The following is a 112,936-nucleotide window of genomic DNA, read 5'->3' as shown; positions in this document are numbered from 1 at the left end:
AGTTTGTCTAGATCATTACAAATTAAATAATATTAAAAATAGAGATGTATGACTTGAATAATAGCATGGGAACTGGCTATGTCATAATAATTTTCACCTAAAACTAATAGGTATCGGGGTGATTCAAGTTTTAATACAGCCAAATCAATGTTATAACCAAAAAACTTAAAAATTAGACTGGATGATCAATTTAAAGACTGCTTATATTTGGTCAATATTTGATAGATGATTGAGAAATGACCACCTTTTTTTTTGACAGAGATAAAATTTGAACAAAAATGCCACAATATGAAACCTAGCATATAGTGATGGAGTTTAAAATTTTGACAAGTGAAATTCCAACAAAATGCGCTTAACTTCGAAGTCCTGGATTGAATCCTTGAGTTCTGATCTGTAAAACCATGAACTCAAGGAGTCTTTCCTTGACGTTGAACTAAAGGATATTCTTAATTGTAGAACCATGAAGTCAAGGAATATCAGTTTGAGCAATTATTAGTTTAAACTCCACTAAGTTTTCTTAAAGTTTCAAGTATGTAGTTCGATTTTTCATATAGATGAAACTCTAACACAATATACTGAAGTTTGAAACTTTTAAAAGTGAAAAGAGTTAGAATGACCAGTAAATATCTATTGTGCATGAATTAATGCTCTTATTTTCTATAAGACTAACCATGAATCAGGAATCAAAAAGCTGCAGACAAGAAGATATATACACAAACAAGCTTTAATACTGGATTCTTAAGAGAATTACTTTGCAAACCCAATATCTGCGGTATAATGTGCTGCAGCACACTGTATTAAAGCCATTTTGCGCTTTAAGGAAGGATATTTTTATTCACAGTTCTTTTCAGTTTTCATATAAAACAATGATTAAAATTTAAATGTTTATAAACTGACATAACAAATTAATAAGAAGGAGAAATAGTAAGAGAAAGAGAGAGAGTTCAGATTATTCAGTGTATATTTTTTTGCAGATATGATGCCCTTTTATAGGCAAATTACACAGAAAAAACATGGCGTACTACAGTGCAAAACGCGTGTGAATTTACTATTCATCTACGACACTACAGTAAAAATGGGTCCCATGGACATCCACTTTATCTACTTTTTCAATACTCTCCTTGGATGTTCATGTACAAAAGAAAAATTCTAGTGAAAGAACAAATATTTTGAACACCCATAGATGTTGTGTCTCGTTAAAACCTTATTAGGAAAAATCCAGCGGAAAAAAACCTAATGAAGGAAAAAGAATACGCACATCTGATAATACGCCTTGAGTGCTGCCTCATTAAAAACCTTGCTAGAAAAATCCAGCGGGACAAATCCTAGATTAAGGGGAAAAAAGTGCAGCGCGTATCATACTCCCCTAATGAAGACATCATTTAATATCTCGAAGATGACACATTTCAATCTTGTATCTCAATTTCTCAAAGGTTGAAGTTGGCAATGTCTTGGTAAACATATTTGTTAAATTATCACTTGAATGAACTTGTTGAATATCTATTTCACCTTTCTTTTGAAGATCATGGGTAAAGAAGAATTTTGGTGGAATATGTTTTGTTCTGTCTCCTTTGATGTATCCTCCCTTTAATTGAGCTATACATGCAACATTGTCTTCATACAATATTGTTGGAGCGTCTCTTGTCAAAGAAAGACCACATGTTTTTTGAATGTATTGAGTTATTGATCTTAACCAAACGCATTCCCGACTTGCTTCATGAATGACTATTATCTCTGCATGATTTGAAGAAGTAGCAACCATAGTTTGCTTTGTTGAACGCCACGATATAGCTATACCACCACGTGTAAATAAGTAGCATGTCTGCGATCAACCTTTATGGGGATCAGACAACTATCCTTCATCTGCATAACCAATCAATTCTGATTTGGATTCATTTGAGTAAAACAATCTCATATATGTGGTCCCTCGTAGGTATTTAAATATATGCTAAATTCCATTCCAGTGTCTTCGCATTGGGGAAGAACTAAATCTTGCTAGCAAGTTTATTGAGAAAGCTATATCTGGTCTAGAATTGTTGGCAAGATACATTAATGCACCAATTGCACTAATGTATGGTATTTCAGAACCAACAAGCTCTTCATTATTTTCATGAGGTCGAAATGGATCTTTATTAATATCAAGAGATCTCACAACCATTGGGATATTTAGTGGATGTGCTTTATCTATGTAAAATCTCCTTAAAATATTTTTTGTATATATGGATTGATGGACAAATATTCCATTTGCAAAATATTCAATTTGTAGACCAAGACAAAATTTTGTCTTTCCGAGGTCTTTCATTTCAAATTCATTTTTCAGACATTTTACTGCCTTTGAAAGTTCTTCAGGAGTTCCGATAATATTCAAATCATCAACATATACGGCTATTATGATAAATTCATATTCAGACCTTTTCATAAAGACACAAGGGCAAATTTGATCATTTTTATATCCTTCTTTTAATAAATATTCGCTAAGACGATTGTACCACATTCGCCCTGATTATTTCAGTCCGTATAAAGATTTTTGAAATTTTATTGAATAAATTTTCTGGGAATCTTTATATATTTCAGGCATTTTAAATCTTTCAGGAATTTTCATAAAAATATCATTATCCAGAGAATCATATAAATAAGCTCTAACGACATCCATCAGATGCATGCCAAGTTTTTCATGAATTGCCAGATTTATAAGATACCTGAAAGTGATTGCATCCACTACAAGATAATATGTTTCCATATAATCAATGTCAGGTCTTTGCGAAAATCTTTGTGCCACAAGTCGTGCTTTATATCTTACGACTTCATTTTTCTCATTTCGTTTTCGCACAAAGACCCATTTGTACCCCACTGATTTTATACCTTCAGATGTTTGGACTATTGGTCCGAAAACTTCGCATTTTTCAAGCGAAGCTAATTCAACTTGAATTGCATCTTTCCATTTTGGCCAATCATTCCTCTGTCTACATTCATCGACAGATTTTGGTTCAAGATCCCCATTTTGTTGCATTATTTCAATAACAACATTATAAGTAAAACTATTGTCGACAATTACATTATTTCAGTTCCATATTTTTCCTGATGAGACATAATTTATTAAAATTTCTTCATCATTTTCAAGTGCCTTAACCTCTTTCAAGGTTTTATCAATTGTTATGTATCTTCGCTCTTTTTGAGCAGGTTCTTTCATATCATGACCATCTTGATTGTTTGCTTCTTTTCTTTTTCGAGGATTTTTATCTTTGGAACCGATCGGTCTACCACGTTTTAAATGTGGTTTAGACTCATTTGCATTAATTAATTATCCTACTGGGACATCAACTCGAATTGGAGCATTAACAGTTGGAATATGAGATTTAGTAACTCTTGATTGGTCAGTGAACGCATTTGGCAGTTGATTTGCAAGATTTTGCAAATGAATTATTTTTTGAACTTTCAGTTCACATGTATTTGTACGAGGATCTAAATGAGATAATGATAATGCATTCCAATCTATTTTTTCTTTTCCAATTGCTTATTTTCTCCCCCTAATGCTGGGTATACTGATTCATCAAAATGACAATCAACAAATTTTGCAGTAAATAAATCTCCAATTATAGATTCCAAATATTTTATGATAGAAGGAGATTCATACCCAACATATATCAACAATCTTCTTTAGGGTCCAATCTTTGTGCATTGTGGTGGAGTTATTGGAACATATATAGCACATTCAAATATTCTAAAATGGGAAATGTTTGGCTCTTGATCAAAATCCATTGTAATGGGGAGACTTTATGATAACTTATGGGTATGATCTGCACAAGACTTGCTGCATGCAAAATAGCATGACCCCATAATGAAATGGGAAGTTTTGTTCTCATAAGCATTGGTCTAGCAATTAATTGTAGACGTTTAATCAAAGATTCCGCTAGATCATTTTGAGTATGAAAATAAGCAATCGAATTCTCAACTGTTATCCCAATGGATAAACAATAATCATTAAATGCCTGAGATGTGACGAATTATCTTTATTGCATAATCTAAAAATTGTGCTCTTAACTTAATTATTTGAGTAAGTAATCTCGCAAATGCCATATTATGAGTTGATAATAAGCACACATGTGGCCATTTTGTAGATGCATTCATTAAAATCATATAATATTTAAATGGTCCACATGATGGGTGAATTGACCCATATATATCACCTTGTATACGCTCCAAAAATGTTGGGGATTCAATTTCCACTTTGATTATTGATGGTCTAGTAATCAATTTGCCTTGAGAACATGCAGCACAAGAGAATTCTTTAAATTGAAGAATCTTTTGGTTCTTTAAAGAGTGTCCATGTGAACTCTCAATTATTTTGCGTATCATATTAGAACCGGAATGGCCCAATCGATCATGCCAAATAATAAAATTATTTGAGTTAGTAAACCTTTGATTTACTATTGCATGTGTTTCAACCATGCTAATACTTGTGAAGTATAAGCCGGGTGAAAGAGCGGCTAACTTTTCAAGTATAAACTTTTTGTCCGACATCATTGTAGTAATGTAAAGATATTCATTTCTTTCATAATTTGTAGTCTCAATATGATAACTATTTTGATGAATGACTTTGAAACTTAATAAGTTTCTTTGAGACTTACAACAATATAATGCCTCATTAATTGTTAAATTTGTTCCTTCGACACGTACAACTTTATCTTTTCCGGATCCTTCAATTAATCTGTGCTACCAGTTATTGCATTAACATTAGCTTCTTTCATAATCAAACAAGAGAAATATTTCTTATGTATTAAAATAGTGTGTGTTGTGACACTATTAATAAGACACATATCATCATAATTGATTTTGGATCAAATTGATGACTAGAAATTTCTGTATTCTTCATAAACAAAAAGATACATTATAAGAATGCGAAAACTAACAACATGAGAAATTTTAAGAAATTGCACTGTCTTAAAAGAATATTTTTATGAAGGACAACATAATATCAAACATAATAGGAAAACTATTTTTTATAATATTTATCCCCAATAAGATGATTAATTCTTCAGTCAATATTCATAAAGTTTTCAGTTTCCAAATGAGTAATATTTGGTAGATCTTCAAAATCATCAATTTTATAAGCAAGATTTGTCTCAATATCTTCATATTTATTTGAGGGAGTTGCTTCATTACCATCATTTCGAAAATTCAAGTACGCCTCCACATGATTATCTCTTCTTTTGAGAGAGACTTGATAAAGTTTTCACAAAATGATCGGACGTACGACATTCACGTGCCCAATAACCCTTCATACCACACCAGTGACAAATATTGAATTTACCTCTAAAAAGATTATTTTGAGGAACTTTATTGTTCTTGTTGTGGCTACAATTGCACACGCAAGTGTACGTAGTCTCTCAAGTAGTAAAGCGGCTCTTTCAAGCCAGATATCGAACCCATAGGGACCTTGATAAGGCAAACAGTTTCTTTCAAATGCCCACACTAATTATAGTTATGCAATGAGTTTAAGATTGTTTGTTACTGATTTTTGGAAGTATAAAAATTTTCTCGAAGTGAAGACAATGCAATAGTTATGTATATTAATCAGGCTTTAAGAGATTTCAAGGCTATAGCATAACGTGAAATCAAGTTTACTATTATTCAATCTTAGTTTTCGATGGGCTATTTAATTACTGATAAAAAGAGTTAATAATCCAATTATGGTTTTCTGACCTATAATTGCCTATCTTCATTGCCAACCTAACTACATCGTTGAGCGGTGATAGTTATGAAACAATAAAAACGCATTTAACTATCATCCTTTATCATAACCAAATGTGGTAAATAGGTATGTGTCACAAGCATCCTATCTACTAATCACGCTAAAATATATTAGTATAAACACATTTCTTCCATTCTTTGTTCTATCTACCTGTCCTTTTCTGATTTCAAGATAAACAACACATATATCTTAATGCTGGCCAAACATCAAAATCATAACCACAAGAATGGAGGAGTAATTAGAATTAACAACCCATCTTCCACCAAGTTTAAATGCTATTAAACCATGTTTCGTAGCTATAGCTTCAGAATTCGGGTGTTTAGCTACTCATATTTAAATAACAACACCAAGGAATCAATTCCATACACATTAAAATACAATAAAGGAAGAAAGAAATCTAAGATGTTTTTGTGCTTCTCTTCTTCTTTCTTCTTTCTTCTCTTCTTTTTCTGCCTCCCAAAAACGTCTCTACCCGTTGCCCTAGCACAAGAAACTATTTAAAGTGCTTTTTCCTTTCAATTATTGAAGGGCAGAATAATACATAATTGGAAAGTTGATGGCGCTGCAGTGGGGCATCGCGCCACTATCGCTCCCAGAGAATTTCTGAAGAATTTCGCTTGGCGCTGCAGTGGGGCATCGCGCCACTATCGCGCCTAGAGTATTTCTGAAGGATTTCGCTTGGCGCTGCAGTGAGGCATCGCGCCACTATCGCGCCCAAAATATGCCTCAGTAGTTTGCATCCTGGCGTGCCGCGCCACTAGAATCTGTGTAGGGTTTGACGCTGCAGTGGCGCATCGCGCCACTATAGTGCCATGACCATTTTTCCTGCCTTTTGCTTTGCAAAATTCCTGCATACGTTGGAACTCATACTTTATTGCACACTTGCTTGATATTCCATCCAAAATACGTCATTTGACTTCAATAACTTCTCAGAATGCCACACAACAATGGCCAAACATAGTGCATGGGCTTATAAATGCGCCCAAGATCAGTTCTCATGTTTATTTCCATTATGATGACGACAATTGTTTCGTTCTCTACCACGTTCACGACCACAACCACGACTGCGACTGCGACCGCGATAATTATTTTATCTCAATTCAGACTGATTATGTGCTGCTACAACATTCACTTTAGGGAATGGAACAGACCTAGTGGGATGGGCTTCATGATTTTTCATTAGTAAAGTATTATTCTGCTCGGCCACAAGTAGGCAGGTAATTAATTCAGAATATTTTTTAAACCCCTTTTCACGATATTTTGTTGTTGCAACACATTTGAAGCGTGAAAAGTGAAAAAAGTTTTCTCAAATAAGTCATCATCAGTGATAGTATCTCCACATAATTTTAACATGGAACTTACCTTGTGAATAACAAAATTATATTCTGTCATAATTTTTAAATCTTGAAATCGAAGGTGTATTCAGTCATATCGAGCTTTTGGTAACACCATAGATTTTAGTTGGTGATATCGATCCTTCAAATTAGTCCATAATTCAAGAGGGTGTTTCACAGTTAAATATTCAATTTTTAATCCTTAATGAATATGATGACGAAGAAAAATCATGGCTTTTGCTTTATCTTGGCTTGATGCTTTATTTTCTTGTTTAATAGTATCACCAAGATCTTTAGCGTCAAAGTGAATTTCAGCATCAAGGATCCATAACAAATAATTTTTTTCGATAATGTCAAGTGCCACAAACTCAAGTTTTGATAAATTTGAAATGATAAAGACTGAGATAGAAAATAATTTAGAAATAACAAAGACAACTAAAATTAAATTCTTTAGTAGATATACCTGATATGAAAATTAATTTATCTGAAGAAAATTAAAGTTTCGTGCTGATAACGTGTTATGAAATAAATTGACGTAACAAATTTATAAGAAGTAGAAATAGTAAGAGAAAGAGAGAGAGTTGAGAGAATTCAGTGTATATTTTTCTGCAAATCTGATGCCCTTTTATAGGAAAATTACACAGAAAAAATGACGTACTACAGTGCAAAACGCATGATTCTACTGTCAAAATGAGTGACATCTACTTTATCTACTTTTTCAACATGTGTTAGCTTTTAAAATGTGGCTAGTGTTTGATAACAAGTAACTAAAGTGGCTAAATTCCCCCACCAAGAGCAGGCCGCAAATATTTCCAAAAGCCCAAAGACCTTAAAGCCCATCTTCTCCACTAGATTCCTTAGGTCAATAACAGCCAAAACCTTCTGCTACCATCCCTTCTTCACCACTGTTAATCAGTTCTGCCCTAAACCCAAATCCTCGATTTTCAATTTTCAGAGTTGAAGTTCAATAATGGCAGCTTCCTACGAGTACGAAGAGGGAGGGTACCCACAACAAACTGATGCAGCCGCTTACGACCCGAATTTCGTGCCAGATTCCGTAAAATCGTTCGTGGTTCATCTGTATAGGCACATAAGGGAGAAGAATGTTTACGAGATTCACCAGATGTATGAGTCCTCTTTTCAGACATTGAGTGAGCGTATGTTTAAGGAAACACCTTGGCCTTCCGTTGACGCCGTTGCACCTTACGTTGATAATGACCATGTTTTCTGCTTGCTTTACCGTGAAATGTGGTTCCGTCATTTGTATGCTAGGCTTTCTCCTACTCTTAGACAACGGATTGATTCTTGGGATAATTATTGCAGCCTTTTCCAGGTTTTTAAATATGTCGCCTTTTTATCCATTTTTTGATCTGTTATTCAGTGAGCTCATTAAAACTACTAAGCTTCAATTCTCAATATCCAAGTTGTTCAATTTGCTCCTTTTATTCCAATTCTCCATAATTGAGGGTTCTCTAACACTAGATGTTCTCTTAGATTCCTATCAAGTCTATACAATTTTGCCCTAGTATTGTGATGCGATTGCAAATAGTTGATTTATATTTGGAGTTCAAACATAATTTTTGATTGATATTGGTGACTAAATTATTTTTATTGACAATGAATCAATTTTCTAGCATGATATTCTTCAATATAAGTAGTTCTTTTCTAGAATAAGTATAGATATATTGTAAAGCTTGTAGACATGTTATCATTATGCTGAATGCGTGAAGTTCTCTGTGTTTAGAATATTCTTCTTATATATATATATATATATATATATTCTAGAAATTGGTACTGGCACTGCACACATTGTATTTGACCTAAGCTATGTAAATCATACACATTCTCCGTATAGAAAAACAACCTAAATAGAGTGAGACGATGACATAAGTTCCCCCTAAGACTAGACCTGTGATTATAAACCTTACTCTATAAGTCTAAAATAATCATTTTTATCAAAATTGTTGATATTCAGAGTAGATTGTTTGTTACTGTAGTAGCTCTTGGGGTTCTTAATTTGCAGCTTATGAGCAAGTATTATATAAAAAATTTCTTTGCATAGTGATGTCAGAGTGTTTGTACTGTGAGAACTGTTAAGATTGTGAGAACTGTATAAATCAATCTCTCCACTCTCTTCTCTTCTCGTTTCTTCTGATTATATATGTAACCTCTCCTTTTTGCGAAGCCATAGCATCTATTTGTTAAATCAACAAAGTTGGGGCAGTACTATGTGGGTCTTGCAGGATGAGTGTATTTTATTTATTTAACAATGCACTTCAGTTACTGTATAGATTTTGGTAGCTAGTATGCTAAGCTTGACACTGTGGAACAACGGCTGTCATTTATTGGCCTCGTAAAAATAATTCTAGAGTTTCACATGTAGACTGTGCATTGCTGTAGGTGGTGCTGCATGGTGTGGTTAACATGCAATTGCCAAACCAGTGGTTGTGGGACATGGTAGACGAGTTTGTATACCAATTCCAGGCGTTCTGTCAATATCGTGCAAAGATGAAGAGCAAAACTGCGGAGGAGATTGCATTGCTGAAGCAGTACGACCAGGTATAGCTGACAGATTACCATGCATTTTCTTCTTCCCTTTAGTTTAACCTATTAATATTTTCCTAGTTATAACCTATCTGAAATATACTTTTGAAATTTGTTCAGTTATTTCTCTATTTTAATTTTAAAGATCTTTACAACCTTTTTTCTTTCTTTTCATTTTTGTTTGCGTAATGTCTCTTTTAACTTTGGTGATAACTTGGTTTTAGATAAAACTAGGAAAAATGTTTGAATATTACAACATTGACTGTGTGGTGATCTGTGTTCACTTGAATTATTATTGGTTATGACGTACATCTCTTAGCGTATGTGCATATTTTATAATGCAGTAGCTGCATCCTGTAGCTTTATTTTTTTAACCGTACATCCTGCAACATTGTTCTCTGGCATTTTTTATCTGGTATTTGTGTTTGAAAAGCATTGTTCTGTGGCGTCTTTTTTCTGGTTTGCAGTTTATTATCCAGGGCATCGATATGTTACATTTGAGTAATAGTTTCCTTTTAGCTATAACTAAGGTCACGCATTCCGTAGTTCTGTTTGAACTGCTCGTAGCTTGTATCTAAGGTCATACATTGACATATGGTATTCATGCATGAATGGGCAAATGCTATATTGGCTTTAATGATGGGTGAAAGTTATGGTAATGATGGATATTAATCATTACAGTGCAAAGTGGCCATAGGTGAAGAGACTGGATTGGCTGCCAAAGCCTGACTTGGACATCTTAGATGATTGCTTTTACAATATATGTCTTTATTATAATTCATAAATGGCATAAACCATTTATGATCTTCTTGTCTAAAAAATCTTTTTAATAATGATGTTTATTAGGCTTGGAACGTCTACGGCGTCCTCAACTTCTTACAAGCCCTTGTGGAGAAATCCACGATAATCCAAATCTTGGAGAGGGAAAAGGAAGGTCTTGAAGAGTTTACTGCTACTGATGGGTATGATTACAATGGTGGAAGTAATGTCTTGAAGGTTTTGGGCTATTTCAGCATGATAGGCTTGCTCAGAGTTCATTGTCTGTTGGGTGATTATCATACTGGCCTGAAGTGCTTACGTCCAATTGACATAACTCAACAGGGTGTTTACACCAGTGTTATTGGGAGCCACATAGCCACAATATATCATTACGGTTTTGCTAATCTTATGTTGAGGAGGTAAGTTGGTAATTATTTTGTCCCAACTCTTGCATTTGTTTCACACTTTTATTTAGTTAAGAAAATACTAACTGGATATCTTAAAAGTTAAAATATGCATTCCTTTCATTTTTGCACATAAGTGCTGGTATGTAATGTTATAATCAAATTAAAGGAATTAGCTGAATTTTTGAAGAATGACTGTTGTCTTTTGTCATTGGGAGCTGAAGAAAATGTACAGTTGAGGCAAATAACATCAGTAATATAATTTGCAACTTCACTCACTGTCTATTAGAGAGTAGTATGCACTTTTCTTTTAACTCAACGGTTAGGTAATGGTATTTTTCTAGAATTGGAGAACATATATTGGCAATGTTGCTTATTAGTTAACCACTCAATCTTTGTTGAGGTAAGATATTGTTTAATATTGCTGCTTTACAGTCAATTTGTAATAACAGTGGCAGTTGGATGATCTTTTAGTTTTCTTGATCAGATGATTAGATTTCATTCTGTTGGGGGGGGGGGGATCTTCAATCAACAAGGAGCCACCTGACCAATCTCCAAGGGCTCAAAGTTCTAGTTGTATTAGTTTGGCTTTAGCAGAGTAGTTTTGTGTCCTCTAATCTGGAAAATGGATTCACCGTCTTACAGGTATGTAGAAGCTACCCATGAATTTAACAAAATCCTTCTATATATTTATAAGACAAAGCAGTATCACCAGAAGTCACCCCAGTACGAGCAGATACTGAAGAAAAATGAGCAGATGTATGCCCTGTTGGCTATATCTTTGTCACTGTGCCCTCAAGTGAAATTAGTTGAAGAAACTGTGAATTCTCAATTAAGGGAGAAGTATGGTGAGAAGATGGCGAGAATGCAAAGATTTGATGAAGAGGCATTTGCACTCTATGACGAGCTCTTTTCATATGCGTGCCCTAAGTTCATTACTCCCTCAGCTCCAAGTTTTGAGGAGCCTCTTGTAAATTACAACCAGGTACCTATTTTAACTGGACTTAATTTCTGGGCCTTTTTATCCCACTTGCAAGCTTAGTTTAAAGATACAGATTGTTCTCCTCAATCCTTCATGCAAATGTTCATTCATTGTTAGACATGTTTGCTTTGATTACATCCAATTTACTCCAATCCCCAATAAAAAGTATCCTTGTGTATTTCATGTGTACTATTGCTCCATGTTTGTCATTTCTTGACCGCACATTTGAACTACCACAGAATGATGGCTTTGTATGCTCCAACCACGTCAGATATTTTCTTCAGGTTTTACTCAGCTAGGGCATTGCTGTTAAATTAATTGTGTGGTCTTCTTCAGGATGCCTATAGGCTACAGTTGAAGCTATTTCTTTATGAAGTGAAGCAGCAACAATTATTGGCCGGTGTTAGGTCCTTTTTGAAAGGGTATTCAACAATCTCCTTGGGGAAGCTTGCAAATTACATGGAAGTGGATGAACCCATTTTAAGGTCTCAAACATCTTATGCATTTAGTGGTTTGTTGTTGTGCAAATTCTCAGCTTTGATCTGTGATTTTGTGGGCTTATATACTGAATTCAATGTTACACAGGACAATTTTGATGACATACAAGCACAAAACACATGCTGTCGATTCTGATGGCAAGATAATTTCTAATGCCGATGTGGACTTCTACATTGATGAAGTAAGAAACACATTATGTAAAATTCTTGTTATTTTATTCATTTAATCTTTTCTCCATTGGGTAATAGGTGGCCAACAATATTGTTTATTTAACATAATCTAGGTAATGTGGCTGGGGTTTTACGGCCGTTAATCATGTTGAATCATATTCAAAATAATGCCTTGTTCTAGTAGTTCTGGAATTGTCAATACTAATCTGTTTTTCGGCGTCTACCTTTGTTGTCGTTCCCAAGAGATGCAAACACTTATGTGGGCATCTCTGATTGATTGTTTTGCTGGTGTCGATGCCATTTAACTTTTGGAATAGTCTTTCCCGTAGCCTTGGGTGCAAATAATACATGTAGAATCCAATATGGCCTGATATCTCCTGTGCTATTTCTTCTCACCCGAGGGGGTAAATACTGTCATACATTCTGAAAAAAGTGATTGACGATGTTTTTTATTCCAGGACATGATCCGTGTAGTAGAATCTAAGTCGGCCAAGAAGTATGGTGACTACTTTTTGCGTCAGATTGTGAAGGTAATTCTTGTATAAGCATTTTCAGCCATGGTTTTCATTCATTTTATCTTGCCACATAATCATGCAACGTGCATTTCTTTTTCAGCTTGAAGGGATCATGACTGATATTGACAGGATAAAGCTGGAGTAAGCTACCTTGCTATGTTCTCTAGTATTAGTTGCGCTTAATTTATTTTGAGCTTTCATTTTTGTACCAAGGAGGAAAATGCAGAAATTGAAGGAGAGTATGCATTTTGTTTTTTCGGTTTTGAGAACCGGGGTTACCAAGCTTTATTGATTAGTGACAAACAAATTTTTTCTCTCGCTTTGTAATCTATTAATACAAATTTGGCTTTCGTTTAGAAGTTCAAAAATAGAGCTTTGGGTTCAGCCTGTCTCCTAATATTGCGCAACTCTCGGTTTTACCATTTTACTATAACAGTTGCCTAGCAGGCACTTGAGGAGTTCCACCATTTCAAATCACCAAAAGATGATACTTAAAATGAGTCACTGACACAAATATTTTCTTATTTTGTTTGGTGAGTGGTACTTGGATGAAACCAAATTAACTTCTTCTGAGTAATCTATTGCTTATTCTGTACATTCTAATCTTTCATAGTTTATTTTTATTTTATCAGTATTCATAACTATTAGAATTAATCTTTTTTGGCTTAGAGGAATACTGTTGTACATGTCTCACTAACTTTTTTAGCATGCGGTGAAGGGGGTTCCAATAGAAGTTCTTGCAGGCTATAATACAAATCTGCTCTTCTTTAAGAAATACTATACAAGCACAACCATAAATAGTTTGGCTTCAATTTTTTATTAAATAAATATAAACTCTCTGGAGTTCTATTTTATATGACCTTTTCTCTGTATAGTTGCTTCCAAAAAAGAATACCAATATATTTAGTTATAACTATTCAATTTTAAACTCCACATTTTATCCTTAAATGGGATAATTGTTAATCCACCACCAATAACATATTTAGTGTAATTCCACAAAGCGAAGTTTGAGAAGGATATAAAGTGTAGAATGATTGTTTTTGATAAATTGTCGGCTCAATAAAAAACAACCGATAGTAATTAAAGTGCAAGAACTAACACATACGAACAAAGTAAAACAACAATATTACAATAAAAATATTTCTTTTTCTCTTAAGTTCCATAATACTCATATATTTCTTCCTAAATTAAAACAGAGGAAAAATTGTAATAAATTTCGAAATACATCAAGCAAGTTACAATAAAACCCAAATTCAAACTCATAAATATTCGATTTTGATCCTTAATTTTTTTGAATATATATATATCAAAGTTGGCGAAATCCATTGGTGACCCCTAAAGTTGGCACCAATTTTCACTTAGACACCTCAACTAGGCTTTGTTCATTTTAGACATCTCAAGTAAGGCTCCGATGTGTCATTTTGATACTTTTTTGACAATCACCAAAATATATTAAGTGTGTGTAATGCACTCGTCTGACGTGTCAAAAGCAGCGAATTAAATAAAGACACGTGACATATATATATATCAAAATAATTATCAAATAATGACTTAAATAAAAAAATGACCAATCTCTTGATGACACGTGACATTTTTAAATCCAAATAATATTTTTTTAAAAAAATAAAAATTAACAACTATTAACGCCGACCCAATCACCCTATCTTCCAACACCACCCACCCCGCCGTCGTCTTCTCCAACCCCACCCACCCCAACCCCAACCCCTCCCCCATCCCATCAGACAGGACATGACGCATTTACGACTTACCGAGGACATGACCTTAAATAAGAGGGTGTGGAGGACACACATTAGGATAAAAGGCTAGTACATAGTGACATTATTCCCCCTTATCCGTAGGCGTATTAATGCACTATGATTTCTTGTACTCTGATTTATGGTATTTATGTTATTATCTAATAATACCTACTATTTTTTGTACTTTGATTATTTCGTTATCTACTTATCTACTGTTAATATTCTTGTCTGACCTTTTTCTATGCTTCTATTGAGCCGAGGGTCTTTCGGAAACAGCCGTCCTACATTGGTAGGAGTCAGGTCTGCGTACACTTTACCCTTCCCAGACCCCACGATGTGAGATTTCACTGGGTTGTTATTGTTGTTGTATGTTCCTCTACAGTGGCTTGGTCGTAGCAGTTAGTGTTGGTGAAATTACAAGATTACAAATTACAATTGAAAAATAAAATGAAGAAATTAACTTCACTTCTTGGCTGAGGCGCGGATATCTCGCTCTCTTTAAGGAGATTCAATTCCACTGCAGTAAATCGTTTCACTGGTCCACCAGTAGTCCTCTTGACTTGTCCCCTCCAGGATACAACAACCTTATCACAAAATGTAACTCAACAAACTCTGGACAAGAGTTGAGTTTAAAGCTCCACACAAAGAACACTTTCCTTCAACTAATAAGAACTCTCTTTTTAGACAAACTTAATTCTCTCAATTATTTTCTTCTTCTCTTATCTTACATTTCAAAACAAAGAAGACCTCTCTATTTATAGGAGAGAAAATCATACAAAGATGAAAAAATAATGGAATGTCATCATTATCATCATTTAGTACACCATTATGATTTAGTGCACCATTATGATTTAGTGCACCACTTATTAGTGATAATTATGTTAAAAATACATAATGGAATGATTTAGTGCACCACTTATTAGTAATAATTAGATTAAAAATACATAATGAAATGATTTAGTCTTGCACTAACTAAAGATGATAATGAAAGACATTTTTATGCACTAAAGAGAGAATAATAACATATGCCACTTATGCAAATTAATATCACTCAATATTGATATTAAAATGCTTAAACACTTACAATCCCCCACTCATTTTAATATTATATAAGAGAGTTTATCAGCTGAAGGAAGATTACTATACATAATGAAGGTGTGCTCTGCATTGAACCTCCACTTAGTGAAACAATAACTTTTACTCCAGAGTCGTCGTGGTCTCAGAGTTGAACTATGACTGCTTAAGGAACATAAAATATTACTGCTCACACATAGTAATCAAGGTGTTGTCATGAGCTTTATAAGCCAGCACATTACGGCCTTGTGCTATCCCGGTTTTATGAGTGCTTTTGAGAATAAGCCCAATTCTCATAGGAAGCGGCCTACTTCCATACTCACATAGGTGAAATCTGTCGAGAGTGCTCCTGTAAGTTTAACACTCCACCCATACGGGCTACAGATTTTCATTAAGAGTTTTTTAAACTCAACCTCCACAATTCACTACAGGAAATAATGCACTCACATCATAGGGAGGGAATAAAAAATAGTGCATTTTTTCACAACAAGTCATCATATGATTCGTTTTTCCCATTGAACCTGGTTATAGGATCTCTAGTCTCCAAGTTGGGTTTCCTCATATATGACTCATGGATTTATAGGCTTCAATCCATCCCCCTCGATGTGCTCCAGACCTTTTCTCTTGTTAAGACCTTAGTAAGAGGATCTGCAAGATTTTCACAAGATTTGATATAATCAACATTAATGGTACCACTTGTCAAATACGATCTTACATTACTGTGTTTCCTCCTTATAGGTCTGGATTTACCATTGTAATAACGATTTTGAACTCTACCAATTGCTGCAGTGCTATCACAATGAATTAAAATTGGAGGAATTAATTTTTCAAAATAAGGTATTTGAAATAATAAATCTCTTAACCAATTCGCTTCCTCACTAGCTGAAGCTAAAGCAATTAGTTCAGCTTCCATGATAGAGTTAGCAATTATAGTTTATTTTTTTTGATTTCCAACAAACAACACTACCACCCAATGTAAAAATGTAACCAGTGGTAGAACAGGAATCACCTGCTGGAGTGTTCCAATCTGCATCAGAAAAGCCTTCAAGTACAGCAGGATATTTTTTATAGAACAAACCACAAGTTTTTGTTCCAATTAAATATCTCATAACTCTTGTTATAGCATGCCAATGTTCATTACCTGGCTTGCTAGTAAACCTGCTAAGTACTCCTACTGCATATGCAATATCAGGCCTAGTGCAATCAGTCACATATCTCAAACTTCCAATTACGCTAGCATATTCCTTTTGATTTATCACATCAATTTCACTTTGAACAGGAAACAAGTGTACACTTGAATCAAAAGGAGTTAAAACATGCTTGCAATCAAGAAAGTTATATTTTTTTAAAATTTTCTCAACATAATGTGACTGGTCAAGGAAAATTCCATCACATGTTCTAGTAAATTTTATTCCCAGAATAAAATTTGCCTCACCAAGATCTTTCATATCAAAATGGCTTCTAAGAATGTTCTTAGTATTATCAATAACATTCATATTTGAGCCAAAGATCAATAAATCATCAACATATAGGCAAATAACAACATGTGTATTATTCCAAGACTTATGATATATGCACTTATCACACTCATTTATTTTAAAATCATTTTCAATCATGCAAGAATCAAACTTTTCATGCCATTGCTTTGGTGCCTGTTTCAAGCCATATATGAATTTAGTAAGTTTACATACTTTGCTTTCTTGGCCTGCTTCAACAAAACCCTCAGGTTGTTCCATATAGATTTCTTCATTAAGGTCTTCATTTAAAAAAACACTTTTTACATCCATTTGATGAATATGCAAATCAAAAATTGCAGCCATAGCAATTAAAAATCTAATGGATGTAATTCTTGTAACCGGAGAAAAAGTATCAAAAAATTCTAGGCCTTCTAGTTGCTTAAATCCTTTAGCAACTAGTCTTGCCTTATATTTATCGATAGATCCATCCGGGTTTAACTTTTTTTGTAAGACCCATTTGCAACCAATTGTTTTACAACCTGGTGGTAAGTCAACTAACTTCCAAGTTTTATTAGAAATTAGTAATTCCATTTCATCATTTACAGCCTCTTTCCAAAAAATAGAATCATGTAAAGATAAAACTTCTTGTAAAGTGAAAGGGTCATCTCCAACATTAAAAACATAAAAATCAGGATCAAAATCTTTTTCTACTCTAGCTCTTTTACTTTTTTTTAATTCAAAATCATCAATTTCTTTATTTTTTTAAAATGGAAGAAGAACTAGGTAGTGATAAAATATTTTGTTCAATTCTTTGACCCCCACTATTTTTAGAATCAAAAGGAAATTTATTTTCATGAAAAATAGCATCACCTGATTCTATTACAATATTATCTTCAAGATTAAAAAATCTATAGGCTGTACTATTTGAAGCATAACCAAGTAAAGCACAAGTAGCAACTTTCTTACCCAATTTTGTAACTTTGGGATCCATTAGCCTCACAAAGTCGAGACAACCCCAAACTCTTAGATATTCCAAACTTGGCTTGTGACCTTTCCATAACTCAAAAGGTGTTAGTTTAGTCTTTTTATGAGGCACTCGATTTAACACATAACACGCACTCAAAATAGCTCCACCCCAAAAATTCAAAGGTGTATTTGACTCAATAAGCATGGTATTAGTCAATTCAACCAAAGTTCTATTTTTTCTTTCCGCTACACCATTAGATGAAGGAGAATAAGGAGGAGTAGTTTCATGAATTATTCCCACTGATCTAACAAAAGAATTAAACTAATTTGACTCATATTCAAGACCTTTATCACTTCTAATTCTTTTTATTTTCTTTTCAAACTGATTTTCAACCTCATGGAGAAAAAATTTAAATTTTCAAAAGCATCACGTTTATTTTTAAAAATCATCAATGAAAGTGATAAAATATCTATTTCCTCCACGAGTTAAAATTCCTCCAAGTTCACAAATGTCAGTGTGAACTAATTCTAATAAATCAGTTTTTCTTTCAACTTTAATATGAGGCCTTTTAGTGATTTTTGCTTTACTACAAGCTTCACACTTTTCAAAATTCTTTTTAATCACTGGAATTAATCCTAAACTACTCATGATTCCAACATAACGATCATTAATATGACACAAACGAGCATGCCAAAAATTAGTAGAAGAAAGCATGTAAACAGAAGTAGAAATTTTATTCATTTCAACATTCAGTTTAAACATCCCATCACAAACATACCCCTTTCCCACAAAAATACCCTTTTTCACAATTATATATTGATCAAATTCAATAATTTGTTTAAAACCTGCTTTATTAAAAAGAAAACTAGACATCAAGTTTTTTCTCATGGAAGGAGTATAAAGTACATCTTTCAAAGTTAATACCCTTCCAGAGGTAAAAGAAATTCGACATCTCCCATTCCAAGCACTTGAGTAGTATGAGAATCATCGAGCATGATGGTTTTGGGCTCTCCAAAAGGAGTATATTTTTTAAACCAATCTTTGTCATAACAGACATGACGGTTTGCACCAGAATCAGCCTACCATCCATCAATATTTTCAACCATGTTTATGTCTGTAATCATTGCCACAAAATGCTCTTCGATAACGTTTGCCTGAGGTATAGGACCACGTTTCCGGTATCTGCAAAATCGAGCAATATGCCCACTCTTGCCACAGACAAAGCACAGTCCTTTATCATAAACTTGTTGATTTTGTGGTTGGCTATTTTCACCATTATTTTTTTGGGGAAGTCTACCATTATTTTTCTTGAACTTTTTCTTCTTAGGGTTCAAAGAGGTATTTTTGTTGGATTCAGGAGTAGCATATTTTGAAGTAACTAAATTTACCTTCGTTGTGATGTTGCTTTCTTCATTTTGTAAAAGTGCATCTTGGCCCCTTGCCTCCTCTTCCATGCGGATTTTCATGATCAAAATTTCAAGAGAGGTTTCCTTTTGTTTGTGGCGCATAGTTTTTTGAAACTCCTTCCATGAAGGTGGAAGTTTGTCTATTATGCCACAAACAATAGAGTTGTCTCCAATTTTGACTTTCTCGGACCTGAGCTCTCCAACGATCATTATAAAATCTTGAGCTTGGTCTATCACTGATTTTTCATCCACCATTTGAAAACGAAAAAATCGACTAGCAGCATATTTTTTCGCTCCAGCTTCTTCGGTATCATATTTACTCTACAATGCTTTCCATATTTTCTTTGCACTAGAGTAAGTTTCTTCCATCTCTTGAAATGATTACCATTGAATCGAAATGGCTTGTTTAGATCTCCCATCTTGATATCCGCGAATTTTTCAATTGTAGCCATATTGTATCTCCTTAAAATTGTTGGTGAAATTACAAGATTACAAATTACAATTGAAAAATAAAATAAAGAAATTAACTTCACTTCTTGGCTGAGGCGCGGATATCTCGCTCTCTTTAAGGAGATTCAAGCCCACTGCAGTAAATCGTTTCACTGGTCCACCAGTAGTCCTCTTGACTTGTCCCCTCCAGGATACAACAGCCTTATCACAAAATGTAACTCAACAAACTCTGGACAAGAGTTGAGTTTAAAGCTCCACACAAAGAACACCTCCCTTCAACTAATAAGAACTCTCTTTTTAGACAAACTTAATTCTCTCAATTATTTTTTTCTTCTCTTATCTTACATTTCAAAACAAAGAAGAGCTCTCTATTTATAGGAGAGAAAATCATACAAAGATGGAAAAAATAATGGAATGCCATCATTATCATCATTTAGTACACCATTATGATTTAGTGCACCACATATTAGTGATAATTATGTTAAAAATACATAATGGAATGATTTAGTGCACTATTTATTAGTGATAATTAGATTAAAAATACATAATGAAATGATTTAGTCTTGCACTAACTAAAAATGATAATGAAAGATATTTTTATGCACTAAAGAGAAAATAATAACATATGCCACTTATACAAATTAATATCACTCAATATTGATATTAAAATGCTTAAACACTTATGGTTAGAATTCAGCTATATTGTGTGTGACTTTTCCTTTTCTGTTTTCTCACTCTTAGAGCTCTTCTTTTCCTGCGATTAAGGAAGAATTTTTTTCAGAGATGTAGGTTTCCTTTTTCTTCTTTTTTTTCCCCTCATTCACGTGGCTCCAATTAATTAACGACGCAAATAGTAAATAGAGAAAATGAAAGGTTAATTAATAAGTAAAAGGTATGATTGACAAAAATAAAGCTAAATAATCAAAACAAAATCGTGCTAATTGATTTTGCATAAGAAGAACAACAAATGAAGAAGAAGAATGCTAAAAATGAAGAAGAAGAACAACAACAAAAAAAATTTAAAGAAAAAACGTTCTCCACGCGCTTAAAATGGGTGTAGCACACGTAACGTGTCAAGTCAGCACAAAGTATTAAAATCACACATCGAAATCTTACTTGAAATATCTAAAATAAATAAAATCTAATTAAAATATCCAAATAAAAATTGATGTCAATTTTAGAGTGGCACATACGGATTTCGCCATCAAAGTTCAAACACCTTGCTTGAAAGCAAAAAAATAAATGGTTGCGTAATCAACAAAATCTTCATTCTTGAACAACGTGCCACAAAGAAATTAAAAAAAGTCGTCCTTCATCTAGAATGCTTATCACCATCTTATAATGCCAATAAATAGACAGTTATTATGGGCCCTACAACTGCCATGTCATCAGATAGCACAGATTCCATCACCGCTGTCACCCTAGCTTTTCCTCCTTCCCCTTCTACTATATATATAATCGATTTTACAAGATCGAAGTTGAAAAACCTTAACTTAAATAGGAAGGCATACTTTCGCTAGCAAAAGTTCCGTATTACTAAAATGCACACACAAGAATCACCGGCACCCTCCGCCGACCGGAGGTTGAGTGTTCTGGCCAGGCACCTTGAACCGTCGTCCTCCGCCGCCGTCAAAGGTCACAGCAACCACTTCATTGTCTCTGCTCCGACCTCAGGATATGATGGAAAACAGTCTGTTTTCTCTCATATCGTTCGCGCTCCGGAAGATCCTATTCTCGGCGTAACTCTCCCTCTCCCTCTCTAAGTCGCTCTGTATATGTGTGTGTTCGTGTTTACTTTTCTTATTATGAGCTGATTTAGGAGGAACTTTAGTTTTTTTAAATCGTAAGAACATCCATTTTATTGAAAAAAGTTGAATATTCTTTTCTACGAAATGGATGATTTATATTTTGTGAGTTCGATCACTTGAAATTTCTTGTTGGAGCTTGTTCATACGAGTTTTGTCCGATTGATAGAAATGGAAATGATTGAATTTTCCAAATTCTTTTTTTTTAATTGAGGAAGAGATGAAATTCATTGATCAAGTTTTCTGATTCTGTTTTACATATAAAATGAGCGGGCAGACAGAAAATCGGTTTAGTAATATCTTTCAAAAATGTGTTTAATTGAAGAAGTCTACTTTTGTTTAGTTTTCGTCATGATCTTTGCCTATTTTGAGATCTCAAATATAGATTGATTGAAGTCTTGATGGCATATCTTGGTGTTATGTTTTGGTTATTAGGTTACTGTTGCATACAACACAGATACCAGCCCCGTGAAGTTGAACTTGGGAGTTGGTGCATATAGGACAGAGGTGATCATCCATTTACTTGATTTTTTTTTTACATTTTGTCATCAATCCGGTACTATTTTTGGTAGGTAAGCAATCATGGTTTAGATATTTCCTTGATTGAAATCCAAAAACACGAGAAATTACTATTATAGTGGATCTGCTTTTTTAGTTTCTTAAATTATGATTGTCTTGGTGATTGTGGTGTTATTTTGGTTTTCAATAGTTCATCCAACGCTGAAGTGTTTGACTAATGCTTTGCTAAGAAATGATTTTTTAAAATTATGGATTGACATAACTGATAAAATATAATATAGCGTACTTGGCCGTTCTGTGATTACATAACTAGTAATTGATATGGAAAAAACGACCTTTGGATTGTCATAGTTAGTGATAAAACTCAAATTACTTCCATTTCCTGTTATATCATTGCCAAATACACTAAACAGTTCTGAGTTTTTTCTGAGAAGTAGAACAAAAATCAAAGCAGATTAAACAGTTTCTATATATCTACTTTGTCACTTTGTGATTTCTACTTCTCATACCTAGTAGTAATTGAGACTTCTTGGATCAAATGTCTTTGTTCTAAAGATCACAGAGAATATTGCATTTGTGTTTTGTAGGCTAGTTGGATCAGACCCTGTCAAAACCAATTTGTATATTGCATCGTATTATTGTTAAGAAACTAGATTCCATCAACAAATTTTTCATGAAGGTGTTTATTTCTCGGGGTCTGAGTCGCCCCAACCTTTCTTCGAGTGTACTCAAAACAATGGATCTCTCAAGTTGACATGTTGATTTTCCACTCACAGACTAAAATTAGTTCTTTTATTTGCCTGCCCGAGTAAATTGAGATGTTAAAGTTCCTAGTTGGATTTAAGTTTCTTAATATCTTTTCGTTGAAGGAATAATTGTGAAGGAGGTTTATTGACAAAGGACTTGGGGATGCTTAGTACTCCTCCTTCCTCAGATTTCAGAAGAATCTCTTGAGTTTTTCTGGCTGACTATTGAATCCGGGGATCCTTAGTTTGTGCTGCTATATTCCAATATGTCAGCTAAAAATACTAATGTGTTCCTTTTTTTTCCTTTGTGCGGCGGTATCAGGAAGGAAAACCTCTTGTTTTGAATGTTGTTAGACAAGCAGAACAGCTACTAGTAAATGATAGGTACTTGCTTTCCGTTTCAAGAAACTTGAATCCATATTTTTTCTTAAACCTATGTGATTAACCTTCAAGGCTTCTTCAGGTCTCGCATTAAAGAGTACCTTCCAATTACTGGGCTGACAGACTTCAATAAATTGAGTGCTAAGCTGATACTTGGTGCTGACAGGTACAAGTGTTGTTACCATTCTCTGTTTAGTATTGCAGATAAGATATGCAGGCAGATAAATAGTGTATTTAGTTGCATAAGATAATACCTTGAAATATTAAGGCTTCGTTACGAAGTGTTTAGTTGATTGCTCGGTAAATCTTTGTGAAGCATCTATTAATATCTCCCCACATTACATTTTTCAGCCAACCTTCCATCCCGTCCATGTCATTCCATGTGTCAGTCGTTCTTGGAACTGCCACTCACTTCTATATATTTTACTTCCATGTTGTTGGTGCTATCAGATGTACTCCCAACTTTTCTGTGTGGTTTCATTCTGTAATCTAATTTAAGCGATAACTATTTGCAAATGTGGTTTCAAAATTTGGTTAGAGCATTAGCATCTACAACAACTACAACATACCCAGTGAAATCTCACTAAGTGGGGTATGGGGAGGGTAGAGTGTACGCAGACCTTACCACTACCTCGAGGAGGTAGAGATGCTGTTTCCGAAAGACCCTCGGCTCAAGTGCCTCAAACCCAGGTAAAAAAGAATAAGAAACAATAAAAACATCATAGCAATGAATAAGAAAGTCTACAATGAAGAAACAACACTAACAGTCTACAATGAAGAAACAACACTAACAGTAAAATAGTGTGATAATAGAGACACGATACACAACACAATAAGCTGATCCTCCACTAATCCCTCACCCCTACTAACCTTCCATCCTTATATGCATCCTCCACTCCTTTCTATCTAGGGACATTTCCTTGGTAATATGGAGTTGCGCCAAATCCTGTCTAATTATCTCTCCCCGATACTTCTTCGGCCTACCTCTACCCCTTCAATTCCCCCCTACAACCATCCTCTCGCACCTCCTCACTGGGGCGTCAACGCACCTCCTTCACACATGTCCAAACCATCTCAGCCTCGCTTCCCTCATCTTGTCTGCCACATGGGCCACTCCTACCTTCTCCCGAATAACTTCGTTCCTAATCTTGTCGCTCCTAGTATGACTGCATATCCATCTCAACATCCTCATCTCCGCAACATGCATCTTCTGAACATGAGAGTTCTTGACTGACTAGCATTCCACTCCATACAATAGGGACGGTCTAACCACCACTCTGTAAAACTTCCCTTTAAGTTTGGGTGGTACATTCTTATCGCACAGGACTCCAAACGCAAGCCTTCATTTCATCCATGCCACCCCAATGCGATGTGTGAAGTGTAAGATCAATGTCTAGTGCTGTCAGACAGGTTTATCTTATGTCTAGCAAGCTCTTTTAGATGTTCTTAAGTTTAGGATTACAGACTTGCTTCATATAAATCTAGGTTATAAGAGAGTTGTTAATATGCTTCAAATTTTTAATTCATCTTATACCAGTGGCCTTTATTTTATGATCTTTACTTTCTTTGCTTGGAGCAGCCCTGCTATTCAAGAGAACAGAGTAACAACTGTGCAGTGCTTGTCTGGAACAGGCTCATTGAGGGTTGGAGGTGAATTTTTGGCTCGACATTATGATCAAGTAAAACTACTTTGATTTCTTAACTTCCATTTTTGTTTCCTTCAATTGTTTGCTTGAATGAGTACACAATCTTCAAAGTCGAATTAACCTTGATGTAATTCTCTATGCAGCGTACTATTTATATTCCCCAACCAACATGGGGAAACCACCCAAAAGTTTTTACTTTAGCTGGGTTATCAGTTAAGAGTTACCGCTACTATGATCCAGCAACCCGTGGACTCCATTTTCAAGGTACGAAACTTCGGTTCTTTGTTGTTGTTATTGCGTATTTTGACGATTGTACACTGCTTTTCTTATTTAACTGCTATGTTTTTTTCATTTCATCGGTTTTTTCCTTCTTTCACTTGGGTTTGATACACTCGGGCTGAGGGTCTTTCTGAAACAGCCTCTCTACCTCTACAAGGTAGTGGTAAGGTCTGCGTACACTCTACCCTTCCCAGACTCCACTAAGTGGGATTTCACTGGGTATCATGTTGTTGAAACTTCTTCGGTTCTTCCTAGAAGAAAATGATGTAACTGGATATTGTTCCAGTAGATAAATATCTATTGCTATTCAGTTTGTTATTAATCTCTTCTGAAAAGATGGATGTTCTTTTCAGTCCTATTCGGTATGTGATTGCAAATTATCACAAATCTGAATTAAATTGAGGTTGTGTGTTTCACCTATTTGGTTGCATAAATAGTAAAAACACAATTTAAATTGTGTCTAGTAATTGGACAAACTTGTGAAGCCATCATCCTCTGTGGTTTTTCTTTATAACTATTTCTCCGTGAGAAAATAAGGGAAGAGAGATAAATATGTCACTTGATAATAATGGAATGCAACACACATCTAATGATTTGACTTTTGTGCTGAAAACATAGAAAAGTACCCAGTTAGATCAACAAATCATTGGAACTTGTCGAAAAAATGTAGTTGGTGAAATGTTGAACAAAATTTTTGCCGCCGCAATGGTCAGAACATAGGAGGAAGAATAGAAATAATGCTGGTCAAAAGGAGGCGGTGCTGCTGAAAGGCCAGAGGGTAGAGGCCAGGAGACTATCTAAAAGTGTGTGTGTTACCAGAACAATTATTGAAATGAAGCATGGTGTTGCGTAGGAAAGAGGCACAGGTTATTGAAACAGTCAAGGGAAAGAGGCTTGATGTTGTGACTGTAGTCACAGTAAAGAGAAGTGGTGCCATCTAATGGTCACTGGAAAAGGCAATAGTAGAACTGTGAAAATTGACTTTTGGTTGGGAGACTATTTGAAAGAGAGAAACTATTTAGGGTATCTACTTGATCATAGAGGCTCTAATGCTATGTGAGAAAATAAGAGAGTGGAGGAAAATAGATGTATTACTTGATAATGGAATATAAGACACACCTAAACTTAAATATTCTATAATCCATGTTTTTAAACCTGAGGGGCTAACTTTAATATTGTGTGCTTGTGTCCGCTTGATGTTGACTTACTTATGAAGTTTTCCTTCCACACATGACAGGTTTGTTGGAAGACCTTGGATCTGCTCCGTCAGGAGCGATAGTGTTACTTCACGCTTGTGCACATAACCCCACTGGTGTGGATCCAACCATAGATCAGTGGGAGAAAATTAGGACATTGATGAGAGCAAAAGGATTGCTACCCTTCTTTGATAGTGCATATCAGGTAAGAAAAATCATCAACAGACCAAAGCTAGAGCTTTTTGTCTTTTTCTATATGAGCATTTCCATATGAGACATTTTGTTTAATATATGTTGATTAATCTTGATAATCAAACTTTTATATTATAGGGCTTTGCTAGTGGAAGCCTAGATACAGATGCACAGTCTGTTCGCATGTTTGTGGCAGATGGAGGTGAAGTACTTGTTGCTCAAAGTTATGCAAAGAATATGGGGCTTTATGGTGAACGTGTCGGAGCTTTAAGCATAGTACGTCTAAAATGATAACCTGTGCCTCATTCTGAAACATTTGAATGCCCATTTGTTCTTTTGTTGTGTTGTCTTCCTTTTTCTCGAATCATGTTTGATTCTAATGATACTTCTTATTGTTTTGTAAATTGGCCTTTTTTCTGGTGCTGAAATGTGGAGGTACATTAGACTTATAGTTATGAACTGCTCAACCCTTATAGCTTACTTCAAAATATATAAACTTGACAGCCTGGAACATGACCTAAAAAAATTCCCCGTCATTAAGGGATATCAAAATTTTTGTAGCATATTGGTTCCATCTTCGAAATAATGAATATCTCAAGAATGAATGGAGAACCTGTTATGGGAGGCAGTTCACGTAATATCATGTATAGTAGCTTATCACAGTTACACTCTGCTGACAGTTATCTCTCTTTAAATTTTCTCAAATCTGCAGGTGTGCAGAAATGCTGATGTAACAAGCAGAGTTGAGAGCCAGTTGAAGATGGTGATTAGGCCAATGTATTCCAGTCCGCCAATTCATGGTGCGTCAATAGTTGCTGCAATCCTCAAAGACAGGTAATATATCAACCATCAGGAACATTGGTTCTCGGACACTAAAAAGGCATTTCCTAGTTTCTGTATGATATTATTTTGTCAAAAAAGTTTCTGTATGATATAATATTCCAGTTTATGTTCAGAAATTAGGTTTATTCATTGTTCTGCAAAATAAATCACTAAATTCCTGCAGAAACTTGTACCATGAATGGACTCTTGAGTTGAAAGCAATGGCTGATCGAATCATCAGAATGCGCCAGCAATTATTTGATGCTTTACGTGCTAGAGGTAACATTGTTAGCAGTTGCATATGCATGTTTTCCATACGTATTGTATCGGCCTCTGTTTTTTTTCTTCTTCATTTTCATCATTTATGTTAGGTGTCCTTATATATGAAAATTACATATGAATGTTGTGCACTGCTGCCTATAGAATCTGCTGCAATATGTCAGATGAAAAAGCTCATGTTTCCTACGTAATTGATGAAAAAAAGACCAACTCGTATTAGCTGATTCTCCTGAATGAAAGTTAACCAGGAAAAAGAAAAAGCAAACAAAACCTGGAATTTAGACAACTTAAATCATTTCTCTAAAACATAACACATCTCGATCTTCCTTAGTGCTTATGTAATTCTCGTTGCATCAAATATTGCCAACTATTGTGGTACTAACACCCCATAAAGATGGCTGAATGGATTTTCTCCCTTCAGAAAACCATCCCAAGCACATCTTTATGTGATGCCTTTGATGACGTGAAACTATTGATCAAGAAGTCGTCTTCTGATAGATCTCATTCTTTCTAACTTCCTCTCAAGGTTTCTGATTTGAACGCCATCCACATTATATTAAAAAGATCACATTGTAACTCTCTGTCAGCACATCAGGTGTTAGAATCATGATGTCTCTATACGTAGTCAATTCCTTAACTTCCGGTCAATCACTCCTTAATCCATTTAAATGTCAAACATTGCAATGAGCAAGATATCTATTTCCATTCACGTCAATTTGATTGGCAGGTACCCCTGGTGACTGGAGTCACATTATCAAGCAGATTGGAATGTTCACTTTCACAGGACTTAACAAAGAACAAGTTGCCTTCATGACCAAAGAATATCACATCTACATGACATCAGATGGGTAATATGTTATTTCTACGTCACAAAGTTCTGTTTGTGTCATATTAGACAATATTATGTCTCCTCATCCAACTGATATGTGATTTTGTTACCTAGTAAAGCGACAGTTACTACCTTGGAAGGAAGGTAAAAAGAAAGTGGGAAGGGAGGGTGGGGAAGAACTTGTTATAATCATATCAGTCATCGCTTAGTTCTTTTTGTAGTTTATTTCTACCTTAACTTTCCTGAACTAAGAAAATGATGATGGTATTAATGAACATTTCTAGAACATGATTCTTACTAAGTTGGTATATAATTGTGGCAACCTCTATGAAAGCTTGGCTATCAGATAATCCAAAAACCTTAGAAATCACATATTTATTTTGCAGACGCATTAGCATGGCAGGTCTAAGCTCCAGGACAGTTCCACATCTGACAGATGCCATCCATGCTGCTGTGACTCGGGCTCGTTGAGTTCATTACTAGTTACTACTGTTTTCCGTCATGTTCTCTCTAAGGTTGTTAGCTGCTATCGTTTTGGTTGGCTGAGTATTTCTTGCTTAATTGCTATTCCCCCTCTCCTTGTAATAACTAGTTTTCCTCCTAAGTTAGAGGTTATAATAAACCTATATTCTGTAATGAGTAGAATAAATAGATTTTGCTTAATGTAGCAAACCTATTATCGTAACCTCTTTAGTCTTAGTTGCTAAATAATAGTAGCATACCTACATTTGTTACTAGCAATTATTAATAAAGCCAAAGCTCATTTCTTTATCATCTTATTTTCATTAATTAAGCCCATCTCCCAGAGTGTAACGTTCTGATGAGTGTGTTCAACACTAGTACTTTTAATTGAAAAACTGGTAATCGGTGTTGGTTCTTTGGGAAATTACTGTTAGTTGTTAGTGCCATCTCAGTTGGCTTAACGGCTTTTATTACATTTTTCAATTTCGTGTACAATGTGAAGGTGGAACATTGAATATTTATAGAGTAGAGCTGATTTATGGATGATTGCTGATCCAAGATCACTTCTTTGAATGAAAATGGAACTCAACCTTTCAGAATGAAGTTCTATTGTGCATCTCTGTGTACACGAATAGGGTTAAAAAGGAAGCTGGAGAAGTCATATTCTCATCTTATGGTGTAAATAAAAGCAGGCGTGCCTCTTGAATATAGTAACACTCCATTTTTGGTATGAGGAATAATAAATAATAATCTTGGTTTGGTTGAGAGTATTAGTAAATCTCAAAATTATTATATATATAACTAATTCGATGAAATATTTCAATCTATTGATAACTTTGTGTATCCCATTCATCGTACAGAACCACCCCTCAGAGGTGGTCGGTGTAGTCAAGGCTAATGTACAATTCTATTGTTCCACAAAGGCCCAAAGATCTAAAACCTTCGAGTAAGGTCTCCATTCTCACTATCTACAATTCATAATTTTTACCATTTAAGATAGAATGAGTAAATTGGGAAAATTTCAATTGTTGATTTTCTTTTGTATAAAAAAGTGAAGAATTGTTGGAAAATAACATAGAAAAACAAAAGAATTGATACGGAAAATGAAGTGCGTAATTATTTTTGGGAAAACTACACAAATTGGATCATTAGGCAAAGTATTTATTCAAATTGGACTCAATTCAAACTTTTTACCTAAGTTGGACACATGACTCAAACTATTTACTCGCCTGATACTTTGATAGTATTAAGCAGTAATTGAGCAGTCTTCTCACTGAAGCATTGTTTGTTTTAGCTAGTTATTTCCTCCATTTCATATTACTTGGCACCTATTGACCTGACACATCCTTTGAAAAAGCTTTAACTAGAGGTTTATTTTAGTAAACGAAACTTATTAATGATGCTTTGAAACTCTGAATTTGACTACTATTCCCTACATTCCATATAAGTTGTCCACTTTCTCCTTTACTCGTTCTCTTAAGAAATCATAAATATTAAGGGTTATTTTTGTAATTTACCCCCACATAAACAGAATTTGTGCTTCTTGTATAGAGTTGCAGCATATTCTGCTAATTCATCTGCCACTTGACTAGCCAAGTATTTATCAAGGATAATTAGCCTTTTTGTGCAAAAGGACAAGTTACTTTGCTGGCAGTTGCTTAATACAAAGTGGAGCACAGATAAAACGGAAAAAGGTGTAAGTATTGAAAATGGTATAAAACTGTCCTTCATCTATTTATTGGGGTTAAAATGTTGTTAACATCCATCTTTAGGTTCAAAAATGACCTTTTCTTTAATGGAAGAGGGCATGAGGACATTTTTGTACAATTTCCAATAGTTCGAGGGCATTTTAGGTCCTTTTCCGTAATTACAATTCTGTTAAATAAATTTTGATTTATAATTAATTTTAAATAATTAAATTATAACCAATAGATGGCCGCCGCGTGTTTAAAAAAATCATTCAAATTATTTAATTAAAATTATGTTAAAGAAATTTTGATTTATAGTTAATTTTAAATAATTAAATTGTAATCAATATATGGTCGCCATGTGTTTAAAAAAATTATTCAAATTATTTAATTAAAATTATGTTAAAGAAAAGGTCATTTTTGGAACTAAAAGTGGATGATTATCATAAAAAATTCTGAAAATTAATGCGCTTGTCATTCACCTTTAAGTCCAAAAATGACTTTTTCTTTAACATAATTTTAATTAAATAATTTGAATAATTTTTTTAAACACGTGGCGTCCATCTATTGATTACAATTTAATTATTTAAAACTAATTCTAAATCAAAATTTATTTAACAATATTTTAATTAAATAATTTTTTTAAATACGTGGCGACCATCTATTGGTTAAAATTAATTATAAATCAAAATTTATTTAACAGAATTTTATTTACGTCAAAGGGATTAAAATGCCCTCGAACTATTGAAAATGGTACAAAAATGCCGCTCATACCCTTTTCCATTAAAAAAAAGGTCATTTTTGGACCTAAAAGTGAATGTCAAGGATATTTTAGAACCCAATAAATGTATGAAATGCTTTTTTGTACCATTTCTAATAATTTAAGGACATTTTAGGCCCTTTTATGTAGATAAAAACATACCACATTTTTTGCAATTAAAACCCATAATTAGAGATGGAATTTCAAAACCTAAACAACTCAATTAAGAACTATGAGTTTAGAGGAAAAATTTCTATGCTCACTCAGTTGATGACTGCACATTCCGGTCATTAAAGTACCCCAGTCTCGAGCTCTAGCTCTCAACAACCATCTGCTACTATGAGGATATGACCATTCGTTTAACGCAACTTGTTATTTTCCATTTTTGGTTCCTTTCTACGGATGGCTCTACGAGTTGTAGAACTTTCTATGGTCAGTAGACCACCTAGCTAACCAGTACACTGGTTAAGGGAGGTCAACCAATGATATTGGTATGTAACACAACCATGTGATCCAAATCATATATTTGTAGAACTTGTAAAATTGCCCATGTTAGTAAAAGCAATTTCAGTCTATTGCTACACAATCCTTATTTTCTCTCCTAGGTGCAGTATCATTGCATCCTGCAAATTGAAGCTTCAAGAGGGGCTTTTGTACAAAATTGGTTTTTTTATTTAGCAAATGGAATTAAGCAGAACAATGTTTAATGAAATGATAATATCTAATCCATATCTTTTGACAAATAATTGGACAAGTATTTGTATTAAGGCAAAAAATAAAAAAAATACACACAGGTATATCAAATCTTATATATATGTTACAGCAAGAATTTCCATCCACCCTGAAAGGACTTGCTACTGCTACCTGCAGCCTTTCAAGAGGTAGGAAGAAGGACTTGAAAAGCTGTTGTTGCTTGTGCAACATTTTTCAGTTTCTTTTCCCTTTCCAGGTGATCCACATTCACTGAAGTCGAGCGTACGCCTCTCACTCTGCAAATGAACAGATAATAGGAAAGTTAAAAATTTCAGTCTACATTTAACTCTCATGACTAGTTAACAGATGAGCAGATTCCTAATTTTTCATGCCTCAGTTTCAGTTAGGCTGAGAAACTTTGAGCATGTTATATGTTGATGTGTGACTGGAAACAGAATTTGAGAAAGAAAAAACTAGACTGTTGGCACACACCATTCTTATGGATCTAAATGTCTATTGAAAATAAAATGGGAAGTTCAAAGTTAAGAAGATTACAAATATAGCTGTCATTCTTTTCGGAACAAACTAAAAAGGAAGAAAACAGCTATGTTTTTCCCTCAAGTTCATTTTTCGCAAGGAATATAAAAAGATTAAGAGGCAAAGATGTTAAAATTTCTGAAAAACTGCATAGTTATATCTGAAAACACATTAATGAAACTACAAAGTGATGACATGTGAAAACACATGCATAAATTAGCTGAGGATATTAAAAAAATCAAAAGATTAGTTTGCAATCATTTTGACATTAGGATCGCACATACCATAGCATTTGCTGACAAAAGAGAATGATTTTCATCTGCTTTCTGGTTTTTGGAGTTCCTCCCCCGTAGGATTGACTCTGGAGTATCGCTTCCCAATACCTCCTGGGCATCTGCAAATGCTCCTGCAGTCTGCTCACTCAATTGATTCATCAATCCAATAGCATCATAGCTTCTGTCACCTGGGCTCATAAACAGTGCAAGATCCTACAAAGTTTCAAAGTACTTAAATAAGAGCCTGGAATTTAAACAGAATAGAAGAGCAAACATAAAGATATTAAAGATATTAGTCTCATTGTAGAATGCATAATGTAATTTCCAAAATCCTATTTACCTCAAAAGTAAGTTCATTATCAAGTCTCGGGCTTGACAGAAAAGGAGTGAAGATCCATGGAGATTTCCAAGCTGAAGGAGATTCAAGACTCCTTTTATAAGGTGTTTCTCCAGAGCTGCAAAGAAATGGGGTCAATGGGCCTTTAATTTTGCAGGAAAGAAATGCTGTGGGAAGGGTATGAAGAAAAAACAAAAGAGGGTAAAAAAAACAGCAACTATCTTACATGCTTACAGTCTCAACTCCAACTCCATTTCCTGAAGTCTCAGCTGAGTTCTCCAAGGCAGTTGATGTTGGAGCAGATTGCATCGATGTAGTGATGACAAAACTACTTCCATCCTTCTTTCCACGCATACGAGGAGAGCAAATGACAGAGAAACATGAGGTCTCAAATGAAGATGAAACAGAACCTTGATTTGACGCAGCTTCGAGTCGTCTAGCATACTGGTTTCCTAGAGCTTTATTGCTTAGATTTGTAGCTCTGTCAGACTTGGCTCCAAAACGATCAGGAGAAAAGAACAGATCACTTGCGCTCAGTTCAACTAGAACTCCGGAAGGCTGTTTTATCTGAAACAAGCAGAGCATAAAAGTTATTTCCAATTAGAGGATTCTCTGCCGAATGAGTTGAATGGGTCTTGCAACTATATGTAAATCAGCATAGGCAGTTTTCATAACCATATTAAAACCGTGCAAGAATTTGAACAGAAACCCAAAATTAGATCGACTATAAAAGATGTTACAGTATCATGCAACAAGACTAAAAGACTGTATAGTTGAATGGGTCTTGCAACTATATGTAAATCAGCATAGGCAGTTTTCATAACCATATTAAAACCGTGCAAGAATTTGAACAGAAACCCAAAATTAGATCGACTATAAAAGATGTTACAGTATCATGCAACAAGACTAAAAGACTGTATAGCACCAGCACATTAAGAATAATGGAAACAAAGGAAATACAGATAGTCAAGATCTTGAACATAAAGGAAGGAATTTTGCAACACCGAGATCCAGTTTTTTGATTGTGTAAATTTTTCACTGAATTTTTTTCACATATTTAATATTAAATGGTAATGCTAATACTGACACCACCACCACTCAGAAAACACAAAATGGTACCAAAAGGAAACAAAATGACTCGATTCACCTTTCCGATTGCATCATTGGCTCCAAGCCGTTTGCCCTCCCTTGTTCCTTGATCTTTATAGTGAACTTCACCTCCATCTAACTGTCTCCCAGAAGTTCCACAGCTCGAATGTCCATTGCGTCCCTTATCCTCCTCCATTTGTCCATCTTTAGTTGGATTTATGTTTTCTTTATCTTCAGATGAAGCTTGAAGTTCCAGAGTTTGATCCTTAATTAGGGAAGACATTGCTTTTTCATCTGCAGAGTCGTCAAACATAACATCTAGTCGAGAAAAATCCTTAGCCAGATTAGAAAATGATTCTTGACGGAGATCACTTTCAAGCTTCTTTCCACATCTCTTTTCTGACAAAGGTGACACCAAATCACGGTGTCGCTTCTTTAATATAGAAGGTGTACTTGTGAAAGTTTTGGCAGCACTTCTCAAGATGGCATCTGGACTACCATCTCTAGTTGGTGAATCCCACAACCTAAATGGAGTAAGACAGTTCACAGAAGTCATCATCAACTGGCGGATGCCAAGAGGGCTGTACTCTTGCTGTGTATCTGTACCAGATTGTATAAGATCACAACTGAAAAATGGAACATCCAAGCTTGGAAAACGAGGCGGCTCATAGCATAAGGCTCCCCCATCCTTCTGCTCTTCTTTTACAGCTGAATTTCCATTCACCAATGGACATGTTTGAACAGTATTTGAAGGAGTTGAGCCAAAATCATTCACAGAAACAAGCTGTACAGAATCTTTTGTTTGATCCAGTTGGTCTTTCAGGAGAGGATCGTCCATAACGTTATCACAAGGACTATCAGATTCAATGGGATATAGAAAACCATCACATTTACTTGTCTGGGACTCATGAGCTGGATGTGAAGAATTATGAAACTGATTTGAGGCAATATCAAACATGAGTGAGCTTTGTTCTGAAGAAAACTGTGAAGGAACAGAACATGGTTGACAGGATGAAGTTCCCATAACATCTGAACAGAGAGGATTGCACTTTTCTATAGACATATTTCCACCTTCTGAGATTTGATAAATCAAAGAACCAGCAGTTTCATCTACACCATTCATACCAGTTTCAGAAGGAAAGCATTGAGGAATTTCTGCCTCAGGGTATGCCATCCTGAAACCCTCCACAGAAGTAAACATTTCATTTGGTTGATGTAACCCCACAACCATGCTTCCATCATTAGTAGTTTCGAACTTCATTCCATTTTGCTGTGGAAAGGTTACCATGTCATGATTCCCAGTACCAGTTAGACACTGCATGAAGAGACCTGAAGAATCCTGCATCAACTCCAGAGGAGAAATATTAGGTATGTCATCTGGATTAAACTGCCAATCTTTTCCCATTGATGTTGCCCAGTCATGTGAGAAGTTATGCTCCAGGAGCTTGGATTCGGCAAGTTCACTGGGCATTTCTTCCATTGAAAAAGTAATATCTTCAAAGGCTGGGGTATAGTATTCAGAACACGGTGCTGAACTGGAGCTTGGGTCCTTCCTATAATTTGAATCATCTAGCAATGTGCCCTCCTCTCTTGTATGTGCAAATGTGTTGCCCATGTCACTTGTAGATTGGGAACAGCCAGCAAAATTTGAACCTTGACTGCATTCTGAAACTTCCTCCATTTCTGTTCCTTCTTTACGAACACTATCATCTTCACTACTCTGTTGCAACTTTATTGAAGAACGGATTGATTGGTTCTGTTGGTTGACATTAGGCAGAACAGGGAACTGTGCAAGTGGTGCTGATGTCAAAAAGGTGTCCAATTTCTTTTTGACAGAACTATTCCAGTGATTTTTAATTGCATTATCTGTCCTGAAAATCATAGAAAAATCTTTACATGTCATATAAAATAATGTAGGAATTCTCAGTAACAACTCAAAGGGAAAAATAAACCAAAACAAACTCTTGCTCTATAAAAGAGAGTGGCCGACAGCTTCAAAGTACCTTCCAGGCAAAAATTTCGTCAACTCTGCCCACTTGTTCCCATAAATTTGATGGGCATGAACCAGAGTCAACTCCTCCTCTTGAGTCCAAGCTTCCTTGTTTATTCCAGGATTTAGATGATTGTGCCACCTGAAAAGATCACTCTTAAAAATTATTATAACATATTCACAAATAAAAGTGGAAAAATGAGCTTCATATTCTTGGAGAAATTGTCCCTTGCAATTTCAATCATGGTAAATAAAAGAAAATTGAACATAAATGATACCACAAAACTCCTATTCTTCCACTGGCAATGATTAGATGTCTCTGCATTATCATTCCATTGACATACATTTCTTAAATTTTACTGAGACTTGTCCAAACATTAGTTTATGAACAGCGTTTAGCACTTAGTGAAAAGGGTTTAGGTGGAAAACAGCAACTAAGTAGGTTAAAAAAATTAATGCTCATCTGGAGTGTAGAGTTCTCCATTTAAACTGAATGAGAAATATTAGGAAGTTGAAAACCCACAAGCTACCTCAGACAAGCTCTCGAAACTTTACTCACAAAAGAAATATGGAGAAAACTGTAATCATATCAAGGTAAAAAAAAAAAAAAAGCAGTACGCACATAGCATTTAGGAAAACAAAAGAATCAACTTGCTTACCTTTCCCTACATTGTTTTCCAATACGTCCTGGCAAATGTTGAGCAATGGTGGACCACTTTTTTGGGCCATATTTCTTAACTAATTCAGCTATTACTTCATCCTCCTGGAAGTCAAGAAGCAAAATGGTTAGTAGCACTATAAAAGACATGGATGCTGAGTATTCCAGCATAACCATGTATTATTCAAGCATATGTGTTTACCTCTTTAGACCATGGACCTTTGACAAGTTCAGGATTAAGAACCTTCTGCCACCTGTGCAAGCATTGTACATCAGTCCGGTCCTTAAAACATTCCGCTGCACAGAATAAATTTCTCAAATCAGTACATTCCCAAATGCTGAAGAAGCAGTAAGCTGATATTATGTCAAATAGTTTCTGCTATAATGACTGTGTGTCTCATAGAACTTCAAATGCAATTGTAGGTTAACCAATTCAAACGCAGCATATATATCATAACAGGGAAAGACTGATGCCTCAAAAATCTTAATCCAGCAAATATTTCTAAGGAAAATGATAGTGGAGACAGGTTAACTGGGAAGGCCAACTCATTTAACTAGAACATCTCTAACCCAATGCAAACAATTTATGGTGATGTCAGGATATATATGACTATCAGCTGCTTCCTCTAAAGTCTAATCAAATATGAATCTGTGACTAAAAGTATGAGCAGAACAAGTAAGGACAAGTGAGCAACGAACCATTGATGCAGAAAACAACGGTGGTGAATCCCAAAGTTGCTCCAAACAGACAAGGTTTACCTCATCCAGAGCAAATGTCTTTTTGAATTAGTACTACTATTGAGATGCACAAAAAGTGAGTACTTACTGTCAAATGGAAAGCACTGAGAAACCTCCATCCGGGTGGGGTGGGGATTGTACTGACCCAAGACAAAAGAACATTTAACTTGGGATTGCGGTGAATCTCAAATAACTAGACAAGTATAAACACACCATATCCTAATTCCTAAAACAGAACTACCTCCCTATGATGACCTTTAGGTCTTATTCTTGAGCTTTGATCAACTTCAAACTCAAAGTAAACGTTGATTTCTGCAGGCTTGACCAAAGTTTAGATAAGAAGATGCTTTTGGGCCAATTTTTCAGAGACATTTACATTATTTTACTTATTCCATCTTGAAACAACCACTAATTGTGTTCTACACGTCGAACAGCTGCCCTAGTTTGGACCTTTATTTTTTGACCTAAGATTGACTTTTTCTTTCAAAGTATATGTCGACTCTAAGCATAAAAGTAAATGAGGCCTTTTGTCCTGAGACTATCATTTAGCACATAATAGTAGAGGTCAAAATAAATAGAAGCACTAGTGCACACATCATCGAAAGGGTTTGAGTGTAAGCTGATTAGAGAAACAGTTCGGTTCATATGACCAAAACATCAAGAGAAACTGGCAGTTTACAGAAACTGACAAATAACTTTTACTTCCTGTGTCCATAAATTAACCAGTTGACCACTTCATCCTGAAAAAACTCAAGTTATTGTACAAACATCAGATTAGCTTTACTGTCTCCTCAAGTGTGATCTACTTAGAAATAACATATTTTCATTAATCCAACTGCAGAGATAGTCCTGTTAAAGTGGTGAGATAACATTGCCATCAGCATCTTGTGTTAAAGGTGAAAGATCAGCAGTATGCTCCACGAATGTCAAGCACATTAGGTTAATAAATAACAAGATGATGCAGTGCTTTTACCTATCTTTTTCCAGTTTTTCCCCTTAAAACGTTGGACAGCTTTGCATAGGGTTTCATCCTGAAAGGAAAAGGATTCATGTGGTTGGCAATATATAAAACAAAAAAGTTGAAATGTATACTGAAATTGATCAAACTCCATCACATGTAAAAATGTATAAAACGAAAATCAAAACCTAGGGATTGCAGAAGGACATAAAAGTCAACAACTAATGCAAATAAAACTTTAAATAGACGCCCAATCAATAGCCATCTACCACATAGAACACTTCTAACATTCTTCCTACATAGTAACTTTTCAAATTAAATCCTTTACCATTATGCAGATCATCATATTATAATTGAGTATCGTTGAGATTTATTGATCCAGAGAAATTTGCTATATACCTCTCCGGAAAAAGGGGGGAATCAGATATTCTTGTGCCAACTTTATACAAGTAAAGGAGGCTATAAGCAGCTGATGGGTAGGAAAGTGGACAAAAACACATATGCCCAATTATATCACTATTCATGCCTGCATCCTATGTGATATAAATGAAAGAATGAAAGATGTTTTGAGAGCTCAGTAGCTGCAACACATAAACACAAGTTTGTATGTTTATACTTAACTAGTTTTTTGGACAAAGTGAAAGACACAATGTTGATAATCTCTTTTGAGTTCCTACATAATATAGTAACTACACAGAAACTGTAGGATACCTATCTTCTTCTTTTTTTCACACGCTGTGCATATCAGTATTTTCTTATTGCTATATCGATTAAGTTATGTTACTTATTAACAACAGATATTCCTTGGCTAACTTTATGAGGAAACAATTCTCGGAAAGAGGAACCATACAAATTCAGATATTTTTGTGAATATGAAACAAATACCATAAACCTATTTGAAGTTTCAAAATATGTAGCAGCTAGTAGTCATCATCAATGCCTCTTAGCGTAGGATTCTTTTTCTAAAAAGCAGGGACAAATCAACTATGCCACAATGTCAAACTAGTTGAAAGCACAAATATGAATCCTCTACATATATTCTGCTTTATGAGGATTCATCATAATTTGATTAATGCTACACTCCCTTCTTTTACTTGTACTTGGACCTACACCTCGTAGACATGGACAAGAAATTTTAATTACGTACCACCATTCCAACCTTATTATATCGTAATAGAAGAACCTGGGAAAAAGTTCCCATTCTAGAAATGGATTACCACCCTTTCCCAACGGAGGAAAAGAAAAGCTTAAGTGTAAATAAAAAGGAACAAAAAGGAAAAGCAAATACATTAAAAAAAAATAGTAACTTGAATGCATAAAATTTCAACTTCGTCTCTACGGAGGAAGTGCCCACTTACTTCTTCAGGAGTCCACTGCCCCTTTGTGGAACGTCTCGTAGGACCACTAGTTCTCCTGTTAACATTAGCACCAGATGAGTGAGTAGTTCAACATTCCACAGATTATTTGAGTGAGATTTACCACAGTAGACTATTAGCCTGTTTGTATTGACTTATTTTTAAGCAGCTTATAAGTTAAAAACTGCTTATAAGTTAAAAAAAAAAAGTAAGTGCAGGCCATCTTTTTTTTTTTGACTTATAAGCTGTTTTCAACTTATAAACTGCTTAAAATAAGTTCATCCAAATAAACCCAACTATTTATTGGGGCTTATTTTAAGCACAAAATGACTTTAAGTTGGTCAGCCAAACACTCAAAAACAACTGAAAACAACTTATAAGCAGCTTATAAGCCAATCCAAACGGCCTCTATATCTGAACTCAAAATTCATCTTAATAGCCTTTTAATGTTGTGTCCAAAGACTGAAAAGTTTGTGTAACATAGCAGAAAAAATTCAATAAAAAAATGCACAAAATCACATAATGACACTTAAAATATGGAATGAAAGAAGAAATGATCTACTGCTTTGAAAATTACCCATGCAAAGCTCGAACTCTTTGGAAACTATTGCTAGTGCCATCGGAAGGAGTGCTTATTCTGTCACTTTCCATGGTTGTTTGACACAAAGACAAATCTGCATAACCCAACACCCAAAGGTCGATAATTCTCTCCAAAATGTCTTCCCCAATTCATTATACGCCACCCTAAGATGTGGGATCTCCTACCTGCTCTTATGACAAAATGAGAGGTTAAGGTCAGAGCAAAATCAGAACATAATGGTTGCTAAAAAGAATGAGATCAGAGAATCTCCTTGGTGGAAAAGGAGGAAAAGAAAATATACAAAAAGGCCCCGAGTGCTTCGTTAATGATTGTGCCACATCTGCTCTTTCATGAACAAACCAGAAGTCCCAGTTTCAGCAATTAAAAGTCTGCTGGATACTTAATTCTTTATAGTTTTGGAAGTAAACTAGAATTTAACTTTATGTTGTTAAAATTTGTGCAACATTCAAATTGTACAAAAGATTCATACAAACAAAGAAAAAAGATATAGCATATGATATTCTGGCTGGATCAACAAAAGAAAAGAAATCATTCACCCTAATCACAAGCCCTTCAAATATTATAAGCAAGGTGGGGTCAATAAATATTATGCAAGCAATCAGCTGATCCTTTTGGGTGTTATGATCAGAAAGACAAGAAAGCTTACAATATAATCTGATATAAGTAACTTAAATAAACTAGTCCGTAACAGAATTCAAAATTCTGTTTTCAACTCATTAATCTTATCTTTTGTCTTTCGTTGAAGCCTAAAATAGCATTTAGATTTTCTCCCCGTACATAGAAGCCCCGTGCACTAAGCTCCCACTATGTGCGGGGTCCGAAAAAGGGTCAGACAACAAGGGTTAGATTTTCTCCCATTTGATTTTTTCTTCTTCTTTTGATTAATAAAACTCAAAATCACCTGGGTACAACTACTAGAACAAAGTGAAGTGAAGACACAGCTCCCTTAATAATTACACCCATGTCGGATCCTCTAAAAATGCACTACTTTCCAAAAGGATCCAACACGCACCCGTAAGTATTTTTTAAGAGTCCGAACAACATAGGTCTTCATTGATGCCACCAATCATTGGATTGAGGGTTCAGTAAGAATTTAAACAGATAAATTTGGGGAAACTATAAACAAAACAAAATCAGCAAAATTAACAGAAATCCCAAAGCAAGATAAACAAAAAGAAATTAATAAAATGATCAAACAAAAGAATGTAATCAAATTAGGGTTCAAGATACATCCTTTAACAACAACAAGATTCAAACTTTACAACTACCCAAGTACCAATAAATCATAAATTAACAAATCCAACGTTAAAAAAAGATAAATTCAATTACATCAAACCCAAAAACAATTACCCATCATAGGAAAAGATGCACTTACAGAAAACAACTTCAAAGTATTCAACCAAACCAGTGGAATAATTAGAACAAAGCACATTTGCAGATCGATTCCAAACACGCAAAAAAGATTGACGGATGAACTGGAAGATCTGCAAATGAACTGATGAAATTTAGTGAGAGAAATTTCTAGAGAGAGAAAGAGAGAAGTGGGTGTGTTTTTGAAGAAAATAATGAGAAAAAAACGGTCTGTTAGGAATTCAAATGTTAAAGAGGGCGGACAAGTTATTCGAAAACCCTATGAGGATTTAAGGTTTCAAAAACATACTGAGACTGGATTAACGGTGGATGATGTTTGTTTAAAATAATCTCAGCCGTTGGATTGATTTTATATTTGGTAAATTTTCAAATATTTTTCAATACTAACGGGCAAGTTTATACCTGCTACCTGCTTTTGCCATTTTCCTCTCTTTTTTTTTCATTTTAAAGTCCTTTTTCTTTTTCTTCTTATTATTTTCTTTTTTTCAAGGCGGCTAGATTTTGTAAAAATAACTTAAAATACAATTCTAAGAAATGCTTGTGATGAAAGAGACAGGAGCAAAGCTTGTATGAAGAAAGGAGTTACGAACAAAAGGTTGGAGTGAATATTTTTTTAAAATCTTTTTTAGGTGGATTAGTGAGTTTATGTCTGGCGGAGGCACACAATGAGAAAATAAAAAGAAGTGTATGATGTCAACCAACTCAATAAAAACAATCCACTAAGAAAGATGTGTTAAGCTTGTGATTTTGTTTTAGCCAGCACAGGAGCATCTCTTTTCTATTGAATCTCAAATTATTCAATCAGGGGACACTATACAAAGATTTAAGATTGTTTCTTTAAATTGCTCTCCATTTTGAATCATATTTTATTATTAAAAGTAATATGATAATATGAGGGTGAAACAGTGGGCAATTCTATATTATATAGGAAGCACATGCGTTTTTTTCTGCGCCGATTTTACTTATTTTTTACATGTCCGTTCAATTTCTTATCGATTCCCAATATGATAATATGATGGTTGATAAAGGTCAACTTTTCTTATGTCATATCAAATTCTCATCGCAAAAATAGATAACAATAACAAATCCAAAGGTGTAGCCATAACAACACTGAATTCTATATGTTTGTTGGCTTTATGCTTTAAAAATTTCATTCAGAAGAGGAGAATACTTTTCACAATCTTTTTTTCCTAACTCTAATCAATGGAAAAATCTAGATTTATCTTGTTTGATCTCACAGAGAAATCACAAAATTGTTTTTCCTTAGTATAGTATGCTTGAAAGATTAACATAGTACATAGAATGGGATGGTTTAAGTAGGTTCGTTTGGTTGGGAATAAGTTGCTTCAGAATTAATTATTTCAAAATTGTTATCTCACTCTCAATGTGGAAAAAAATAACAGTACAATTTTGGAATAAATTATCACACACTTTTATTTTAATCAAATATGAGATAAAATTAATCTCAAAATTAATTATTCATTATCCATCCTATCAAGCGAGCCCTAAAGAATTATGAGAGAGAGAGCGCGCTAAACATTCCAATTATTTGCAGTTTTATTAGCATCAAAATTTAAAAGATAATTATCTTAAGTAATGCGTTCAAATTGTGCTAAAATTTTAAAGTGGTTCTTTAGCATATATTTCTTTTCAAAAATATAAGATTAAGAAATATGTAGTTTTTTCCTTCTAATTGACTCTAAATTTTTAAAATGTTGACTGATGCTCTTTTCGGCCAATTTTGAATAGAGTGGTTTGTAACGGATTAAATTGGAATACTCATTATCAGATTGCTACATTATCTTTTTATCATATATATTTCAATAAGTGAATTGCCTGAATTTTCAAAAATTGTATTCGGAATTCATTTCGTCGAGATAAAATTTCAACGAATAAAATGTCATCAGTAAATTGTAATGATTTTTTCAGCAGCATTTGATGTATGAATAAATTGGTGAACGATTGAATAGTTAAATTGGTGAACGATTGAATATTTTCAATGAATAAATTTTTAACGACTTTAGTCATCGAGATATTAAAATGCATTTGTTTCATTTTCAATTGTTCAAAACACAATGAATTTATTTAGGGTTAAAAGATGGAATTAGAAACTATTTGGAGCTTAAAATGAATTTCTGCCCACTTCTTTCCCTAAATTAATAAATTTAGCTCCCTTGGCGATAGATTTTGGAAGTATTGTTTTTTTTTAAAATATTTTTTCAAATATTCATAAAATTTTCAGAGTTTTGAAAATCAAATCTCAAAATCTATTTCAGATTTCTTTTTGACCCAAAATATAGCGTTGGCCTATTTAAAATTTTAAAACATATCTCAAATTTTAATATTTTATAATTAAAATATAAGACACAAATTGCCAATAAACATAATTATAGATTTTTTCGTTCATATTAGTTTAATTCAACCATTAATGTAATTTTTCCACCTTGACTTTCACAACTATATAACTATTTATAGCTTGATCGTAGTTTGTACTAAAACAATATTACTTGTTTAATCACGTAGACTTGTTATTAATTTGGAAGCCAGTAAATTTGGCGCTTTGTTATATCTAATAATTACTATAAAATATTGGGGAAAGAGTCAAAAAGTTATATAAAACTAACTTCAAACCACATTAGGGGTGTTTACAAACAAAAAAATGAATTTATTTGGATTTAGTTTGATTTGATTTAATTTTATATTTTTAAAAATCGATAGTATTTGATTTAATTATGATTTTATTCAAAAAAAACTAAAGAAATAATCGAACTAGCAAACTATATTCATATTTTTATAATTATTTATACCTAATATATTATTTTTTAAAAATAATTTTAAATATCAATTGAATCAACTTTGGAGCATGATCATTGATGTTTGCAAGTGTTTGTTTTCTAATGTATTTGTTTTTCTATTCCCCATCTTGAATAAATTTTTGCATATAATTAATAATTTTATTTTTATGTATAATTAATAATCAAACAATCGAATTAAAATTAATAACCAACAAATATTATTTTTAAATTTTTGATCAATAACAGATCCAAACCGCCTATCAAAACCCTAAACGACATATGAAAACGGAAAATTCTCCACAATGTTATTCAATATGTATGTTGAATGTAATATGGATAAAAATTAGGAGTACTGTAAGTAAGATAAAATAAAAAGGGACAATAATTACTTTGCAAAATTGGATTCACCCAAGTTTCTTTCCCAGCTCAAACGTTATCTGAAGAAGATTTGTTGCAGTAATTATAAACATCACTTAAAGCAAGGAAGAAAGTTAGTAAGAGGTATAAAGAGAGATTAAAACAAACATTTTTTTTTTACTAAAAGCATCTAACAAATTAGAAAAACAAAACAAAATTTCTCATACTTTTGTATTTTGAGATATTACATAATTCGGCCTAGTAAAATCTAATAGAATTGATTTCACTATATAAAATTTATTGCAGATCCAATGTGTCTCTCGGAGGATGGTTATTGAGCACGCGAGAGAAGTCTTAGTAGATATGATTTCGCATGGACTCAGACGTTCAGACGACTTCAATAGATTTCACACCAAATAACGCAAAAAGTCATCGTTTGGACAAGTAACAGAGAGGACATAAAAAACCATCATCTTTGCAAAGGGCATCTATAACATGTTTTAGATATTACAGAAGCCCGAATTCTTATACAGAGAAACCGTTGTTGATGATAAATCTAACACATCAAACACCAGCAGTAAGCAACATCAAGTTTTATGACATCCTTAAACTCAAACCATAAACTGAGAAAAGATAAGAGAGGCATATATGGTGAAATTGAATTGATGAAAAGTTAATGAGGAATGTGAAGGAGGCATAGAGATTAGGGGATATTTATATGAGAATATAAACGTGTGGAGGAGCTAGGGTTGCTTACATCGTGAAATGACATTTTTGTACCTTCTAGAATATTCTTTTCTAATATAGTGGCTTTAGCTTTCCCAAAATTGCATAAGCATTACCAATACTTGCGTTATATGACAGTTTACTTTTGACAAAAATGTATAAAAAGCAACTGCTCTCTTTAACTATAAAAAGATTGTAATTCATATTATTTGATCCTTGTTAATTTGATATATTTTTTAAAAAGAAAATATTAATTAGAGGTATATTTTATTAAATTAATTTTATTGATGCTGATTTAAAATTCTAAATTTGACGATTATTGTCTCTGTTTAAAAAATATTTGTCATAATTATTTTTTTGAGATTTAAACGATATAATTTTTTATCATATTGATATGAGAAAAATTAAAATTTATAGTACTTTGTATATAGTTTTTAAAATATCTAAATATTAATTGTCAAATATCAAACTTATCTAGTGGATGTTTGACCATATTTCATTGTGAAATTTGACCAAAAAAAGTTCTTATTTTCAAAGTGAAAAATGAAATTTAAAAATTGAAGTTTTGTTTGGTCATGAATACAAATTGAAGTTGCTTTTGACTTTTTGTGAGTAATTTAAAGTGAAAAAAATTATTGTTTTTCAAATATTTGAAAAGTATGATCCAAAATTTTACGGTTAAACATGTATTTGAGAGCTGAACTCCTAAAAAAATAATAAACATTCATGGCAAAACATCTTCCTCATCTAATTTAATTTTGAAAATTAATAAATTGACTCGTGAGAAGTAAAACATGATAACTATTTTGAAATGAAGAAAGTACCATTTTATATAGTTCTTTAATAATAAGAATCGTATATTTTTTTAATTAATAATACTCTTTTAATTTATTAAAATAAAAATAAAATATGTATTTTTAACGTAGGGACTCTCAGTAAAATATGTATCTAAGTACTCTGCCCAATAGATCCTAACCGTTGATTTTTGCCACTTATGCGGTTCACCCCCCTTTTCATTTTAAACTTTTATTTTCACCCCCAATATTTATTCTCCTTTTTAGTCGATGGCATGAATTATAAAATTTCAATGAAAATATTCATCTTCTTTTTAAAATTTCATAAAATTGAATATTTTTATTTTAAATTTAAATAGATAATAGTTAGTAAGTGTAGGATTTTCATAATATATAAGAACTAAGAAGTATATGTCTTTGATTTTGATATACAAAAGAATATATCTAAAACTAAGTCATATTATATAGGAATTTAGTATTATAACCCTATATTTTAAAAGTGTAAAAAAAGATGTTACAAAATCGCTATTTAAAATGAAGTCAGTTGATTCTAATTGGTCAATTTTCAATCAAAACCCAAACACAAGTGTAGTTACCATCTTTTTAAAAGTTAACTATTATTATTTTCTAACACACATTCAAACAAAACATTGAAAATGGAGAACATAACTATTTTATGATATTGAGACATAAATTAAGGCACAAAATTAGTAACACATTACGACGATGAAAGTATATTATCGTAGTAATGTGGAACAAGATAGGTTGACAGGTTTGATAGTAAATGATACAAAAAGATTAAATTCTTTATGACCTAGTTTTCTGGAATTTGTTTGGGCGTCCACCAAAATCGTTTCCCCTTCCACGTGAATGCTTCCCACCTCTGTTGAACCTTCCTCCTCCCCTATGTCCATGAATAATAACAATAGTAAGCAAAACATACAAACAAGCCCACAGAAATCTAAAATAGCTTTTCTGCTCCAAAACGACTAATGATGGCATTAAAAGAGAAGTTGTCAATCCTTTGCTCTATACCACTTTCAAATCAAATCTCAACATTCATCCATGCATGCACTTTCATCTAGTCTTTTCCTTTTAATTTTCTGTTGCAGGTGGGTATTTGTGCTCGTGATACTACTGGTCCTAGTAACCTAATATGCTTCGAAAGAACCCAGAAGCGTAAATACTCAAGAAATGTACATGAACACTACATTCCTCTTATTTTTTGCTCTTCTGCTACTTAGCATCTATTTACTGTTATCTTTTTTGAGAACACACTAAATAGTGGTGGGATCATATAACATTATAACCTAACCTGCTTTTTGAGAAAGAATCCAGCAGAATAACAATATCAGTTATGACCACACATGCAAGTCAAGCAACAGACAGTTAAAGGCTTACCTTCCCCTATTCCCTTTAAAGTCACGGCGTTTGTCCTGTTGGTTATTACGGAACATATTCCAGTATTCCCTCTCAGCATCACCTGATAAAAAAGTAACACACAAGTAACTATCTTGTTAGAGAAGTGATTCACACACAAAAGGATGAGATATAAATAATGAAAATAAAATAAATTAAAGAAAGTAAAATTGCGATAAATGAAGTGCTAGGTCAAAAACAAAGGTTTATTCTCCCAAACAAGAATTGGACAATTGATAATATTAATGTAATTCTAGATATAGAATAAAAGCACCCACCAGTTACAGGGTCCAAGGCAGCAATGAAATTTTTCACCGCCAAGCCACCTTCCTCAGCAAGCACTCCAGCAGCACGTGCTTTCTGTGCAGCCTCTTCATTTTCAAACCTTATATATCCTGATTCTGCTCCAATAGTGAAATCGATGAACTGCACAAGAAAAGCATGAAACTTCAAACGTCACACTATGCTTTGCTGATGCATTTACAGTTCTATTTGACATAGATATCATGATCTTAAACAACTTCCAGGAAAAACAACCATTTTGGAGTTCATACAAATGGAAATAAGGACAGATACCAGAAAAACATGGTATAATATCCTTGATACAAAGTATTCCCCAACTTAATGCAAACTGCTAATAAGATTACTCCCTCTGTCTCATTTTATGTGCACCCTTCACTTTTTAGTCTGTCCCAGTAAAAATGTCACCTTACTATAATTAGAAAAAAATTAACACTATAATTCCCCTTTTACCCTAAATGAAATGATTTACAACCGCACAAATATCTAATGATTGTTTTAAACCACAAGTTTCAAAAGTCTTCCCTTTCTTAAACACCTTGCCAAGTCAAACAGTGCCACATAAAATGGGATGGAAGGAGTAAATAGATTTGGATTGCTAATAATTTTGGGATAATTTTGCAGTTAGTAAGCATTATTTTTTGGGTGAGTGCAAGACCAGAATGACACTGCTCCATACTTCTAATCGCAACTGATTTAATAGGCACAAAGGGCATTTAGCCAAGCAGGAAGAAAACAACTACATTCATTTTGCTAATCCAAGAGAAGGATAAAAATGAAACAGCAGTAGCTAATATGAAAAATTGACCCTAAGAACAACATATCTATAAAGCAAAATGACTCATCAAAAGAAATACATATATAGAACAAAACTATGAATATGATTAGAATGAACAAGTGTCAAACACACAAATAAAAAAGAAGAATTACCTTCACAGTACCAAATTTTTGGAATACGCTCTTCAAGTCTTCACGCATAACAATGTCCTTGTTATCCTTGCAAGCAGCAATCGATAATTTTTCTTCAGCTGGAGCTTGCTCATCATCTTCAGTTGGAATGTCCATGGATTTCACTGCGACTTCCGGATTCTGAACATCAGTCTCCCCACTTCCATCCTCTGCATCTTTTTTCTTACCCTTCTCATTATTGTCTTCATCTTTAATATCTTCTGTCACTTTCTCATCTGTCACTTCAACATTGTCTTTTGTTGTATCTTCATTGCCTTCTGTTTTGGGAGCAGTTATGCTTTCAGTAGCCGGTTTATGATTACCATTCTGTTCTGTAGAGCTTTCAGCAGAGATTCTCTTCAACTTAAATGCAATGATCAAGCCCTTTGGATAGCTGCCACCATCACATCTATTGAGTTAACCACATGCCAAACATGCTAATAAAATAACAAATAAGGACTACTTAGCAGTAGTATCATACTCACTCTAGTTCAGACTTCGAATTATTTTTACCATTTGGACCACTACGAGGAGGGTTGAGCTCAACTTCTTTCTCCTCATTGGCTCTTTCAACATCGAAATCTTTCCTGAATAACCAAGATCAGCAATATCTATGAGGAATAATTGAAAGGCATTCTTGGATGGAACGGCTACAACTTAAGGCAAAACCGGTCGATGAGGAAGGCATAAAAGAAAATTTGGAAGACTGTCCCTCTTTTGCATTATATAAACTATTTGGTTGGGAAGGAACCATAGATGTTTCGAAGCAAAAGAACACAGTATTAACTTGAGAAAAGACATAAGACCTTAAGATTTTGGTGTAATGCTGGATTTTGTGAGTTCATTACAGATATAATACGATCCCCTCCCAGCTTTTCTAGGATAGTAGAGATAACTGTTGTTCCTGGTATTTTATCTTCATTAGTAAAATTACCTTACTAATCAAAAAACTTACTTTGGTTTCAGTTCTAATTCGACTCCTCCATAAACCAAATTTTTCTTCAAAATGTTAGCCGCATCTTCCTCATTGGAGAACTCAACAAGAGCAGTGCCACAAAACATCCTTTTGTCAGCTACATGACGAGGCAGTCTCACACTGTTAACCTAAAGAAGAAACAAAAAAAATCATTGACCGGCAGCACACATTTACCATGTTCGCTACCATTTTATAATATCAATGCAAGTAATGCAAACTTCACAGTGGTCAGGCAGAATTATATGTCTCGAAGGATACTATATAAAATGTACTGGAACACCAAAACAATTTCAATAGCTGCTCATCAAGCTGAGAGTGTTCTTTAACAGAAACAAGAACAGAAATGTTCTATTTCTAATCTTCTATATCATCCCACCCCCCACCCCAGCTAATCTCTCTTTTCCCCTTTTTAACCAATAGTTATCAGTTTTACAAATAGAACAGAGATACCGAATTTCATCATAGGTAAAGCAAGAACAACCCTTGAAAAGTAAGGCAAGATCAAGGTTACAGATATTACCTTGCCATGCTGACCAAAGAAAGACTCCACATCTTCAAGCTTAATACTGTATTCCAATGGGGATGCAGCAACCGTCCTAACATCAATTTGTTCAATAACCTCCTCAGGCTTCGCAAGCGCACTGACTCTACCAACTTTCTTCCCTATAATATACACCAAGTACAGTCAGCCAACTCACTATTATGTCATCCAGAAGTGATCAAAGAGAACAACACATTAATTAGCAAAATCAAACAAGGAACATACCATCTTCCGAAATCTTAAGAAAAGAAGAAGCTTTTAAAGCTTCAGCAACAGATTGTACAGTATCATCTGATATATCTTCTGTCTTTGCCACCCCCAAATCCAAGTGAGACCTCATCCGTGAAAACGAACATATCAAAGCTAAACTGACCACTAAAAAGATTTAGTTAAGTGCTACAATACATTTTATCCACACAAACATACAACAAAGCAAGCCCTATTATACATTTGGATCCGTTTCACTCCAGCACCCAGTATGACGAGGATTCTTTGAAAATTAACTGGTTTTATTTTGCCAGTCTAGTTACTACAGCTCTCCTCCAATATCTGGTTTGGCACCAACAGAGTTATCCAGAAATGCATACAATTCCATGTTTTAGGTGAGTTCAGAAAATGTACAAATCCTTGTGATGTTGTGCATATGCTTCCTAGATTTCAAAAGACTTGCAAAACTTACTGATCACATTATCAACAACATTCTTCCAAAACCTCAATGATTCTACCTATACTTTTTAATACTCTCTCTGTTTCAATTTGTTTGTCTTAGTTACTATCTTGACAGTCAAATTATATTTTTTTAACCGAACTTTTTCAAATACTTCTAAAGATTTTGAATTGTTGACCATTGTGACTTATGGTACTTTTTATGTAGTTTCTAAATATGTAACTCTTATTTCAAAAAAATTGAAAATTCTATGTCACAATTCACGCCAAACATTAGATACAAATCGAAACGGAGGGACTAATTCTTAAGGTTAAAGAGTTCATCTTTAGCAGAAATGTCAAATAAGTCAAAGCTAAACTTACCACTATTTGGCGTTTGGTTAAGTATTAAGTACATTTTAGTGACAAAACCATAAAACCTCCATAGTTAGTTGAGTTTATAAACATACAAGTCCTTGTGCATATACTTCCTGTCAACAAACAACTTATTCAAAAGAACAACCACATTCATCCAAGACCTCAACAACTCTTATCTTATCTTTTTCATCATTTTTTTGGTTAAAAGATTTAACCTATAGTACAAATGACAAAAAAAAAATCAACATGGATCCAAAAATAATGGAGTAAACAGTAAGATTAGAGTACATGTGGTTAAGAAAGGATACACCCATCTTCGCTTTCTTCCACAGTTTTCCTGAGAAACCCATCTTTTGGGAGATTACTATCACTGAAGTAAAACTCAACCTTCAAGAAAAATGGTTGGAAAAAGCAAAATCCGATAAGACAAAATGGTGCTATGATGATAACAGAAGATACAGTGAGAATGAATTATTATTTTTAAAAAAAAAACAGATAAACCCAAAAAGACTAACCTGTCTAATGATCTTCTTGACGGTTTCTTCGTCCAAAGTTTTTGCCATTATTGTGATTTGTGAAGGTACAACAAAGGAGAGAAAGCAAGAATCTAGGGTTTAGGGTTTTGGAAGCAGCGTTAGTAAATGAATTTGCGTTGTTTTGAAGTTTGTATATATATATATATATATAACTTGACCCGCTAAACAGGATTTTAGTTGGGGCTAAATCGGGTCGGGTTGGGTCAATTATTTTCACATATTCCCCTTTGAAAGAATACATAATTACCATTAAGGAGTACCTTCTATCAATTTTGAACTTGTTATAAATTAGAGCAAGTAAGAAATATAGACAAAATAAATAAAAAGATAAATAGTACAATGTGAGTTCCTAGGTTTCGATTTATCTATATATAATTAAAAGAAAGAAAGTCTAATCTAGGATTATGTGAAGTGGCAGCATAAGGTTAATCTATGTGTTAATTTTAGGACAAATTAAATTTTTACAGCTTTCTTTTTTATAAATTTAAATTTGGATAGTCATTTAAAAAATTAAAATTAAATATGTTTAAATATGAAAATGAATTTTTGTAGTTCTTAAAAACTTATTGTAATTTAAACCAAAAGATAAGTTTTAATTAATGTACCTGAATTTAAGTTAAAATATTAACAAAGGGGCAGCGTAAGATTAACGTTACTGTGGTTATTTTCAAACTGAATATTATTGTTTGTCTTTAATTTTTACAGATTTTAAAAAATAATTCACAATTTAATAGTTATTATAATTTTTAAACTGTAAATGGTGAAATTTAAAAATATTTTTAGTTTTAAAAGAAAAAAAAACGTGGGTTGTTAGGTTTTTTGTTCTTTTTAAACTTGATTTTTTTTAAAAAAAGTTAATTTGAATGTAAGATAGGATAAATTTTAATTTTATGTACAGTTAACCAGATATAAATATGGTAAAATTCAAATTCACTAAAATAAATAAAAAACTAATTGACTTAAATTAACTCCTATCTGATGAAGACAGTAATGAACCAAAGTGAAGGAGACTTACAGAGGAAGAAGAATGAAGAGAGAGGAAGAAGAATGAAGAGAGAGATTAGGGCATCTTTTGTATTGAAGAATATTGAAAAAGTGTATTTTAGTAGACTTCCTAATGTGTCCATATATACATGTCCTAGATATTTTATCAATTCTCTAACTACTAATTAGTTACAACTAACCTCTTAGTTATAACAAACTAACAACTTTCTAACTAACTACTAAGTCACAACTCCTATTTTATCACTCCCCCTCAAGCTGGCAGGTACAAAAATATCTAGTACCCCCAGCTTGGAAACAAGATATTCATGTTGTGATCTGTGTAGCCCTTTTGTCATTATATCTGCCTGTTGCTCATGTGTACCCAAGAACAGAGGCTTGATCAGTCCCTTTTGAATCTTCTCTCTAATAAAATGACAGTCTATTTCTATGTGTTTTGTTCTCTCATGATATACTGGATTTGCTGCTATCTGTAGTGCAGCTTTACTATCACAAAAAAGTTCCACTGGCATCTCCAATTCTTCACCTAATTCTTTATATAATCCAACAATCCACATTATTTCCGAGACAGTGGAAGCCATGCTTCTGTACTCCGACTCTGCTGAGCTTCTTAAAACTGTTGTTTGCTTCTTTGACTTCCAAGAAATCAAGGATTCACCATGTTTGATCAAGAAACCTGTGACTGATCTTCTAGTATTTGGGCATGATGCCCAGTCAGCATCACAGTACCCTGTCAGCTTGTTCTCATTTCTGCTATTCATCAATATTCCCATGGCTGGATTCCTTTTTATGTATCTTACTATCTTCAATGCTGCATCCATATGAGACCTTTTTGGCTTCTGCAAAAATTGACTTAAGGTTTGAACAGCAAAGCAAATATCTGGCCTAGTTAGTGTCAGATATAGTAATCTTCCAATTAATCTTTGATATGATCTTATGTCCTTCAATATTGGATCATCTGTTGCCCCTGTTGCCTCATCCATTTCTGTTGTTGTCAATTTAACATTGGCATCCAGTGGTGTCCATGATGGTTTGGCTCCAGTTAGACCCACTTCCTCAATCATTTTCAAGGCATACTTCCTTTGGTTCATCAATATTCCCTTCACTGATCTGCAGAATTCAATTCCCAGGAAATACTTCAGAATTCCAAGGTCTTTGATCTTGAACTTAGCATGCAGTGCTTTCTTGGTTTGCTCAATTAGTTCCAGGTCATTTCCACCTATCAGCATATCATCAACATATACCAGAATCACCACAATCTTTCCATGTTTTCTCTTAATAAATAATGAATGATCTAGGCCACTTTGTAGAAAACCAAAGGTAAGTAGTGCATCAGTGAGTTTTACATTCCATTGTCTGCTAGCTTGTTTAAGACCATATAGGGATTTAACTAGCCTACATACTAAGCCTTGTGACTCCCCCTGGCTAGAAAATTCCTCAGGTAGGGACATGTACACCTCATCATGCAAATCACCCTGTAATAAAGCATTATACACATCCATTTGATGAATGTTCCAGGCAGAAGCAGCAGTAATAGAGAGTACACTCCTCACTGTAACAATTTTCACAACAGGAGAAAAGGTATCTAAGTAGTCAAGGCCCTCTCTTTGATTATAGTCTTTTGCAACTAATCTTGCCTTGTATCTTTCAATGTGACCATCAGCTCTGAATTTGACTTTGTAAACTCATCTGCAACCAATAGGATGTTTACCTGGAGGTAATGGAACTAATTGCCAAGTATGATTATCCTGAAGAGCCTGAATCTCTTCTTTCATAGCTTGGATCCAATGCGGATCTGAAGAGGCTTCATGATATGATTTGGGTTCTGTAGTGCAAGAAAAAACAGTGAGGTACTGCTGATAAGAAGGGGAGAGGTTGGCATGACTTAGCACATGAGAAAGGGGATATGGAGTTGATGTTGCAACACTGTTGGAAACATAATCTGTCATCCAAGAGGGTTGTTTTCTTTGTCTGGAAGAAGTTCGAACAGTTGGTACTTCAATGGGAGGTTCAGGAGCAGGAGCAGTAGGAACTGCACTAACAGGAACACCATTGGTAGGAGAATTATTTAGTGAGACAGGATTAGGAATTACCTCATCAGAGAAAGTAGCAAGAGGCTCATAAATGAAGGGATCTGTAGAAGTATTGAGAAAGATTAGACCAGTGTGTGCAGTGGTCCGGAAAGGAAAAATGTCCTCTTTGAAAAGTACATCTCTGGATATGAAAAAGGAATGAGTCACCAGGCTGTACAACACATAGCCCTTAGTCACAGAAGAGTATCCCATGTGTACTGCAGGCACAACTCTTGAATCAAATTTATCACCTGAAGGCAGCTTCTTGGCATAGCATAAGCAGCCCATGGTTTTGAGATGATCAAGGGAACATCTGTGACCATGAAATATTTCAAAGGGTGTTTTACCTTTTAAGGCAACTGAGGGTAATCTGTCCATCATGTAAACAGCCCCTAATACACAATGCCCCCAAAACTTCAAAGGAAAAGCCCATTGAAATCTGATTGCTCTTGCCAACTCCAAAATGTATCTATGCTTTCGCTCAACAACTCCATTCTGTTGAGGGGTGTAGACACAGCTTTTTTGATGTACTATACCATTGGCCAGAAATAACTGCACACATTCTGAATTGACAAACTCAGATCCATTGTCTGACCTGAACACCTTAATGGTCTTATTGAATTGAGTCTGGATCAGCTGTATAAAGTTTCGAAGGACTACTACAACATCACTTTTAAGTTTGAGCAAATATATCCAAGTCATACGTGAATGATCATCAACAATAGTCAAAAACAATCTATAACCATCAACAGTTTGAACATGAAAAGGACCCCATACATCCAAATGCAACAAATCAAAAACACCAGAGGATTTAGTTTCACTAACCGGAAAAGCCATTCTAGTGTGTTTAGCAAGAGGACACAATTCACATTTGTCTAAAACTTGTTTGCAATGACCATGATCAATATCCAGAAGTTTCTGCATTGCACCAACAGAAGCATGACCCATTCTTCTGTGCCACAACATAATATCTACTGCATTTTTTGTAGCAATCAATCCTCTCATCAGCTGCTGTTTGTCTTGTGCTCCTTTTATTTTGTGCTTCAGCAAATAAAGGCCTTCCTTCTCCCTACCAATCTCCAACACCTTCCCACTTGAGAGGTCCTGGAATATACAAAATTCAGGAAAGAAATTGACTGAACAACATAACTCCCTGGTAATCTTGGCGATTGATAAAAGATTATATCTAAAGTCAGGTATATACAGCACATTGCTTATAGTGTGGCCATCAATGATTTCGCAATTTCCAGTGTGAGTCACATTTACTACCTCACCATTAGGTAGATGCACCTGTTTATCAGTAATAACAGTATGCTCTTCTTGTAAGAGCTCTTTATTAGATGTCATATGATTCGTAGCTCCGCTGTCTACTATCCATTCCTCCCTTTTATCTTTTACAGAACATGCTAAAATAGTATCTGATTCCTCATGTACAGTCACATTGGATGCAATAATGTTACCTTCCATGTTATGAGATTCTGCATTTGATAGCTTGCCCATGCTTGCTGAAGATGTTTCTCCTTGCTGTTCCTTGTCCAAAAATTGTATCAATCGATTGTAGCGATAAGGATCCTCTAATAATCTCATTAACTGATTGCAATTGCCCTGAGGTAGAGCCACTCCTCTGTAAGCTTCAATATCAGGTTTCGTGCCTCTAATACCTTCAGGAAACTTAGAAGCTTCCTCTTTCACATTATACACTCTTCCTTTAGGCTCTTCTCTTCTTACCTGGTAGCCATTGTTTCTAGGATCTCCATCACGTGCGTGAATAGGATTGACACCATTTGGTTTCCTTTTAAACTTGTAATCTGAAGGATAACCATGCAATTTGTAGCAATCTATTTTTAGATGACCTTTCAACTTGCAATAATCACATTGCACATCCATATTCTTCTTGAATCTACTGAAATTTCCTCCTCGACTTGTCATGAGAGCTGTTATTTCTCCATTCATGGATGATCCAGTCGCATTGACCATAACCTTTTGACTCTCTCGTTCAATCATCATAGAGTAGGCTTGGTTAATGGATGGCAGTGGAACCAACATCAAAATCTGGCCTCGAGATTGTTCATATGACTCATTCAGTCCCATTAAAAATTGCAACAATTTTTGTCTCTTCATAAACTCCTCGAAATCACGCGATTTCTCGCAATTGCATCCAGGAAAGGAGGCTAAGCTATCAAACTCAGCCCACAGTAATCGCAGCTTCGTAAAATATTCAGAAATGCTGCTCGTACCTTGAGTTGTGGTTGCAATTTCTCTGTGCAACTGAAAAATCCTCGATCCATCCACCTTGTCAAAACGCTCTTTCAGATCATTCCACACAGAACTCGCATCAGAAGAATACACAATTCCACTTAACAACTCTTTTGACACACAATTCATTATCCATGACAGAACTATGGCGTTGCATCGCTCCCACAGATCTGTCAAATTCACACCAAAATTAGCCTTCTTACATGTTCCATTGATGAATCCGAGCTTGTTGCGTCCTAGTATGGCGATTCGCATCGAGCGACTCCAAACCGAGTAGTTTTCAGGTCCCGTTAACTGAATAGACACCAACACCACTCCGGACGTGTCTGATGCACTCAGATACAGTTGATAATTGTGACTTAGCTTCTCCGGCAGCTCGTTGTCCAGATCCTCCGCCATTGTTTCTCTTCACTGGTTTCGACAGCTTCGACTTTCACGTAGCTCGATCTAGACCATATCTATGGCCTTCCGCTCTGATACCATGATGAAGACAGTAATGAACCAAAGTGAAGGAGACTTACAGAGGAAGAAGAATGAAGAGAGAGGAAGAAGAATGAAGAGAGAGATTAGGGCATCTTTTGTATTGAAGAATATTGAAAAAGTGTATTTCAGTAGACTTCCTAAAGTGTCCATATACATGTCCTAGATATTTTATCAATTCTCTAACTACTAATTAGTTACAACTAACCTCTTAGTTATAACAAACTAACAACTTTCTAACTAACTACTAAGTCACAACTCCTATTTTATCACTATCAGGTCTGAGTAACTTTCCATTTCTCATTTTCCGCTATCACAATTGCACACCACACAAATATATATTACACTTCCAAGCAATATATGAGCATAAATTTTATGTGAGGAAGAAAAATACTAAGAAGGGTATCAGGCTATATTATATCACTTGAAGTGGATAATTTGTTTCTTATTTAATTTGAAATGATTGTAAAAATACTATTTTAATAGTTCCTCATAATCAACTATTTATTGGCTTCTTCCCTTTGACTTTTTTTTGGTTATTTGATTATTTTGCTGTTGAGGCTTCTTAATGTCTAATTTTATTTGTATTGTTATAGGTACTTGAAAAACAATTATATAAGATCAAAATAAAATATTGTGTTGGAAGCAAGAAAAAATCACACAAGGTGCATGACATAAAAATTCTTTAAGTTTGTTAAGTGTTGGCCAGTTAGGGTCTCCCACATTTAAAAGATGAAATTTGCCGAGATGAGAATGTTGAGATGGATGTGTGGCATACTAGGAACGACAGAATTAGGAACGAGGCTATTCAGGACAAGGTAGGAGTGGCCTCGGTGGAAGACAAGATGCGGAAAATGCGATTAAGATGGTTTGGGCATGTGAAGAGGAGAGACCCAGATGCTCCAGTGCGGAGGTGTGAGAGGTTGGCTGTGGATGATTTCAGAAGAGGTAGGGATAGGCCGAAGAAATATTGGGGAGAGGTGATTAGACAGGACATGGCGCAGCTGCAGCTGACCGAGGACATGACCTTAGATAGGAGGGTGTAGAGGACCCACATTAGGGTAGAAAGCTAGTACATAGTCACGTTAGTTTACCGTATTAGTAGGCGCATTAGCACACTATAATTTCTTGTTCTCTGATGTCTGCTATTATCTATTATTTTCCGTACTTTGATTACTCTATTTTATTTGTATCGCTCCCGTTATTTGCTTTACCATAGCGCTTTGAACTTATTAACTTCTTAACTTCTTAGCCTTATCTAACCTCTTTTTATGCTATATTGAGCCGAGGGTCTCCCGGAAACAGCCATCCTACCTTGGTAAGAGTAAGGTCTGCGTACACTTTACCCTCCCCAGACCCCACGTTGTGGGATTTCACTGGGTTGTTGTTGTTGTTTGTGTTGAATTGGTTCAAATATTTGTGATGTGCAGATAGTTGTATTATGTGACGACCCCCTTTTTGGGCCCACATATTCAAGCATTGTTTATGTCAGGATCAGCCAGTTCGAACCTTAATTCCTCCTCACGCTGCAGAGCTATGGGGTATCGAACCCGGAACCTTTGACTCATTTACATTCACTTGGGCCCGAAAAGGGGTCGTCACATATTACTATGCTGATATCCATACCTCTAAAATTATTGATGAATTTCTATCATTAAATTTCATTAACTGAGTGCAATGCTAAGATTTTAGTTATTATTTTTTAAATTTAGTATTTACAAAACTTTTTAGAAAATAAATAAATTATTCTTACTTTAGTTTTGTTATTTTTTTAAATAAAAAACACAATTATTTGATAGTTATAGCTATATATATAATTCATAACTCAAATTCTAATCTACTGATTTCAAATAAGCGAATATTTTAGAGTAATATGAATATTAATTTAAGGTTAAGTGCTCAAGATAATTGTGCTAGAATTTAGTTATTAATAATTTTACTAAAATTAAAAACGCACGTTCAGAAATGACTTTCAAGACCTATTTTTATGAAATTTAAAACACTTGTGCTTGAATACAAATTGTTTAGAGAGACTATTTTTGTGAAATCATATTTCCACAATATACTCCTAATAGATAATTGCACAAAGTTGATATCGCATAACTAATATATTAAGTTTTATTAACATTGCTTAAAAGAAAAGAAAATATGTTTTCTTATAATTTAGGTTTTACTAAATAAGAAAGTGATTTATAAATATTTTTAATAACATATTAATTTGCTTTATATATAGAGAGAGAGACAAAGAGTTATGATAAAGCACATTTTAAATTTTATAAAGAAAAACAAAAAGGAAACGATAAAATCAGAAAAAATAAAATAGGAGAAAAAGATTAGATCTCAAATAATTCATTTCGTAATAGTAGGAATTTTCATGACAATTTTTTATTTGGAATTTTTTCACTTTATCGTAATTTTAGGAGTTTTTAAATTCAAAGATAGATTTCTAAAAAAGAGTTACTATTTTAACCAACCACCAAGATAAAAATTTAAAATTTGAATTTAATACTTAGCTTATGAGATGGTTACAACTGTTCCACTTCATCTTAGTTATATAAAATAATAATAAAATAACCCCCCCCCCCCCCAAAAAAAAAATAAAAAATAAAAAATTAACTAACCTAAATCAACTCTAAAACCTTCACCCACATATTCTTAACCTCCGGATTCCCCGCATTATTACACGCAATAAATATCACAAGAAACCATATTCCATATGTAGTTTCTTTTAACATGTGATGCATAATATTAGAAATATTTTTTTCATGCTTATTGCATATATTAAAATAATTATATTCATTAATAATAACAAACAAGAAATTTTATAATAAAATTAGTCAAAGGACTTTTCTATTTAAAATTTATTTTTATTCAAAATTTATAAATAAACTATGATATTATTAAAGAAAAAAGTTAACTAAGATATCATAATTGAGAAATTGATCTATAAAAGAATTATAATGTGAGTTTATTCATTAAAATAATTTGACCACTAAGATAAAATAAATAAAGAATACATAAAAGAAATTAAATAATAGATAATGCAACAATGATATGCAAAGAATGGAAAGAGAAATAATATTGAAAATATTTGATACAAAATTTGAGAATGTGTTGAAATTAAAAATAAAGTATAAATCTTATGTAAGACATCAAGCTAAAATTCAAAAGTTAAGTTGTAAAAATAATTAATTAATAATTGCACTGTATATTTTTGTAACAACAACAACAGCAATATAGTCATTGTTATTTAATAGGTAGGGTTTGAGAAAGTTAAAGATTTATTAAAATCTTACTTTTATCTTTATGAGATAGAAAGTTTGTTTGTGATAGATTTTTGACATGATGGAAAAGTAAATTCTCACTTAAGATTTTTGCTTAGATAAAAATAAAAATCATATATATTTTCTTCTATAAAAAAAATATTGAAGACACGAAAAGAATTAAAAGAACTTATTTTGAGAGATTGTCAAATATTCTCTAAATTATAGTATTCTTATTTTTTAATCATTTTATACTTTCGAGTTATTGTATCTAATTATGATATTTGGAGTATATCGAAAAGTTATTTGATGATTTTATTTATATATAAAATTTATTTCCTTCAATTATTATTAGGTATATTGTATTGCAAAATAAGATAATAATTAGATATTTTTAATTAAATTTGATCTAACATGTTTAAATAAATAAAATCATAATCATAAGTTTATACTTTATAACATTCGCGCGCAACGTGGGTACTATACTAATAGTTTTTTTAAAAGGAATACAAAAGATTGTCATAATAATGCATTAATTATAAAGATTATGAAGGAGATTAAAGAGTGTGAGAGTTAAATTTATAGTGGTAAGGAGTAGTGGAGGATTAACTATACTTCATGGAGAAATATAGTGGAACTTCTTATGAGTTATGGACATCCATCATAATTCCATTAGTTTATAACACTTTCTTTTAAATGTCTCGTTAAAACTTTTATTAGAAAAATTTGGTGGGAAAAAATTTCTAGCATATAACTTGTAATACGCATTATTTGATGACTCGTTAAAAACCTCATGAGAAAAATCGAGTGAAACAAACATTGTCTAATAAAAAAAGTACAACACGAATTTTATACTTTATATTTTGAAGACAAAAAGTATCAATCATGTATACATTCACACACTCATATATTTGTGATTACATACCAGACATGACCCATAGATAAATAAATGGGTCGTTTGCCCAAGTAAAGCTCATATTTGAAACAATAAAGTATGATGTATTTAACCTGTTGAGCGATCAATCACATAGGAATGTTTCATGATGTAGAAAAGAGTAAGGACTCAACTACCCGTACAGATGTTTCACCCATTTACACCTACTTAGCAAATTAATACATATTGCACTAGCCAGAAAGTGACCCAAAAATACCAGCACTTTATTCCTCATCCTTCTTTTCATCTTCTCTCTATCTCAGACTTTTCACAACAGGACTGACTAACCATTCAAGTGTACACCACAAAACTCTTGAGACACTGCATCACCTATGTGAACTAGGAACAACTATCCCCTGGCACCAATGCAAGACAAGACCACCATCATAGTCGCGTCAATGTTGGCACTACTTTTCCATTAAGTAATTGGATCCACTCTTTTCTTTCAAAGCTGGAACACACAGAAGGCAGCATAGAGAGTGAATGTTGAGTAAAAACTGAAGGCCGAGTCTTTTCTTACCATTCCAACAATTGACTCATGGGGTTCTATAACATTCCTTTTCCAAGATATACCAGGTAAGAGACACATGCAAGCTGACTAACAAGAAGCTGCACTCAATATGTAATTCAAAAAGGAAAAGGAAAATCAATCAAGTGCACCTCCTAATCATAACAAGTCGTCATCATCATTAAATTCAACACACTGGTTTTACAAGTAAGCTTCTCCTTGAACTCCAAACCCATATTCTCCTATACCCCTTATTAACAAACAGGTTCAGGCCTACAAAGATCAATATGATCATGTTCAAGTAAGGACCATAATTGTTTCAAAAGAACACACAACATTACAAAAGATTACCTCACCCCCATGCCCCAGCCCCCTATTCTTCCTTTTTCTTCTCTGCATTCTTCTTAAGAAGCTTATCATTTAGTATTTTGTAGACAAGGCAGCGATTGAAACAATAAAATCCATTTGATTTTGCATTCACATGAAGTCTTCCTCCAGCTCTTGCAAGGACTTGTTAGCTGACGCAACGTCTTTGTTAGATGTCATCTTATCAGCAACCATCAAATTTTTGTAGCTCCTCATTTCGGCCTGTCTTTCCTTTTCAAGCCTATCCATATCCTCTCGTCGTTTCTGGTCATTCAAAATGGAAATGATATGAGATAAACATGTATATCAGAATGCACTAAAATATTCAAAGCTGGATAAAGAAGTTTGACTGCATATGTAAGAAAATATAGCAGCAGGAAAAGCTACAAAGTAAAGAAAACATGGCATGAAGTAAAAACTAAAGAACCTACCCTAAAGCACAAGATACTAAAAAGCAAAATGCTATAAAATGGTCAAACTTTTCTTTCTTGACTTTTCCCAATCCATACTTAATGGAGGACATCAGTTTTTGTATCAAGTCGAGCAATTTTCACCAGAGTACTATATCACTCTAAGAAAATCCAGGGGAAGTAATTATAGACTATAAAAATGTGCAAAGATAGGCTATAGTCATATCAATCATTGTGGGAAAATATAATAACCAACAACCTAGTCTAGTCCTTATATAGGATCCCGATTACAAACTCTACATAGAACTAGCCATCGTCAGTCTTTTTTACCAAGTCAGGTCCACACATTTAAAAAGAGACAGGTTACACATGTTCAATAAGGTGCAGATTCCAGGTTTGCAGGTCAACCAGACTGGCTAAGGCCTTCTATTTCTGTGGACGTTTCCCCACTATATCTTATTTTCCCAGAAGCATAATACATTAACATGCATTGTGCTGTTAAATTCCCTTGTTTCAAACTTTTAACAAGCATAGTTAACCCTTTTTTACAAGAAAAGATAATCTTACCTTCTCTCTAAGCTGCTGCTTCCTCTCCGCCCTTTCAGCTGCATTGACAGCCTCCCGCTCAGCTAAAAACACAAACAAGAAGGTTTATCACTCCTAAACTGTTGCACAAGATAAATATCTAGACTCTAATTTAGAGGAAGGGGAAATTGGGGAAAGTACTACAGAGAAACCATATTTCCTTTAACCCGAAAATAATGTGTTTCCTCCCTATATTCCACTTTATCAAACCCAGTTTAACTAGCAGGAGCCTTCAAAGTTTTAACTTCAATAGATTGACAGTATAATTGACGAGGACATCAGAAGTTTAGCTACTAATGCTTGATAAGTTTCAAAATCTTAGTATTTACGAAAAATTGGGGAGGGGTGATTAGATGGGACATGACTCATTTTCAGCTCACCGACGACATGACACTAAATAGGAAAGCAAGGAGGTCAAGGATAAGGGTAGACGGTTAGTAAGTAGTCAAGCAGCTTCTCTCTTCCCAGTGGTAGAGAACAGCAGTAGGTCGAATCACCTTTCTGCTCCCTTACCAGTAATATTATTAATTTGCTAGCACAACCGTATATCTTCAGTTTTATTACTACTGTTGTTACCTTTACTTTGGATATCTTTACTATTTGTTGTCAGTACTTTTCTTTCTCTGAAATTTTCACCATAGCTTATTTACTCTAGTTTTTTTTTTCCCAAACCTGTTCTGAAATACGATTTACTTGAGCAGAGGGTCTTCCAAAAAAAAACCTCTGTGCCCCACAAAGGTAGGGCTAATGTCTACGTACACTCCACCCCACCCCATCCCACCCCATCCCACCCCGCTTGAGGGAAAATAGTGGGTATGTTGTTACTATTATTTGTCGAAGTGCATCAGACATCGGAAAGTCCTAATAAATGGAAACTTTCATGCATAGAAGTAGAATTAGGTAGATATTATTTTTTCCAGCAAACAATTCAGTAAGCCTTTGTAGGTTACTCATAATAAAACTAATATGCAGAATGTGCAACTTACCTTTTAAGTCGGGCTTCCTTTCCACCTTTGTACGGTTTAATCTATTGACTATCTCATTTATTCGCTTCTCAACCCTCACGGTACGAACCTAAGAAAGAATCATTACATATGTTAACTTTCACATCCACAATCAAAACAAACCCCCCACCACAGAAAAAAATTCCACAACCACAGGAAAACATTCAAATTTCAAAATCCGCACACGTTAGTTAAAACACAAACATGTTAATTACATGAAAATGCTCACCATTTTAGGGTTGTGGAAACTAACTTGCCCAACATCCATTGAGGCAGTCTTCTTAAGGTTTTGCCATGGAGTATAAACAACATCGACATTGTTTACCTTGTTTCCTGCCAAAATGAGGTTAAATTGCCAAGATGGTGTCATCTAAAAAAATTGACAAGATAGAGGAGAAAAGTTACCCAAACAGCAGTCTCAACAGATTCTTTAAACCTAGATTATTGATTTAAATGAAAAATTCGGCATTTCATGTACAATCACGAGCATATACGCTGACAGTAATATTGCAACAGATAAAAATTAAATAATACATTTGGTAGCTGTTCCCATTGACAGAAAAGCTTGACTAAGGTCCTCAAACCCCACACACTAGAAAAAGGGTCAATTAACCAAGCCAAACATGCCAAATTTTAAATATGCTTCAAGGCACATGAATAGCCATGATATGTGACTCTAAGGTAGACCTCCCGTAGTGCAATTTTTTTTTAAAAAAATAAATAGAGAAAGAACTTATTGCTTTAATTTAGAAACAATATATGAGAATAACTTCTTTATATAGTTACTCCTAGGTTACTTGCAATATTTTCCATTCTTTTTTTATTCAAGGTAGTACATATTTCTCAAGGCAAGTAAATATTTTACTGTCAAATACGTAATATTCTACGATGTCCATATAATGTAATATTCTGCAACATCTCCTACTTAAATTCAATGAACTTGAAGATTTTGTGCATCTAGATATATTCTAAAAGCAACTTGATTGATCCTTTTGACTATTGACATACTACCTCAAACTCAAGGTGGTGAAACAACTAGAGTTATATATCTAAATTGGAAAGTGACTTGCCCCTAGAAAACAATGTGATGCCGGAGGAGCGTCGATAGGAAAAGTAATGTGACATTACCAAGATGCTGACTAGAGAGAACCACTGCATAGTGATGTGTTGTTGATAAGACTAATTGAATGTGCCACTAGACAGGCGATATAAGCTGGATGGATATTTTGACATTTCAACTGACTGGACAGTAATACATCCCTTGACTTGAGGATGACGTATCAGTGACTAGATGCTACTATTCAATGTGGCATGAGTTGACCAGACTGACATGAAAAATGACAGTGAAAGATTGAATACTAACTTAGAAGAGGTGAGAAAGAGAGGTAAATCTGAAATGATTAGAAGAAAAAGATATAAGGCTATTGAAAAGAAGAAATGCTGCTGCTGACCAAAAATGGCAATGCTAGCAAATTTGAGGAAGAACGAGAAGTTTTAACACGGGTATGCAGCCTTAGGCAAAAGCTACTCAAGTCTTCATGAAAATCATAGAGGTCCTGATATCATGTGAAAAGAGAACTTCTTATTGACTTAAGACCCCGCTTGGACATGATTTGAAGTTGAAGTTTTGTTTAGACATGCATTTTGGATTTCTTAAGTTGTAATTTTTCTCATAAACATGAAAAACCCACAAGTTGTGTAAACTATCAAAATTTCTCTAATTCTTATATATTCTTAAAAAATGAACAAACCATAGTTCATAAATAAGATATCGAAATATCCTAAGGAGCCGCAATGATAAATCACATATCTCTATGTTCCTTTTATAAAGGAATGTGTGTGATTACAAACTTTCAGATACACATAATTTTATAAAGATCAACTAGTTATTCTTTAATATTTTTGAGAATGGTAACTTGACTATTAAAGAAAAAGGCACTAGGATAGTGCCAAAACCATAAATACAGAGAGAAAGGACAGCATATTCAACTATGAAATCCTAACAGTTACAGAACACCTATCCAATCTACTAAGGATACTGTCTCTTCTACAAAACGTGCTATTCTTTAATATAATCCTTTCATGTGGTAAGGACAATCTCTTCATGCCAAACATGAGTCTTTGTTCGCACAATTTAGAATAATGGGTGTTTTTTTACAAAATATAAACTTACGGATCAAGTTTTACATTTAAAAATATTGGAATCCCAAATCCTGCTTTTTGGAGAATTTGGAATTTGAAATTTGAAATCATGATAATCGCATGTCCAAAACACCCACTTAATCCAGTAACAATGTACAAGAACTACTTATGTAAGAGTATTAGGTCACACGTCCAGTATATGTGAATCTATGGCATATACTAACATATAACTTCATTAGTCTTTTTAACATAAACATAAACCGCTTCACATGAAGAATGTCTCAAGTCTCCTCCAAAAGAGGATTCTAGTTTGCCAAAAACCATATCTCACCTATGAATAAGGTGCTACATTTTCGGGACAGAAATATTTACCTTGGATAGAATTCGCCTTGACAAGTTGAGCACAATCTTCCAATACACCTTCAGGTATATCATCAAATGTTTGACCCTTGTTCAATCTCAAATAAACATGGGCTGATGACATTTTATCCACATGGAACCTACAACACAATAAACGATGTCAAATCAAATCCACATAACCTCCAAAAAATATCACGAAAGCAAAGGAGAAAGTTTAGTTAAAGATCTTTCATTAGGCCCCTAAGGAGGTGACTTAGAGGTGGTAACAACCTTGAGTATCAAGGTTCAAATTCTAGCACAGAACATACAACATGAATTCTTTCCCCCCTAATTTGGACGGATAGAGCTACCGATTACTTGAATTGATGGATAGCAGGTGGCCGATAGATTAGTGATGTTCAGGCATACAAGATTTGATACGATAAAAAATGAGATAAAAAATGACGGCGTGTGCTTGGGTTGATTTTGGTCATGACCTGCATCAGCATGCACCGACCCGTAGGTGTGAAACTAGGGTGAGTGCAAGTGTTTAAAAGAGGACGAGATAGACTTAAAATTACATAGAAGGAAGCTGTCTCGAAAGATATACAATTTCTTGGAGTTAATGCAAACTTAGCTAAAAATAAGACGAAGAAAAAGAACCATATACATAATATCTACTAGTTGGAATAGGTTTTAATATTGTTAGTACATTTAATCTAAATATCCACAGGTGTAACTACATCAAAATATGTGTCCCCCTTCAAAAGTAATACAACTTACAACTTGAGCATCTATCTATTGCTCCTATAAATAGTCTAAAACATCAAAAATATCTTTTGTTTGATCTGTTCGTTTTTGTTCACACCAAAACTTCCCCCTATCAGCTCCAGATCCACCAATTCCATATCTTCAATATAATCAGAGAAGTCAGACATGTTACAATTCTTCTTCTCGGAGGGGTGTCTTTTTGTGTTAAAATCCGCACAGGGTACCCAAGGTCCTTCACACAACCCTTAGCAGCACCAACTTCCCCCCCCCCCCCCAAATCTCTTCCCCCTCATGTCTGTCATTTGGGGCATGAACCGCATTTAGATGCCAACTGAAGTCTTGATTCTTTCCCACAGAGCTATACGAAACAGAATACATGCCTATACTACTTATTTCTCCATCCCATTCCCGTTTGTCCCACATAATAACAAAGTCCCCACTGGCTTCCAATTGGATATGATTTACCCAATTGTTACCCCATACTTCCTTTACTATCTCTGTGATATCCCACATTAGCTTGTTTCCTGGAAATACACTACATCAACTTTCCATGTGTGCAGCATATTTCTAATTAGCTTCCTCTTTCCACCACAATTCAGTCCCCTAACATTCCAAGACACATTAAACCATTTTTTTTTATAAAGTTTTGTAAGCTCAACTATTCCACAGTAATACAACTACATATTTCATTTTCTATTAGTGTGGTTACTTAGTTCAACAAGCTTTGTCAGACTTCAAAGGCAATAATTCTCATTCTAAGATACATTGACATAAATCTAAAACACAGTGTATTGTATGGAGATGGAGTTGGTTACTCGAATGTATACAAAGAAAGACTGCCTTCTAAAAACCGATCCAATTATGGATTTTTATGTTCTAATTGGCAGTCAATATCACTGCAAGTAAAAAAAAGATATGGTGGCCAATGAAGTGCTGAAGAACATCAAGCCAACGATTGTGTCACACACATTCACGCAAATTTATGTGTTAAAAGCAGATCCTTAAAGAGTTGAAAAATCTGAGCAAATACAAAAACAAAAATTGACTTTTGATAGTCAAGACACACTACATATTGCTTCAAATCACTGCATAATGCACATTAAACAACAGAGTCACTTTATCAAACAAAAGATTGAATTAGGATAAAAATACTAGCTTGTCAATTAAAAAAAAAAAAAACTAGCCAATGTCCTTGCAAAATCTCTTTGAGGTTCCAAGAGTAATCATATTTGCAACAAGCTAAAAAGCATACTATAAGAATTCTCCAGCTATAGGGGAATGTAAGAACATGTAAGATTGGAAACAGAATATGGTAAATTTCTGTAATCTGAAAATACTGTGTTGGAATCTGTACATATGCCCGATTGTTCATAAAACAAGAAACTATCAATACTACAACAACAACAAACCCAGTGAAATTTCACAAGTGAAGTCCGGGGAAGGTAGAATGTAGGCAGAACTTACCACTATCTCATCGTTTTTAGCCTGGTCCAGGTGTGGGTCTGGGAGGTAGGTTATGTAGGCAACAACTGTTCATAGGTTGCTTTTACGAAAGACCCTCGGCTCAAGTGCAACAACAAATCCAGGAACAAAGAAGGAGACAGTGAAGATAATATAGCAAAGTAACAAGGAAACCATGCAAAGTCTACCAGTAAGGAGCCAAAAAACAACAAGTCGAAACACAAGGAACAACATGCTAAGATCAATACTAATTAGGAAAAAATTATGCATTTGTATACACTAAACAATTCACAGAGTTTGAGGTAAAAAGAATTACTCCATACTTGATTAGGAGAAAAGTCAACAATGAAGAACGAAATTGGGAAATCAAAAACAACAAATCAATGTAATCGGCATTCTTAAAAAGATGAACTTTACAGCAAAGCACACAAAGTCAAAACATACCACTCAACCCAAAATTCCTCAAAGCACAAAAAATTTCTCCTCTTGCACCAATAAATGTACTCAATTATACACAAAACAAAACCAAACAAAAATCAGAAAAAGGGTATTTACCAGATGTCCTCAGGGAAGCCAAATTTGATGAGTTCTTCATTCTCGTACTTATCAAGACCCATAAAGATGGTGTAGTCACCGGCTTCCGGTCGAGCCTTGAAGTAGAACACCATTTTTTCTCTTCTCCGTTTGGATAGGAAAAAACGAGCTCTCTCTCTCTTTAGGGTTTTCGAAGCCCTAATTGATTCGACGAGTTTTCCTGACTCGGATGCCGCAGGTGGATATACCCTCCAAACTATTCAAACCGCACTTTTTGCGTACAAACAAAGCTAAGCTTCCTTGCCTGCCTTTACTTTTTCACAATTTGGACATTGATTAGATTTTGAAGGGGGAAAAAAAAGAAACTTATTCTATGATTATTTTTAAATTTTGTCACAACATACCATTAAAAAAAAAAACATAATATATGTCAACCTCTCAAACTTATCCATAAATTTATTTAGACTTTTGCACTATGATATATTTTAATTGAGCACTTGAACATATGATAAATTATTCATATTATACACTTTCGACTTAAGGTTCGAAAAAGCTTTTATGTATATTCTCATGCAACTACTACATAGATAAGCTAATTACCAAATGAAATATGATATCTCTTTTAATTATACATATCAACTTTAATTGGAATAAGTTTGGGTTCTTTTACGACTTATCAAGCTAATGTTTATGATTAAGAGAGGTGATGTATTTTAAGTGATTATTTCATCTATGTAATTGACTCACGAAAACGAGTGTAAAAAAAATCAATCGAAAGTGTCTAATAGAAACATTTTGTCACGTACTCAATCAGAATAAATCGTAGTTTAAATGTCTAAATATAATTTACTAGCAAGTTTAAAAGGTATATTGATATAAACGTGAAAAAATAATTAGTAAAACTTTGTGTGTGAAAATTGAAAAACTGAAAATTCAATTTACAGGCTTAATACATAAGGAACTATTTAAATTTATCAGGATACTCTATTTAGATACTCGAATTAAATTTCATTCCAATTGAATACTTTAACTTGTAGTAAAATTCTGATAAAACATCTTATATAACGCGTTCATGTTTTTTGCGATACCAATAAAAAAGATAAGAGAGACTTGTCAAATGAAACTTTTATATTACTCAGAACTTAATGATTTGCTTGATTAATTAAAAATTAAAGTCATAATTGCTCCTTTTACCATTGAAAAGATATAATATTACCTTATGTTATAAAAATGATTCAAATTTGTTCTTTCTCCATTAACTTTTTTCATTTTAATCGCATAACATGTCAACTCACCACATTAATTCTTTTTTTTTATACCTTTACCTAAAATCGCCAACATTTTTACCATATATACAAACCATCAACATAAATTATTTATAAGTTTAATAAATTCACACACAATAAAGTATCAAACTGTAAATTTATTTCAGATTTATGCTCTTGATACAAATTACTCATTCCACTTTTGGTACATAAGTCAATTTTATGGATACACTAATGCAACGGAATTTCAAACGAAGTTGGAACACGACTAAATATAATAAAGAGCCCGTTTGGATGAGCTTTAAGTTAAATCAACTTAAAGTCCTTTTTTAGCTTTTGAACGTGTTTGTCTAATGCTAACTTTAAGCCATAAAATTTTAAAGTCAGACAAAAATGAAAAATTAGGATTCTTAACTTTTTTTTCTAAGTGCTTAAAGTCATTTTCTTTGACCATGAAAATTACTTTTATATCCCTTATATTTTAACTAAATTCCCAAACTACCATTTTTATTCTTTTAACCCTAAAATTCACATCATTTTCCTCATTTAAGCACTTTTATCCAAACACTCAACTGCTTATTTATAAAAATAACTTTCAACACTTCAAAGTTCTAAAAGTACTTCATACATAAAAGTTATTTTTTTTAAGCCCATCCAAATAGACTCAGAGGGCTATGCTTTTAAAAAAGAGACATCTACTATTGCACTACTAAGGTAGACTTCAGGCATTTTAATTTAATTCTCAAATCGAGTAGCATTATTAAACATGCAATTAACTTAAATAAGAGACATCAACTATTGCATTATCTCCATATATATAATTAACTCTCACACTTTCTACTCTACCTTAAACCCTAATTTATGCTTATATAATAAGTATTATATTCCCTTAAAAAAACATCTCAAAAATTCCACTAATTCATGAAATATTCACAAAGAGATCAAAATATGTCAAACTCTTTTTAATAATCAAATATTTTGAGAAGATTCACAAATCATTTCATGGAGATTAAATTCAAATCATCCTAGTTCGAGAAATGCGCCATTAACGGCTCTCGAATCAAAGGAGAAAATCCAGAGAAAAGAATCAAGGGAGAAATAGAATTGTACTCGCACTATTTATCGATAAAATATTCTTGTTTCTTCAAATTTTATGTACGATTGAATTTATTTTTCATATATTTAAAATTTGTTGCAAATAATATGTTAATCATTTCAGTTTATTTCAAATTTTGAAAGGAAATTTTCAACTAATTGAATGTATTCTCATGAAACCGTGAATCATTTGTTAAATCCACCAACCATTCTTGCTCAAATGTTTTTAGATAGCGTGAAGAAAAAAGAATGGTAGGCAACAACTACCCTTTGGTTCTTGGCATCCACATTTGACTTTCAATATTCTAAATTAACATTTTTCTTTTATATAATCTAAAATCAAGTGCAATTTACTCCAATGGCTAGAAATTGCTTGTTATTTACAATATAAATCCATCCCAAGAAAGATGAACGGTCAAGATTTAACAAGCAGAAAGACTTCTTTTCCTTTGTGAAACACTAACTCATTTGTCGGATGCCGCATAAGACGCATGTGTTTATTTGTGCAACTTTATACAAGTTTAAGTGTTTACTTATACATATTTAAAGTTGGAGGGTATAGATGTCAACTAAAATCAAGTTAAACGACACATTTATGTATTATGACAACTTAATCACTTCCTACCATCTCAATGATTTTTCTTTTTAAGACTAGGTTTTATTTGATGAGTGTGGTTCACACATTATGGTGGATGGTAACTATTTCTTCATTTTTAATTAGAAATTTTGAATTTGAGATCTTGAATTTGAGATCTTGAATGAAATTATTTTTTGATAGGGCACACTTACCTAAAAATAAATTTTTTTGACACAAATCAAAATTAATTGAATTTCAAAATAAGTACCGAAGCCAAATGAAAATAAAAAAAGTTTGTCCTCATGTGATTGTCGTCAACCATGAGACACATTGAAGGGTTAATTATAGTATATGATTTTTGGACAAATTATTGATTCAAATTGATTGACACGCATGTGCCAACTCAGAAAACGATCTTCATAAAGAAAATCAATTTGGGTCTAAAGTTGTTAGCTGGAATGCATGCCCCCTTGGAATAGAAGTCCCCAGAACAGCAGCTTTCCTGGCTGCCCAACCCTTCCTTGAACCCCCCCCCCCCCCCCAATATTCTTTTAATTGCAGATTATGACCAAACTTTGATGCGTGCAATTGGATTAGGTAAAGATTCATAGAATAAGAATGTGACACAGATAGTGGAATATTATACGATGTATTTTTATATTATCGAGGACATGACTCTAAATAGAAAGGAGTGGAGGTAATGGATTAGGATAGAGGGATAAGCGGGGTAGAGGATATCTTGACTTGTTAGTGTCTATCGTAGTACTAGTCGTAACCTTATAGTTCTTGTCATATGTTATTGTGTATAATTATCAATATTTTACTATTGCTTGCGTTCTTTCGTGTAGATTTTGCACTGTTTTTCTTAGTAATGACTATGTTTTCTTTTTATTTTACTTGGATTTGATGTACTTGAGCCGAAGGTCTTTCAGAAACCTTTCTATCTCCATGAGTTAATTGTAAGCTCTAGGTTTGTCATTGCTGTTCTAGGTGATAACAAAGTTATAATTAAGCCATTGTTCAAACTTCCAGAGGCCAAGTAAAATTCACAAGCATACAATACAGAGCAAGCGCAACATAGTAGTGGATTTAGGATTTGTTAATTGGATTCACAATTAAGTATTTCTAGATATTTAATGGATATTTTAATACATATAAAATTTGAATAAAAATTACTGGATTACCGTGATTCAACAACTACTACTATGGTTCCCCCACTGTTCTTACTATTATATTATCCCAGTGGATGGAGGTAATGTACAGTGAATTAACCTGACTGTTTTCCAGTCGAAAATCCTATTATTCCCTCTATTCCATATTATTTGTTCACATTAGTAAAAATATTTATTAAAATTTACAAAATCATCTGAATATCGAAGACCGAGTGAAGTACTACTTGCTAGCAAAAGGGACAAAGTTACAACACCGAATGAATAATAATTAAGATTATAGTGTTTTACACCAAGATAACAACACATGAGTTTTACAAATTAAATGACTTTAAGAATTTCTACCTCTTTTGCCTCCATTATTTCTGGTGTTCAAAACTGAATCTCATTTCACCAAAACATAACAATAAATTCCCACATTATCGTGGGAAAATGATGAAAACCCCTAATGGGAAAACACCCATAGCATAGATATACCAGAGCAGATTCATTGCCAGTGTATATCTAATGTAGAATTGAACTAGCTAAATTGAGATGGTGGTTATCTTCCTCCACCAACCCAAGAATCGGTCTCCAATGTACGACCACTTTGCTTCACCTAAACTTGAACTTAATTAAGGATCATATTTGCAAAGGTTCTCAAAGCCCATGTATTCATGGCGCTGGATCTTCCCAATCATGTTTGAGATACCAACCCCACCTGTAAAACCAGAAAGGAAATTGTTATACCAATTCAATCTGAAAAAAACGGAGAATGAAGTGAGAACGATTAAATGTTTGATGAGTTGCTGCTACTAAAGCACACTATAAAATACGAATACGTACCTAGTGAAATTGCGCTCACAAAAATTGTGAAGGCAAGGATGAAGATGATAAGTGATGCTCTTCCTAGTATCATAATCATTCTCCTCACAACATGTTGCCCTATCAAAGCAGCAACAGTTGCCACGGCGACAAAGTACATAGCTGCGGCAAGAATACAACTTTCAATTCCTATATAAAGGTGAAAAATGCACCTTATAATCGAATGTTAATTTAAAGGATCAGCACATACCATAAGGAACTGGGAAACGTTTTAGAAGGTAATACTCTACAACAGACATTGATGAGGAGAACATCATTGCAAAGGTGGCAGTGGCACTTGAAACCTAGTAGCAGAAACACAGTAACATGAGACAATCGGTACACAGTATGATAAGAAGTTGAATAGATATGAAGACAGATCAAGTAAAATGATTCTTCCTCCAAAACTCCCTTAAGTTCAGTGATGGGCATTCCAGTGAAAGGAAAATGGTAGTTTTTTTCTTTTTTGGTTAAAAACGATATATATATATATATATTGTACCATCATAATACCAACTACATTTTGAAATTTATACATATGCTGGTTTATAATTGGACTAGACTTATAAAAGAAAAAAAATATTCTAGTGTAATAAAATAAAATCCTAGTAAAATTATATAATTTTACTTCACTTAAAAAAATCCTAAATTTTATCCTAGTTAGTCATGGACAACTTCCATGCAATAAATGGTGAGAGATTGTCCTGGACCCAAAGCAGTAAAATTTCCTAATGTCTGCTTGCGATATATACAGACGCTAAAGACTAAGAATCAAACAACTCAATGTACTGAAAAATTCATAATTCTAATGAAAGCAAAGAAAAAAACCAACCACCACGTATGGGGAAAAAACAAAAATATGGGAAACTTCAAAGACGACAAGATAAGCTCTTTTAGCTGTAAGATTAACATGGATATCAGGTATGGGTAAAATGAAACACGGAAGGAAAATTGGGACATGATTCATGCATGAAGCTAGAGAAAGATGGTTTGTGAATGTCATAATACACAAATATTAATCCAACATGTCAAGAAATGATGTATTCAAGAATTTTGCTTAATTCTACATTCAAAAGGAAACAAACCTACTAACTTAAGTGAACATTCAGCACAAACTTTCTGGTAGAAGTCACTGTTTCTATTGACCATGGAATTTGTTAAAAATCAAGAGGCACATTTAAACATTACTAAACAAGTGATAATTGATATTGTCTCTATCAAATATATTTAGACCCTCTTTTTTTAATCGAGATATCTGGGCACCTTCTTATCTATGACTTTTGTTGTTTGAGTCTCTTTTTCAATCCAGGAACTCAAGAATTTATCTGTGTTTCTAACATATTTAACATCCCTTCGACTTTACATTTGCATCCAAAAAATTTACCATGCTTGAGCTCATGACTAAAATTTTAATCGTTAATTGCCATTTTGAGTACCAACAGATTATTTTCTCAGAATTTCCAAAAGGTTTTGTTGCCCGTATGCAAGTTTGGTCTGGCTTAGATTTCATAGCTCAAGCCACCATACATCTAAGGCAGATCAGCCCAAGCCCAAGCCTCCCACCAACATTGAGGGACAGTTGTCCAATTTTGTGGCTATTTATGTGTTTAACAAAACCATATGGTCATGGTAAAAACATGATCATTGAAGATTATCGGCTGAAATAAAACTCAGCAAAAGCATAACCACCAAAATGAACCAACCATAGATTAGTAGCCCTAACAACAACAACAACATACCCAGTGAAATCCCACAAGTGGGGTATGGGGAGGGTGGAATGTACGCAGACCTTGCCACTACTTCACACCAAAATGAACCAACCATAGATTAGTAGCCCTAACAACAACAACATACCCAGTGAAATCCCACAAGTGGGGTCTAGGGAGGGTGAAATGTATGCAGACATTGTCACTACTTCATGGAGATAGAGAGGTTGTTTCCGAAAGACCCTCGATTCAAAAGTATCATCTCCAAATAAGGGAGAGAGAGAAAAAACCCAATATATATAGCATAATGGCAAAAAACGAGTAACACAACACATAGATTAGTAGCCCTAATGTATGAAAAAAGATTGATAATTTTTTTTTGCTCCATACCACTTGAGGATAAAATGTACACGCACCTGAGGAGGAACACCCAGCTCCAAAAACATAGGACCCATAATAAATCCTCCACCCAAACCAAGAAGTCCCCCTACCATACCAGCTACTATTCCAAAAAAGCAATAAACAATTAGCTGCATCACCCGGAAGTTAGTTCCGTCTTCTCCCTTGGATTCAATCCTTCTCCAACCCTTGTACAGGCTAACAGCTTCATAAGATGATACACCAAGGGCAACTGGGATCTGCAGGGCATTGAAAGAGTCCATGTTCATTGCTAGAATAATTTTTGGGATTTTAGAGTTTGCATCAACCTTTAACATAGATAAATACGAACCTGCATCAGATTCACCACCCAATATAGTGGTGTACAATTGTCTGTATAATTCTATTTCCACAAAACACAAGGCGAGTTAGTTTACAAAATTTAAAATAACTTTAATAAACAATCCAAACTCGAGGGCATCAACTCCGAGTATATGTGGACCATAAACGAAAAATACAGATAAGGAGAGATGAAAACCTTGCCAATTTGCAGTGCTAGAAATGCAACCCAAACAAAAGACAGGAGTCCAGTTTCCTTCCAGCAAACATTCTCCATGATAGGCACCTAAAATGACATAGCTTATTAGATCTAAACTATCAGGAGAGGTAGAATATTGTCATTTCAAGATCTACGATAAGTTACCTCAGGTTCGGAAGACTCTGTTTTTTTCTTTTCAGCGTCATTGGTGGGATCACCAGGAAGGAGCTTGTACTCTGCGTCTTCACCAGCGATGAGCACAGAAAAACCATATCAGCGGGAAAGAAAATAACACTGAGATTGAAATCCCATCAACTCATATATAATTTTTTAAAAATTGATTGTATAGACTACCATTTGCGCCTGACTTTTTCGCAGCCTCAGTCTCCTGAAGTAAGAAACGTATGATCATCAAAAACCAACACTTAACATATATGACCTTATTTATTTACAGAGCCTTGCTAGAATTCAATGGGACAAGGCATCAGATATTAGGAATAAAATCACCTATCAGACATGTACAGAATGGATGCCACTAGAATGGGTGAAAAGAGAGAGCAAAAGTACAAACAATTCAGACGTGCTGTTTCAATGGTGGACAGAATACAGTATTCAAATAGGAAAAAAAAATCTTTAACCTTTTTCAGGATAGTCTCTTTTTTCCATGTCTCAACGCCTCGCAAAAACGCCTTGGTTGATGTAGCTGCAACAATTATGTAAGTTCAGAAATTTTGTTGGAGCAGTGGGTAAAGGAAACACAAAGTGTGCCATACTTCAAGTGCATTCTTACCAATGAAGAGTACTATTAGCAGAACAGTTACCATCCAATCAGCAAATAACACATTGAAAGTAACTCCAATACTAATGCCAAGCATCAGCATTGGCTGGATGAGCACGGCCAAATCATAATCAATAATAGGCATATCAATCGTTGGATGCCTGAGCTTTAGATTATAGTAAACAGTGGAGACTGAAGCTCCCATGATCATACCTGAAAATCAAGAGTAGAATCTATGAGTCCCTTAACCAGTAGACAGCAGCTAAGAAGAGAAGATGAAAATTCATAAATTAAGACTTGCTGCTACGGCGTTGTGCTGATAGCCTGATATATTGTGAATTCCAGAGGGGGTTTACACTTATCCTGCCTAAAGGGAAAAGACGGGGGGAAAGCATTTGTCAGGGAGTAAATTATCTGATATGCACATCTTGTCTAATCTAGCAGCTATTTTTCTTTTACAAATTCAAAAGGTGTCTTAAGCTAAAAGCCCCTATATACTTCTAACAGAAAGGGAAAAGAATATCCAGCAATCTGCCAACATAAGATTACGGAATTAAGCTCAAAGACTTCAGAGGGAAAGAAGTTTTATTGGTAAGAAGGAGCATGAAGAAAGTCTTCCACTGAAAACTTGAGTCAGGAGCAATTCCAGGCAAAAACTTCAGGGTCTATTAAGTCATAACTCATTAAGTTCCTTCACTTAAGAAATCATGGGCAAGTCCAAAAGGATCAGAATAAACAAAATATTCACCAGAATTTGTTAAGTCATTGAAGTCATGACATTTAACAACCAAATATCTTCAAAGTCAATCTTATACTAGCGCTCCCTAACTTACACTTTGAAATTGCAGTAGATGATTTTGGATCAAATCCAATGATGAGAGACAGCATAGGTACGAATATGCCACCACCACCAACACCACCTACACTCCCAAATGCTGCTCCCAAAAATCCAATTATCGAACCAACAACAATTTGCCATCCAAATTTCAATTCCTGCAATGACATCCGGTAACACACATTCAAATTGTCAACCATGTCAACAGGAATAAAGCAAACAGAAGGTCAGGAGCCTAATGAAAATAGTGGCCAAGCAGTAAAAGTTGGATTGTATAAATCAGTGTGACACATGGAAGTCATAGGTCAGACTTCCAACATGCCACCATCTCAGAGATCAGAAGCATTATGCCAGTTTCACTTTCAAATGGAGAATCAACATCAACTACTCTGCATTGCAAACTTCACATTAACCAACTTACTCATATATCTTATTTATATGGATTCCATCTTAGTCTTTTTTTTTTATCAGTTTTCTTTGAACATCTTCATTCCTTATCTCTTCTTGATCTCAAACATCAAGTAAATACACATGTTGACATCCATATTCTCCAACTTGAGAAGAAAAACAAAAAGTGCCACAAGAATATGCATAAAGATAACCTATTGGTGCGTTTCATGATCCAGATTCAATTTTAGTCCATTAATGGTCCCACCTAAATAAGGGTCACTCACTAACAGTACCAACTACCACCTTCAATCAATCTTATATTAGATCACATAAAACTAACAAATCACTACTAGTTCTAAAAACTCAAAGCTACAAAATACAACAGAATTAAAAAGTTCAAATCTTTTTACCGGCCAAACATGTTGGTAACCAGATTCATTAGGCTTCCACAAGAATTGCACAACTGAAGTAAGTAAATCAGCATCTGACTGGTGAGTTGCATTTTGTGCAACACTTTCCTTCTTCAAACTTCTTTCAGCTGAAACAAATATAGCGGCCAGAAGAAAACTCCAAGAAATCGACAATAACGGCCGAAAAACCTTCCATCTTGATCCAACTCCAGCCATAGCAAAAACAAAATACTATCTTTCCTCCACACCCACAACCCCAAAACCCCAAAAAACCAAAAGTGATTACAGAATTCTTAGAAATTCAAACAGAATATATATAACAAGTTATAGCTTGAAAACAAGAAAACTAAAAGACCCAATTTCTTTGTTTGGTAGTAAAGGAAGGAAATTTCCTTATTTCTAACCAAAGAAAAGAAATGGGTATTTGGAAACAGAGAAAAAAATGGGAGAAATGGGAAGAAAAAGAAGTTTTGTACATACAAAGAAGATGAATGAATGAATATATAATAAGAAAAAATGCGACAAAAAAGATACTCATGAATCTAGAACGCGATGACTACACAAAACGACACAGTTTGAGTGGTTAATGAGTACAAAACGACACAGTTTTGTGTGTGGCCCCGAACGCAACAACTCTTCAGTCCACCTTCTTTTGCTTCTCAATTTCTCTCTAATTTTCCCTTCTCTATTAAAGTGGAGTAACTTTTTTTTTTTTTTTTTGAAAGAGAATCTAGCGAGTCTGGAATTTTAAAATATAGATGTACTATTATATATAATATATATAGGTTCTCTATTCCATTTTACATGGCATTCTTTTATTTTTAGTTTGTTTTAAAAAAATGTCATCTTATTTATAATTAAAAATAATTTTAATTTTAATTTTTTTTATTCTTAATGAAATAATTTACAATCACATAAATATTTAATAATTATTTTAGATAATAAATTTTTTTAAAAAAAAAATTCTTAAATATCGTGTCAAATAAAATAAAACAGAGTATATATATATATATATATATATATATATATATAATGGGAATGGAGAGAATTTGAATCCATGAAAGTATTTACGAAATCCACGTTTTTCACATTTAACACAATATGAGGAGAATATATAAAGAAGAAGCAACAACTTTATTAAAAATGCTTAGATTCTTAAAAAATATCAATAGATATATATTGAATATTATAAAAAAAATCGATATGGGTGCAATAATAAGTTTAGAAAGCTCAAGCATAATTTCTAAACAATAGTTATTACATAGTTTGTACAACTTGTTTCATTTTTATGTTTATAAAAAAAAAATTAAAAAAATTTAAATTACATATCCAAATAATATTTCAACTTCAAATCAATTTAATTTCATATTACACGTTCAAAAATAGAGCGATTTGCCATCTTGCGATTCTTTCAACGTAATGAGAATTATTGGGAGTCCATAAACTAGAAGAGAGGCAAGACCTTATCAGGGGAAAAAGAAACAAATTTGTAAGTCAATATTCTCACCCAACGTGGGAAGGAAAAAAAAAGAGTAAACAGGTAAACAATCAAAGATCTAATTTATTTATTATTATATAATTATAATTCCTCTTTACAGATTTTACTCTATTTATTATTATTATATTATTATTCCTCTTTACAAATCTTACTTTAAAAGCCAGAACCAAAATCAGGACAAGCCAAGTCTTCTTACCTAACACAATTTAATTTAATGAATAATTAAGTAAGAAGTACTTAGTAAAAAGGAAACACAAGCAGAAAAGATTATAAAAAGTGGTTCACATTTTGGTCTAACAAATACTATATAATAAATATTAGTTGATTCAGATGTGAATCAGATCTTCAAATTGTTTATTTGATTCCTTTCATAAAGTTAAATATTGACAATTAGTAGAAGACATCTCTTGGTTATTGATCCAAGTTTAGCACATGCTCTTACACCACCACTAGTTCCATTTTTATTTATTTTTTAAAAAATAATCCAATTGAAATTTTTTTTCTTTGGCATTAAGTTTTTAAAATTAATACAATAACTAATTTTCAGTCTCAAACAAGTTCAGATAAGATAAAAAAGTTAAATCTTAAATTCTTAAAGCAAGCAAAAAAATAATAATCATGTTTTATAATTTTCTGTGCATTAGTAGTGATTCTCTTAATTACTTACTCTCGAATGTGATTGTGATTTGTGGGCATAGATAAGTATTACTCCCTCCGTCCCATATTAAACGAACACCTTACTAAAAATAGTTATTTCATATTAATTTGACCACTTAATAAATTACTATAGTATTAATTAAAATTTTCTAATTTTACACGTACAATTAATATGACTTTTTGAATTGAAACGATTCTCAATACTAGCTATTCTTATATTCTATGAATATTATTTCCAAGTTATTTTTATATGCATTGATATAAACAAAAAGCAAAATAGTAAAGTTGATCAATCTATTAATAATTTCTTAATTATTGTGTAAAATAAAAAATACTCATCTAACATAGGACGGAGAAAATATAACATGAGATAAAATAAATAAATTTTTCTTTATACAATTTTAATTTTTATCGATTACAAAATACCTATTCAGATACTTAATGCCCACCATATTGTTAGTAAATTATTTATTTATTTATTTATTTATTTTCATCTAGTGCTCGATATTGACGTTCCATCACATTAATTTAGATTCACATGTGAAAATTTCAATGAAAATCACTTCGCTTCGTACCAAATATATAATAGTATTTGTGAGGTACTCAATAACCAATTCATAATATATATTTTATTTTTATTTTTTTATAATTTTATGGTTTACTTAGAGCCCGTTTGGATGAGCTTAAAAAAATAACTTTTATGTATGAAGTGTTTTTAGAACTTTGAAGTCCTGAAAGTTATTTTTATAAATAAACAGTTGAGTGTTTGGATAAAAGTGCTTAAATGAGGAAAATAATGTGAATTTTAGGGTTAAAAGAATAAAAAAGGTAGTTTGAGAATTTAGTTAAAATATAAGGGATATAAAAGTAATTTCTATGGTAAAAAAATGACTTTAAGCATTTAGAAAAAAAAAGTTAGGAATTCTAACTTTTCATTTTTGACTGACTTTAATAATTTTATAACTTAAAGTTAACATTAGACAAATACATCCAAAAATTAAAAAAGAGTTTTAAGTCTTAAAGCTCATCCAAACGGGCTCTTACTCTAGTTTTCTTCTTGGCTTGAGCAGAAAAATGAATTTTGTAGCTCTTGTAATTTGAGTATTGAAATCACGTGGGTGTAATCTCTTTATAGCATTATACACCAAAAGAGAAAAAAATTGTAATTTTGGAAACCTTAGAGAATATAATTCTCTCAACAATTTTGTCATGAAATTAATTGAGGAATTGTTTGAAAGGGTGTATAAGAATAATAATGAATATAATGTATTAATAGATTTAATTTATAATTAAGTCAGTAAAATGTATGTTTTAGGTTCTTAATTTTGAGGGGATTCGAATTTTATCAAGAATAAATTATGTGTTAATTTTTTTACAAATAAAATTAATTATTTACGATAAAAAGTACATTATTTTTTATTATAAACTTATATTATTTTGTTCTCTTTAACCTTTTTAAAATAGAAAAGAAATCAAGAAAATATGATTTTCCTTCTTATATTATGTCCTCTAACATGATCACAATCAAAATTCATTCTAGAAAAGATAAATAGTCGCTGTAAATATAATCCGATCTAAAAATCTAGAGTCAAATCCTGAGAACTAATGCTTAGCTATAACTATTCAATATCACTAAAGTATCAATTCAATCAACTTCTCAAGGTATAATGTGTTTGAATTTTTGTATTAACTAGCATGAACAAATAAAAGAAAACAATAAAATCCAAGTGATCAAGTGATTGGCGATTTTCTTAGATTTAAAAGGCCTATGATGATGATTTTACCAAATGTAGGGATAAACTCTGAATGTTTGAATTATTCTCTATCGATCATGAATCTTTTTTTATCATAAATATCTCTCAATCAAGTGTAGTATTTTTCTAGTGTTATTCTCTCGAATTAACCTAGCTCTACCAATTAATTTATTCATTAGATCGCTTTAAAGTTTCGTTATCTCTAAGCTCCATTTTAAGTCTAGGGCATTAATCTCCGAATAACTTGAAGTGACGTTGCTCAATTAAAACTTAATCTCATAATCTCTTTTGAGTAAAGTAAAATATAACTGCAATATTAATTGAGAATATTTCAATTAACTACGATCAATAAGTAGTTGAACAAATAGAGCTAATAAAAACGACTCAATTATAGTTAAATAGAATCATGAGTTCATCCAACATATGATTCCATCAACATCATAGAAAATTATTGCATGATTCTAAAGGAATATATATATATATATACACACACTCAAGTATTTTTATGTCTACTGAATATGCAATATGAGTAATAATTTCCACACTGATTCTTTCCAACTAGAAAGGATATACACAAAAATAGTTCATTTGCATCTTGACGGGGGTGGGGGTGGGGCAAGTGTCTTTATGTCTTTTTCAATTTGCTGTTTCTCTTCTTTAATTCCTTTTTTTTTTTTGCCGTTTTTTCCTTTTAATTTATTTATTTCTGGTCGGTGCAGATCAATCGTTTTATTATCACTATAAAGACTCCAATTATTTTAGAAACCAAAAACTTAAATATGTGCTATATTTTCTACCAAATTTCTACTGGTAAAATTCAATGATATTAATTATCCTCTTAATACTTTTTTTAAAAAAAGAAATAATCAAATTCTCTCTTTTTGTTTATTCTTTTCTCCAAGACTTATCTAAAATGTATCTCATTCTATGGGTTGTAACGTTTTATGAATTTATATGTTGGTCCCCCCTGTCCACTTCGTGTAATTAATTAAACATGATTATCATACTTTTTTTTAATCCTTATTATTATAGCTAGAAACATTCATTATATTGTCTAAGAGATCGTCAAAGTTGAAACTTTGATCCCAGAGTTCATATTGTTTCTATGGGTTATCGATTTGTTATTTAAAATTTATTGATTTAATTAATTTGAATTCGTCATTTTTTTCATATTAAAGAAAAAAGTAATCAATTTTAACTTTTATTAGGAGATTCTTTTTAAGATTTGAGCATGAAATTTTTAATTAAAGATAAATAGAATCCATTCATTTCAACGCTTAAATTTATTATGTAAGAGAATATCATTTATGCATAATAACAATATCATTCAAGATTCTAAAAGCAATTATCATTGCTCTTAAAACCAGAGTCAATATTATAATTTAGGTTTCTCTATATGATTAACTACCATCAAGTAACCCAAGATTCTTTATCCAAACTAACATACATGATACAAATAGTATTTTTCCATGGAAAAAAGTATCTACTCATGATGAAATATAGGAAAAAATTAAAAAGGAAAAAAAAAATGTCGTTTTCGTTATTTATATATGTGTTTGTCTTTTTTTAAATATAAGGTAGGGTTATTTTCATTATTGATAAGTGGAAAACCAGCTGTAATTCCAAAGACAAGTCAGATAATCCTTATAGCATAAATATTACTCCATATAACTTTTGACTCTCTCTGATAAGCCACGTTTTCAATAATGTGACAACTTCCGGTAATTAACTTGAACAATGTAAGATTTTTTTGGGATCATAGATCGTCCATGTGAATCAATCCATTCAATCTTATCCTATCTATGAATAAAAGGATAAATTTAGTTTTATATTAAAATATAAAATAATTAAATTATAACTGTTCAACCTTATCTTTTAGGATAAGGCTAAACAGTTACTGTTCAATCTTATCTTTTAGGATAAGGCTAAACGGTTACTGTTCAACTCCCTTTTGAAAAAGGAGAGAGAACAGTTAATTTAACTGTTCTTCGTCTCTCCTATTTAAAAGGGACATAGAGTCTTTTGCTGGAAGTAGGTAAAAGTGGTAAAAGGGGGCACCTACTCTTAACTCCTTGTATAAAAACATTACGAAATTTAAATCAACAACCTGAGTAATTAAGTCAAAAATTTCTAAAAATCTGAAGTAATACACTTGTATAAGAATAACACATAAAACCCCCATTGATACTAGTCTAAAACAGGTACAAGAGCTGCTAAGAGTAAAAATAAATTAAAAGACCAATGACCCAACTTCCACCAAGAAGAAGAAAAAATAAAAGCTGCTAGAGAATCGCTTTCGTCTTAACCTAAGAGACATAACTGACCCCGCAATCAGACTATGCCAAGTGGCATAGCAAGAGTAGTATCAGTACAAACAACACGTGCTGGTATGCATCATCGTTCAATCTGATACCCACCACATAATGTATGAACAGAAAAATAAAAGATATTATAATAATTAACTTTATCACTCTATCCACCCCAACCAAATAAGTACACTCCTTACCCAGCTGTTCACCACTCCAAACTTCAGAGCTGTGAGTTATGATCCCTACCTTACAATTACTCAATCAACTAATAGTCTTCACCTAGCAACCTTAGCCACTCAATGGTTCCACCCAATTATCACTGATTTTCTAGATTTATCAACAAACACAAACAAAAGGGCATTTAGTTTATAGATATCAAACTTGATTTTCTAGTAAAATCAAAATAGATCTGGATCAAATTCACTTGGTATCAATAACAACGATCCGCTGCGAATAACCCGTTGTTCTTGATCCATTTTTTCCAACAACACTTTCTCAACCATTTCTTTCTTATTATTCATTTAATTGATGCGACTTATCATTAAAACTAGTAATTACTCAAAGCCAGAATGTGCAATTTGGGGTGCGTTTAACCATAAAATATGTGAGTATTTGAGGAAAATATTATAAAAAATTAATACTTAAAAATTGAAGTTAGGTTTCATCATTAAAACAAATTAGCGTTATTTTTAAATTTTTATTAGTAATTTGGAGTGAAATCAATTTTTTTGATATTTTTCGAATTCTTGAAATTCCGGAATTTGAACTTCCGAAACATTATGGCAACAGTTGTTTTTCGGGGAAAAAAATGTAAAAAACAATTGTTGGCTAAACGCCTCCATAATAATTTCCAACAATTAATTGCAAGCTTTCTTTTTCAATTTTTTTAACCCAATGTCCGAGCGCACTAAATGGATGCTTCTTAGCTATCATAGATATTTCTATATCTAGAACTCACACGCGAGACATCCAATTAAAAATAGAGGAGTGTTTATCATTCCATCATAATTTTTGATATTATTTAGCTCGTTATCCATTTTAAATTTTTAATAGGTAGGGATCCTATGTATACATTTTATTTTTAAGAGGAAAACTGAATTTAAAAAGAGCAAAGAGATAATTATATGATTTATCAGACTTAATTTAATTAATTAAAATATGTGTTTTATTTTATTTTTAATGCAAAATATATATTATATTTACAGCTTATCATTTTTCAACATTAACCAGGGTAATTTTCAGATGCATGAAAGCAATAAATGCAATGTCAAAGTTGATGGATAAGTGGTAGACTGGCAGCAAGTGGGGAACTCAATTCATTTTTACTTGTTCGACACATTTCAGGCTAATTTTATCATATTATCTTTTAACTATAATAAATTTAATATTTAAAAAATCATTATATATAGCTAATAATAAAAATAAATTAGAAATTAAGTAATAATATTTAACTGTTCATTTTTTGTACAAAGTAATTTCATTTTGGGGCACACGAAAATATTAAATAAAAATAAGAAAGTATTTTCTTTGCTTACTCTATTTAATTTGTCAAATGTCAACACATGTATACTAGCTCACATGGATTCTGTACCATTTTTTCTAGAAGTTCTTTTTTGTGTAATGAGCTTGCAATAATTAATTGTAGGAAATTATCAACTTGCACAAAATAAGAATTTTTCTCTACTCAAATAGAGTAAAATATAAAACTCCATGTCTATTTCCTACTTAACTTGTACGTGCTAATTTATTTATGAAACTAAAAGAGAGAGTCAAATCATTTGATAAATCTAATCTAGGTATAAATAGGGCAAGCTATATCTTAAGTAATTTTCGAAGGTTTATTGGTCCATTAATTCATGTAAATCCAAAATATAAATGAAAAAAATTACTTCTTTCGATTGGTCCGTCAAATAAAAACTTTTTTTTGTTCGACATATTAATCATGATTACAATTTGGTTAATATCACCTTGTGTAAAGGCTTATAAACCAAAACACAATGCTAGCCTTAGGATTTGTATTGATGCATAAAATACACATAATATGTCTTTTTATTATCCAAAAAAATAAATTGTATTAGCTAAAAGTCGAATTTGAATTATTATTAAAATAAAAGATCAAAATGTTCAACATTAGTTAACCAAATATAAGACCACGATGATGTTGTCTGTTTCATAAAGTACGTACTTATACGTTGTGGTCGGACCTAATTATCAAACCTACAAGTTAATTGTATGACGTATTTATGTGCACTTCTTTAAGTTAAATAATTAGGTTCTCTAACAAGTTAGTTAATATCCAAATTATTATTTTCTTATCAAGAAGACCTAGTAATCAACTATGAATAAACGGTACTGCCGTTTTCAATAAGGAGTATCAAATTACTTTAATTCATTTTTTGTTTTCTATATAAGGCATATGTCGTCAAATCAATATCAAACTACAAGTAGGTAACTTGCGACTATTCAAAAATCACTTCCCCTCCATTAATATCGAAAAAGGAAAAAGGACTTATTACATATAGTGTTTATTGATCTTGAAAAGGCATACGATGAAGTTCCATCCTCAAAAGTAGGGGTGTACATGGACCGGGTTGGTTCGGATTTTTTACAAACCAAACCAAACCATTTGTGTCGGGTTATTAAATCTATAAACCAAACCAAATCAATAAAAGTCGGGTTTTTCGATATCAATTTTTCTTGGATTTTTCGGGTTTTTCTGGGTTTTTTTTATTTCTCGGGTTTTTCATAATATCTAATAAAAAGCAGTGTTTCTTAAAAAGAGTTCTAGTACAAAATATCAACATATAAGATGGAGGCAGAACACCGTTTGAAATTTTAACTTTATAATATAACTTTATAAGATGGGCTTTTTTTGTATATTATTTAGATGGGCTTCTCAAGTCCAAATCTAAATGTAAGAAAGAAAACAAAAATTATGAAAAATTTTAAAAAAATATTTATAAATTACATTTTAATAAATATTTTTATGTATAACATAATTTAAAAGTAGTATATCTATAATCGGGTCGGTTTGGGTTTGGTTTGATTTTTTTTAGTTAAAACCAAATCAACCCTATAATGGTCGAGTTTTTTTTCCAAACACCAAACCAAGTCAACCAAACCACTAGTCATTTTTTTTTCCGGTTTGGTTTGGTTTGTCGATTTGGTGCGGTTTATCGATTTGCCCTGTACAGCCCTACTCAAAAGATAGCGGGAGACTAGAGGTGTCCCGGTAGCTTACATTATTGCGATAAGGGATATGTATGACGGATCCAAAACTCATATTAGTACGGTTGGAGGAGATTCAGAGCACTTTCCAGTGGAGATGAGGCTGCACTATGGATCAGTTCTTAGTCTATTCCTATATATTTACCTTGATGATGGATGAATTGACATGTGTCGCAATGTGTGTTATTTGTGGATAACATAGTATTGATGACGAGAAGCGCAATAGAGTTAATGTTTGATTAGAGGTGTGGAGACAAACTCCGGAGTCTAAAAGATCCAGGTTGATCAGCAGGATCAAAATAGAATATTTGGAGTGAAAATTCAGTGTTGCAATCCATGAGACAGGCATGGAGATATTTCCAACAAAGATAGTTTTAAGTATCTTGAGTCTGTAATTCAGAAAAAGGTCTTAAAATATTGAGTTACGTGGGGCAATAATCTAAGTAGGTCTATATATCTTTGAAAGTTTCATATTTGTGTGTAAATCGCATTCCATGAATGCGTTCTATGAATGCGATTTTAGTTTCATTGAGAAATCAGGTTCTAATAATGGGAAAAAAGTATTATTTATTTCATTTTGATGGAAAGTGCTTATTTTTGTAGGAAAAAATATTTTTAACGACGTAAACAAACTTCATCAATAAGTTCTTTGTTGAGATTGTTCATAGAATTTGGGAACCTTACAACGGGTTATTTTTTTATTAGGCGATGAGTTAGACTAGCACCTTTTTCATTCAATTTAATTACAATACTCAATATTTGAGAAAATCTGGATTCAATAGTACCAGGCGTCGTAGAAATGAAATGGACATTGCTTCAGGTTGCATGGCACAACAATATAGTTTATGTAAAAAAAATAGTCATAAGAGATTTCGTTGTCTCCGTCGACCTCAGTAGTTTTTTACTATTGATTGCAAGTAAATAAATAGTAAAATTTATATTATGAAAAAAAATTCTCAATTTTTTAAATACTTTTATTATTGAAAAAAATCATGATTTTATGTATTAAAAAGACTTCACAATACACTTAAAATTGAGACATGATATAGTTTCATCTGAGGGGTTAATAAAAAGAATTGTAGTTAGTAGTGACGGAACCATGATTTTCATTCAGGGGATTCGAAATATAAAGAAGTAACTATGTAAAAATTACATATTTGGGACGATTTGAAGAAGAGTTAAGGCGGTTTTGCATCAAATTTTATAGCAATTGTTCTAAAGAAGATGAAGAAGTGAGTTGCATTTTAGTTTTGTAGAAAAATTATCAATTGCTAAATCAGTTGAAGATTATTATTTGAAGCTGAAATTAAGTTTATCCTCTAATTGGTTGTTTGAAATTTGAAGAAAGATCTGTAAAACGCCATTGACGGAACTTGAGCTTCAACCCGAGAGAAATCAAATCACAAAATTGCTAGTGATTACTAGAGTTTTCGTGGGTCTATTGAAAATTGAATATAGGATTAGAAATTTTCCTTGTATTGAAAGTTTAATGAAGAAAATCAATTGGATATCATTGTATTAAGCTCATTCAAGCTTAAATTTGTTTTCATTTGAAAGATTTCGGGTCCATAGTTCTTGATTGTAGAGAATGGGGTGGAATTATTATTTATGATTTGTGGTGTATAGATTAACATAGTAATTAATGACAGTGATTTCAAAATGATGAGTGGTGAAAAAATTTGATGCCTGCCATTAATGATCTACTTCTAATTGCTATGAAGAAGAAAATAAATTAAAAGTAGAAATAAATACAGGAAATAGGGGGAAAACTTGAAAATACATATATTTATAAAAAATATATTTTAAATAAAGTTTTAATATTTGTTTTTGAGCTTCACTCTCTCAAAGAGAGTGTAATGTACTCACTTTGCCACTTAAGCATTTAGGGAGGTAATAATTTCAGTTTTAAAAGCTTTAGGGGGATGATAGGACTCCCGTGAAATTCAAGTGGGTAGTTGAGAATCCGAATACAGGCTGGGGGGCATTTAGCTATTTTCTCTTAAAAATTGAACCTATATGTATTACAAAAAAATAAAAAGGGCAGTCTGGTGCACTAAAGCTCCCGCTATGCGCAGGGTTCGGGGAAGATAGAAAAAAAATCAACAATCTGATTTGTTGAAAACAAAAAAAAGTGATGACGAAATCCTTCTATACATTCTTCTTTGCTCTGTATCAACTCTCACAACGTTTTTTCAATTTCAACAATGGTGCCATTTATGGATCTTGACTCAAAGCCCTTACTGGGGCCACTACCAACTCCCGTATTTTGACCAACAACAATTTCATTACTTTTGTATCGTTCATACCTCACCTCACTTTTTCATATTTCGGAATGTCTCAACAAGATCGACAGGTTCATGTTGTATCAGTACAATTTGTTGATAATTTTGATTCAAAAATTGAGAGTTTTTTTGGAAGAATGGGAAGAAGAATTTTAAATTTTGAATTGTACTAGCATGTTTCAATTTGCCAGGAATTGAATCACATTGCCAATAAAGTTTTTCCATAATTTATGCTTTCTTTATTTACTTTTTTCCCTTTTTAGCGTAACAAAATATTCAATTAACAATTTTTTCATTAATTTTTTTTACCGCAACAACATTAAAGGCATCACTATGTATTAGGAAAGATGACTTATGTATCCGAGTTTTTCAAAAAATAAGAGATTTTTGTAATTTGAAATTGAATAGAGATAGAATGTAATTGACTTTTAACACTATGAAATTTATATAAGTTATACTATATAAAACTAGTCAAATATAAAAATATTTTAAACAAACGTGACATAAAACATATAAAGAGAGATATACATATTGTGATTTTTTTGAAGTGTGTTAATATTAAAAATCAATTAAAAATTATAAAAATGTAGCTAAGGCTTTAAACTAGTATTGAAAGCATCGAAAGAGAGAAAGTGAAATATTTTTCATTTCAATCATGTGAAGAAATCTTTACATACTATTTTAGATTTAATATTTATACTTGAGAAAAAAAACAAAAAAAATTAGCTATTCAAATAATAAATGCATACAAAAGTACACTAACTAAAAACGGAGAAAGTCCACTATTCATTAAAAAATGAAAAAGGAGTAAGAGCCCGTTTGGATTGGCCCCCTTTTAGCTTTTGGACGTATTTTTCTAATGCTGACTTTAAGCCATAAAGTTCTTAAAGTCAGTAAAAAAATGAAAAGTTAGGATTCCTAACTTTTTTTCCAAAGTGCTTAAAGTCATTTTCTTTGACCATGAAAATTACTTTTATATCCCTTGTATTTTAACTAAATTCCAAACTACCTTTTTTTATTCTTTTAATCCTAAAATTCACATCATAAGCACTTTATCCAAATACTCAACTGCTTATCTATAAAAATAACTTTCAGCACTTCAAAGTTCTAAAAGCACTTCATACATAAAAGTTACATTTTTTAAGCTCATCCAAACGGGCTCTAAGAGCCCATTTGGATGGGCTTATAAGTTGGTCAAACCAACTTATAAGTCCTTTTTAGCTTATTGTGTTGTTTGACTAATGCTAAATTTAAGTAATAAAATTTTTAAAGTCAGCCAAAAATAAAAAGTTAGGATTCCTAACTTTTTTTTAAGTGTTTAATGTCATTTTCTTTGACCATGAAAATTACTTTTATATCTCTTATATTTTAACTAAATTTCCAAACTATCCTTTTTATTCTTTTAACTCTAAAATTCACATTATTTTCCTCATTTCTTCGGCATAAGCACTTTTATCCAAACACTCAACTGTTTATTTATAAAAATAATTTTTAACACTTCAAAGTTCTAAAAACACTCATACATAAAAGTTATTTTTTTAAGTCCATCCAAACGAGCTCTAAGAAAGGACAAACAAAGTCCATTGCTTATTAAAAATGAAAAAGGAGTGATAAAAGACAACATTAAAAAAACTTTAAAAATATTTTGTTAAGGGGAATTGAACACCCAACTTCAAAGACAAGTTGAAACCCTAAATCATTAAGCTATGCCTTTAAGTTATTTTTAAAGGGTTCTTTTATGGTTATATACTCATAATATTCAAATTTGACCTTATATATACAATGCAGTTTGTCAATCAAAGGGGTTCGGATGAACCTCCTACCGCCCTCTTAGACCGCCCCTGGTAGTTCGCCCATTTATGGGAGAACTAACTTTAAGATTTATGTAATATTGTTTTGGATCTGAGGTTAACTGATGGATGACGGAGATAAATTTGTTAGAGCGAACTGTCTATTTTGGTATGTGTTTTTTAGAGAGGGTCCTTTTTGGTCTTTAAGGTTCAAAAAGTGTCCCTTTTGGTTTTCAACTCGTATTTGAAGTGCAAATTAAGTAATGTAATGCATGAGCTAGGCGTGAACGTGAAGCTTGACACACATGTATCCCCAAGAAAGATAGTTTTAAGTATCTTGAGTTTGTAATTGTCACGATCTGAATCTAGGTGTGATGACATTCATTTCCATTCATCGAGACAAGTCAGCCTAAAATCCAATAAAAATTAAATGCGGAAGAGAATAAAATGATTCAAACTTTAACTTAATAAAAAACACATAAAATAAACTCAAAATCTTCCAAGATTGGTTGTCACATGTACAAGCCACTAATACATTATCAAAGTATGAAAGAAAATATAGTCACAATGTCTTTGTCTCTAGAATAAGACTAAAACATAATAAAAAAATAAGAGGTGTCCGCTTGATGGATGTAACAGCTACCTCCACACTCGAAATGATAGTCTCGGAATTGGTAGGAAATAGTAGGAGATCAAGCAAGCCCGGGCTCACAACCTACGCAAGTGTAGAAGTAAGGGGTGAGTACCAAATAACACGGTAATCATAAAGTGGACAACTAAAATTAAGCAAAGCTCAGTAGATTAAAAATACTCCTGTCATCCAATCAAACCTCCTTAACTACAACCTGCATAAAATCAGCCCAACTTTACACTTTATATAATAATAATAATAATAATAATAATAATAATAATAATAATAATAATAATAATAATAATAATAATAATAATAATAATAATAATACAGTCCACGAATACTCATCAATAGTCTCATCAAATGAATCATATCAAGTCAAGTTCAGCATATACAGAGCAATAAGAGATAAACACAAATTCACAAATATTAAAAAGGTGCGATTAAATGCAATGAAATGATGCATGTCTGTCCTATTGGTACACATTCGCTGAATCACAGTCTGAAATTCATAGGGGACATTTCTATCCATGTAACCTGCCACGGAGCGTGTGGCCCGATCCCTTTGTTTCATAATACCTGCCACGGAGCGTGTGGCCCGATCCCTTTATTTCATAATACCTGCCACGGAGTGTGTGGCCCGATCCCTTTGTTTTATATCATTTCAAGTCTCAGCACAGTATATCAAAACCAATGAAATTAATTCATGTTCATATAATTCACGATAATAACATGATATCAACAATAATTTTCACATCTCATATCAATATAGTCATTTTACATGTCCAAGATAAGTCAATAATCTCATCACATCGATCACACTAATACACGTCATTAGATTGCCATTTTATACCCTTTATCTCCATTTTTAAGGTCAATCATACAGTCAATAATCCAGTCCAATTCCCATTACTCCCCAACATACATAACAAGGAAATATTAGCATCTACAAGCTTAAACTGAGGTTTAGAAGTTCACTTGTCTCAAATAATCAAGCAGTCACTACGGGACTTGAGCCTTTCCTTTTCGTTGGGATTTCAAATCAATTCAATTTAATCAAATAGATAATCACAATATGATTCTAAACTAACCACACCCATATTACTATACTCAAGTTCCTAATCTTGATGTTGATTAGTATATATACCAAGTCTCATATATTTAATTTTCAAATTTTAAGCCTAGCACGCCTAATGATATTCGTATAATACAATATATTTAATATTTAGTTACATATACCAATATATCAAAACTTGAACCATAATTTAATAGCCATGAGAAAAATTCAAATTAAAAATGAGTTACACTCACTGTTTTAAGATAACCCACTATAATTCATTATACACTAACCCTAATGATTAAGGCAATCATTAGCCACCATTACAAATGATGGTCACCCAAATCCATATATTCCTCAAGTTATAAATCGGCATTTGCAATTGCCAGTTGCAAGTCTACAAATTAATTTGCCCCTTTTGATTTTTCACTGTCACATCCAACAACTAGTTATGATAACACAACATGACATATATCTATATACACAATTCATAGATTTTTCTTGGTGGTTTACCTGAGCGGCTAGCGTTTCTCTTGTACGATATTCTACTCCTTATGAAGGGTGATAAAGGTATGTGCAAAGACTGTAAGGTCATTTCGATTGACAGCCTAACAACCCGATATAAGCTCTTGGGGATGAATTTAGGGATCAAGATGACGAGGAAGAAGAGGGTCGGGAATGACCGACTCAGGATCAGATGGAGGAGTTTGACCACGGCTAGTGCCTTGGAGATGAGAGAGAAATTGAAGGATATGAGGGCCTGTAATAGTAGTGGGGATGCAATCAGTATGTGGGTTAGGACGGCTAGTTGTATTAGGACTGTAGCAAGAGAAGTGTTGGGAGTCTCGATAGGTAGTCATAGTTGGCATCGAGGAGACTGGTGGTGGAATGGAGAAGTGCAAGGAAAGGTGGAAGCAAAGAAGATGGTGTATGCAAAGTTGATAGAAAGAAAGGATGAGGTGGAGAAGTGGACTAATGGGGAACTTTATAAGATAGCGAGGAATGAGGCAAAGTCGGCGGTTTCGACGACAAAAACGGCAACTTTTGAACACCTTTACGCTGAACTAGAAGAGAAAGACTGGGATAGAAAATTATTCAGGCTAGCCAGGACGCGGGAGATAAGGGCACGCGATGTGGATCAAGTAAAGTGCATTAAGAACGAGCATGGAAAAGTATTGGTAGACGAGACCCTCATTAAACAGAGATGGCAGTCCTACTTCCATAAAATCTTGAATGAAGAAGGGGACAGAGAGATTGTGTTGGGAGATTTGGAACATACAGGAAGGCATCACGATTTTTGGTGTTGCAGGAGTATTACGGTCGAGGAGGTTAAGGGTGTTGTTCGTAGGATGCACTAGGGAAGAGCGACCGGACCTGACGAGGTACTTGTGAAATTTTGGAAGAGCGCAAGCTCGGTAGGTTTGGAGTGGTTGACTAGGCTATTTAATGTCACCCTTAAGATGAAAACGATGCCCGAAGAATGGAGGTCAAGCATAATAATCCTCCTATACAAGAACAAGGGGGATATCCAGAGCTGTGACAACTATAGAGGTATCAAGCTTCTAAGCCATATTATGAAAGTGTGGGAAAGAGTGGTGGAGATAAGGGTGAGAAGATGAGTGTCTATTTCAGAGAACCAGTTCGGATTTATGTCGGGACGCTCAACTACAGAAGCCATCCATCTTATGAGGAGACTGGTGGAGAAGTATAGGGAGAGGAAGAGGGACTTGCATATGGTATTCATTGACCTAGAAAAGGCTTACGATAAAGTTCCACAAGAAATACTGTGGAGATGTTTGGAGGCTAAAGATGTATCGGTGGCGTACATTAGGGTGATCAAGGACATGTATGAGGGTGCCAAAACCAGGGTAAGGACAGTAGGAGGGGACTCAAAGCACTTCCCAGTTGTGATGGGGTTGCATCAAGAACCAACTCTCAGTCCATTTTTATTTGCCTTGGTGATGGATGGATTGACGCGACAAATTCAAGGTGAGGTTCCATGGTGTATGCTTTTCGCGGACGACATAGTCCTGATCGATGAGAGTCGTAGTGGAGTTAAAGTTAAGCTGGAGGATTGGAGACATACCTTGGAGTATAAAGGGTTTAAGCTGAGTAGGACCAAGACAAAGTACTTAGAGTGAAAGTTTAGTGAGACACCTCAGGAGGTTGGCGTGGAAGTTAGGCTTGGAGACCAGGCCATCCAAAAGAAAAATAGTTTCAAGTATCTTGGGTCTATCATGCAAGGCAACGGGGAGATTGACAAGGATGTCACACACCGTATTGGGGCAGGGTGGATAAAATGGAGGCTCGCTTTCGGTGTGCTATATGACAAGAGGGTGTCACCACAACTTAAGGGCATGTTTTACAAAGTGGTGGTTAGACCGGCTATGTTATATGGGGCAGAGTGTTGGCCAGTTAAGATCTCCCACGTTTAAAAGATTAAAGTTGCCAAGATGATAATGTTGAGATGGATGTGTGGGCATACCAGGAGCGACAAAATTAGGAACGAGGCTATTCGGGACAAGGTAGGAGTGGCATCGATGGAAGATAAGATGCGGAAAATGCAACTGGGATGGTTTGGGCATGTGAAGAGGAGAGACCCAGATGCCCCGGTGAGGAGGTGTGAGAAGTTGCCCGTGGATGGTTTTAGAAGAGGTAGGGGTAGGCCGAAGAAATATTGTGGAGAGGTGATTAGACAGGACATGGCGTAGCTGCAGCTGACCGAGGACATGACCTTATATAGGAGGGTGTGGAGGATCCACATTAGGGTAGAAGGCTAGTACATAGTCACGGTATTCTATCGTATTAGTAGACGCTTTAGCAAACTATAATTTCTTGTTCTCTGATGTCTGCTATTATCTATTACTTTCAGTACTTTTCGTAGTTTTCGTACTTTGATTACTCTATTTTATTTGTAGCGCCCTCGTTATTTTTCTTATCATATCGCTTTGAACTTATTAACCTCTTAACTTCTTAGTCTTATCTAACGTCTTTTTATGCTTTATTGAGTCGAGGGTCTTTCGGAAACAGCCGTCCTACCTTGGTAGGAGTAAGGTCTGCGAATAATTTACCCTCCCCAGACCCCACGTTGTGGGATTTCACTGGGTTGTTGTTGTTGTACACTAATTATGTACCATAAATTATAACCCTACTAACTTATTTTAATAAATAAGGTGGTATAAGGTATTAAATAAATTAACAATTTAGTCCACCAATTAAATTAATTATTTAAAATCACCCATCAACTAATTAATCGTAGTTACCGAAAAGTTCAAAATTCCCAATTTAAATTTACGGAAAGGATCTTTTATGAAAGAAGGAAGACTTGTTCTCGAAATAACCTAATGGGTCATTACAGTAATTCACAAAAATAGGAACACCGACGACGATATCACACATTATATCACTACTAAAAAAAGTCTTAAAATATTGAGTTACATGGGATAATAATCCAAGTTGGTCTATATATCTTTGAAAATTAAAAAATCTGTGTATTAATCGCATAGCTTGAATGCGTTTAATCAATGGATTTTAGTTGCATTGAGAAATCATGTCCTGACAATGAGAAAAACGTATTAATTTTTTTCATTTTGATGGAAAGTACTTATTTTTGTAGGAAAAATATTTTTAACAAACACAGATGTAAACAAATTTCATCAATATAAGCTCTTTGTTGAGATTGTTCATACAATTTGGGAAAATTATATTAAAGAATAACTAGTTACTGTCATTGTTATTATTAATTTTTTCACTGATAGATCTTCGTAATTAATTGCAGTTTGACTAATTGTAATAGCCAGTAATTGTATCATCAATAGTTTTTATTAAAATATCGTATTATAATTTTTGAATAATCAATTATCTATTGTAAAAATGATAATTTGGCCAACTAAAACTTATGAATATTTTTGATAGTTTTTAGAATTCATGGGATAATTTTTTTTTAAAAAAAGTGGAATATGATTTAAAAAACTATGATCAAACAGATTTTTGAAACTTCAATCCAAACTTCACCCAAATTGAATATCCCAAAAATATTTTGAAATTTATGATCAAACGGTATCTAGATCACATGAAGAAATTTGATACCTTCAACTGCTCAGGAACTAAGTTCTCAAATTGGATAATTGCAAAACACAAATAAAGTTAAGACACAAGATTTTCTAGTGGAAAACCTCCTCACTCAAGGAGTAGCAACCACACTTTCAGTTATCTTCAAAACTCAAGTAAGTTTTATGATTACAACTATGAATCAAAAAAACTAACTCTAGTACCTAAAACACACACAAACAATTCTCTAGAACTGTTTCAACTACTCTCACTCTAACAAGAAGTCAAACTCGCTTCTTGCTACAAATCTCTCAAACAAAACTCAACTAAGCTAACTCTATTTGCGTGACAAAGACTGCCTTTGATTGAATTGCACTTATGCCTTTAACACGATTGATTCTTAAGCGTGTATAGGATAATCTAGCCCTACATTTCTTCATGCCTTATATAGGCATTGAAATACCTACCTTCTCCTAGTTGAACATGGCCTCTGAATTCCGAAGGAAATAAGGAAATAAACCTTTTCCTACTTGAACACGAAAATAAGGAAATAACTCTTTTCCTTATCTAGTCCAATTACGCTTTTGCATCACCAAAACCTTGTAGGAATAAAATTCACTATAATTGTACTCTTTTATCACATGAATTCCGTACTTTTTTTTCTTTTCTAGAAGTTCTTTTTTGTGTAATGAACTTGCAATAATTTATTGAAGAAAATTATCAACTTGCACAAAATAATGTTTTTTTCTCTACTGTAATAAAATATGAAACTCCATGTCTACTTCCTACTTAACTTGTACGTGCTAGTGCTAACTTATTTTTGAAACAAAAAGAAATACGAGTCAAACCATTTGATACACCTACCCCAGACTTAAATAGGGCAAGTTGCATATTTGATCCATCGTAAAAAATAATTATATTCGTTAGTTAAATATATAAGTAAATTATATTATGCGATATATATATAGAAAAAATATATTTATTGATTATTATTTTAGTAGACGGCTATTTAAGTCAATTCTCATACAAAAATATTCACAATTTCATGGCACTTTTCATGACACCCATTCTTAATTAGTTTTCGAAGGGTTCGTTCATGCTGGAAGAAGCAACTCTTCTCAGATTATAAATTAACAACTCAAGGATTGAAATATCATTTTCAATACACATAAATTGTGGTGGGACAGAGATAATTAAGAGTCCTTCGTCAGCCTTTAGATTCAAATTCCTGAAAATAGAAAAAATTCTTCACTATGATTTTCCATAATTATAAGGCATATGTCAATTGTCATCGATCATTATCAAACTCCACAATAAATAGATAATTACTACACGTAGGTAATTGGACTTTTCAAGAATCACCTTCTCTCTATTGATTTCAAGATGTACTAATAATTAGGATAATAAGAAAACTTAAACATCAAACAAGGATAATCTCTTGGGCAACTTGAATAAGTCATCAAAATTCAGTCAACAATTCAAGGACAGATGTCATCTTCAATTCACTTAAAAGTTGGAAACTTATTAGAACACTTGGAAATCCTTCAATTCTTTGAGGGGTCGTATCACGTATGAGGTCAAAATTTCACATACTTTTTATTATTAGTAGTAGGTATGATCATCTTATCATGAACTAACTTTATATCTTACAGTTCAAAGTGATATTGCGTAAGCGCAAAAAAATTATTTTATCTAGCATAAATTATATGACATTTTCTTTTTTAATCTATTAAAAAAAGAATGTCTTCACCTTTTTATATTTAGAGTGAAAATATGAAACTAGTAACATAATGATTTCCTATACCATATCATAGGTAGTCATGCACATATAAATTTTAGATTGTAAGACGTTCTCACTCTAAATATTAAAAAGCTTGCGGTTTAATATTTTTATTTCTTGTGAAAGTAATTTTATTTTCAACCGCCAGCATGTAAAGGAAGAAGCTATCCTTTCTTTTTCTCGTAATTACAATAGTTGTATAATTAAATAGTTAAATTAGACGGGGGATAATTTGGCAGTTTCAAATCTTACATTCACTAGAACATTTCTTTCCTTAACCATAAAACTTCAAATCGTAAGGCGTTTTAATTACGTAAGAAAAACCAGAATTAGAATATCTTTAAAATGATTGACTCAAATATATATTCATCGTAAAGCTCCCCCACCCACCTTTTCAAAAAAATTATAATATATATGTATGACTCAAGGAAATTTTATGAAAATCTATCGCAAAAATGTGCTATTTGCTTGCTATGAAAAGCCAAGGCACGGATATGTGACAACTTGAATTAGAATGACTTTTTTTTTAATTATTATTATTATTATTGCTATTATTGTTATTATTGGGAGAAGGAAGAAAAATTGAGAATAAATATTGTATTACATTTGTTATTATTTTGTACTTTGTTATATAAACGCGAAGACAACGAAAGAAAAATGATGCTAATTTAATTTATGGTGGAAAATTCAAGGTAAACGCATCTATATACAGTCAAATTTTTAATATTTAATTCGAGTTTTGAAAATAATATTCTTAATAAAAGTGTTTTTCATTTTATTATACACAACATAAATTCGTATTAATTAAATCAATGAATATCGAATATCGGATCATAATAAAAAAAAGTGATGTGAATTAATGGTATGTTTTATGAAACTTGCGGCAATATTGAGGAAGGGAGCCTTCAGCAATAATGAAAAAAAAATGTTCAACTTGCTTGCTATCAAAAGTCATGGTATCATGGTATGTGGCTACTTGAATTAGAAATTATTTCTCTTAAATTATTCTTTTTTATGAGAAAAAAATATTGATTAATTGAGAAATTGACGTAAATAGTCGTTCATCAAAATAATAGTCAACAAATATATATTTAATGAATGATATACATACAACATACATTTTTAATACAAAATAGTATATATATATATTTTTATATATTTAAATAACGAATATAATTAAATATGTAACTTGTCTTGCCAAGATTCTTTATAGCATTTTCCCCCTCTTGTATTTTCATTGTTTTGGACCTTTGGTGACAATGGGAAAATAATTGTTGAATTCTCTTTAGGAGTATCATTTATAGTAAGGCCAGCTGCACATTGATAATAAGAAATTTCCTACGTGTTGTTGTAGGCCTGCAGACAAAGATAGGAAATGAGCCTTCCAATAAATGTAGCATTAAATTCATATGGCACCATATGCCATAAATTACAAATTTTATGGACAAAATAGGATAAGGACCAAGTCCTAAAGTCTTTGGAACACTAATGGTATCTTTATCATATTAGCCAAAATTTATTTATTTTCGTTCATTTCTATTACGATAAAATGGACTTTATCGAAGTTGAAAATAAATTAATTATTAAATTTTGAATGAAAATTTCTTTTATCGATTTTTCTAGATAATCTATTATTGGTAACTTTTTCTTAACTTCTTTCATCGTAAAAGACCACAAAATGCCTACTAGTTACCCACGTATTCACATCATAATAATAAACAGAGATACCTCTTCCCCTGAAGAAAAACTAAAGCCCAAATTTCAAAAGAATTAGCAAAATCATCAATGTACTTCAAATATTCAAATAAATTTGTTTTAAAAGAGTATTTTCTTTGTTCTAATTTATGCGATATAGCTTCATTTGACATAAAATTAAGAAAGAAAACTTTTAAAACTTGTGTTTTAAAATAAGTCATAGATATTTGTGTTACTATAAATCATTTCATTAAAGTAAAATTGGCAGTTTAATATTAAATTGCTACTAAATATAAAAATGTATTTTTTTATGGTCCGATTAAAAAGAAAAAAGGTGAAAATCATTTAGAAACCCCAACTTTAATTTAAAAATCAAACTTCCCCCTCAATTTTTAAAAATAGTTAACTTGTCTGAATTTTCATATAAAAATTCCTAAAATATGTTTTTTTTTGTTAGGAACGAAAGGATTTTATTTAATTAATAGAATTGTTCATCCATACATAAATAAACTGATATATGAGATATAGTTCCAGCAGCATCTCTTTTAAGAGCTTTTGATACAAAAGAAGGAGATGCTTCAAAAACATAAAATTGATTTGTAGCCATATTTGGATTCTTTATTTTCCTTCTGTATTCTGTAGGAGTAGTGACCTGCAATCAGCATAAAATGAGATTATTACCTTTTAAGGTGTTGAGTAATACCTAAAAATCGAACTATTTAGTTTTTTTTTCTCTAAGCTAGATTCAGTCCATGGAGCAAGGCTAATAGCTCTGCATGGTGGGCATTTTGTACTTTAACTTTGCATGCAAAATTCGCAATCCCATCGAAGGGGTACTTTACCCTGCCCGTTCCTTCATTATTAGATTGTAGTTCAAGTCATTTTACTATTTAATTTAAAAAATTTTCTATAGGCAGATGATGCCATGATACTGGAATCATGTGTAAATTCTTAATATTTCTAGCAAACAAAGAGGGGAAGTAGGGAGTTTGTTTAAAAGAAGCAACCATGCACATGAATAGCTTTATTTTGTTAATAGTTTTACACTTCCAAACCCAATCAGGATTTCAGTGTATATAGGTATTTAATTTATTAATATCGAATAGATATATTTCATAAGCACTCCTAACGTTGAATTTTCCATCACTACTTTGGTTTCAATAGCATGTATCATTTTTGTCAAGTGAAGTTTGGGTGTAGGCATTAAAAATGGACTTCCTGATGGTGCTAGGGATATCAAAAGATAAAAGTGAGAAATCCCAATTATTATTTTGTAGTAGAGTAGATACTTGCAGTCTATGTTCACTAATGTCAAACACACACCTGAACTATCCATTTTTTTTGAGTTTCATGTCTAAACTAATGGGAGTGTGAGTTTCATACCTAAACCATCATTTATTAGTTTGAGAAACACACCTCTCTCTTTTATTTCACTCCATCATGGTGTGTGTACTACACTCTCTCTTTTATTTTATTTTTTAAAAAGAAAAAAATACCAAACTACACATCTTTTATTATCATATTTGCTAAAAGTCCCCTTTAAAAAATTTACCAAAATTTCTTATTTTCAATTTTCCCCTTCATCTTCCGGATACATAACTCAAAAAACATTCTCTCTCCTCAAAATCTCTCTCGTTCTCTCTCCATTTTCAAGATCCTAAAATTTAAGGAATTTACTGAGCATATCCCTAATTTCTAGCCTAAAATCACTCACACGAGTTAGAGGTTACAATCTATCATCTCACTTTGATTCTCAACTGCATTCTCTCTCTATTTTCATAGCTTTTAGTTATCTAAGGGTTCAAGTTTTGTTTTTCAATTGTTATTTTCAATTTCAATTGTTTAATGTTCAAAATTTTTGATTCAAAATCATCTTAAATTTACTGATAACTATGGAAAATGGTCCATCATTTAGTATTGGACTTATCCAACTAATTTCTCAAAATAATCTTGCTATAATATCTTTTGTTTCTGATGTTGATGTTCATGGGTTTCAAGAAAATAGGTCCATTCCGAGGAATAATTTATTAGGGACAACAAATCTGCAAATGGCGAAGAGAAAGAATATTCAATCTTTGAATTCTAGGTCGGAAGTTGATGAACCTTCTGAAAAAGCTTTAAGAAAAGAGGGAAAAAAGTTGTTTCTATAACTACACGTCCAAAGCTTCAAAAAGTTCAATTTTTTGTTGTGTATCTTTTTATTTATTGTTTTAAATACGATGTGTCACGAATAATAGATTTATTTTGTTATTATGAGTCTTAATCCAATGTATCATCATCAAACAATGTATCAGTACCTTTTTTTTTATCATGAATCTTATTAACTTTGTTTTAAATATAAAGTATCAAAACTTATCCAGATGTATCAAAAATAATCCAATGTATCATTCTATATTCAATGTATCAGTCTTAAACTATTGTATCAATACATATTTAGTGTATCAATCATATTACCTTTTACCAAAATATATATAATGTATCATAATACATCTAATATATCAATTGTATTCAAATTTATCATTCTCATACTAATATATCATTCATACCATGACTTATAATTTGTAGTTTCAATCAGTACATATATATGTATCAGTATATTATTATGTATCAATTACACTTAAGATGATTTTTAGTATTCAATATTTTTTTCTCCTGTTTCTATATATCTATAATTTGTTAAGTATTTATTCTTGTATTGTTAATGCAGGGTATGAAATATGTTATCAAAAAATTTCCACTCACTCATTAAGGTTTGTTACAACATATAACCCAAGGCCTTTAATTAATATATCTCATATCATGATACATAAGTCTTATATAAGCTTGCTTGGACCATAACACTCTTTTCATGTTGAATATGTCCAAGGTATTGCTCAACAAGGAAGTGACAGCCTGTGAGAATTTAGATTTCATCTACTGGACTCCAAGCTGACTACCTTCGTGCTTGATACACATCACTTTTATGGAAATATGATATTGAAAAGGCAAAAAAAAAATATGGCAGTGAAAACGATGATCCACCAAAGCCTAAGAGTGATTTCGTCCCTCAGCTCGTGAGGATTTGGTTGACGTAGAGTAGTTATGTCACCACTAGTGATCTGTAGTTTTGTTTTTACTAATTGAATTCGTCCCCCAGCTCGTGAGGATTTGGTTGATGTAGAGTAGTTATGTCACCACTAGTGATCTGTAGTTTTGTTTTTACTAATTGATTCAGTCATTAGTTTTGTATCTAGTAGCCAAAATTTTGGAGAAGTATTGCTTGAAACTTCTATGATTGCATAATGTTTATAAATTTAATTCCGTTTATCTTAATTACTACATGCTGTTGAATTCTTGATTTTTTATTTGTATCTGATACATTTTTACAAATGACCTTTTTAGCATATGATACATAACACCATATATTGTATCAACTACATTAAAATGATACACATTTTCATGTATCAGTTTAAAGATATACTTAATTCTACATGTTAGATTTATTTTGTTCATTGTCAATAATGTATCTTCTACACAATTCATAGATTGTAAATGTATATGATACATTGCACCACCAAGGAATACTTGTTTCACCGGGGTCTAATTCTTCTGGGGAAGGTTATACGGATATTAGATCCAAATTTCATAACAATTTCTTAGTTGTGGCTACATTATGTGCGAAATCAAAATCTTCAATTGAAAAGTCAATATCTCCAATTCAACAACCCATCCAAGAAGCAGATAAATTTTTTAAAGGTGTTACAACACGCCCTACTCTTCCAAATGTATCAGTTATTTCAATGTATATTGCAATTTTTCTCCTTAAATCTCATATTCTCGAATACATTACAATGTATCAATATGAAATTTCTTAATGATACATAACCATATCTAATATAGACTAAATGTATCAGATATATTTGTTTGTATTTTTAATGTCGATGATACATAAGGTCATGCAATGCTTGTTGTTAATATGTTTATGGTACATAAGTGTTTACTTTTTGTTTCTATTGTTCATGATACATTACATATTAGTCATGATACATAAGTTTTTTTTATTTTTGTTATGTTCCGGAACCAATTTTATATGCTTTAATGATGTTCATGGCACATAAGGTGTTTACTATGTATGTTTATTCACTATGTATCTTCACTGATCATGTACTGGATACATAAGGTTTAATGCTTGATACATAAATTTTTCTGATACATAAGTTTTTCTGATTTTTGTGATGTTCAGGATTCATTCTTTACTTCTTTTTACTATGTTTATGATACATAAGGTGTTGATCATGTATTTGATACATAAATTCACTATGTATATTTAATTCTTTTTTTTAATGTTGTTTAATTATGTGTTGCAGGGATTGTGGTGCTTTCTTGGCCACTTTTGCTAAATATTTTAGTGATGGAGTACCTATCCCATCTATTGAACTACAGTCCGATTACCTCCGTTCAAAATACGCCTCTCTTATGAAAATATGAACGTCTAAAGGCAAAAAAGAGTTGTGTTAGTGAAAATGACGATCTACCAAAGCCTAATGATGACTCCATCTTTCATGCTCTAGAAGAAATAATTGATGTTGAGTAGTATTCATGTAGGTGTGAATTTGATAGTAGTAAAATGTAGATGCTTTGGATATAACACTGAAATAGTAGTGTTTCTAAAGAAAAACAATTGTTGGATAAGTATTATTGTAAAATTGTTTGAGCTATTTTTGTTTTTAACATTTTTATCTACAACTACTTATCATGTGTTGTTAAATTTCAGTTTGTCACCTTTTGGAATAGCATATGTTTATTTGAATTATGATACATAACATCAACTTTGTTATCAGATACATCACATTTGATGCATTATTAGCATGTATCATCCGAATATGATACATGATTAGTTATCATTAGCATGTATTATCTACAAATTATACATGATTGGTTATATAACCAATTAAGTACCAGTGATATTACCATGAATATTGATACATCTTACGTATTTCTTGTATCAGATACATACCAATCATATATCATTGACATGTATCATCTGAAATATCCTTATTGAATATATTTCTTTGCTAACTAAGATCATATACCACTTAAATAACAGGTACATTATAATGAAAATTGATACATCTTATCTATCAGATTTAAAAATAATAATTAATATCTATCTTTCATTTGATAAACAAACTAATGTATCTGTATTTCAAAACAAATATGTACCATCCATGTGTGAGTTATAAATGATACTTATTCAAATGAGACTCAAGAAAAATAACTCATATACAAACACATGTAATTAAAGTAATGAATACTCAAATAAAATGTATCAAAATGTTCTGCTCTTTACCAATTAAATGTCTTATACATAATATAAAATATAACCAATAAAATAATACAACATTGCCTTTTTCTCCCCAAAATTATATGTATCATTTTCTAAAACTTCAAATAACAAGTACTCCAGTTTAAAGAATGTACCAGATACACAAATAATTGACCAATCTATATAGAATTTCTCAATAATCCAAAAAACAAGTTACATTTTTATTTAAAATGATTAAATGACATCTATTCAAATTCAAGTTGAATGTATCTAGAAAATTTAAAGTATCACTTTTCTTTGGGAAAGATGTTACAAGTTCTTCTATTGTGGTCTTCATGTCCACAACAGTTTGTGCTCGTACTTAGCTTCTCACTATAGTTCTTCTTTCTTCCTTTTCTTGGTCTTTCAGGCATCCTCTTGTATCTTGGTGGCAAGACATAAGAATTCAAAAGTATCTTGAATAAAAAATGTGCAGAATTATTCTATCTGATACATACTGACTCTTTTGTATCATGAATAAAAAATTAAGAGATATTCACAAAGATAGAATTTGAAATGTACATAAAATCAAAAAAAGCTATTTAAATGTACCAGATACATAAAGTCATGTTGTATAATGAATAAAATATCAAAAAGTAATCTAACAGATATAACTTTAAATGTATCTATTGTTTCTTAACCATGACATACAATGGTAATTAATGTATGCACATTAAAATATTCACTGATGATTAATGAATCATGAACAAAATCAACAATTAACATTATAAACAAAAAAATTATGTGTCATGATATGATACAGTCAGTTAGAATATTAATAACACAGTGAGTTATGTATCAAAAATACAAATATGAATATGATACATGCTAAATTTTGTATCAATGAATTAGGATTATGTATCAAGAAAGATTTGTAAACATGATACATTGCAATGTAATGATTATTCATGGAATTTAAAATAAAAAATCACAAGATACATTAGAAAATGCATTTCTTGGGCAGAGAAGGGCGTGTTGTAACACCTTCAATTTTGTTTTTCAATTTTTTTGGGGGTTGTGCAACTGGAGATTTTAATTTTGTATCATGGTCCTTCGCTAAATACTCTTCACGTAATTTCTCCATAACTAAAGGATCATTGTGGTGTTTGGATCTAATTTCATCATAATCATCACCACTTGAATCAAATCTAGGAGAAATATTTTTGCCTTACCCGCCAAGCAGGTTTTCTGATCGGAACCAGTTCACAACCTAGGACTTTGCTTGACCTGATTGTTGTGCCAATGGGTTTCGTCGAGCTTCTCATGGAAATACAAAAATGTATCGTCAATTCGAACTCGCTCGATCTGTTCAATGCAATCGAGCCAAGGGTTGAAAGCACGATTCTTCAAAATGAACAATTCCAAAAAGGAAATCTTTCTGTGGGCTCTTTACCCTCAAATTCAAACATGTGGGCGCAAAATGCTATCCTGCTTTATTGTTACGTAGCAATAGAAGCCTGGGGCCCTATACCATACATCCTGCTGCCTTGGGACGACCCCTGCTTCTTATCCACCTACCGTAAACGATTACTAGGCCAACCTGAAAGCGAGGCAAATCGGGAAGACAACCCACCGCTGAAACTTGTTTTGTGAAAGCATCACCCTAAGAAGACTGAAGAAGAGAAAGAACCCCGAGGGCCTCATTTCTCTTACTTTTGGTTAGGGCTGGACATAAAATATCAAAAACCGAATTACCGAACCGAACCGGCTATTTTGGTATTTCGGTATTCGGTACTTCGGTTCGATATTCGGTACCAAAATTTAATATTTCGATATTTCGAGTTCGATTTCGGTATTTATAATTTTCCCGTTCGGTATTCGGTAAATACCAAGTACCAAAATTATTTCTGTTGGGCCTCCTAAAAGATGTCTTTTAAACATAAAGGGCTATAAGCCCATTCCTATAATTTAACTAATGAAGTCCACTACTCCAGCCCAATTGTCCCTAACAGGCTAACACATTACACACTAACACTAAACCTAATCACCCCTATATTTTAGACTTTACTCTTCAGTTATGAATTGAGTTCACCGCTTCAGTCTTCACGTCGCCTTCAGCCCTTCAGCTTCACGCCTTCACCGCTTCACCGCTTCACGCCGCCATCAGCTTCACTGCTTCACGCCGCCTTCACCTTCTTCGCTTCATGCCGCCATTAGCTTCACCGCTTCACGCCGCCATCACCTTCACCGCTTCACTTGAAGGTAAGTTCTCTTTGCTTCTTTTTTAGTTCTCTTCCACTTCCTCTTCCAGTCTTCCTTCACATTCTGTCTCTATTTTCCCCCCAAATAATATGCGTACCCTAAATTCCATTTCAAATACATTATGAAGTTTTTGTTCTTTTTTGAGTTTAGTTGAAAAAAGTGGACAAATATATCTATACACCCCATTTTCTGAACCAAGATTCACATATTTGTTGTATTGACATTTTTTAAACCAAGACTCACACAAGACACAACACTTACCTCCTAACTGTAAGTCATCCCATCCCTTTTTCTAATAACTACTCTTAATTTTTGTATATGGAAATGTGAATTTTTTGTTTTATTTTGTGATTCTGTATATTATTTGTCTTCAAGATTGGCGTCGAAATAAGCCTTATCCTATAAATGTTGAAGAAGATTTTAATAATCTTATGAAACTTAAACTTGGTATATTTTTCAGTTTTTGTATTTTATTTTTACATTTTTTTACTTTGTTTAATTGTTGACACATTTTAAATTCTTTTTAGCTATGGATGATATTGACTGCATTGTTCAAGTTGAAAAACAGTGAAAGCAGATCTTGGATCAGTTATGAATGTTGTGAAGAGCTATTTATTAAGAAAAAATTCCAAGCTATGATGTATTGATATAATGATGTGTTCTCAGTTCAAACTGTACACAACATCGTTACAATGAAGTCTTGTTCTCTATTTTCTCTGCTGCTACTATTTCTGTCTTCTGAGGCTCAGGTTTGATTGTAATGTGTTATAACATTAATTCAAGTCGACTAATTTTTTCAAGGTCATTCGACTAATGCTGGAAATTACTGCAACCTGCAACATCTAGAAGCATTTTTAGATTTTGGATCAGTTATGCTGTTGAGTGCTGTTGTTTGTTGCTATTATTGTGTGTTGCAGGTGTAGTGTAGCTGCTGCAGCTTATGTTTTTTATTGCTGTAGTTATGTGTTGTAGGTGGCAATTGCTGCTGCTGCAGGTGGTGTTATTGACTATTGTTGTTGTGTGTTGCAGGTGTGGTATAGCAGCTGCAGCTTATGTTATTTGTTGCTATTGTTGTGTGTTGCAAGTGTTAATTGTTGCTGCTGCAGGTGGGTGTTGTTGATTGCTAGTGTTTGTTGTTGTTGTTATGTGTTGCAATGTTCACCTACTTTTGATGAATTCATTCAAGTATTCAACACCCAAAGTTTCATCCTCTTACAACTTATATTTCTATTGCAGGTCCATAAACTGCTGAATGTTGACTGGTTGAGCACTTGAGCCTTTCAATTCAGGGTGTTGCATGTTGTATGTCCTTGTTGTTACAGGTTATTGCTGTCCTGTTTTGAACTTTTGGTGGCTGTTGTATGTCCTAGTTGTTGTTGCAGGTTGTTACTCATCTGCAGATTTTAGAAATGCAGGTTGTTACCCATGTGTAGGTTGTTGTTGTTACTCATGGTGCTTGGCAATTTTATTCAAAGAAATAGTGCATTTCATCTTTCACTTCTCTGCTTTGCTTGTCAATGAATTAGCAGAGGTGTTAGATGTCCTCCATTGTAACACATTTCTCAGTACACTTAAAGCAATGTACATTGCAATCCAAGGCTTGAGAATAGTTATTGGACTTAGGGACTTTGTATTCTAAATTGTAAATTCTAATCAAGGTTCATGGTATTTATTTTAGTCTTCATTGTTAAACAGGTAAATGAAATATTCTTAGTCTGAGTTTTTAAGAATATTTCCTACATTTTTCTCATGCTTTTAAATGAATTCTTCACATCTTTTATTATTGCTAATGTGAATATGATGTACTAACATATTCCGTGTGGACTTCGACTTCAATATGGGATTATCGAATACCGTA

General features: G+C 33.0%; 6 protein-coding genes across 7 annotated transcripts; 2 read left to right on the top strand and 4 right to left on the bottom strand.

Moving 5' to 3' along the window:
• Positions 1-7,930: 7,930 nt before the first annotated feature.
• LOC129889435 (uncharacterized) lies at positions 7,931-13,355 on the top strand. The gene is made up of 8 exons (XM_055964723.1): positions 7,931-8,419; positions 9,487-9,645; positions 10,477-10,808; positions 11,439-11,778; positions 12,112-12,260; positions 12,361-12,454; positions 12,902-12,973; positions 13,059-13,355. Exons 1-8 carry the CDS (start codon positions 8,057-8,059, stop codon positions 13,101-13,103), a joined length of 1,554 nt encoding a protein of 517 aa, XP_055820698.1. The 5' UTR covers positions 7,931-8,056; the 3' UTR covers positions 13,104-13,355.
• An 8,179-nt stretch (positions 13,356-21,534) lies between these two features.
• Positions 21,535-29,534, top strand: LOC129889434 (aspartate aminotransferase, cytoplasmic). Its single transcript, XM_055964722.1, has 12 exons — positions 21,535-21,808; positions 22,310-22,381; positions 23,462-23,523; positions 23,603-23,686; positions 25,100-25,199; positions 25,310-25,430; positions 26,683-26,846; positions 26,972-27,109; positions 27,546-27,667; positions 27,840-27,934; positions 28,662-28,782; positions 29,150-29,534. Exons 1-12 carry the CDS (start codon positions 21,611-21,613, stop codon positions 29,232-29,234), a joined length of 1,362 nt encoding a protein of 453 aa, XP_055820697.1. The 5' UTR covers positions 21,535-21,610; the 3' UTR covers positions 29,235-29,534.
• Positions 29,535-32,326: 2,792 nt separating this feature from the next.
• On the bottom strand, positions 32,327-42,550 carry LOC129889432 (transcription factor MYB3R-1-like). Of its 2 annotated transcripts, none has more exons than XM_055964720.1 (12): positions 42,280-42,550; positions 40,881-41,068; positions 40,307-40,361; positions 38,964-39,021; positions 37,455-37,549; positions 37,254-37,357; positions 36,608-36,736; positions 34,663-36,475; positions 33,742-34,082; positions 33,519-33,633; positions 33,188-33,391; positions 32,327-32,662 (listed from the first exon to the last, which is right to left on the bottom strand). In XM_055964720.1, the coding sequence occupies exons 2-12, from the start codon at positions 40,952-40,954 to the stop codon at positions 32,534-32,536; spliced, it is 3,117 nt and encodes a 1,038-aa protein (XP_055820695.1). In that variant the 5' UTR covers positions 40,955-41,068; positions 42,280-42,550; the 3' UTR covers positions 32,327-32,533. The 2 variants fall into 2 exon arrangements, with proteins under 2 accessions (XP_055820695.1, XP_055820696.1); XM_055964721.1 differs by having other exon boundaries at positions 32,333-32,662; positions 40,881-41,073.
• A 5,054-nt stretch (positions 42,551-47,604) lies between these two features.
• LOC129889431 (la protein 1) lies at positions 47,605-52,805 on the bottom strand. Its single transcript, XM_055964719.1, has 10 exons — positions 52,670-52,805; positions 52,463-52,541; positions 51,357-51,506; positions 51,111-51,253; positions 50,570-50,718; positions 50,100-50,201; positions 49,597-50,008; positions 48,645-48,792; positions 48,349-48,430; positions 47,605-47,851 (listed from the first exon to the last, which is right to left on the bottom strand). Exons 1-10 carry the CDS (start codon positions 52,715-52,717, stop codon positions 47,755-47,757), a joined length of 1,410 nt encoding a protein of 469 aa, XP_055820694.1. The 5' UTR covers positions 52,718-52,805; the 3' UTR covers positions 47,605-47,754.
• A 10,556-nt stretch (positions 52,806-63,361) lies between these two features.
• LOC129889430 (uncharacterized) lies at positions 63,362-71,161 on the bottom strand. Its single transcript, XM_055964718.1, has 6 exons — positions 70,839-71,161; positions 68,085-68,212; positions 65,800-65,903; positions 65,553-65,640; positions 64,549-64,610; positions 63,362-63,835 (listed from the first exon to the last, which is right to left on the bottom strand). Exons 1-6 carry the CDS (start codon positions 70,949-70,951, stop codon positions 63,683-63,685), a joined length of 648 nt encoding a protein of 215 aa, XP_055820693.1. The 5' UTR covers positions 70,952-71,161; the 3' UTR covers positions 63,362-63,682.
• A 4,010-nt stretch (positions 71,162-75,171) lies between these two features.
• LOC129889429 (sulfite exporter TauE/SafE family protein 3-like) lies at positions 75,172-81,281 on the bottom strand. The gene is made up of 12 exons (XM_055964717.1): positions 80,802-81,281; positions 80,000-80,159; positions 79,179-79,379; positions 79,027-79,091; positions 78,743-78,776; positions 78,554-78,630; positions 78,389-78,475; positions 78,203-78,253; positions 77,889-78,110; positions 75,978-76,071; positions 75,749-75,889; positions 75,172-75,623 (listed from the first exon to the last, which is right to left on the bottom strand). Exons 1-12 carry the CDS (start codon positions 81,015-81,017, stop codon positions 75,538-75,540), a joined length of 1,434 nt encoding a protein of 477 aa, XP_055820692.1. The 5' UTR covers positions 81,018-81,281; the 3' UTR covers positions 75,172-75,537.
• Between the last annotated feature and the right edge of the window lie 31,655 nt (positions 81,282-112,936).

This window comes from Solanum dulcamara, chromosome 5 (genome assembly GCF_947179165.1).
Source record: "Solanum dulcamara chromosome 5, daSolDulc1.2, whole genome shotgun sequence".
Classification (NCBI taxonomy): Eukaryota; Viridiplantae; Streptophyta; class Magnoliopsida; order Solanales; family Solanaceae; genus Solanum; species Solanum dulcamara.
The sequence above is the reverse complement of the archived record's forward strand: the minus strand, read 5'-3'. Positions and strand labels throughout refer to the sequence as shown.

What these genes read in the sequence shown, in the direction of transcription:
- LOC129889435 (XM_055964723.1), top strand. Translation starts at nt 8,057, where the DNA reads ATGGCAGCTTCCTACGAGTACGAAGAGGGAGGGTACCCACAACAAACT. An exon ending in GCTAATCTTATGTTGAGGAG is followed by an intron (nt 10,809 to 11,438) that starts GTAAGTTGGTAA and finishes ACCGTCTTACAG; the next exon opens with GTATGTAGAAGCTACCCATG. An exon ending in TGGACTTCTACATTGATGAA is followed by an intron (nt 12,455 to 12,901) that starts GTAAGAAACACA and finishes TTTTTATTCCAG; the next exon opens with GACATGATCCGTGTAGTAGA.
- LOC129889434 (XM_055964722.1), top strand. Translation starts at nt 21,611, where the DNA reads ATGCACACACAAGAATCACCGGCACCCTCCGCCGACCGGAGGTTGAGT. An exon ending in GTGTCGGAGCTTTAAGCATA is followed by an intron (nt 27,110 to 27,545) that starts GTACGTCTAAAA and finishes TCAAATCTGCAG; the next exon opens with GTGTGCAGAAATGCTGATGT. An exon ending in GCTGCAATCCTCAAAGACAG is followed by an intron (nt 27,668 to 27,839) that starts GTAATATATCAA and finishes AAATTCCTGCAG; the next exon opens with AAACTTGTACCATGAATGGA.
- LOC129889432 (XM_055964720.1), bottom strand. Translation starts at nt 40,954, where the DNA reads ATGGAAAGTGACAGAATAAGCACTCCTTCCGATGGCACTAGCAATAGT. An exon ending in AGAGTTCGAGCTTTGCATGG is followed by an intron (nt 40,362 to 40,880) that starts GTAATTTTCAAA and finishes TAATGTTAACAG; the next exon opens with GAGAACTAGTGGTCCTACGA. An exon ending in CCAATGATGCAATCGGAAAG is followed by an intron (nt 34,083 to 34,662) that starts GTGAATCGAGTC and finishes TGCTTGTTTCAG; the next exon opens with ATAAAACAGCCTTCCGGAGT.
- LOC129889431 (XM_055964719.1), bottom strand. Translation starts at nt 52,717, where the DNA reads ATGGCAAAAACTTTGGACGAAGAAACCGTCAAGAAGATCATTAGACAG. An exon ending in TCTTTGGTCAGCATGGCAAG is followed by an intron (nt 50,719 to 51,110) that starts GTAATATCTGTA and finishes TTTCTTCTTTAG; the next exon opens with GTTAACAGTGTGAGACTGCC. An exon ending in AAAAATTTGGTACTGTGAAG is followed by an intron (nt 48,793 to 49,596) that starts GTAATTCTTCTT and finishes TTTCTTGTGCAG; the next exon opens with TTCATCGATTTCACTATTGG.
- LOC129889430 (XM_055964718.1), bottom strand. Translation starts at nt 70,951, where the DNA reads ATGGTGTTCTACTTCAAGGCTCGACCGGAAGCCGGTGACTACACCATC. An exon ending in GGCTTCCCTGAGGACATCTG is followed by an intron (nt 68,213 to 70,838) that starts GTAAATACCCTT and finishes ATTGTGTTGTAG; the next exon opens with GTTCCATGTGGATAAAATGT. An exon ending in GTTTCCACAACCCTAAAATG is followed by an intron (nt 65,641 to 65,799) that starts GTGAGCATTTTC and finishes ATTCTTTCTTAG; the next exon opens with GTTCGTACCGTGAGGGTTGA.
- LOC129889429 (XM_055964717.1), bottom strand. Translation starts at nt 81,017, where the DNA reads ATGGCTGGAGTTGGATCAAGATGGAAGGTTTTTCGGCCGTTATTGTCG. An exon ending in GCTAATAGTACTCTTCATTG is followed by an intron (nt 79,092 to 79,178) that starts GTAAGAATGCAC and finishes TAATTGTTGCAG; the next exon opens with CTACATCAACCAAGGCGTTT. An exon ending in ACGTTTCCCAGTTCCTTATG is followed by an intron (nt 75,890 to 75,977) that starts GTATGTGCTGAT and finishes TTCTTGCCGCAG; the next exon opens with CTATGTACTTTGTCGCCGTG.